Source organism: Camellia sinensis, chromosome 11, assembly GCF_055761805.1.
Source record: "Camellia sinensis isolate YWXY chromosome 11, ASM5576180v1, whole genome shotgun sequence".
In the NCBI taxonomy this organism is placed as follows: domain Eukaryota; kingdom Viridiplantae; phylum Streptophyta; class Magnoliopsida; order Ericales; family Theaceae; genus Camellia; species Camellia sinensis.
Window position 1 is genome coordinate 100918232 of NC_138971.1, and position 144179 is coordinate 101062410.

At 37.1% G+C, this 144179-nt stretch overlaps 2 protein-coding genes and 1 long non-coding RNA gene across 4 annotated transcripts; 2 read left to right on the forward strand and 1 right to left on the reverse strand.

Moving 5' to 3' along the window:
• The first annotated feature begins 54054 nt into the window (after positions 1-54054).
• On the forward strand, positions 54055-87802 carry LOC114314782 (putative apyrase 6). 2 transcript variants are annotated; one of them, XM_082894400.1, is made up of 9 exons: positions 54157-54606; positions 54735-55112; positions 57438-57550; positions 58035-58142; positions 59124-59178; positions 86195-86386; positions 86495-86592; positions 86733-86929; positions 87135-87802. In XM_082894400.1, the coding sequence occupies exons 1-9, from the start codon at positions 54492-54494 to the stop codon at positions 87403-87405; spliced, it is 1527 nt and encodes a 508-aa protein (XP_082750526.1). In that variant the 5' UTR covers positions 54157-54491; the 3' UTR covers positions 87406-87802. The 2 variants fall into 2 exon arrangements, with proteins under 2 accessions (XP_028117070.2, XP_082750526.1); XM_028261269.2 differs by having other exon boundaries at positions 54055-55112.
• On the reverse strand, positions 73002-76677 carry LOC145802050 (uncharacterized). The gene is made up of 2 exons (XM_082894399.1): positions 73245-76677; positions 73002-73162 (listed from the first exon to the last, which is right to left on the reverse strand). Exons 1-2 carry the CDS (start codon positions 75499-75501, stop codon positions 73032-73034), a joined length of 2388 nt encoding a protein of 795 aa, XP_082750525.1. The 5' UTR covers positions 75502-76677; the 3' UTR covers positions 73002-73031.
• Positions 87803-93784: 5982 nt separating the features above from the next.
• Positions 93785-96122, forward strand: LOC145802051 (uncharacterized). Its single transcript, XR_014344272.1, has 2 exons — positions 93785-93854; positions 95845-96122. It is a non-coding gene; the product is annotated as an uncharacterized LOC145802051 (long non-coding RNA).
• Positions 96123-144179: the final 48057 nt, after the last annotated feature.

Here is a 144179-nt window from a genome sequence, read left to right on the forward strand (position 1 = left end):
AATTATATTTTGTCCCATCGTAATTAATGTCGTTAACGGATATCATAAATTGACTAAAATATCCTTTTGACAAATAAGGGCAAATTACCTACACCCCTTTGAAATTTAGCTAAATTACAGATTCCCCTTGAGATTCAGTTAAATTACAGATTCCCCATGAGGTTTAGCTAAATTATCATTTTTAAATAAGTTATGAAATGCAAAATTAAAATGGAAAAACACTTATCACATTACAAAAAATTAAGGTTTTAGAGACCAAAATTTAGAGATAACATTATTTTTAGAGGACCAAATATTTTTGTTGCGAAAAGTGTTGTTATTATATTTTCAACAATGAAAATTCAACATTAGTGATTAATTATTATCTTTTTGGTATCAAATTTTTTGTCTAAAAAAATAAACCTTTTTTAGACCAAATTATTTTGTCCCTAAAAGTCTATTTATTATTGACATTTTTGAAATTTTATCGCTAAAAGCCTTATTTTTTACTTTTCAGTGCGACCCTTCCCAACTATTCTCACAACGATATAAATTAGTCCATAAATGTCTTTTGCAACAAAATTTTCACTTTTAGAGATCAAAAAAATTATTCTCTAAAACTCTTATATGCTATAGTGTCAGATGATGAAAATATCAGAAAATTAACAAATAATTAAATAAGTTAAAAATACAAAAAATGGATTGTCAAAAAAATCTTAGAATATATTTGGTTTGATTTTTAGAAATTTATTTTTAAATTTTTTTTAAAAAAAAAATAAAAATTAATTTGGTTGAGAAATAAAAAATAAAAAATAATTATTATTTTATATAATTTTATTTTTGAGTGGTTAGAAATAATTTTTACAAATTAAATATATTTTTTCATATTTATTTTTATTAAATTAGTTTTTATTTATTTTATTAAATTCAGAAATTTTTTTCTAAACAATAAATCAAACATGGTTCCAAAAACTTGAATTTTTTTTTTTTTTTTCATCTAACATAATTCTTTTTTAAATTTTGTTGATTTATCAAAGGGATTTTAGCAAGTGTAATATCGTTCATCAATTTATATTTTGGTGATATCAGCTAATCATTTTTAACGTTTAGTTAATGGTAGGGGTTAAATTGTTATGGGAATATAAACCTCGGGGGCGGATGTAATTTCTAAAACCTCAGAAAAAATCTGTAATTTAGCTAAATCTCAAGGGAGGTGTAGGTAATTTGCCCAAACTTTAATGAGATTTGGAAATAGAAATATAGGTGTATAAAAAATATATGTAGATAACTATTTAGAAGTCCCTATCTCAAAAATAAAATAAAAAATAAAAATAAAAAATAAAAGAAAATTGTTTAGAATTTGAATATATGGTACAAATTTGAGAGCAATAATATGTTTAGTATTTTAGTTTTGAACATTTATATTTATCATTTGATGTGTCACACTTTATAATTATTAAATATTAATATACAAATTAATTGAATCCCTTGGATAGTGTTTGATTCACAATAATGTGATGAAATAGAATGAAATGATTGTTTCTTTAATCTAGATATAAAATGATCATTCATTTAATATAGTGAATAATAATTTTATTTATAATATATATTTTTTTATTATTTTGTTTAGTGAATTAAATGTGAAAATAAATATTTTAATAGACCAATCATTTTATTCCACTCCATTCCATTCCAATGAACTAAATGAATATAATATTTTTACAAATTTAAACATGATATAGTGTAAATGAAATTTGAAAGAAACCGAATTCATATGTTTAAATTTTAGACATTTTTTTAAATATCATTTTGGATACATATGATTGCTGATTTGGAAGGTATAAAAAATTATAAAGTATTAAGGTTGTGTGTGGTTCATAAATTTGGATAGTAATTTGGAAACGAAAAATAAAAAAGTGAGTGAAATATGAATGAAATATAATTACATTTTATACACTTTTTTACACTTTCTTTCTCTTTTCCTTTTTAAATCTCTACCTAAATCTATAATCCAAAAACACAATCAAGAAAATCAAAGTAATGAAAAATGACATTATATTTGAAAGGGTAAATTATAGTCACTTCCCCTAAGGTTTCTGACAATTGAGTTGGCCTTTCTTATTTTTTTTCTGAAATTATACTAACATCTCCTAAGGTTTAGTTTTGATTTGTAAATTGCCCATTTCCGTTAGTTGATTGTAAGTTTGACTAACGATTTTGTGTTTTGTGTGGGGTTTTTTTTTTGGACAAAATTCTGTGATTAGTTGTTAGATTAGCATATAGGGAGATTTCAGTTTGGTTTGTATAAAATTTGAAGTGATTATCAATAAATTATGAATAAAAAAATGATTAATCATTTTTTTAGGTAAACAAATTAGTATGAATTATTGAAATCAAATGAGAAATACAAGAACTTATATGTATGTAATGTAATAAATTAATATATATATATATATATACACATGTGATGTCCCAATTTAATTTTTATGAATTTATATAGTGAGACTCATCAATTTTGTATTCTTTTTTTTTTTTCTTTTTTTGAAGAAACTAAGAGCTTACCATCTCACCAAAACCCATAGATAGTGGTGAAAGCACAATTTTATTTCTTTATATGCTTCCAGTGCAAAGCCCCGCACTATGTGACAGGTAGGCATGAGGGATTGCGCCATAAGCGCCAATGAGATGGATTGTCAAGCATCGATGCTACGCCCATATGCGATAGCGAGCCCATAAGATGATCGCTGGCCCCATAACCAACAATCTCCTCCCAAGCGACACCTAGGGGACTTAAACCGATGACCTCGTTTTGATACCAATTGTTAGGATCAAGCACTTACCATCTCACCAAAACCCATAAGTAGTGGCAGGTGGGCATGAGGGTTGCACCATAAGCGCCAACATGATGGGTTGTCAAACACCAATACCACGCCCATAAGTGACAACGAGTCCTTAAGGTGATCTTTGGCCCCATAATCAACATATGATGTCAAGTATTGATTAAGAGCTACCAAATAACTTCTCTTATATTTATGTAATTAATTTTTTAATTTATTTAATCATCACTTTTGATAATCAAACCTATGTGAGTATTTATAAATAAATTATTTAACAGTACTCAAATAAATATATGAGATGTATACCATCGCATTGCCCTATATATATTTATAGTCAAACCATGTGAGTATTTATAAATAAATTATTTAATATTACCCAAATAAATATATGTGGTGTTCGAATTTGATTTTTATTAATTTAGATAGTGAGACTCATTAATTTTATCTTTTTTCTTTCGTTCTTTCTTTTCTTTTTTGTCTTTTTTGAAGACAACTAAATTGTATAATATCAAGTATTGATTAAAAACTATTAAATATTTCTCTGATATGTATATAATTAATTTTTTAAATTTGTTTCATCATCACTTTTGTCATAACAATAGGTTAATCCTGAAATGAACATCATTTTATGTATGCCATATACAAGTTATAACATTTGTGATTTTGAGATTCCTAACAATTACACTAATCTCCTCTCATTTTTTTGATATTACATTGATCTCCCTGTGACTAACCCTCCCATTAATGTCGTTTGTCACATGAAAAATTAATGTAGTTTTAAAAAAGTTCAAGAAGGCCAGTGTAATTGTTAAAAACCTCAAGGGAGATGACTATAAATGTTGAAATATTGAATAGAAGAGACTATTAAGGATGAAAATGAATTTGTTGATATATGTGTGAATAATATATAAAATTAGAAACCCATTAGAGAGTTGATTTTTAGTCAAAAAGTTATTATAAATTATCACATTTTTTTTTCACATCTTTTCATAAAAATTCAAAAAACTAACTAAAATAATTAATTCCAAAATGGTCCTCTCTCAGTTGTCCCACAAATAACAATGGGAAATTGAAAATACATGGAGCAGTGGGAAAAAAATTGCACTATAAATGATTTTTTTTTTTTGGTGCAACTTTAACACACAAGAAGAGTTACACCAAGAACAAAAATATATTTACGCCATACACAGAGTAAAATTACACCATCATAAAAATGTAATTTTTTTTTTCCACTATTCCACTGAAATATAATTTCCCAAATCCACTCTCCCAAAATCACAATCATCTTCAACCTATAGAAAAAGGCCACAAACATGCTTTGGCAAGATGAGTTATTTTGCATCATCAGAGGCGAAATGTATTGCTGTTGCTGGACACTTGTTTGCACTTGACAGAGTTTCCGATCGAAGCATGTTACGACGTCGTTCTGAGCTTTGCAGGGCTGTGTTAGTGTACGGCCGCCTCGCACGGCAGCGATCCGTCGTGACCCTATCAAGGTCTGCTTGTGCCGTGATGCGAGAGATGACAACAGATCTGTATTTGCAGATCTCTTCGAGGCGAAGAAGTCGATGGTCGCTGCCTCCGGCGGGGTTGTGGCGGCAAAATGGGAAAGGGTTAGGGTTTTTTCAAGGCAATAAAGATTTAGAGCACTAATTTTGGTGCTCTAATAAAGCACTAATGACATGAAAAAAAAAAAAAAGACAAAAGCATCACATCACAATGGGTGGGGCCCAATACCAGCTCATTAGAGCTGACTTTAGAGCTCAAGAATTAGAGCTCCAAAGCATCTTCCTTTGAAGGGAAAGAATGAGGCTGCTACTAGAGGAGAGAAGAAAAAAGAAAAAAAAAATAGGGAGAGATGAGAGAGAGCGACAACGGAGGCTGAGGCGGTAGCAGCGGTAGTGGTGGTCGCCGATGGTGAAGAAGTAAGCGAGCTAACGGCATGAGAGACGAATGAGACACTACAAGAAAAAGCAGAATTGGCGACTAAAAATAGAATTTTCGCCGCTGAAAGTAGCAGAATTGGCGACTAAAATGGAATTAGGCGACAAAAACAGTTTAGTAGTCAAATGTGTAGTTATTGGCGACTAAAAATCAGTTTAGTCGCCGATTATATAGGTTTTAGCGACTAAAAAAATTTTAGTAGCCAAAAGTGAAGGTTTTTGGCGACTAAAAAAATTTAGTAGCCAAAAGTATAGGTTTTGGCGACTAAAAAATAGTTTGGTCGCCGATTATACGTGTTTTACCGACAAAAATAAATTTTGTAGCCAGAAGTGAAGCTTTTTGGCTACTAAAAAAAATTTAGTAGCTAAAAGTGTACAATTGGGGACTAAAAATAAGTTTAGTCGCCAAAAGTGGAGGTTTTGGCGACTAAAAATAAGTTTAGTCGCCAAAAGTGGTTATTTTTAGGCGGGAATTAATTTTTTTAGCGACTAAAAAATAATTAGTAGGCAAAACTATAGAATTGGCAACTAAAAAACATATTTAGTCACCAAAAGTGCTCTCATTTTTTTTTAGTAAATAATAAAAATAATTATGTTTATATATATAGTTTTATATTAATACAGGTCAATATAGTATATAAATAATATATGTTGCATATATATTCATGTGGTGTTGTAGTGGCATAGTGGAGAGAGTGTGTTGCTAAAGCAAAAAAGTTAGTATTTTTTTTTTTCACGGAACAACCTTTAGCAACTAAAATTATTGGTCGCTAAAGACCTGTTTTTTGGCGACTAAACGGTTTAGTCGGCGATTCATTGACTATTGGCGACTAAAAGATTAGTCGCTAAATGTATAATTTTAAAAAGTGTAATTGACTATTGGCGACTAAAAATGAACTTTTGGCCACTAAAAATTTAGTCGCCAAAGGTACTTTTTCTTGTAGAGAGAGAGAGAGAGAGATGTGTGATTATTTAGGGTTTTGGATGGTGTATATTATATATATAAGGAAGGTTAGTTTGATCATTTTGTTTGAACTTGTCCTTTTTGACAAAATATTTAAGCACATGAACCTTTAGCTAAACAAAATTGAAAATTAGATATATGGATAGAGTGCCTTATTTTTATTTTGTTAATTTTTTTTTAGAAAATTAAAATTTAGTTTGGTGAAAAATTTATTAGAAAATATTCATTATTTTCATAGATTTTTATCTTTTTTGGAGAAAAATAATTTTCAAAATTCAAAAATATCTTTTTATTGTTTATTTGTGAGAAAGGCTACTACATGTAACCCAAAAAAGGCACATCGTTGTAGTAAAAGTTATAATTTTTTGTGATGTGTATTATGTCATTTTGTGATAAAAATTATGAATGATGAATTTATAATATACAGTTTAAAGTTACAAATCACAAAATTATGCCACTTTAAATTGCATACCACATGTACCTTTTTAAGAACACACATAATAGCATTTTGGGAAGGGAAACCTATGTAAGGGGTGTCCACCATATGTACCCTATCACAAATTGGTGTAATTTTATCTCAAAATTTTATGATATCAACCACAAAATGCATAATCTCGCTACAAATTGGCATAAAAAAAATGTCGTAACCAAGTCATAAACTTTTGTAACATCAACCACAAAAATTTGAACATTTTGTTAGGATAGGCTCCCCTCCATAGCTTATCTTTCCATACCTCTCCATACTCCTTTTATAGGGCTTAATTCTAAACCTGTACCGATAATCCGAATCGTCTACTTTTTAAACATCGCAATAAAGGTTATTCATGCAAAAAATTAACTTTATCAGACAACTATAAACATATGAATAATAGCATTTTATTTTAAAAAATTAATGGTTGAAATTTACAATCACATTTGTCATACATTTTATAAAATAAAATGTGATTTTTTTTCCAATGTTTATAAATGTTCGATGTAACCCATTTTTTGTATGGATGACCTTTATTGTGAAACTTACGAGATAGACAATTTGAATTATCGGTACGGGTTTAAAATTAAACCCTACAAGAGGAGTATGGAAAGATATGGAGAGATAAGGAATGGAGGGGAGCCTATCCCCATTTTATTACGCTAATTTGTGATTGATATTATAAAAATTTATAGTAATATTACGCCAATTTATAGTGAGGTGTGTACATCATAGGTTTTCCCTAGCATTTTCCTTGCCTTTGTCAAACTAATATTAATTTTTTTAAAGGAAGTTATAATGCCACACAGAAAACTTACGAAGTGACCCACATTTATTGGGACTAAGGGTTATTGATATACCTTATCGCACAACAACCCTACTATGAGTGCCTTTTAGAGGTTTTTTACAGGCTTATGTTGACGATCTAAACCATTCATATTATAGGGTTTGTCAAGTATATCATCCATATAAAAAATCCAGTTAACCGGATATTGGTAACCTTATGATCAAGTACTAATTATTTCTAAAATATTATTAAAATCATGTCAACCGTTTATTTTTTAAAAAATAAATGTGCTCTTATTATGGGGTTACATATGTCCAATTTACTTAATTGTTTGCATGGATTATCTACTCGATGAAACTTACAATATGAATGGTTCGGATCATCGAATTAAACTTGAGACACGCCCTTAATGGGCCTTACCCCACCCTGCAATGCCTTATGGCACACGGCAGGAACGCCAACTCCCATTTACTGTGCTTTAGTTGAAAATGACACTATTGTCCTTTTATGCTATCAATGTGGTTTGACTATATTTGTGGTCTATAATCTCCTCACTAACTTTGTTCAGATGTAAGACCAATAGTTCAAGATAACGACAAAGAGTTGTTGGCATCAAATTGCAACCTTTAGATTTGGGCTGGTTCAAGATTAATTTTGATTGAGTTTTATTCAAAGAGTTCTAGACTATTAAAATAGGTATGTATAGTCCTTCGTGATCATATGGGGGAGGTGATTGCAACTTTGGCAGACTAAATTTTGTTTTCAATGAATGCGGATTGTGCAGAAGCATATGCAGCAACGAAGGTGGTGGAGCTTGCAACAAATTTGAGCTTATTGACATCCATCTGGAAGTTGATTCTTTGAACATTGTAAAGACATTTCAAGTAGACTCTGCATCTCTCTCTGGCTTTAGGCATATCATGTTTCATGCTATGAGAAATAGTAATTATGTTTGGTAGTTCAAAGCTACTCATATGGGTTGACGTAGTAGTCAATTGATTCATGGCTTAGCTAAACTAGCCCGACATTGTTCCCATCAGTAAGCTTGGGTGGAGGTAGTTGCACTGCCTCTTGTGGGTCTAGCTTGACATGAGGCTATTATTGTGATAAAATCTTTTGCTTTCAACCATCTAAAAAAAAACTTAATTATTTTTGGACTTTTTAGTTGCCCAACTACTAAGAATGCTTCTAACACACTCATTTTACTTTTAGAAAAATCTAAAAATCCAAGATATTGATTTGTGATTATGTTTCAATTTTAAATAATAAATGGCAATCCTAATCAAATAATTAAAGACAAATCGACACAACGATTTAACGTGAAAAAATCACAATTAGAGTGCCTCCAATTGTGATTAAAAAAGAAAAAAAAAACAAAATCACGGGTCAAAGCCACAAAACAATCCATTAAGAAGACAAAAATGAATTACACAAGTGTACTCTCAATTACCTAGCGAATCCACGCCCGAATTGAACTGACCCCAATGTGTCTCTTCCAACACCGTCTTCACCTCAGAATTGTCTTGTCCAACATTGAATCCACAACTCTGATGTCGAATCCACGATGATGAGCCACTCTGAAATCCACCAAAACTTCAAACTCAAGTTCCCCGGAATCCACCAAAGAACAACTCTCTCTTTTGTGAATAAAGGAAAATAAACAAGCCCTTGATGATATTTATATGAAATTCACGGATCCATTGATCACTCTTAAATCATCAAGGAAACACTCATAAAGCACCCTCCAATATGAAACACTTTGTATCTTGTTCCTCTCTGAAAATCTGGACAGCGCAAACCCTAAATACAGCGAACAACGCACTTTATAGAAAAAAAGATTGCGTAGACCGCTCGAGCGCACATTTCACCGCTCGAGTGGTGTGACTAAAGGCGGTGCGAAACATATTAGCTAACTGCTCGAGTGCAACTTTCACCGCTTGAGCGGTAAAAGTTTCTTCCCAAAAGTTCAGACGTTCTGCAAAAATACTGGATGATTTGTTTCTTCGCTCGAGCGCACAAATGATCACTCGAGCGGTCAAACAATTTCGACTGCATTTTTGCTTGAGTGGTCAAACAAGTTCAACTTGATCCTCGCGCTTAGTCAGTGAACTGGCAAATATGAAAGGATTAAGATCAAAAACTCCTCTGTATAGGCACAATTCAGATTGAATTCACGTCTCATAGCCTCACTGAAATAAAAGATAAAATAAAATTACAACCGAAATGAATTTTGTCAAACGAGATTGCCAATTAAAAACCTAACAATTTTCAATCACCTATTTTGATGTGACAACATATCCTATAATATACAAATAAAAAATAAAAAAACCTAAATTCATTCAATTTTTCTTTGAGAAATAAAAAGTAACTTCCACTGTCAAAATAAAACTCTAACCATCCAATCCATCCAAAACAATAATAGCTTGTGACTAAAAATGTAATGCCCTCAAATTATTAAAATGCGACCCAACAAATGTATTCCATATTCATTACTTATTTCCACTAATTAGTTAGATTACATATGTGGAAACAAATAAACCTAACAGCAATAGCAGTAATCAATTGGATTACATATTCATTACCATTTCGCTACCGAAATAAATATTTTTCCCAAGTGTTGTTAGTGACACAACAACAACAACAACAACAACAACAACTTTAAACCTACACTGTTTTCTCTACAAAGTGGATTTTTGGATAAGACTACTTGTAATATATATATATATATATGTGTGTGTGTGTGTGTTAGTTTTCAAATGCCGCTGATTTTACTAAAAATCAATAAGTACTGAAAGAGAAATTACTATTTTACTAAAACATGATAGATACTGTCCGATTTTCTTAGAAGATTTATTTCTTTGAATTAAAGAAATTTCTAACCTTCAAGCTATTCCTAACTTGAGTATCTAACAAACGGTACCAACCTCACTTCTTTTTTGCATCGTTTGATACCTCTTTTCATTTTTCAAACTCTGAATACCTGCACTGGAGTCTGTTGAAACTCACTATTTGAAAATAACAATTTTATTCCAAAAATAAATTCACCATCTTAAAATGGTTTTTAGCTCTAGAGTTCTTCTAGACATATTTTTCTAGCTTAACTACCTCTAGTAAAAATATTGTAATCAATGGACTTCAATTGGTATGGATTTTATATGTTTCTTTAGAAATAGGTTACTATTAAAATTCTGGAATGCTTGAGTAGTTGTGTATTTTTTAGGTGTATTGTGACCATGATTTTTTAACTATTTGTTTATCATTAGTGCATCATTGATAACTGTATTTACTTGTGTATTAGGTGACTAGTGTATCGTATCACTAATTACTTTTTGTTGCTAACTATATTTCATAATAAACCTAAGAAAGGGGAAACTTATTTTGGTGGTAACGGGGTTTGCGTTCACTTGTAATGATTTGAAAGGATAGTTGAACTGGTTGGTTTGATAATGAAACGATGGTGCGATGTGTTCCCTTTGAATTAAGTCTTGTGCAAGTGGTTGTAACGTTAATCCTAGGATGAAATGGGCATATTTGATCTCTATGTGGTGGTTTGCTTTAGTGATATAAGGTTGGGTCTAAATAGGACATTTAGGAGAGTAAAAAATTTTTTCTTTAGAGAGATAAGGTTTGGTTTAGGATGACAAAACCTTTTTTCTTTTAGCCATTCCTTTTGAGGTATACCGATGGCGCTGCACGGTATATAATCGTTGTAGACATTTGTAATAAGGTCTACAAATTAACGAAAGAGGAATTTCTGAATAGTCTAATGTCCAATCTTAGTGGTTAGAATGACGGGTCTTTTTAGGAGACTTTAGTGGTCTTGAATTTCATTGTTACAATTAACTGTTAAGTGTTACTAACCGACTATTACTTATCGTTGTTGTTTATGGCTGCACTGTTGTAATTTCTTGTATTTCTTATTGTAATTCTATCTATGTAAATTACATGTTGTACCTCTATTGGTTCATATTGTCTATACTTGTTCGTGTTATCTAGGGGTGTAGAATGTGAGACCCCTAACTTTTGTAAACCTTAGTAAGGCCCTTACTTTCGAGTTATTATCATAAAAGCTATTAGTTTCTCATTCGATCGCAATTTTAACCCTAGAATTGAAAACGCATCCCAGATGAATCCCGTACAAACCCTAATGTTAATCATGCGGTTTAATTTTGATGATGTCTAAATATTATTTGATAAATTGTGATTTTTTTTTAATTTACATATTTTACAATCATTTAACATAAAATATATTTTGTATATTGCACCGATTACAAAAATATTTGATTATACGGTGCATCTTTTGAATATATTATATGTATATATAATATAATAGATTAAATAAAAGGTTAGTGGTGGTGGGATTTGCATATATATATATATATTAATATAATAATATGAAAAAGATGGACTGGGCATCATTTCGAATCTCCTTTTTCCCATGAGTTGTCTGGAGAGCCATGTGAAGGGAGCGCCTGATTTGTCATAAGAGCGTCTTCTCCCCCAACGGGTAGATTTTGAGGTATAAATAGAAGTGTTTTTGTTCGGAGAAAAATTAAGAACTTGAAGAGAAAAAGATGGATTGGGCATCCTTTATTTATATATATATATATATATTAATATAATAATATGAAAAAGATGGACTGGGCATCAAATACAACAATTTATGGCCCATTTATATGCGATGCACCCCTTATTATGCTTCATATCATTTGCACGAGTGTCATGACCCAAACCTGCCCCTGTAGGTTTAGTAATCCTTGGACTACCAAAGGCCTCTGAACAGATTAACAAGATTAAGGGGGCTAGCGGAAGCAAATACATAAATATAGTTGTCCAATGAGCTGTGCTGACTTATATGAAACGGAATATTTAAAAACTTTATATACAATAACCGGTAGTCAACCATACATTATACCCACACACATTACAGTATTTTAAGTACAGCCAACAACATCAAATCAAGTCTTAAATAAACAGAAACCACATAACTTAAACACAGGACGCTTCGGGAACCTCCATGTGAGGCACAATGGTTGGCTGACAACAGAGCACAGATCCAGACAAAAGCCTTCAGGCTCGGGCTCCAGAATGCTCACCTACACATATATATACACACAATGAGCTAAAACCCAATGAATAACATTAAGGTAAAGAGGTTAGTGAACGAAATCCGAATATATCATAAGCAGAAAATAGACCAGAGCATAATCATTCTCATATCAGAACATAATAATGGTACATCCCATAGAGCACATCACAGAACGTCTTCCGACTAGAGTAATCAGTTCCGGATACCGAGTAAACACATATCACCACAACGAAGTGGCTAACGAGATCTCGTAATTACTTGTATGTCATAGACCCGCATTTTCATGTCGTCCCCTATGACTTGGGACTATCTATGGATGCCATAATAGATTTCAAACTTGGAATATTCGTTCACGAAAACAGATATCATTTCAGAAATCAGAACTTATCATATTTCATTTGGAACGTAATTCATATGAACGTATCTTTACAATAGCGTTACTCATAGTGGTTCCAATAAACGGTCAATCAATCCTCGAGTCTTGACCTACAATCACAAAATACATAACACAAGCTTGTCTTATCATTACACATTCAAGTGGCCAACACGGCTTAGCTTTCATTACAATAGCTCATATTCTTTCTTATCACATTGCCTAACACACACACACTTGCAGTCTCGGAACTTGGCACATTCTTTTCTTAGTGTGTTTCTAATCCATAACGTCATTACTATGGCTTAATTAAGGCTTAGGAATGCCTAAGATGCAATGAGGATGCCAAAACATGCCTTGGAACACTTAGTCAAAATTTCTGAAAATAAAGTCCACGCTCGAACGTAGCTTTCCTCGCTCGAGCAGACATGCAAAATGTGAATGGTCGCTCGAGCGATCTGTAAAAGACATGAAACTTCTGGGAGCTTGCAATTCACGCTCGAGCGGACTTTTGGTCAATCGAGCGTGAACTCCCACGCTCGAGCGTAGATGTAAATTTTGGAATTTCCAGATTGCACCTTCAAGCTCAAAACTCGAATTCCAACCTTCAAAACCTATCTCTTGGGCCCCAAAACTTGAGATAACATAGTAAACTTGTAAAACATGAAGAATTTAGGATCATTTCATAAAATCATGGCCCAAGGGTTTGTTAAAAACTCACAATTTCAACTTAAAACATGATGAATGTTTATGAACACAACATGCATGAATTTTTCTTGTATCAAACTTCTCAAAACATGATCAAACACCACAAAACAACTTGAAACTTGATGATTTCCCCAAATGAAGATGAATTTCAAACATGCAAGAGAGAATTCTTGGAGTTCATGCTCAATTTGTAAGAAAATGTACGTGCATGCATGAATTGCCACTCAAATCTTCCTTCTAAGCTCAATACACACCCTTAAACACATAATCTTGAAGGAATTTCATGTTAAATGACTTAGTTACACAATCTAAAGGTTTTAATCTTATCTAGAGTCTTGAATCACTCTTGTTCTAGCACAATCTTTGATCAATTCATGCTATGGCCTTCAATTCCTCCTTAATCTCTCCTTCTCTCTCTCTAGAATTGCACTCCCTCTCTCTCTAAAATGAAAACCTTAGATTTTTGCCACTCAAGGGAGATGAAACAAATGAGCTCAAATGAGTTTAAATCTCACATATAAAGCTATGATGCTAAAATACACTAATTTGAACACAAGGCTTGCCAAACGCGACTTAACGAATCAGACTGAATCAATTTTTAATAAAACCTGCCATATGGTTCTAAAAATTTCAAATAACACATCGGTGTAGTCAATTTCGATTTCGGGTGTCGATAAGGCTTTCAATTTACATATTAAAATGAAATTCCAAACAGATATTTCTATAAGTAACAGATAGAAAGCCAAAATCATACAAAGTGCAGAGTAAACACATAATTTATTTTAATCCTCTCATTAACATCATTAAATACGAATTAGTGGCTAATTACGGATAGGGGTTGTTACAACGAGGCTTGCCTCTCAAGTTGCCATCTTCATAGCTTTATCATCACTCCACGACATTGCATTGCATGGCGTTATCATGACTTTTCAAAACAAAAGGCTACGCACAGCGTGTAAGTCCAATTTCAAAAATGCATTTTGAGCATATCATTTGCATTCTGTCTCGAAACTATGCTGGGTTGATTACTTGTAAAAGGATACATAGGCAATCCTCGGGTTCAACCAATTACATTTGCATCTTGTTTGTTTATCCTAGTCTTACGGCCTTGTCAAAAGAGTTGTCTTCGGGCTTTGACATTCACTCACGTCATGAAATGACTTCGAATTTTGTCAAAAAGGGGCAACTGTAGTCATCCCATTTTGACTAGCCCTAAGACTTGGGCGATTTCTTTTGATTGCCCAATGATGACAATCAAAATGTGTTTCTCACAAAATCCTCCGTAAGATAGATGGAATTTGAGCTTTAATCCCAACATTCACACATTTTTGGCCAAATTATTTTTCATTCAAAATTTACCAATCTCCACTACCAAAAGAATCTTGGCTCTTCAATCTCCACTACCAAATTTCCTACACATCAATCCCCACTCACCATCCACTTTCATAATCACACCCCACAATCTCCACTCATCATCCACTTTCATAACCACATCCCACCATCTCCACTCATCATCCATTTTCCTAATCACACCCCATCATCTCCACTCATCATCCATTGTCCTAATCATATCCCACCATCCCTACTCACCATCCACTTTCCTTATCACACACCACCATCATCACTCACCATCCACCTCCATTATACATTGTCTCTCATTGGCTTCATTAGTTCCCCATTAGCTCCATTTATTTTCCCTAAATGCTCTACTTTGTCCTCCACTTTGTCTTCCACCATTGCCCACTTGCATTGCCTATATAATGAGAGCTCTAGTCTTGAGTTTAAAATAATAAAAAAAAATTAGAAATGAAATGTAGAGAGAATGCTAAATTTGAGTTAGAATTTTAGAGAAAAAAAAGGTCTTGAAAATAAAGGAGTTGTCTTGCCAAATTAGTGAAGTTACTAAGCCTCTATACATCTCATCTTTCCTTGCAAACACCACTCAAAGAGAGAGTAGTCTTGTTTAGTTGAAGAAAATTAAAGAGTGATCATACACTTGTCCAAAACCATCATTCTAAGCTTAAATTCCAAGTTCTTGAATTGAGGATTGAGATCAAAATTCACAATCTTGAGGGTGATCAAGAGGAAGTTTGGAAATCAAGAAGTTCAATCTTTCTTTGGAAGGTGAATTTCATTTTCTTATATTTTTCTATCTCATAATCATTTTCTTGTTTTATATTTCATAGTGTTTTGTTGTAATCTAATTGGAAATGGTTAGTTTAGCTCATGTTTATTTTCTTGCTTTCTATTTCATAGTGTCTTGTCGTAATCTAAGTGGTTAGTTTAGTTTATATTTATTTTCTTATTCTTGTTTCATATTGTTTTGTTGCAATTTAACTGGAAGCAGTTATTTTTCAATTCTTTCATTTTCTTATACTTTCAATCATATATCCATTTTCTTGTTTTAAAATTGCATATTAGTTTTATTGTAATCTAACCGGAAGTGGTAAGTTAAGGCACCTACATATTCTTTGTTTGTTCTTTTTCTTGGTTTTGCAACAAGATAGATTTTGCTAGGCTTGGTTGGCCAGCCGGCCTTTGAACGAAAAGGAGTAGTCTTCCAGCGTTAAGTATACTAGTCTCCAACAATCCTCAAGACACATGAAGGGTCTATTTTGTTTTTGTTTTTTTTTTTTTTTTTTGAGTGTTTTGTGAGGTTTTTATTTTGTTGTAATATTTTCCTCCTCCCTCTCTCATTTGGTTTGTGATTATTTATTCAAGTGTTGTAATAATTCCTTGCCATACTTCTTTCTATCTCGTTCTTTTACTTGCTTTCTTTATTTGTGCATAAGCATCATATTTTATTTTTCATTATATTCATGCTTTGTATCCATGTTTCATGCATTTTGATTAGGTTAAGTTTGTATTTGTGGATTTAACCAATTCTTATGTGATTATGTGTGCTACCTCATGTTCTTGAGATGATTCACATGTCGTATCTTAGAAGCCAAATCTTTAGTTGCATTTCATGTGTGAATTGCATTAGGATTTTGTATATAAGATCATGCATATTTTTCTGATCGTTTTGTAGCTGTTCGTGGGACATTAGAAAACATGTAAGTTTTCATGCTTTAGCATCCAGCTTATGTGTGTTTTTCTTACTATGTTTAGTATTCTACTATGAGGCTATGGGTTTACTTGATATAACGGTATGCATGTTTGTGGATGGAAGTTGTGTCGCTTAATCTGGAATGATGTTGATTTTTCATGTTTGTAAACTCAATTTCTTTGGTTGGATATCTTCAAAACTCTTTCAAAATATATGAAATTACATTGTTCCAAAATAAATAGCATAGTCTATACTTGTATGCTTCACATAGTAAATTGTAGGATTTATTTAACAACCAGAATATGAACATATACAGTTAATAAAACTCACATCATGGTTTAGTAGAGGTCGATCTTTGATCAGGTGAGCGGGGATGCTCAAATAATGACTTCCCCTTCCATACCTAAGGTTTTGAGCCAAGCATCATTGGTTACAATGAACAATGGCCTTAGCACGAGTCACGGGTTTCTTACTTGTCCCAAAAATATTAGGTGGCAACTCCAAGATCTGGTGATGCAGTCCATTTTTGGCAAAGATTATGTAACAAAATGAATTTTCTATAAAAGCTGTCAAATTTGGACTCTCATCTATGTTTTACATTGCACTCGTGAGATTAGATCAAACAAATTGAGGGTCTAAACTGTGCAACGAGCACGGGTACCCCCCGGACATGTTACACCATCTTCATCTGACACCATCATCCACCAACTTCATCACCACCATCATCCACCAACTGCTTCACCACCATCATTCATCTAAATCTATCTCATTCATCTAAATCTATCCTCGATCTACACAAATCCATTTCCAATCTACATAAATCTATCTCTGATCTACACAAATCCATCTCCGATCTACACAAATCCGTCTCACCATTGTCACTGATCTTCATCATCGTCATCGATCCTTATATCCACCAGCATCATTTCTCTATCACTAAAATTGTTTTTTCAATTTGTAATATTTCTATTATGGTTGTATGTACTACAAACTTTTTTTTGTTCTTTATACCAACTACTTCTACCTGGTATGAAATATTTGGTCTCATTTGTTTTTTTTTTTTCTTTCTATGTTAGTGCACTCGTTGTAATTGTGTTTGGTCGAATTTTAATGGCCCTTGGTATTATAAATTAGTAATCTATTTCATTAAATTTTTATCATCTGTGCAATTTTTAGTGCATTAATTTAGGGGGAGACTCTTATTATGTGATATTTTGATATTGAAACAGACAAAGAAGCACAATCTTAAGGGGAGTTTGTATATTTTATGCATAATTTCAAGGGGAGTTTATATAATTATCAAATAATTTTTTTTTTACTCCTTATTTGCACCAAAAAAAATTTTTTATAACAAACAAAGACAATTTTTTGACAAAGAGCAATACTTGCAATTTTATTTTAAAAAGAAGAAAATATTTCTAGATTATATGTGAGTTCTGAGAAGGCTTCACAGATTTTTTGCATTTAACTTATCTTAATAGCTTTTCATGAGCCTCCCTAATATGCATCTCTCTATTTTTTACTTTTGTGAGTTTTGGCATTTTAATGATTGCATATTATTACACCACATTTTCTAACTAAAAATTTTTAGTATTTAGATTTCTCTTCGCCTGATGAGTTTCAACCAGTTATTGTTTTAAATAGACCACCTCTTCTTTCAATCACTGATTCTCTTGGATTCTTGCTTGTAGTCGTCGAGTCATATTGGAAACCACAATCATCGTCTGTATATTAAGAGCCATAGTATTATTAATAGCATCGATATCATTACGATTACCAAATACAATAGGACTCTCAGTTACTGGAATAGCTTGTGAATGCACTATAGGTAACCTTTCATTTGCTTGAACTTCAGACACCTCATTCAAGTCAGAACCATTGATGGTCAATGTAAGAATAACAGGATTACACAGATTGTAAGCAATATTTTTTACTAAGAAGACTTGAAGAATTTTTACCACTGCGCATCATCTATATCACTTTTTACACACACCACCAATCCAATAATAGATGTATATCTGCTCAAATCTTTTATTTGTCAACATTTTAGGCCTCGCTGTATCATTTTTTCTGGTAATGATACCAAATCTCGAAAATGATCACGGGGGAGAAATAAGAAAAAAGATTACATTTTTTGTCAAATCAAATTATTTGCTCAAATGTATTTGTATACTTTTCGTTTTGCGCACTGACAATTTTTTTTTCTCTATAAAAAATTCGTATATTAATCTTTTATTTTGATAATGTCAAAAGGGGAGAAAAATATGAATTTGAATTGTGCATGTGCTTTAATTATCAAATATTTTATGTTGCAAAAAATTCAAAAGATATTGATGTTGATTTTAATTTTATGTCAAATCCATACATGTATTGACATCATCCAAAAGAGGGAGATTGTTAATCATGTGATTTAATTTTGATGATATCTAAATACTATTTGATAAATTGTGATTTTTTTAATATATATATTTTACAATCATTTGACACAATATATTTTGTATATTGCATTGGTTACAAAAATATTAGATTATACTGTGCATCTTTTGAATATATTATATATTTAATATAATATTTTAAATGAAAGGTTAGTGATGGTAGGATTTGCACCCTTTATATATATATAGTATAATAATATGAAAAAGATGGACTAGGCATCATTTCAAATCTCCTTTTTTCCATGAGCTGTCTGGAACGTCGCGTAAAGAGAGCATCTAATCTGTCAAAGAAGTGTCCCCCCCAACCCCAAGTAGATTTTTGGGTATAAATAGAATTGTTTTTTCTTGGAGAAAAATTAAGAATTTGAAGAGAAAAAAAATTATATTTTAAATTTAAGTATTGTCTTTATTCTCACACTTTCATATCTACTTTTTGAGAGAGAATCATTCTAAAAGAAAGTTGAAATACCTCTTATCTTTATTGATTATTTTGTGAGAGAATTTTGTAAGGGTAAAACATTTATTTTTGAGTGAGACTTAATAGATAAAAGTAAGACTTATGTAAAATCCATAAGTTAGGTGAAACTTTGGTGGTGTTGATTCGTTTGATAGTGAAGAAATTCTCAAGGGAGATCTTTGTTGAGTAGACGTAGGCATGATGTGTCGAACCACTAGAAATCGATTTCTCTCCCTGTCTCTTTTACTTTTATATTGATTATTATTGCTCTATTTTTTATATGTTAAAATTTGAAAATTATATTATATTTAATATTGTAAAATTATTTTAATAACCCAATTTACCCCTCTTGGGTTACCTACCTGGGATAACACCTAATCGACCCCGATAGCTTATTAATCATTTCTAATACTATAATATTAATTATTTGACTCTCTAATTATAGATTGATCGCTCAAAATCTTAATTTCCAATTTTTTTTCCCTTTTTGTTTGGGTAGCCACCATTTAATTCAAAATGAAGCAACTTAAACAAAATTATTTTCCCTAACACTATTTTTATTAATTCTACACTTGAAATAGATATCATAATTCATAAATTGAACCCATGCCCTCACAATTTATTAAAATCTCACAATTGTCCCAGAATCATTCTTTATATATAAAAGGTGCAATCCATTATAATATTCTTTTTCCTTAAAATATTTACATTATATAGAGGAGTTTGTACGCAGAAATAAATTGAAAAATCACACAAAATCACCCCCACATAGCCAGCCACCCTGGGGAGGATTTTTGTTTAGTACATAGAAAACATAAAACCTTGATTTAGGGAAGAATTTTCACCAAGACCCTAGATCATTGAAGCAATGTTTTGTACTACCTATCAATCTAGTTATAACTTAGCTAAATCCATAACTAGATCATGTTTAGCTCTTAATTAGGCCTCTTAATCACCCCTCGTTCCATTACACTTCAACTAAATCCAAAAATTTTCCATTCCATTGGAATCAAAGGCAATTTAGAAAATTCACCACAATTTTTCTATAAATACATCACCTCCCTAAACACTTTTTTCACATCAAACACATCCACACACTTTATATTTTTAGCAAAGATGAGAGAAAGAGGAGAGGCAAACAAGAAAGCCGCAACACAACCCTATCTTTTATTTTTTCATTCAAATACATGACATTAGAGTCTTAAAGTATTATTTTAAGATGTGTATAAATGGTGTTCATGTGTTTAAATAAGAAGAGTTGAGCCTTGATTGCCACTTTGCATGTATTCTCTCGTAGAATGAAACAAAATTATCTTTTTCTATCTACTTCTTGCATTATTTTTAAAGACACATCTTCAAACTAAAAATCTGAATTATTTATATATTACTTAGTATGTTTTCATCATAAGAAAAGTGGAAAATTACTCATGGTTGCCCCATTTTTTCAATTATTTTTCCTATTTCAAGTTTTGTATACCTATGACCAGTATTTTCAGTCCACTTCCAAAAATTCTAGAAAAATATAAAAAAAAAATCCTCTTGAACTTAATTTTAACTCAAAACCTTCCTTAAAGTGTTAACTTTCAGTGAAATTGGATTTATTAGAAATAAATGAGTGGTTTGAGAGAAAATTTGATTTTCGTAACGGTAATCTAGACATCACTAGAGTATTTCTTTAATAACTGAAAGGGCAAAATTCACTTTACCCCCATGTGGTTTGGGCCATGTGCGGTTTACCTTCCTAACATTCGGATATCACCACATAACCCCCCTGTGGTTGATGGACTAAAACGCACACTAACTTCTATTAACAGAAGTTGTAAATTGACAATTATACCCACATATATATATTATTTCAGGGGAAACCAATTTTTTCTCTCTCCATCTTCATCTTTTTCTTCTCTCTCTCCATTTCAAACTTTATATGTATGCATATATATACATATGTGTGTACATATTTGATCGCACACCATGTGCTCAGATATTCATTAGCTTTTATAATTGTTGACCATAATTTTTTATAATCATTCCAACTCAACTTTAGGAGCAAAATGAGAGAAAAAAAAAAGAAACACAAGAGAGAATTGATGGGTCTTTTTTGTTTGATAGGTAAGAGAGTTAGTGATTCACAAAGCCTTTAAATATCATAGCAAAAAAAAAAAAGAAAAAAAAACCTATTGGGAATCAAAATGAAATAAGTATATTCATTCAAACATTTCAACAAACACTTCCAGTACATTATGCAACCCAGTTGGGAAATCAAATCACTTCCAGGTAACATCTGTTTAAATGTCGTTTTGTAACCGTGAGCATTGATGACAGTATGCTGGAATTCAATGATTAAAGGGTGTTTGGGTTGTGGGAGTTTGAATATGTCCAGGAAACCTTTTGATAAAATGGGAATCGCAGTGAATTGAAGTACTCTCTCTCTCTCTCTCTCTGTTCACATCAATGGCTATTTTAAATTCCTTCTTCCTATTAAGGTACTATCCCCTCTCTCTCTCTCTCTCTCTCTCTCTCTCTCTCTCTCTCTATGTATATATGTATGTGTACGAGCAAGAAATATTCTTCTCGTATAATCCTGTTGACCAAGTTCGCGCTCCTCCAAACGTTGTCGCTTTACTCCCTGAAAACACAAACGTAAGCTAGCCGGCGGGTGTGTGTCGGATACCTCTCCGATGCTTAAATCAGCAAAATAGACAAATAGACAAAAGCTCTGTGTATTCGGGAATCAAAGTTGTGTTACCTCTCCATAGGTGATGTTATGAGCTTTTATAGGTTCCGCGTGGCACAATCCTAGTAGGACTCTTATTCCTCCATGCAGAGTCCTCCTAGAAATCACACTCCTGAAAGATAATGCTTATCCTTCAACACCTCCCTCACTGCTTAAACCAAGTGAGATGGTCCTAGCTCGGTGGCATACCCAAACGACCGAGCTAGTATTGCCATGGCAAAGTGACAATGTAACCGAGCTAACAATACCCATGTTACATTTATCCCGATGCTTTACATGTAATATGTACCTCGGCTTCGCCTGTAGACCGTGCTATCCGTAGCGTACTTGGACCGAGCTACTCAACAGCAAGGTCCTGAATAGAAGCCAAAAATACCTCGGCTCAAGATGGTCTGACCGGCCTAACTATCACCGCGCTGACCGTGGTGACCGAGCTAACCACCAAGCTCTTTCAGACCGGGCTATCTGCAAGGCTCCTCTGGACCGAACTGATTACAAGGCCTTTTTACTCAGCCCTTCTTACTGTGGCCCACAGAATGGCCCATTACCCAGCTCGGCCCAATTTACATATAAATTACCCTCTCAATTGCCTCTTAATTCCATCTGCGCAACATGATAGGGATTATCTTTTTCCAGCTGAGCTAAAAAACTTTAGCCTTTTAACCGAGCTAAAAAACTTTAGCCTTCCAATCGAGCTAAATTCACACTGTGCTACCAATCTGTCCGGTCAAAACGTCTCTTCAATCGTACTAAACTGAGTCCCTTCCCATTCTGAGGACGCGTGGCATACTATCATTAGCCCAATGCAACTGTCACGCCGTCTTCGTATTTCGCGTAATTTGAACAGTCCCGCCCAATTTCTTCTTCTTCACACAAAAACCACTCATTTTGAATCTATCACGTCTACTATTCATCTTCTCTTTTTTTCTTGCTTGAACCTCCATTGCTGCCACTTTTGCACCTGCGAAGCTTGCATTTTCAACATCACCTTCGTGGTTTCAGACCTACATCCTTCCTTCTCCAATCTGTAAGTAACTCAATCCTTTTTTTTGCTTTCCGTTTGACTGGTTATATGTACTATTTGTATATACGTGTTTTCTCACAACATTTTTCAAAATAGTTTTCTCTGTAACGAGTAAGAACAACTTGAATAGTACCCATAACTACTGATTTTGCGAAAAAACTGAACTGGGACGTCTTAGATTCGAAATCATACTCCAACCGGACTAGGAAGTAGTTTGTAGTAGGTGCAAGCCTTAGCAAAACTGAACAACCGAGCTAAGACTTTATGAACACTTGCTGTTTCAAGTAGGTCTAAGAACCTTTTGCTTTAATTAGCCGAGCTAGCGAATTAGATTAGGTTTGCACAATGCCGCACTAGAAAGCCACAATCACCGACCGAGCTAAAACTTGAGGCTAAACCAGCTTCCTTAGTAAAAACCGGACTAGAATGCTGCCCCAAAAGCTCCAACCGCCTATGAACTTCACATTTACTTAACCGGGCTAGAGTTTTTTGTTTAAACCGAGCTAAGAATGAATAGTAACCCACGAAGCTGGGCTAGGACTTCATTTATTTTGCCTTTGTTTTTTTTTAGCACAGTCCAACAATTTGTGCTTAACACCTTTCTTTTTCACTTTGCAGACTCTGATTAGGTTGGCCAAGCACTCCCTTGCACGTCCAACCGAGATACCCATTATCCGCTTGGCGCCGAGCTAATACTCCAAGCTAATTTATACATAATTTAAATCTTTATAGGTAAATATAGGTTTTTAGTGAACTCACCAGGTGCTATGGCCGAGTTCCAAAAGGACTACCATATCCCTGATGATGTTCATCTCACTTTAGCCGAACTAGATACCATACCCTGGGGAAATCCTGGCTTTGTTCCCTTTACACTTCTTTCCATTGTAGAAACCGGACTAAGATTCCCTGTACAGCCCCTCCTATGCGAGTTCCTCAGACAAACCAACCTTTGCCCTACCCAACTTTCCATAAATTCATACCACATAATAAATGGCATCGCCGAGCTAAACCGCCAGGCTGGCCTTATCCTCGGTTTAGCCAAGCTTTTCCACCAACACTCCATAGGATCAAATGAAGATGGCTGGGTTTACTATTTAAGAATAAGGCGTCGGCGTGAAAAGATAATAAAAAATACCCCGGATAAGGATGTCAACGACGATGATTTTTTCTGGGTTTCTGGGAATGTTGAAGACCATGAGGCCCATATCCCAGGCGACCGAATAAACTGGGACAAAGGAGTCGCCGGTATAATTACCTTGGCTTAGTTTTATGCTTTCTTTTACCTCGATTTTCTTACGCCGAACCGCACTGACTGTTGTCTTTTTTACTTCTTGCAGATTTAAACTTTCTCAAGTCCCAGTACAGTTACCCCAACTTAAACACACTTCGCGCCGCGCTGCGATATCCCAATAGAAGTTGGGCCGAACTACTGGATTTTGAACCGACCTACCGATATAGCAGCCGCAGAAAGACCAGAGTCACCGATTTCCTCCTTGAACATTCGCCAGAGCCAGATCCATCCTTGCCTCAAATCAATCTCATTCCACTAACTGCCGATCAAGAAATGGCCAAGAAGAGAGCCGTAAGAGCATTCCTCACCAAGACGAACCGGCCCGAGGTACCACAAGCTGGTCAAACCCAGGAGACCGTGGTCGCCTTGCCATCCCATCAACCTGAATCATCTCGGACTCCCAAGTGCGCTCGGTCTTCCACTACCGATCCATGCCTCATTGATGAGGACGAAACTGTGCTTCCCCCAACCGAGGTACCGAGCTCGCAACCTGAGAGCCCAGACCGAGCTAACTCTTCTGATTAGGCACCGAGATTAACACATCAGAACCGAGCCATCAGACGAACAGATTCAGTGGTGACAGATAAAGATCACATGCTGGCCTTCAACCTGGCTAAGAGCGTGTGTCTGCCCCCTGATATGGATCACCACGCCCACCTTACCGAGCTAAAAGCTATCCGCTTGGCCATCAAATCAATGGTGCTGGTGAGTACTCTTTCCTTTGTTTTCCAGTTTTGTGCAACTATTAGCTTGGTTCTCACTCAAAATTGCTTACCATATCTATGCAGGCAATGCAAAAAAACCAGATTGCTCATAAGCGTGTGCTAGAGCTATGCAAAACAACAAGGCAAGCCGTGACGGAGGCTGACAAGAAGACGGCCGAGCTAAACGAGACCAATCAAAAAATGGCCGAGCTAAAATCTGAGGTCGCCCGCCTCACCGGTACAGTTGACTTAGCCGAAGTGGAGAAACAAAAAGCTTTGACCGAGCTGAAGGACTACTACCTGCGTGAGCTTGCCTCAATTGAGGAGAAAAAGATGGCCGAGATAACTGAACTTGAGAAGAAGATTGGCGATGCGGAAGACCGTGGCTATAAAGAAGGTGAAGCAGCCTACATCCTGCAATGCGAAGCTGCCAAGGATCTATTTTTCAAGTGTGGGTGGAAAGCGGCGGTTGAACAGCTCGGTCACGGTCCAGAGACTGAGGTTTTCCTGAACCCTCCATCGCACTTCATACCGAGCTGTATGGCGGAGTATGCAGCTGCCATTCAACAAAAATTCCTTGAATCTGAGGATGATGAAGAAGAGACCGTGCCTAACAATGCCCCAGTCATCAATGATCCTACTATCCAGTCAGCTCGGGTTGAACCACCGGTGGAAGACTTGACAGCCGAGCTACCAACTGATACCGGGCTCCGAGTTGAACTGGATGCTGATCTTGACGACCTGTTTGCTTGACTTTTTATTTTCTTCTTTTTTACTTTTGGAAAGAAAACAGTAATCGGGCTGAAATCCCACCCTTTTGTAACTCTTGATTTGCATTCTCAATGAAATCGTCTCTTGTTTTCTTTAACTGTCTGTTCGGTTTACTTCTATGATATAATCTGAATGAAGTAAATTCTCTGGCCGAGATATTTTATCCCGGTCTTAACTTTGCAATCTAACTAGCCATACCTACCAACCTCTTCAGCCTAGATCCTTATCTCGGCTGAAGAACAATAAGTGTTGGTTTTTCCAGCCAACCTCTTCAACTCAGATCCTTATCTTGGTTGAAGAACAATAAGTGTTGGTTTTTCCAGCCAACCTCTTCAGCCTAGATCCTTATCTCGGCCGAAGAATAAAAAGTGTTGGTTTTTCCAACCAACCTCTTCAGCCTAAATCCTTATCTTAGCTGAAGAGAGCTCAAAGTTGGTTTTTCCTGCCAGCCCTGAGTGAAGTGTTTGGTTATACTTGCCAAACGTCCTGCAGCCTGGATCCTTATCCTGGGCTTAGGAGGGGTGTTGGTTATTCTAGCCAACTTCTAAGTTGGTTATTCCTGCCAACCTAGAGTAAAGTGTTTGGTTATTCCTGCCAAACGTCCTACAGCCTTGATCCTTATCCTAGGCTTAGGAAGGGTGTTGGTTTTTCCAGCCAACCTCTAAGTTGGTTATTTCCACCAACCTAGAGTAAAGTGTTGGGTTATTCCGATCAAATGTCCTGTAGCCTGGATCCTTATCCTGGGCTTAGGAAGGGTGTTGGTTTTTCCAGCTAACCTCTAAGTTGGTTATTCCTGCCAACCTAGAGTAAAGTGTTTGGTTATTCCGACCAAACGTCCTGCAGCCTGGATCCTTATCCTGGGCTTAGGAAGGGTGTTGGTTTTTCCAGCCAACCTCTAAGTTGGTTATTCCTGCCAACCTAGAGTAAAGTGTTTGGTTATTCCGACCAAATGTCCTGCAGCCTGAATCCTTATCCTGGGTTTAGGAGGGGTGTTGGTTTTTCCAGCCAACTTCTTCAGCATTGATCCTAATCTTAGCTGAAGAGAGTGCAAAATTGGTTATTCCGGCCAACTATGCTTTCAGTGCGCCTAACTCACTAAAATAATCTTTTACAGAAGGAAACAACTATACTGAAAAGAAACTACTTGTTTTATTAAGAAAAAATTACAAATACTTGAAAGAAAAGCTAAAAATAAAATAATTTGAGATTAGCAGTGTTCCATGACCTAGGAATGGCTTTGCTGTCTTCATCTTCCAAGTGGTATGCCCATTTTCCTGCTAATCCAACCACCTTGTAAGGTCCTTCCCAATTAGGCCCTAATTTGCCATATCCGGGTACCAAGGTGTTGCCCATCACTTTGCGCAGTACCCAATCTCCGATTTTGAATTGTCTTGGATGTATTATTTTGTTGTACTTTCTGGACAACTCTTGTTGGTATGAGGCGATGTGAACCAACGCTTTTTCTCTTCTTTCTTTTGCAAGATTGAGCTCCAATGTTATGGCTTCTCCATTTAAGTCTGGGTCAAAATTTTCGCTTCTGATGGTGGGGAGGCCAATTTTCAGTGGGATTACTGCTTCCATGCCGTAGGCTAAGGAGAATGGTGTTTCTCCAGTTGATCGTCGAGGTGTGGTACGGTAAGCCCATAAAACATGAAGAAGCTCCTCAGCCCACTTTCCTTTTGCTTTCTCTAACCTTTTCTTCAATCCATCCAAGATAACTTTGTTTGATGCTTCTGCCCGGCCATTTGGTTGGGGGTATGCCAGTGTAGAGTTGTAGAATTCTATCTTGTACTCCTCACAAAAGCCTCTAAAAATTTTGCCGTCGAACTGGGTGCCGTTGTCTGATATAAGCGCCTTGGGTATGCCGAACCGAGTGATTATATTTTGCCAAACAAACTTCTTCACATCTTTCTCCTTTATTGATGCTAGTGCTTCTGCTTCCACCCATTTTGTGAAGTAGTCTGTTGCTGTAAGGAAGAACTTTCTGTTGCCGGGTGCTATTAGAAGTGGTCCTACTATGTCCAAGCCCCACATTGCGAAGGGCCATGGGCTAGTTAAAGGTAGAAGCTCTCTGGCTGGCTGATGTATTTGGTGTGCAAACTTCTGACATTTCTCGCACTTCTTGACATACTTCTCCGAATCTGCTTGCATGTAAGGCCACCAATATCCCTGCGAAATTGCTCTGTAAGCCAATGATCTTCCCCCTTGGTGGCTTCCGCATACGCCTTCGTGAATCTCGAACAAGAATGCTTCGACCTTGCTGGGATGGACACACTTCAGGTAAGGTCCTGTGAAGGATTTCTTGTACAAGGCCATTGATAAGGAGAGCCAAAATCGCTATGACTTTGCTCTTATCTTGTTGGCCTCCTTCTTCTCTTCGGGTAAAATACCGTCTTTTAGGAATACTATGATGGGATCCATCCATGAGGGGCCTAGTTCGTCACAACATACTTCTTCTACTTCAGGTTCTTCAATGCTTGGTCTGGGTAAGAAGTCGATCAATAATGGATGTGGGATGGATGTGTCTGCCATTGACGCAAAGCCTGCTAGTTCGTCTGCTCTGCTGTTTTCTTCTCTGCCAATCTGCTCTATCTGCACTACTTCGAACTTTATGATTTCTTTTCTGACTAACTCTTGGTACTTGGCCATCCTTTCATCCTTTGCTTCGTAGTCACCTGAAATTTGGTTTACTACCAGCTGTGAGTCACTGTAAACCATTAGCTCGGTGGCCTTCATGTAGAGTGCTGATTTTAGTCCTGCCAGAAGCGCTTTAAACTCTGCTTCATTGTTTGATGCTAGGAAGCCAAGGTTGACTGCCTGTTCCACTACTAGGCCATCTGGTGAGATGAGGACTATGCCGAGTCCTGCTCCGTGCCTGTTGGATGCTCCATCCATAAAGAGCTTCCACATCTCTCCAACGAATAGCTTCCAGCAAGTAGAGGGATCGGATGATGCCTTGTGGTCCTGAGTGTTGCTGGTGTCTTCTTCAAAGTCCACACTTACTGTTTGCCCCTCACTATCTAATTGTACCAAGTCTTTGTTTTTCGATGGGTCTTTGCTTGGTGTAGCATGGTTTGTTTCTCCCTCCTTTTGTTCACTTTGCTCTGTCCTGGGATATGGCTAGGTATCCTGTATTAGGGGTTGCGCTATTCCGGTGCTACTTTCCATCCCTATTTCGGTTGTACCCGTTAAGTCCACTGGGTAGACGTGATGACTTCCTGGTGTGAATTCTGCGACAAAGTCTGCCAAAGCTTGGGCTTTTATCGCGGTTCTGGGTTGAAACTTGATGTCAAACTGTCCCAACTCTACTGCCCACTTCAAGATTCGCCCAGAAAAGTCCGCCCTCTCAAACAAAGCTTTTAATGGAAAAATTGTGAGGACGATTATGGTGTGGGCGTGAAAGTAGTGCGACAACTTCCTTGAGGCCATCATCAAGTCTAAGGCCAGTTTTTCCAATGGTAAGTACCTGGTTTCTGCACCCAACAATGTCTTGCTGACATAAAAGATGGGCAGATGTTGAATTCCTTCTGCTCGGACCAACACTGCGCTAATTGCGTGCTGTGAAACTGCCAGGTACAAAAATAGTTCTTCTCCAGGTATTAGGGTCACTAACAGTGGTGGAGAAGACATGTATTTCTTTAAACTTTCTAGGACGCGGTCACATTCTTCATCCCACTCAAACTTGGCCTTTAATGCTTGAAAAAATGGTCGACATCTGTCTGACGACCGACTTATGAACCGGTTTAGCGCGGCTGCCATACCAGTGAGATGATGTACTTCTTTTACTGAGTTGGGCCTCTCTAGATCCTGGATTGCTTTGATCTGAAAAGGGTCTGCCTCTATGCCTCGGTTAGTTATCAGGAAGCCTAAGAATTTGCCTGATCCTACGCCGAACACACATTTAGATGCATTAAGGTGCAACTTGTGCTTCTTGAGGATCTGAAACATCTCACCTAGGTGCTTAAGATGGTTATTCTCATCCTTGCTCTTGACCACCATGTCGTTGATGTAAGCCTCCATCGCCTCTACCTAACAATGGCTCAAACATCTTGGTAATCATCCGCTGAAATGTTGCCCCTGCATTTTTTAGGCCAAAGGGCATGACCTTGTAGCAATAGAGTCCTCTTGACATCGTAAAGGATGTGACCTCCTGGCCTGGTTCATACATAGCGATTTGATGGTAACCTCTATATGCATCAAGAAAGCTAAGACGGTTGTGTCTTGCCGTCAGATCTACCAGTTGGTCTATCTGTGGTAGAGGAAAGCTGTCCTTTGGGCATGCCTTGTTGACTGTTTTGTAGTCCACACAGACACGCCATTTTCCATTCTTCTTTGGCACCACTACTGTATTGGAGATCCATCTGGGGTAGTGCACCTCTCTAATAGCTCCTGCCTCTAGAAGGTTTCTCACTTCTTCCGCCACTATCTCGGCATGGTGGAGTGTTGATCTGCGAGTGCGCTGTATGATTGGTCTTGCAGTTGGGTGGACATTCAATTGGTGACAGATGAAGTTTGGGTCAATGCCAGGCATGTCATACGGCGTCCAGGCAAACACTTTGATGTTAGAGGTCAAGAATTCCATGACCTCTATTCTCTCGGTGCTGGACATAGATGAGCCAAGCAAAAAGAACTTTTTCGAGTCCTTTTTATCTATTCTTACCTGTACCAAGTCTTCCACTGCCTTCTGTTCAGCGGCTTTGCCAACATCCACAAACAATTCATTACTCTCAGGTTCTTCTACCATTTGAACAAACCCTTTGGCAGCTCGGCTGCCATTTACTGTGACGAAGCACTGCTTGGACATAATTTGGTCTCCAAAGACCTCTTCAATTACTCCGGCTTCATTGGGGAACCGCATTACTTGATGGTAGGTTGACGCTACCAATCGTATGGCATGCAGCCATGTCCTCTCCAAGATTATGTTGTAAGTGGAAGGGACTTTCAATACCCAGAATTCCACTTGTTTTGTCATGCTTTCTGCTCTGACTGTGAGGATGATCTTGCCAACGGGCCACTCTGGCATTGAGTTGAATCCAATCAGGGGAGATACGGCAGGTGCCAAGTCCTTGTCTTCCAGTTTCAACTGTTTGAAGGTTTCGTAATACATTATCTCACATGAGTTCCCTTGGTCAATCAAAATTCACTTGACGTCGTAATCCTTGACGTGGAGAGTGACGACCAGTGCATCATTGTGAGGGCAATATATCCTTGCCAAGTCTTTGTCTGAAAAAGACATGACGTTCGTGGCCTCTGTTCTCCCATTTTTAATGGTGGGCTGCGCACTTAATACCTTCCTTAAGTGCTCAGCCTTCTTTATCATTCCCCTGAGCTCACATACTCGCTCAGGTTCGAATACCCCATGTATTATGTTTATTACGCCTTGAGGTGGGGCGTCGATCGGTGTACCGTCTGGGTGATTGTGGTTTTGGGGGGCTGGCTGCGTCCCTCCTTCTATGTACCAGTCCAAGTGACCAGCTGCCACTAACTCCTCCAGATGCTATCTCAACGGCGTGCAATTTTCAGTGCGGTGCCCCTTTTCCTTATGGAAGGTGCACCGGGATCTTTCGTCGTAGTCCTTTTGCACTTCTCCCAGTTTAGCTGGCCATCTGATGAAATGTTCATCATGTATCTCACTGCAAATTCGGTAGATTGGTTTCTTGAATACCGTGGTAATGGCAGTGCGGACTCTCAACCATCTTTTATCTTGGTCCTCTCCGTTGTCTCGCCTGCCTTGCCCGTTCTTGCTTGGACGTTCTACCGTGTTGACTTTTGCCGAAGTCTTTTTATCTGGAATTGCGGTTGTACCAGACTTTGTTTTAGCACGGGTGCCATCCTCCTCCACCCGAATGTGTTGGTGTACCCTCTCTATTAAGGCTTCCATTGTGAGGGGTGGCGTCGTGGTGATTGAGTCCCTCAACCTGTTTCCGACTGGAAGACCTCTTTTGTATTGTGCGATGGCGAGATTTGTGGGGCAATCTCCTATCTAGTTGTAGGTCTCCCAATAATGATTGTTGTAGGATCTCAACGTCTCCTTGTCGCCCATGTCAATGGAGAGTAGTTGATTAATCTCTGCTGGCGTCTTGGTGTTCATTCTGAACCTTGTCACGAACGCCTACGCTAATTGCGCCCAGGATACTATGCTGCCTTCTGGTAGCCTTTCGAACCAGGTTAAACCTAGGTCGCCAAGGCTGGATGAGAATAGGATGCACATCAAAGCTTCGTTCCGCCGGTATACTGCCATGACCTGGCGAAAGTGGCTTAGCTGCATGTAAGGATCCATCTTCCCCTCGTACATCGTAAACTTAGGTTGGATTAAGCCTGAAGGTAATGGGGGGTTCTCAATCGCCGGAACGAACGGCGAGCTATGTAGCCTTGCCAATGCTTTATTTGTTGGTTCGTAGGCAAGGTGCAGTATTGGCATTCTTACCTCGACGCTTCCATGCGTCCGAGGAGCTAACCACTGAAGGGCTAAAACTCTGTGCGGGTCGCGTGCCCTGACATCCTCCTTCCATCGCGGCCTTTCTTCTAGCACAGTCCGTAAGTCAGACGATCTAGGCAACTCCGTTTGCCTGGATGATGTCTGGTGCGTATGTGAGGGCCGATAGGTGCTTCCCTCAGTGTAAGACCTCAATGATCTCGTTCTCTCAGACCTGGAGTAACGAGTTCTGGAAGTACTTGATTGAGTGTCGCCTGTCCTGAGGCTCCTACTCTCTGCTTGCAATGGCGTGGTATGCCTACCACGATCTTCTGAGTGGCGAGGGGGCGTGTTGCTTTTGTGCCCTTCTCCTGTCGCCACTCCCTTCTCTTTTATCTGGCGCTTCATCAATTCCATGTCTGCCGCCATCTTCTTGATTAACTCGTCCTGCTCCTTTATCCGATCCTCCAAAACTTAAGGGTCAATTCTCTGTCTCTGCCTATCAGGACTTGATGAGCGATGAGGGTTGTTACCCCGCCTCCCCCTTGTATCCCTCTGGGGGTTCTGTCGATGGGGCTCTAAATCTTCCATGGGAGGGATGGAAGGCAAACCTTCACGCCTCCCACCTCCCTCTGGGGTTTGCCCGTCAATGGCGGACTGCGGCAAATCTTCATTGTGCGCCATTGCGTCTAATCTAGCGAGGAAAACTTTGATCAAGAGGTTTTGTTCTTTCTGTGATTCCCACAGACGGCGCCAATTGTATGAGCAAGAAATATTCTTCTCGTATAATCCTGTTGACCAATTCTGCGCTCCTCCAAACGTCGTCGCTTTACTCCCTGAAAACACAAACGTGAGCTAGCCGGGGGGTGTGTGCCGGATACCTCTCCGATGCCTAAATCAGCAAAACAGACAAATAGACAAAAGCTCTGTGTATTCGGCAATCAAAGTTGTGTTACCTCTCCGTAGGTGATGTTATGAGCTTTTATAGGTTCCGTGTGGCACAATCCTAGTAGGACTCTTATTCCTCCATACAGAGTCCTCCTAGGAATCACACTCCTGAAAGATAATGCTTATCCTTCAACACCCTCCTCACTGCTTAAACCAAGTGAGATGGTCCTAGCTTGGTGGCATACCCAAACGACCGAGCTAGTATTGCCATGGCAAAGTGACAATGTAACCGAGCTAACAATACCCATGTTACATTTATCCCAGTGCTTTACATGTAACATGTACCTCAGCTTCGCCTGTAGACCGTGCTATCCGTAGCGTACTTGGATCGAGCTACTCAACAGCAAGGTCCTGAATAGAAGCCAAAAATACCTCGGCTCAAGATGGTCTGACCAGGCTAACTATCACCGCGCCGACTGTGGTGACCGAGCTAACCACCAAGCTCTTTCGGACCCGGTTATCTGCAAGGCTCCTCTGGACCGGACTAATTACAAGGCCTTTTTACTCAGCCCTTCTTACTGTGGCCCACAGAATGGCCTATTACCCAACTCGGCCCAATTTACATATAAATTACCCTCTCAATATGTATGTATGTATGTATATATGTATATATGTATGTATATGTCTTGAGTTCAATTGGGTTCTGCACAGTGCCACAAAAGAGAAGAAAATTGGAATTGGGTTTTGATTTTTGAAAACAGGGCTTCAATAAATGTAAGAGCTTTGGGGACTATCAAAGCATCAAGAGTAAGAGGACACTCCCTCCTCTCCCAAACTCATCACCCTTTTCATCGCCCAATTCAATTTCCCAAGTACATACATACATACATACATATATATATATATATACATGAATTCCTGTAATGTATTTATATACATTACAGGAATTGGGTGTGATGGATATGGGTGGTGGTTTGAGGGGATGGAAGAGAGAGGGAGAGAGAGAGAGAGAGAGAACAGAGGTGGTGAAGAAAAAGAAGGTTGAAATACAATGGCATTTTTTGTAAATTTGAAGAGATAGAAAGGGTATTTTTGTCATAAAAATGGACTCACTCTCTATAAAAGCGCATGACTTTCACATTCTGTTATCTTAGATAAAAAAGCTAACTATGTGTTTTCGTCCATCAACCACAGGGGGTTATGTGGTGATATCCGAATGTCAGGGGGGTAAACTGCACATGGCCCAAACCACAAGGGGGCAAAGTGAAGTTTGCCCTGACTAAAATCTAGAACAGCTATCCCGTTTCCAAACAATGATTTTGAAACTAGATGAAATTCTCTAAAATCATGGAAAGTCCGAGTTTAGGAAAAATCTTAAAAAACCACTTTGATAGTTATCTTTAAAGTAGACCAAGTTTGGAAATTTGTTCTTGTTAATAGTTTCATGTTCTTAGTTGATTAAATATTCTTCTTCTTGTTTGTTCAAGCTTTAGTATAACATCTACATATCTTTGAAGAAATATGCTAATACTGTACATGGTCACCGGTGAAATATACAAGTTTGTGAAATATACAGAGGGGACCCTTGAAGAAAATGTGACCTGTTTGCATAGCTAATGGTAATAGAATTACTTCTAGGAATAAAATGCAATGTCAAGTTTTTTGTTCCTTTTTTTGGGTTTGTGGCATCATTTTATTTCAATGGCCACATTCACAATTTAATAGTTGCAAAAAAAAAAAAAAAAAAAAAAAAAAAAAAAAAAACCTCATATAGAAAACGCACAAAAAATGATGTAATTCAATGTGCAGGGTCATCGGAACAGGCCCTAACATATTTCTTCTATCCTAGTTTGAGTTGTGTAGTTGTTCAAGAATAATGTTTAGACAAATTTTTGAGCAATGATTTGTTTGACTCTGAGGATCTGGTTGCTAATACATATTCCGCTATTGCATTTCCTTGTAATATGTAAAGATGGCTTGCAATTGCATTCTCTTCATTTGCCTGCTATCCTCTTTTTTGACTGTTCTGAAGGTCTGCCCATTCCAAGCTAAAATAGCCAATAAAACAAAATACCCTATCACATCACTCTCTTTACTTTTTTGCACATTTTTTCATAAAAAGCCAAATAGCCAACTAAAATTGCCTATTCCCAAACAGGTCCAAAAATTCTATGACCAGTATTTTCAGTCCACTTCCAAAAATACTAGAAACATTCTAGAAAAAAAAAAAAAAAAAAATCCTCTTGAACTCAATTTTACATCAAAGCCTTCCTTAAAGTGTTAACTTTCAAGTGAAATTGGTTTTACTAGAAATAAATGAGTGGTTTGAAAGAAAAACTAATTTTCGTAACGGTCGACTAATCTATACAATGTTGGAGTATTTCTTCAATAACTAAAATCTAGAAAAGCTATCCCATTTCCAAACAATGATTCTGAAACTAGATGAAATTCTCTAAAATCATGGAAAGGCTGAGTTCAGGAAAAATCTTAAAAACCACTTTGATAGTTATCTTTAAAGTGGACTGAATTTGGAAATTTGTCCTTGTTAATAGTTTCATGTTCTTAGTTGATTAAATATGCTTCTTATTGTTTGTTCAAGCTTTAGTATAACATCTACATATCTTTGTGGTTGTATTACCTTAATTTTATGCCATGAAGTGTTCATATTTGTGTAGAAGTTATTATTTCAATTACTTGTTCTAAGCTTGACTTAAATCACCTAACTCAACGGGAAACTTAATTACGGTGGTATTGTGTTTTGATGACTTGACTAATTTTATGAGATAATGATTTGCTAATTTTAAGTATGGATTGATGAAACGTGTTCCCTAATTGAAGGTTAAGTTTTGCGCAAGTGGATATTTCGGAACCCTTAAATGGATCGATTGAATTCGAACCCTAGGTATTTATGACGGATAAGGTTTCAGGATGTTATAGATAAGGTCCTTATTTTTACCATCTCTTTTGAGGTCCTCGGTTGGCCGCGTATATAACCGTTGTAAGCATTTGGGGTAAGGTCTGCAAAGCAGCAAAAGATGGGGGCATACCGAATAAGCCGAGTCCAATTCTTATGGTTGGGAGGATGAAATCTCTTTGGGGGATTTGTAGATTACTAACATCTAACCTTGAAATCCTTTGTTATTGACTTGAATATCATGCTTCATTACTTATTTGTTATAATTGTAATTCTATATTGGATTGGGAAAAAAGGGACGGGGTGTGTTTGCGTTTATTGGACATTCCAAACTCAAGGCGTTTCATGCCAAGTGTTGATGAAATTTATGCGAACAACAGCGAAGCAAAAGCATTTGAAGACATATGACTATCCTAGAAGAATTAGGAATTAGTAACCATGTTTTGGAATTGTAAGTGTTAAAACTCTTATTATAATTAAGATATGATCTTGTAACTATTATTATCTTTATATATACATATATTTTTGTGAACTTATCTTTATCCTTATCCTTTCGTCAGCTTATGTAGATCTTGTGTTAATACCTTATTAAGATCTGTAAAAAAGATAACTTTACTATCTATGGAGATTGGATTTTGACCAGAGGCTATATTGACTCCTTCAATATTTCCTGGGATCTTGTTTAGTTATTGACCAATTGACTCATTAGTGACGTTTCCTATACTTGTAACTTTGGAAAATCCTATAATTATTTGTTAATATATTCTTTAATATTCCTTTTTTTTTTTTTTGAGGTGTCTCATAGAAAGTAAGGGTTTGGGAATTACTTATGGGCTTTACAGCTCGTAGCTTTTGTCCTACAATTCAATACCAGATTCTAAAGAATTTACTCGCGAAGAAGATTTTGTGGAAGAGCTTGGGAAGTTGCAACAGACGTGAACTGATGTTGGAATTGCTAACTCTTGCTGCATTTCTTTTACTTTACTTGTAATTTATAGATTTAGGGCAACATTATCTATAATTTACAAAGGGTGATGATTGAGACCCCTTCCAATCACCACCCCCACCACCCCCACAGACAGGTGGCAGGTGGTGATTGAAGGAGAAGGAATAAAAAAAAAAAAGAAAGAAAAAATAGCCAATCAAGTGAAGAGGGGGTCAAGGGGGTGGGAAAAAAAGGAGAACCAAGTCATTATTCATTTACAAATTCTGATGTATTATTATTATTATTATTATTGGGTTATGTAACCCTAGACGAACCCTATATTTATTTGTTAATGTATCTTTGATGTCATTTATTTTGGGGGCATCACATCCTTCTCCAATAGGGATAGGCATCGACCTGTTGGCCTGCTCAACCTGACCCTATTTTTTTTAGGGTTTCAGAAGGTTGTTTTGCTCATAGATTTGGGTTGGGCCAATATTTTTAGCCCGATATATTGATGGGTTGGGTTTGAGATTTATATTTTCAACTCGGTCTCGACCTGCTATTAATTAATTAATTATAATATATTAAAAAATATGTATATTTGTTTGGATTTAGACTTTATCTTTGTTAATTTATTGAAATTCACATTTATGGTTATGATATATATTATTGTTGTTGATGATATAATTGTTTTTTATTTTTGACTTTTTATATGATTTCTTAAAATTATATAAGTTATGTTGGTATAATATTATATTTAAAAATATATCACTATTATTTTAAAAAAAATAAGTATGATAAGAATCATACAAATAAAATTAATATATAATTTTTTTTCCTTCATAAATGATATATAATAAAGGCCCCAGCATTACACACAAAATCTTTTAATTTATAATGATATCACTATAATGTGTGATTGAATTTAATTATGGAATATTTAAATTTTTTTGATTAATTATTAGCCAGTTCCATTAAATGAAATTAATTACTCATAAGTTCTGTTGACTTTTTAAATATACCAATAACTACTCAGTTGTCTATATTACCCTTATTAAATATTTTCTCTTCTCTTCTCTCTCTAATATTTTGCAGAGAACTCTCTCTCTCTCTCTCTCTCTCTCTTATCTCTACCATTTTTGAAGCTTTACACCACCCTCGTCACCAAACCTACTGTCACCATCCACCATCAACCGCTGCTACTCACCTTAACCAACGTCCTTCTCTATCACCATCAATAGTGCTCGTTTTAACCACCGTCTTCTTCTGTCGACGCCAACATCTGTTTTCACCCTCCTCTTTCACCATTGCCGTAGCTTACCTCACACCATTGTTCTCTTCTCTTGTTGTTGTCATCGACATCACCATCGCTACCACAATCCTACATCATCGATCTACTATCCTCGATATCACTGCTTCCACCATCTTCCTTCATCACGGATCTATTGTCTTTAATGTCGAACTTCGTTGATGGTTTTAGATCTAGGTATTTTCAATGTCGATCTACTATCTTCGGTGCTAATCTGATACTGTACATGGTCACTGGTGCGATCAAGATTTTTTTCCAGATCTCATTCCTCATATCTCATCTCTCTCTCTCTCTCTTCATTTTTTCAAGCAGTTCTACTGCAAATTTATTTATCAGTGATAAATTTATCAATCCATCTTGTTCTGTATGTGAATAAGAGGAGGTATCTTGTGAGTAAGTGAGTGTGAGTGTGAGTGGTGAGTGGTGAGTGAATTAGTCAGATTTGACATATGTAAATTTTTTTACAAATCACCTAGTGATAAATTTATCACTGAAATGTGCAGTGAAAATTATTACTGAGTATATCAGTGATAAATTTATCAGTTTATCTTGTTTTGTATATGTGTATAAGAGGATGTGTCTTGTGAGTAAGTGTGTATGAGTGAGTGAATGGATCATATTTGGCATATGTAATTTTTTATAAATCATCTAGTGATAAATTTATCAAGGAAATGTTCAGTGAAAATTATCACTAAATGTATCAATGATAAATTTATCACTGAAGGTGTTTTTGATTATTTTGAAGATTGGTGTGAACTTTTTTTGATAAAGTTTTTATTTTTTCTTATAATCTCTCTCCATTATCTTAATCTTTCTTTCTCTTTCTTTCTTTGTGTGTGTATGTGTGTGTTGCTGCTACCAAATCTGAGTAGGTAGTGATGGAGATGAACATTGTTTTTGTTAGAAAAATGGTTTGGAAAAATGTCACTGGAAGTCGCTGGAGATTAGAGGTGGTTGCTAGTAGTTAGAGACAGTAATCGGAGGTCGAAGGTGGTCGCTGAGGTCAAAGGTTGTCGCCGATGATCGAAGGTAATTGCTCTCAGTGGAGGCTGATGACAGTAATGTTGTGGTTCAGTGTTGAATGAGATAAAATGATGGTATTTTTGAGATATTGATAGTTGAAAAAACAAGCAGGACTTGACTTATCTCATGTTCATAATCTAACTTGAGAGAGTACTTGGACTTAGTGGGTCTATAGTGAGTCTAATCTTGGTAATCCAAATCGTTCATTTTTTAGGCATTTTTTGGCAACACAAAAAAAAAACCCCCCTTTTTTCGAATTTTTTTTTCTTGTCTTTAGTGATTTTTTTTCAAAATTTTTTATTTTTCGATCTATCTTGTCAAGATGAATCTAAAAAGAATATATATTTAAAAAAAAAATGAAAAAGCCAAAATAAGCCCAAAAAAAGAGAAAGATTGCTTATTATTATTATTATTATTATTATTATTATTTTTTAGATTTTTTTAAAAAAATTATAAATTTTTTGTTCGTTTTTTTTGAGTTGAATCTAGAAACATAATTTTTAATTTTTTTTTTTTTTTAAAAAAAAAGTTCACTAAAGATGAAAATAAACACAAAAAAAAAAAAAAAAAAAACAAATCCCAAAATAAGCTTTAGGAGTTGTTTGAGATGATCTATATTTTTGATTTTTTTGCTAAAAAATAGGAAAAAAAAATATGACTATTTAAGATAATTTTTTAACTTTTTATATAAAAAAAAATGCATTATAATATTGTAATAAATATGCAAATTACCGTATTATCCCTATACCCTTATGCGTGCTGCCAGTGACTCACGTGATGGCTAGTTAGAATTGATTTGTCATTATGTGGTGGGCATTGGGCAGGGACACTTGTCAAGACATGTACATAATTTTTTTTTTAAAAAATGTTTCCTGTTCAACAAAGGGGTATTTCGGTCTTTTTCCCTCTGACTAGTGTTGTTGTTTTCCCGCCTCCTTGATTTTGATGAATAATGTTAACTTTTTTATCTTTTAATAATTTTTTAATTTTTTATCTTTTATAGAATATCCCAATTACCTACTTAATACTCATAGAAAAGAATATTTATATAAAAAATTAAAATGATTGAATTTCGATAATTATATGTTTGAATTATATTTATCTTACAAAAATAGACGACAAATATAATTTCAAAAATAATTATTCATATTTTAAAGATAAATGTAATTCAAACATATAACTATCAAAATCTAATCATTTTAATTTTTTTATACGAAATTCTAAAAAATAAATAATTTAAACCACAAAAATTATACTTACAATGAGTTCACTAAGGTGCCGTTTGGTAACACTTACGTTTTTAGTTTTCTGTTTATATTTACAAAAACTTAAAAAACTCAAATAAAAACTCGTTTGGTAAATTTTTGATTTATAAATCAGTAGTTTCAGTTTATAAATTTAGCCAAAAAATGTAAATTCAAAAAATGTGTTTCCGTTTTGAGTTTTCAATTTTTTTTTTTTTACCACCCAACACTAGCGACCATCCGCCACCATTTTCCACCACCGTCTTCTGCCACCACCATCTACCACCCACCCCCACCACCACTCACTACCCACCTACCACTATCATCCACCACCCGCCACCACCACCCACCTGCCACCCACCCACCACCCACTACCACCCACCCCTCGCCGCCACTACTACCACCACCTACCACCTATCTGCCATTCACCCGTCACCACCCATCACCCGCCACTGCCATCCATCGCCCGCCACCACCACTCGCCACCTACCCGTCACCATTACTTACCACCTACCTGCTACCACCATCCACCACCCGCCAACACCAGCACCCTACTACCACCATCCACCACCCACCACCACCAGCCACCTGCTACCACCATCCACCACTCGCCACTACCAGCCACCCACCACCACCAGCCACTAGCCATCTGCCACCCACCCGCCACCACCACCCACCACCACCACTATCACCCACTACCTACCTGCCACCACCACTCGCCACCCGTCACCAGCACCACTACCACCCACTCGCTACCACCCGCCACCGTTACCCACCCCACCCACCACCACCACCACTACCTACTTGCCACCACCACCTACCCGCCACTACCCATCACCACTCGCCATTCGCCACCCACCTGCCACCACCACCACTACCACCCACCACCCGCTACCGTCACCCACCCACCACCACTCGCTACTCACCACCTACTATCATTACTTTCCACCACTGTCTTTGATTAAGGCCGAAATGTACATCATTGAGGCCGTTAATTAGAATCTCTTAACTTCACTTGCTGGTCAAACCGTATATTTTATGTGTGTTGAGTGTCAATCAGGTTATACATCGTCGGAGCATAAAATGAGCAAAAAGACAGAATTTGGCAGCGTTGACTTTCCCGCACGTGCGTTGACTTTCCCGCACGTGCGTTGACTTTTTCTGGGAAAGTCAAACTGACGTTTTAAACTTGTTTGGACGAGATGGGAAGCATAAAAAGAAGAGAAAAAGGCTGGATTAGTGTTCTGAAATTGTTTGGACCTAAAGAGGGAGGCTAGGGTTTGCAAAAGAGGAAGAAACAAAAAGCTTCAAGGATGTCTCCCATGGTGATTCCTTCTCTTTCTACTTCCTTCCACTCCTCCATGAGTGGCTAGTCTTCTTTTCTAGGGTTTTGATGAAACCCTAGCCATGTAATTATGTAGTTTTCTTTTTGATTTTATATTATGTAAAGGTTTGAACCATTGTATGGTGTTTTTAGAAATTCTTTATATATAATTTTCAGTATCTTTTCAAATATTTAACTTTCTGTGATTGTTGAATATTATCCATACATGAGTTTTCTATTCCTTCACATTCAAGATATGGGACGAACCATGCTACGAGGAACGAGTCGTATCACTACCCTAGTTTAGAGTGAACGATTCGTATTACTTGAGATGGTTCGTGCTCGTACATTGAATGTGATGATCTTCTTGTTAAATGCTTTGAGCTTGTAGTTGTGAAGCATTAATTCGTTCAAACCATAGCATAATTAATTTCAATTGGAAACCCTAATTATGTGGTTAGTGGTGAATTCCCCACCCTAGGATTTTTCCCCAATTTAGTAAATCCAATTTCATTTATTATTGATAATTTAATTCCTTAGTTTAATTTATTTGTTATTAAATTAGGTTATGATCATTCAATCTTTTTATCAAAATTAATTTAGGAATTTAACAATTAAATTAGTTTAATTTCACAATAGTCCCTGTGGATCGATACTTGGACTTGCCATTATTCTGATAGAATTTGGTATAGTTTAGTATTTAATTTTGGTGTGTTCAACGACCCAACAAATTTTGGCGCCGTTGCCGGGGACTTCTGGCGAAATTAGTTAATTTAAAGTTACATTCTTATTTTAATTTTTAGTTTAGGATTTTATGCTTTTGGTGTTGCTAAGTGTGCAGAGTGTTTGAAATTGGAGCTATCATTGAAGTGTAAGCGGAGCGCAGCCGAGCTTAAATAAAAACCGCAGCACTAAAGTGAGTAAACAGAAGCAAACACTCACAAGCAAAGCACCAAAGTGCTAAAACAGAAGTCAAAGCTCAAACAGAGGTTGGGGACAACGTCTACACGTCAACCATCCGTAAGACGAGTAAAGCGTTTTCGTTAAACCGCTGTGAGTATTTCTTCCTTTGGTATTTTGCTTTCATACTTAGTGCACAGAGTCGGAACTTGTTGTGTGTGTGTTTGGGTAGTGTATGCACGGGCGTCGTTCTTGTCGCCCTGAATTGTGGAGTTTGGACCTTGAACTAGAAAGGACCCTTAGGAGACTTAGGACCTCTGCCCGTATTCCTAGGCTTGAATATTCATACATTGAGCCATTAGAGATGGCAGATCCTAATATCCCGAATGAGCCTAACCGGACACTTAAGGATTATTTTACACCCACTGCATATACATCACCATCATGCATCCAATTGCCCAACACCACTGCTGCTCATTATGAGATCAAGTCCAGCACTATACAAATGCTCCCATCATTCCATGGACTAACTCATGATGACCCTTATAAGCATTTGAATGAATTTCTGGAAATTTGCTCGACAGTAAGGATCCAGAATTTCACAAATGAGGCCTTAATGTTGAGATTGTTTCCATTCTCGTTAAAGGATAAAGCCAAACACTGGCTAAATTCTTTACTTGCTAATTCAATCACAACTTGGGACCAATTACAGCAACGGTTCTTGGAGAAGTATTTTCCCATCGGTAAAACCAACCAACTTAGGCGAGCCATCACAAACTTTGCTCAAATGGATGGCGAGCAATTCCATGAGACTTAGGAAAGACTTCGAGACCTTCTCCAACAGTGTCCCCACCACCAAGTGCCTAATTGGCAACTTGTTCAAACATTTTATTATGGCTTAACTGAGCCACACCGCCAAATGGTGGATTCGTCCTGTGGTGGGACATTTATGTCTAAAAATGATGCTGAGGCATGGCAATTGTTTGAGAACCTAAGTGATAATTCCCTTCACCATGCCTCCGCAGCCCGGCAAGTCCGGCAACCCATGGTTGGAGCCCCGAAAAGAGGGGGCATTTATGAGGTCGGGCAAAACCTAGAGTTAGCCCAACAAGTAGAGGCATTGTCCCGCAAGATGGACCAATTATTAGCTACGGGACATGCTCCTACCCAACATGATCAGCCTCAATTTCACGAGGCATGTGTTATTTGTGCAAGCCCTGCTCATGACTTGAGTGAGTGCCCTTCGGCATCACAATTTCCGGAGTTAGTCCAAGAGCATGTGAATGCGGCTCAAGGATTCTCCAACCCGGGTAATAACCCATACTCCAACACATATAATCCGGGATGGAGAATTCACCCTAATTTCTCATGGAGGCCCCCTTCACAAGGCACTTCTTACAATCCGCCACCACCAAGGCAGAATTTCAATAATTTTGCCAACCAATCATCTTACCGACCACCGCAACCGTATAGACCCCCACAACCAATACCGTCAACCACAACCCCCGCCTGTCCCTCAGGGCAACTCTGCCTTTGAGACTCAGGTGTTGGAAGTTCTTTCAGAACTTAAGGGGTTAGCACCGATAGTTCACTCCCACACTCACTCTATTGCCAAGATAGAGACCCAATTGGGTCAAATGGCTAACAACATGAATCGGAGAGAGGAGGGAAAACTACCAAGTCAAACTGTGGCTAACCCTAAGGGACAATATGGGGCAGAGAGTTCGGGTGGGAATGGTAAGCAACATGAGCAAGTGCAGGTGGTGGTTGCTCTAAGAAGTGGTAGGGAGTTAGGGCCTCAATCTGTTGCGTCTGATGTAACTAGAGTTAGGAAAGGTGACCACGGTGGTTCACCAAGTGAGAGCAAGGGTGAGGGGGAAACACTTAAGAGGGATGAGTTAGTCCCTAGCACTACATATGTGCCTAAGGCACCCTTTCCCCAGTGCCTTGATACACCGTCCCCTTTTAATAAGAAGGCGGCATCTATGGAGGCAATGATGGAGGTCTTTAAACAGGTAAAAATCAACCTTCCCCTGTTGGAGGCGATTAAGCAAGTACCATCATATGTCAAATTTCTGAAGGACCTTTGTACGCAAAAGCGTAAATCTAGGACACATGTGTCCCAAAAGGTCCTACTCACGGAACAAGTAAGCTCCATCTTGTTGAATGACACACCTCCTAAGCTTAAGGACCCAGGCGCCCCAACCATTGCATGCATTATAGGGGACCACTTCATTGATAGGGCCTTATTGGATTTAGGGGCTAGTGTTAATTTGTTGCCGTACTCTGTGTACGAGGAATTTGGGCTTGGCGAGTTGAAGCCCACGACTGTTACTCTTCAGTTGGCTGACCGGTCCCTCAAAGTGCCACGAGGCATGATTGAGGATGTGCTAGTTAAGGTTGATAGGTTCTACTTCCCTGTTGACTTTTTGGTATTAGATATGGAACCGGTAGCCAGTTCTAGGAAACAAATCCCGGTGATTTTGGGTCGACCTTTCTTGGCTACGGCCAATGCATGCATTAATTGTCGGACCGGGGTTATGGAAGTTTCATTTGGTAACATGCAAGTGAAACTTAATGTTTTCCAAGCATCACAACAACCTCATGAGAGAGAGGAGTGTTTATTAGTGGATGTTGTGGATGAGATTGTTGAGGAGGCTTTGCCCTCCATTCTTGTAGAGGACCCTTTGGAGGCTTGTCTAGCTCACTTTGGATTTGAAAATTTTGATATAGATGGGTCAATTGAGGAGGTGAATGTCTTGCTTAATTCTTCTTCTACACCGGATTTTCCTCCATGGAAAGCCCGGTTTGAGTCACTTCCTCCTCTGTCGAGAGAGACTGCCACACCTTCTTTGGTCACACCACCTACACTTGAGTTGAAGCCACTTCCGGCCACACTCAAGTATGCATTTTTAGGGCCCCAAGATACTTTACCGGTCATCATTGCATCTGACTTGACTGCAGCGCAGGAGAGTCAGTTAATGAGTGTTCTCGTGGCACATCGGAGTGCTATAGGGTGGTCAGTGGCTGATTTGAAAGGGATAGATCCCTCCGTGTGCATGCATTATATACACCTAGAGGAGGACACCAAACCTTCTCGCGAAATGCAACGGAGACTGAATCCTAACATGAAAGAGGTGGTGAAGAAGGAGGTTTTGAAATTGTTAGATGCGGGTATCATATACCCCATCTCAGATAGCAAGTGGGTGAGTCCCACACAAGTAGTGCCCAAGAAATCGGGCATCACTGTTGTTGAGAATGAAGGAGGAGAGTTAGTCCCCACACGGACCACTACGGGGTGGCGAGTGTGCATTGATTATAGGAGACTAAATTCCTCGACTAGGAAGGACCATTTTCCCTTACCTTTCATTGACCAAATCCTAGAGCGGTTAGCGGGGCAGGGTTTCTATTGTTTTCTTGATGGCTATTCGGGGTATAATCAAGTCCCGGTGTACCCCGCTGACCAGGAAAAGACCACATTCACATGCCCTTTTGGCACTTTTGCCTACAGGCGCATGCCCTTTGGGCTGTGTAATGCACCGGCGACTTTTCAACGGTGTATGATGGCTATTTTCTCTAACATGGTGGAGAAATTCTTAGAGGTTTTTATGGATGAGTTTTCGGTGTTTGGACCGTCTTTTGAGGAATGCCTTAGGAACTTAACTAGAGTGTTAGAACGATGTACTGAGGCAAACCTAATCTTGAGTTGGGAAAATAGCCATTTTATGGTTCGTGAGGGTATAGTGTTGGGACACATTGTGTCCCCTCGAGGTATAGAAGTTGACAAGGCTAAGGTCGACATCATTGCAGGCCTTCCTCCACCCAATTCCGTGCGTCAAATTAGGTCTTTCCTAGGGCATGCAGGTTTTTACCGTAGGTTCATCAAAGACTTTAGTAAGATATCATGTCCTTTGTGCAGTTTACTAGTTAAGGATGCGCCTTTTGTCTTTGATGAAGCATGCTTAAAGGCATTCGAAACACTAAGAATGGCCTTGACTACCGCCCCAATCATGAAATCACCAGATTGGTCTCTTCCTTTTGAAATCATGTGTGATGCTTCTGATTATGCTGTCGGGGCTGTGTTGGGCCAAAGGGTCAATAAGGCACCATTTGCTATATATTATGCTAGTCGCACTCTCTCGGATGCTCAATTGAACTACACTATTACCGAGAAAGAGTTGCTAGCTGTGGTCTTTGCCTTAGACAAATTCCGGTCTTATCTCCTAGGTTCCAAGGTCATAGTCTTCACTGATCATGCCGCTTTGCGGTATTTACTATCTAAGAAAGAGACCAAACCTAGGTTGATTAGATGGATTTTGTTGCTTCAAGAATTTGATTTAGAGATCCGTGATAAGAAAGGATCTGAGAATGTGGTGGCGGATCATCTCTCTCGAATCCTCGTTGAGTATAATAGCGACCCTCTTAGTTTGCATGATTCGTTTCCGGACGAACAACTTTTTGAGCTGTCACAAGCGAGCCCCCCGTGGTTTGCACATATTGTGAATTACTTGGCCATTGGGCAAACTCCGCAGAATTGGTCTAAGCAAGACAAAGACCGATTCTTTTCACAGGTCAGGTATTACTTTTGGGAGGATCCGGAGTTGTTTAAATATTGCTCCGACCAAGTGATCTGACGGTGTGTGCCGGAGAGTGAGGTGCATAGCATTCTTACATTTTGTCATTCTTCTGCATGTGGCGGTCATTTTAGTGGGCATAAAACGGCCGCCAAGATTTTACAAAGCGGGTTTTACTGGCCCACAATTTTTAAAGATGCCCATCAATTTTGTAAAACTTGTTTGCGCTGTCAGCAAATGGGTTCGATGTCTCGGCGTGACATGATGCCAATGTCCCCTATTCTTGTGGTATAAATATTTGATGTTTAGGGAATTGATTTTATGGGCCCTTTCCCGTCGTCGTTCGGGTTTGAGTACATTCTCTTGGCAGTAGATTATGTGTCGAAGTGGGTGGAGGCAATAGCTACCCGAACAAACGATCATAGAGTGGTAATCAAATTTTTGCATGAAAATATCTTTAGTCGTTTTGGGTTTCCTAGAGCCATAATAAGTGATCAGGGTACACATTTTTGTAACCGGTTCTTTGAGTCGGTAGTTAAGAAATACTCTATCACTCATAAAGTTGGCACTCCATACCACCCTCAAACTAGTGGCCAAGTAGAAGTCTCGAATAGAGAGGTAAAGCACATAATTGAGAAAACGGTGAGACCGGATAGGAAAGATTGGTCACAACGGTTAATTGATGCATTATGGGCTTACCGCACTGCTTATAAGACACCCATTGGGATGTCACCATATAGAGCAGTGTTTGGCAAAGCTTGTCATCTCCCGGTTGAACTTGAGCATCGAGCATTGTGGGCCATAAAGAAATTTAACTTCGATATGGCCGCGGCTGGGCTCAATCGGAAATTGCAACTCAATGAGCTGGAGGAAATCCGGAATGATGCATATGAGAGTTCGAGAGTTTTTAAAGCTCGGACTAAGGAATTCCATGACAAGCACATTAATAGAAAATCTTTTGAACCCAACCAAAAAGTGTGGCTTTTTAATTCAAAATTGAGACTCTTTCCGGGTAAGCTAAGATCAAGATGGGATGGCCCTTTTGAGGTTGTTGAGGCATTTAGTCACGGCGCCGTTGAGGTGCGGGATCCAAGAACTGGCCACACTTTCAAAGTGAATGGCCAAAGATTGAAACCATATATAGAGGGAATTGGGAATGGGGATATGATTGAGTCCATTGCCTTGATGGACCCATTTTACTATGATTGATAAATTGATTCCTTGTTCTCTTTTCTTTCCCTTCTATGCTATTTTGTTTTTCTGTGTTCTCGTTATGCTTTACTTGTGTCTAGGAGACTTTAAATCCTCTAAAGGTGTAATTCCTTTGGTGTTTGCCGTGCCCGAACGGCATCTGACGGTCTGGTATAGTCACCTAACTGGGTTTGTAGTGAGTTCCTAGGAGACCAACTGAGACGGTGGAAACTAGAGTTCGAATGGCAAAGCCTAGAACACAAAGGTTTGGGATTTCCGAGACTAAAGTCTGGTTTAAATACCCAGGGGTATGGAGATTGCTTCAAAACTACCTCGGCTTGAACTCTGTATGGCAGCCCCATAGATTGAGGTAGCTTTATGCGCCTCGATTATGGATACCAAATCAACCTAGTCTGTCACCCTGTTGGAGAATAGGGAAAGTTACAAATACAGTTAGGGAGAAAAGTAGTACCCGTGGTTTTCGCGTGAAGATCATACCTTTAGTGGGCATTCCGTGTTCTTTTGTGCTATATTTATTCTGGATGAAAAAAAAAAAAAGTGTTATACTTGTTCAATTTTATAACTATATATATATATTTTTATATTTAAATAAAAACAAAATCTGTCTTCTCCCTAAAAAAAAAAAAAAAAAAAAAATTTTTCCCGCATGTGCGGCACTGTGCACGCACATGCCCCACCATCTCACCAAAACATGGTTTGGCACTGCTAAATACGCAGGTGCGGGGGAGATCCTTGACCAAGCCGCACGTGCGGCCTGGGCCCCGCACGTGCGGGACGCCCATAAAAAAAAAAAAAAAAACCTCACAAATATTGGTACTAACACTACTCCTAATTTAGTTTTTTTTTTTATTTATTATATTTGTTTAGTTTAAGTGCTTCGTAGTAATTCTGGGTTAATTTAATTAGTTAGTGAACTTTAGTTTTAGTTTTATTTATTATTTATTTTTTTATTTTTTTTTCTTGTGTAGTTAATGATTTTCTTTTAATCTTATTCTATGATGTCATTGTTCATATAAGTACTAAGTAGTTTAATTTATATTTTATTTTGTTTTGTTTTCTGACATTTTATTTACTTTTCTTCTCTTCAAAAAAAAAAAAATAATAATAATAAATAAATAAATAAATAAATAAATACAAAAAGTAAAAATAAAAATACATAAATAAATAAATAAACATGTTTAGTTTTGGTTGTTTGATTCTATAATTTAGTCTATTTTGTAGTTTAGTTATTTTATAGTCTAGTTTAGTTTAGTTTATTTTCTAGTTTAGTAATTTAATTTCATGACATGTTACCTCATTTATTTAATTAATTAATTTCGTTTTTACAAAAAAAAGAAAAAAAGAAAAGGGGAAGTGGGAATTGCATGTGGTACATTCTTTCTTAATTTATTTGATTCTCATGCTGGTTTCACGGGTATCTGTATTTATTGTTGGTGTGTGCAGGATATGAGTCGCCATGTCACTGCTCGGGCCTCCAAAAAGGCCAGGGGTGCCTCCTCTTCGGCGCCACCACCGCCACCATCACCACCATCCTCGCCACCACCACCAGGAGACTTGCCCCGGCCGGAGTGGGCTTCACGGCCTCTTCATAAGCTCACACAGTTCAACCTGCCATTTTTTCAGCAGGACGAGGACACTACTTAGGCGGTTGAGCAGCTCCGACTCCGGCAACAGTTGGGCATTTGTGCTGTGACAGCGCCCACTTATCCTCATCTGGTGCGCCTATTCTACCAGAACCTGCATGAGACACCCACTGCGGTTGGCCTGCTCTTTGACATTGATGGTCATGTTGTTCACATCACCTCGGCCATGATTGCCAAAGTGTTAGAGTTTTTCGCCAAACCGGAAGATCAGCCTTTCCCGGAAGTTGAGGATCACCAACCCGTAGCTCGCCTCATCCAGCAATACTTCCCGGGAGCCCACGGTGACCCCAGTTTCACATGCTTGCGGCGAAGCAAGCTACCTAGCCGCTTGCTTCTCCTTGATTCCGTGGTCCATAAGAATGTCCTTCCACTTGGGCATCGAGCGGAGCGCCGTTTGGAGTTTGTGCGGGTTTTACATGGGTATCAGCTTGGCTATCAGGTCCCGCTTGAGGATTTCATTTTGCTGCATGTGCAGAAATTTCTACGGGAGGCAGTTCGGCCTACTCCTCTGCAGAATCTGACTTGGCCCCTACCATTCGCCAATTTATTGACACTTGTGTTTGAGCTGAACCACCTCCCCATTGCTGAGGATGAGGAGATTGATCGAGGGTATCCGACATTTGGCCGGCGGGAATGGCAGCACAGCATATCTCGCATCCCGCAGCCGGTAGGTGCCCCGGTTGAGGAGGCCCAGGACCCCGTCCATGACCACCCGGCTCATCCTGTTCCCCCTGTGCCTTCCCAAGGGGACCCACTCTACATGACTCGCGAGGAGTACTTACAGTTTCAGCACTCTGTTGATCAGGTCCATCATACTCTTCGTGATCACCACCAGAGTCTCATGGAGTTGCGCACGGATTTCCAGGCTTTTCGCGACTATTCTCAGGCGCGTTTCGATCAGCTCCACGCCGACAACCTCGCCATCCAGCAACAGGGTCAGGATAATGCCTTCGAGACGCGCGCTTTGATGCAAGCCTTGTTTGCCCAACATTTCCCACCACCACCACCACCACCGGCTTCTCCCTAGTACCCGCATGTATCTTGCTTTGTCTCTTTTATTTTTATTTTTATTTTCCTTTATCTTCTCAACAAAAAAAAAAAAAAAAAAGTGAAGTGTGTATATATTACTCTCTGCCTGCCTGGATATGCACATACAATTCTAGTAATTTTCTCTCATTTCTCTTTACTTTTCCATTGGGGACAATGTCATATTCAAGTTGGGGGATGAGGGTTATATTTTATTTTGTGTATTCCTATTTGGCTCATAATTCATGCTTATACCTGTTTCACTTGACTGCATTACTTCACCTGATGTGACTTTTTGCTAGTAGGGTGATGATATTTGCATATGTTATTTGGAGATCATAGTAGACTTGTATGAAAAGGATTTATTGGGTAGATACTTGCATGCCATGTTTGCACGAGGAGAGTTGTCTATGTTTGCGGTATTAGTACACTTGTCATGAGTATGCTTTAATTCACATGAGCACACTATCATAGCAGTGATCTTTTTATTATAATCCCTGGTGTACATCATTGACAATAGCTAGAGTTACAGAAAAGAATAAATGAGGAGTCAAGATTCTTAAAAAAAAAAAAAAAAAAACACTTGACTAGTTTGGGTCCGTAGCCTTTTTAACTCGAGTTATTAAGCCCGTAGGGGTGTCTCTACATTTAATGCCCTAAAACCGTCTGGTTTGGGAGTCATTGGCCCAAAACTTGCTACATGGGTTAATTAGAAAGCTTAAGGGACTTGGACATTGCACAGTTAAGGTAAAATAAGAAGAATGACTTGTTCAGATTTGTAGCCTTTTCAACTCGAGTTATTAAGCCCGTAGGGGTGTCTTTACACCTAGTGCCCTAAAACCGTCTGGTTTGGGAGTCATTGGCCCAATGCTCGTTACACGGGTTGATTAGAAAGCTTAAGGGATCAAGACATTGCACAGTCATTTAAAAAAAAAAAAAAAAAAAAGAAAAAAAAAAAAGAGAAAACTTTTTAAAATCTTGGCTGTAACAGGTTAGCTTTTTTGTATATGATGGGTGTTATTATGAGTTACACTGGGCTATTATAGTGGATAGGTAACTAATATGGAGATTGCACTTTACACCGAGGGTACTAATGACTTGTCTACTAGCATGCACAAGTATAGTGAACTTTACTTTTGTATTAACTGAATTGTGGTTTTGACTCAATAGGTTCCTTCATGCTTGTCCACTGTGTCTTTAATGACTCATGATGTCTCAATATCACACTGTAGTGGCACATAAGTTAATTGTTAGGTGGAGTAGTGTGGTCATTTGTTGTTGAGTATATATGAATATGTTAATGTTTGTGGGTATCATTTCTGGAAACCCTCACGAGACTTTACTCGTCCACTTGGGGTAACCTTGTGGTTTAAAGGCTTGTTGCATATGCTAAATGCAACCGTTTTCCCACGAAAGAGGAAATAGATAGATTTTGTTTAATTTTATTTTATTTTACTTGCTTGAGGACTAGCAAGTAGTAAGTTGGGGGATGTGATTAAGGCCGAAATGTACATCATTGAGGCCGTTAATTAGAATCTCTTAACTTCACTTGCTGGTCAAACCGTATATTTTATGTGTGTTGAGTGTCAATCAGGTTATACATCGTCGGAGCATAAAATGAGCAAAAAGACAGAATTTGGCAGCGTTGACTTTCCCGCACGTGCGTTGACTTTCCCGCACGTGCGTTGACTTTTTCTGGGAAAGTCAAACTGACGTTTTAAACTTGTTTGGACGAGATGGGAAGCATAAAAAGAAGAGAAAAAGGCTGGATTAGTGTTCTGAAATTGTTTGGACCTAAAGAGGGAGGCTAGGGTTTGCAAAAGAGGAAGAAACAAAAGCTTCAAGGATGTCTCCCATGGTGATTCCTTCTCTTTCTACTTCCTTCCACTCCTCCATGAGTGGCTAGTCTTCTTTTCTAGGGTTTTGATGAAACCCTAGCCATGTAATTATGTAGTTTTCTTTTTGATTTTATATTATGTAAAGGTTTGAACCATTGTATGGTGTTTTTAGAAATTCTTTATATATAATTTTCAGTATCTTTTCAAATATTTAACTTTCTGTGATTGTTGAATATTATCCATACATGAGTTTTCTATTCCTTCACATTCAAGATATGGGACGAACCATGCTACGAGGAACGAGTCGTATCACTACCCTAGTTTAGAGTGAACGATTCGTATTACTTGAGATGGTTCGTGCTCGTACATTGAATGTGATGATCTTCTTGTTAAATGCTTTGAGCTTGTAGTTGTGAAGCATTAATTCGTTCAAACCATAGCATAATTAATTTCAATTGGAAACCCTAATTATGTGGTTAGTGGTGAATTCTCAACCCTAGGATTTTTCCCCAATTTAGTAAATCCAATTTCATTTATTATTGATAATTTAATTCTTTAGTTTAATTTATTTGTTATTAAATTAGGTTATGATCATTCAATCTTTTTATCAAAATTAATTTAGGAATTTAACAATTAAATTAGTTTAATTTCACAATAGTCCCTGTGGATCGACACTTGGACTTGCCATTATTCTGATAGAATTTGGTATAGTTTAGTATTTAATTTTGGTGTGTTCAATGACCCAACAGTCTTTCGCCGTCATTTATTATTTTTCACTATTTTTTATATTTTTAAATTTTTAAAAATATTTTATCATTTACCAAATGTATTTATAATTTATATTTTTTTAAAAATAAATAAAAATTAATTTATAAAATTTTTATAAATATAAATTAGAAACGTAAATGTTAACTACACCGTAATGAATGAGACCTCCAAGATGAGAAAAGTGAAACTCTTTTTTTTATTTTTTATTTTTTTATTTTTTATGTCAAATGTCTATCGTAAGTGTTTCTCCAAAACAATAATGATTCATCCCACTAAAAATATCACCACTAATAACATTAATATATTAAAAAAATAAAAAAAAATATAACTCCAAGACCAAAATATCACATCATTAATGACGGGACCCACTGCCACCTCATTAGTGGGAACACTAATTAGTGCTCCCAAGCATTTTTCTTCTCCAAAAAAGTTGCAATCCCGTCCGGACAGGAGCGCTAGATTCTCGGCCGCCCACCAAATGCCAAGTAGGCGTAGCACGCGGGCACAAAAGAAAGAAAACGAGTAAACCAATCACTAACCGGTCAACTTCCCAACAAAACCGGACCGGACCGGCACCGATAACCCAAACCAAAAATCTTCGTCCCTCACCTCCATCATCGTCCTCAACCCAACCTCACAAACAAACGAACACAGTAGAGAGAGAGAGGGGGAGCTGCCGAGACCACCTCCGAAGAATACCCCTCTCTCATCTCCGATCCAATCAACCCCAGAAACAAAACTCAAAAAACAAAAATCCAAATTGTTGTTCAAAACACAACAAAATCAAAAACTTGCTTTCTTTGTTTTAGTTAATCGTATAATATATGATTCACATACAGTCTATCTCTTCAGACTTTGATGCGACGATTGAATGCTCGCAAACTCGATCGTAACTCCAACATCGACGAAACCAACAACAGCGAAAGCGAAAGCAAAAGCAAAATGGAGTCGATCAAACTTCAGTTCCTCCCAAATTCGCCTCACAGGTCCAGCCTCTTCTCTCGAAACCCTAAACACTCCACCACCAACATTACGAAATTCTTTGCTTCTATCGCAATTACCCTCGCTTTGTTCTGTTACATATTCGTTGTTTCCACCGCTTTTCGAAACTCAGGCAAGCGAAAATTCGGGATCGTAATCGATGGAGGAAGCACTGGGACTCGGATTCATGTGTTCGAGTATGTGGTTAAGGTTGGGGTTGCGAATTTCGATTTTGGGGAAAATGGGTTGGCGTCAATGCGGGTGAACCGTGGGTTGTCGGCGTACGCGGAGGATACAGAGGGGGCGGGGGTGTCGTTGGGCGAATTGGTTGAGTTTGGGAAGAAGAGAGTGCCGAAGGAGTATTGGGGAGAGACGGAGATTCGGCTCATGGCGACCGCGGGGTTGAGGATGCTGGAATTGAGTGTCCAAGATCGGATTTTGGAGTCGTGCCGGAAGTTTCTGAGGTTGTCTGGGTTCAGGTTTCGTGATGATTGGGCATCTGTTATCACTGGTATGGTTTACTTGTCAAATTGATTCGATTCAATTTGATTCATGTTGATGTTAGTGCTTATTGTGTGAAATTGGTCAATTTGATGTGATGACAACATTAAATGTTATTCGAAATGATGGCAACATTTAGTTCAAAGGTTACTAATTAGAGGTTACTAATTAGAGGTACCCTTATCAACATGCTTGTTTGGAAATATGTTAGCAAATCAAAATAATAGTCCTTTTGGAGGAATTTAACTGTTTTTTTTTTTTTTTTTTTGGTTAGTACAATTATTGTACTTTGAAAATATTAATTTTTCAAAATTGTTCTTTGATTGTACATTTTTTTGGAAATATCAATTGTCATAATTATACTTTTTATGTTGTTAATGAACTTAAAAGAAAGACAAAATAAGAAATTCTTACTATTTTTAAAAATAGACTAATATTTTGAGATAATGAAAAATGGAATAAAGGACTAATATTTTGAGATGGATGGATTATTAAAAATGGAATACTTGAAGGAGGTTGGGGTTAAAATCCAAAATGTGTTTACACTGTATAAAAAATATATTACTCTTCTTGCAAGGGAATTAAAGATGGACCTCATGCGATGAAACTTGAGTGATAAATTTTAATCTTGTTTCAGTCAGTTGTCTTAAGAAGCAAGGTCTTGAGTTCCTGAATTCATGCAAATGATTCAGATTACTTCTTGTGCTTCACACTTATTCATTTTGCAAGGTGCAAACCCTTACTTTGGGTGGTGTTTGATAAAATTGAAAATTGAAAATTGAAAATTGAATGTTGAATTTTTTAAGCTGAAAAGTTATTTGATAAAACTTTAAGTGTTGAACTAAAATAGGATGTTTATATGCACAAGATCAAATTTGAAATTTATTATTTTTAAATTATTTCTTCCAAGATCAATATTTAATGGTGGTGGTGGAGGTGGCAATGGTGGCTATGGCACCAATGGTGGTGGGGGTAGAGAGATAATGATTGTGGTGATGGTGGATTGGTAATGTAATGGAGGTAATAGTGGTTGGCGGCGATGGTGTAATGATGGTAGTGATTGTGGTAGTGGAATGATGGTGGCGGTTATGGTGGCAACAGTGGCAAAGGTTGTGAAGTTAAAAGAGTTTTAGCAGTTGTTGTAGGTGGTGATGGAGAAGTGGTTGTAATGGCAATAACAACTATGGTGGTGTTGTGGTGGTGGCAGTGAAATGACGGTGGTTCTTATGGCAACAAAGACAATAATGGAGGTTGTAGTAGTAGTGGTGGTGGCAGTGTCAATCGTAGGAGTAGTGGTGGTTGTGATGGCGGTGACAGCGGTAGGAGTAGTTTTGGTGGTGGTGGTAGCGGTAGTGGCGGCGATGAGGTTATAACGGTGTATGACACTTATGCATAATAATTGAGTAGGATTCCCTATCACTTCAAATTCTCTTTACTTTTAGTCTTAATTTTAAGCGGCATTTAAATATGTGATTATCAAATGGACTTAATTGATTTTCACTTAATACATTCAGTTTTAAGTGTTAAATTAGGTTATCAAATACCACCTTAGGCCTCGTTTGGGAACATACTAATTTAGTAACTTTTTGGCTATTTGGCTAAAATATGAGTTAAAAAAAACTAATATGTTTGGGATGACTTTTTGGCTTTTTACAAAAAGATGTGCAAAAAGTAGAGAGAAAAGAAAATCTTTAACTTTTTGATATGGGTTGTTGGCTTTTTGGCTTTTTTAACAACTTTTTGGCTTTTTGGCTAAACCGGTCGCTTCCCAAACGAGGCCTAAGTCTCTCTTAATTTAATGTCCTAAAGTGAATTGGGTCAGGTATATGACGTCCTTATGTTACCTTTGTTTTTTTTTTTTTTTGTTTTTTTGTTTTTTGGTTCTTTTATCTTCCTATCAGTGCATAATATTTATGTGTTTAGTTTGAGAAACCATTTTGAGTTTGTTTTCTTATAATCTTTTGTCAATGTACTGTTACACCAATAGATATCTGCAGTTGCTGTGTTTAGCATACAATAGTTTCCCATCGCCAGTTATGTCAGGAACTCGATTTAAGTGTCTTCCCATGTTGAAGGGTTTGCAGATTTTCTTTCCCATCCTCCATTGCAAAGTCTATGAAATCTTCTTTCATATTCTTTCTTTTTTTCAATGTATAAGAATGCAGTGTTGGAGGACATGGATGTTGTTTGATAGCATGCAGAAGTTCTTTTTCAATGTATAAGAATGCAGTTTGAAACCACTTGAAATATTTCCCACCATACTTCGGTTCATATGTTATGATATGATTTGATTCACAATCAGGAACCATAATACTGTGTCCTTCGATTTTTCCAGGCTCTGATGAAGGAGTGTACGCTTGGGTTGTTGCAAATTATGCCTTAGGCACTCTAGGAGGTGATCCTTTGAAAACAACTGGAATCATTGAACTTGGTGGGGCTTCTGCTCAGGTTTGGTTTCCATTTCCCTATTTTGAACTGGATTGTTTAGCTTGGACAATCAGTTATAATATTAAAACATTCCTGGAACGACCTGGATTTGATAAAATGTTGTTAGTCCAAACTTCTAAAAAACGATTTATGAGAGAACTTGTGGTAGATTTTCTAGCATTTTGAAAGTTGGGGAACCAGGAAATAGATTGTTGTTTCAATGGAAGGACATTATTTGAACACATTTGGCTGCCATTCAAAATCCTAGTTTATCTTTTGGCTTTTGCATATAATTTTATTTTGTATTTTCACTAGAAGGACCAATTAAAGAGCTATAGTTATGTTTGGGGGAAGCAACTATACAATATGTCATTCTGTATATTATAATATTATTTGTCCCATTTCATTGCTTTTGAAGTGAGTTGCTGTAATTCTGTATTTAACATTGGAAATCTGGAATTATGTGATTTTTTTTGTGGATGATTCATCTATATCATTATTTCAGGTAACCTTTGTTTCAAGAGAGCCGATTCCCACTGAATTTTCTCGTATGGTTAAATTTGGGAACATTTCTTACAATCTCTACAGTCACAGTTTGCTTCAATTTGGTCAGGTAAAGTTTTCACTGAAGTAGTCATCTTCAGTGTCCACTACATCGTATTGACGTGTTTGGTTTGGATGCTACAAATATTTTGTTTGCAGTTTGTAGTACTTAATTGCTTCTGTTGTCTAAGGGGGCCACTGGTTAAGTGGTTAAAACTTGGCCTATCAACCTTGAGGTTGTGGTTTCAAACCTGAGGGCAGCCACTTTGTGCAAATAATGCCAAAGTATACATTTGTGCCCAATTACCCCCTCCAAACCTCTATCCAATGTGGACTAGACAGTCTCTGCTTTTTAGTTAATTTAAGTTGTTCCAGGGTTTTTTTCTTTTTTGTTTTCCCATTTCTGTTTCTGTTTTTGTTTCTTTATTTTAAATTTTTTGAGCCAGTTCTTGTTTGAAATTGAATGAAACATTCTGCTCTAAATTCACTTGCGGTTAATAGCTAATCTCAGCTACTAGTGAGAAGAGTTCTTTAAGGATCTCAATCTAATCTAATGTGGTGACATCTACTTGAACCTTAACGTTCTTGGCTTTGGCATTGATCCAATTATTATTACTATTATTTTTATTTTTTTGCATGGATAAGCAATGGTGTAAAAGAGAAGCAATTATTATTTAAAAGAAGGTTTGTGTGAAGAACAGAACTTATAGAAAGGCTTGAAGTTGATTAAATTTTTCGTAGGGCTTAATACTAGGAAGGACCTGGTGAATTTTTTTTTGTTTGGGGGGGGGGGGGGGGGGGGGTTCACATCGCAAAGTTATTAATCCCCAATGTGAAGCTTATATCAGGATCTGCTTGTATCTAGAAGTTGCCTCTGGTATTTTTTTCTATTTTATGCATTCATGAAATAATCTTTTGTTGGAGCATATTGTTCTTGTTATTTCAACTATAGAAAAATTACTTAAACTATGTGAATACTCCTCTTTGCATAGGAACTCTGTTATTTAATTTCTGTGCAGTTTATGAATTCATCATTTGTATCATTTCGCAGAATGTTGCATTTGACCTATTACGGGAATCGCTTGTTACAAGAGCCCCAGAATCTGGTAAGTCAAAATGTTTTTCTTTATCTGATGGTTCTGTAATTTATTAAATCATATAAAAGCTTTAAGAACGTCTCTTATTGTGGGAAAACATTTGTCCAATAGACCTAAAATTTGGTTAGTAGATGTGCTCCGCACAATGTTGCTTTTGTCCGATTCATATGCTTGGGAAGGTTTTCCATTTTCTTGCTTGGAAATTAGTTCATTAAGCCAATTTATTAGAATAATACCTCAAATGGTTTTTACGTCATCTCCGAAGTTAAACTTGACATTTTGCTAGATACTTATGGTCTAATTTTCCTGTCATGTGTTGTGGGCTGTCATGTGTTGTGGGCTGTACTTCACTGTAGACACTGAATGAATGAAATGAGTGGTGATCTTCCTTCCCCCTTACTAATTACCAAGAACTTTGTTGCCTAGATTGGAATGAATTTTAACTAATAAAAGGGTCGCCATGTTTTTTAATTTAGTGTTTAATTAGATCTATGTATCTGCAATTGCTATAGATTGAGGTAGATTTAATGGGACTAGCCCTAACTGGGACAAGAAGAAGCAAGTTAAGGGGAGAAATCATCTTGCCTTGTTTTGGTTTGCAGTATAGTGTGGAGACTTGCTTTAAATAGAATATTGTTTGTAGGCTATGGTTTGATTTGTTCTCTTTTTGTAGATTTTAGCTTATTGTTTTTGTCATTCTGGTCATTCTAGGTTTGCTGGTTAGCTAACCAGATTTTTTTTTTTTTTTTTTTTCTCCCAGTAGGAGCTTTTACAGGTTGTGTCTAGTTTGGAATGAGTTTTGGGGGTTTTATAGGTTCGACTTTTTTGCTTTACTTACATTTCATGCTTAGTTGGCTTTCCCTATATAGTTACACGCTTATTTTTATTTTATTTTATTTTATTTTTTTGGGTAAAACCCTATATGTTGTTTTATGTCTTCGAGTCTATTATTGTAAAGTAGAAGTGTTTGATTGTCTGATTTGAAGTCATAGATTTATCACCAAGTGGTTGGTTCAGTGGGTTAAGTACTTAGATTTTCTTGCTCAATGCTTGGGTTCGAGTCTCCATAGTTGCTTGGTGGGGTTAAACATACTTTTCAGCGCCCATAGCACATGATGGGAGTTTTGCCCCCGACGCAGGTGCAGTGGAGTCTGTGGTGCCGAGGGCAATGATCCTTGAGGATATGTGAAGTAGCTTATCTGTATATCCATTTTTTTACCCAAAAAAAAAAAAAAAAAAAAATTGGGTGAAGTTTTCCAAAACACTTTACCAAAAGAGGAGTGTTGGCACATAAATTTTAAACCAAATTTATGTTTAAATTTCAAATACAGTCAATGACACACATAGAGCCTACAATAAGATTGTTGTAGGCAATCACTTCCCAAAATGATTAATTTGCTCCGTTGAGGTATATAAATAAAACAACGTCGTATCTTAACGACGTTATTCAAGATGCTCAAATGACACGTGGAGCCTACGAAAAAATGACACCTGTAGAGCCTACAGCAAAGACATCACACAGGATGAAACCCCAAAGATCAATTCGGTTAATCAGATATACGATTAATCAGATAGCGCTATTATTCAAAATTTAAATAGCGTTATCATTCAATTTGAAATTCAAATATCATTCAATTTGAAATTCAAAATGAAGATGAAGCGTTCCTATCACCTGATGGCCCTCCATAAATATGAGGACCATCACACAAGACCGGGGGATCAGAAAAATCATAAGTGGAAAAGAAGAGAGAGAGAGAAAGAAATTGAGAGCTAAACAAATCGTTACAAGAAAGAAGAAGAGAAGCTTAGAGAACTCAAGAGCCTACGCTAATGGCGATGAATAGGTAAAGGGTTCCAAACCCAAACTGTATTTTGTATTCGAGGGTTCAAAACCCATAACAATCTTAATAAAATATTTCTTTTTTTTAAATTGTCTTTTGTTGTTTATTTTGTTCTTCATTAATCGGAGGTTTCATTTGTATAAAATGTGTAATTAACGATCTGAAATACAGATCGGAAATAAGAACCTGCTATTCAAATAATCAACACTGTTTAGTCCAAAAACTAAACAGTGGACATTTGTAACATAAATTTTGAAATGTGTTGAAACACTTCATGTTTTAAAATTTGTGTCTACAAATTCTGGCACGCCCAGTGGGACCTATTTCTCCTCTCATCTTTTGAAGAACAAAATAATAATAATATATATATACAGTTGATACTTACTGACGTATTCTTTTGTTATAGGAATGCTGAAGCAACTGTTAGGAGACAAGCCTACACTCCAGTGGTTCTGAAATCACCAAGGTTGGAGATAGCACCCATCACCCAAGGGGCTCCGGAGCGAATGCTCTTGGCTGTCCCAAAGGTAGAGTCAACGAAATCCTGGAAAGATGCACTTCTTTCCCCTGCCACCCAAGGGGCTCCAGAGCGAAAGCTCTTGGCTGTCCCGAAGGTAACTGGTGTGACGAAAAAAGTCACACTTCTCCAGAAAGCTGAAAGTTTGAGAAAGATTACTGAAGATTATGTGAAAGCGTCAAAGCAGTACGCAATTGTGAGGGCCACAGCCCGAACGAAGAGCTTTTTAATTCAGGCAAAGGAGGCTAATCAGTTTGCAACTACGACTTTTGTTGCAGCTTCAACGGGGGCAACCAAAAATGTTGTGGCCCAACTACTCAAAAGGGTAGAAGACTCCATTAAAATGGTGGAGTTTGCCCAGAAGAAAGCTTCTGTTGAAAACATGGCCACCATTAGGGCCATTGGGAGGAGGGTAATGACCCAAACTTCTGTTGATGAAAAAAAGGCCCCTGTTGTTGAAAAAACAGTTGATGCCTATAAACCGATAGTTCTGTTCAGAGCACAAAATCGGTCAAACCAAATCTCAGTCAACTCTCAGGAGCCAAAAGAACACCCGTTGGCTCAACAGGGTTCAAATAAGGAACACCCGTTGGCCCAACAGAATAAGAAACACCCGTTGGCCCAACGGGATTTGAATCAACATCAATTGACCCACTCTAAAAATGTAGGGACTGTTTTGAAAATTCATGAGGAATTTGCAAAGGCACAAACAGTTCCTTCTATGCCCTTAGGGGCTCAACTTGATATGCCATTCGGTCCAGTTTCGAAAAGACAAAGGCGAAGAAGAAATAAAGCTTTAAAAAAACTGGAACTAAGAACAGTGGCAACAAATGTTATAGGAGCTATTGAAAGGGCTCTCTCGAAAGATGAACCCCAAAAACAAATTGAAAGTCCTATCTTTGTTGGAAAATCCAAGGTGGATGAGGGTAAGCAACCCTTGAGAAATATTTCTACTTTGGTTGAACTATCTATGGAGGGAATAAGAAAAGGGCCTGTGACAAGGTCCATAACCCGTCAGGCTCAAAACAAAGCATCGCAGTCAGATGCTTCAAATATGAGTAATGTTGTGGGGGTTGATAATCCTTTATACGAACAAGATGATTCTATCTCGTTTGTTTCAACAAATATTGGAAACAATGAATTGAAAGATATCAACAAAGTCGCGGTTATGATGACTGAGGTTGAGAAAGAAGGTGAAAGTTCGCAGGTCCAACAGGACCAAAGTCTCAAGGAAAAAGTGGTGGCCCTACAAGAACAACTCGAGAGAAAAGAACGGGAAATGGCTGCTATGTTGGAGCAAATGCAACAGCTGCAGGCCCAAATGACAGGACCAGGAAGTGCACCCAAACAAATGACACAACCTGTTGTAGGGACATCTGTAGGCATACAAAGTACACTAGCCCCAGGGGGCAATGGTCCTTGTTACTCTGATCTGACCAGTGGTGGTATGAATCCAATGCTCATGGCCATGATTGATGATATGGTGAGGAGACAAGTAAAGAAAGTCAAAGAAAAAGATGATGAGAATTTTCGAATAATTACAAAACCTTACTTAGCATGGGTAGATGCTGTTCCATTCCCTTCTGGTTTTTCCCAACCAGATTTCAAAATGTTTGATGGAACAGGAGATCCAAGACAACATGTGGCTCATTTCCTTTCAAGATGCGGGCCAATAGCCCAGAATGAGGCCCTGTGCCTGCAGCTATTTGTCCAATCGCTTGAAAGTTCTGCATTTACTTGGTATGCTAATCTTCCTGAGGGATCAATCCTAAATTGGGATTCCATGGTTCTGTAACACACAAAGACGAGTTGGAGTACCAGAACTGATTGAGACCAAGCAACGTGACAATGAGTCTGTTACAGATTTCATTGCAAGATGGCGAGCTTTGACATTTGCTTGTCCTCAAAAGTTTACACAATTAGAGTTAATTCGGATGTGCCTTAACAACTTCCGACATGAGCTCTCTACGGCTCTTATGGCTCAAACTTTTGAAGGATTCAATGATCTATGCACTAAAGCTCATGATATGGAGCTGCATTTAGCTAAACGAAGGAGGTCTAGGGCCGTTGAAAGGGTTGAGTCCTCGACTGCAGCTACAATCGAAACCAGAAAGAAGGGTCCCGTTGTAGTAGGGGCTAAAAAGCCCAAGGAATTTAAAAAGGTGACTATGAAAGAGAGGTTGGAGAAAAAATATTCTTTCATGGATGATCTGGTCGAAGACCTATTTGAAGATCTGTTGGAGCAAAAGTTGATTGCTCTCCCTGAGGTGAAAAGACCACATGAGGTAGGAAAGACCAATGATCCAAAGTATTGCCCCTACCATCGTTTGATTAGTCATCCGATAAAAGAGTGCTTTGTTCTGAAAGATAAAATTCAAGAACTTTTGGACTCTAAGATCATTGAGCTCCCTCCTCAAGAGAAAGCATCTGCTAACCCAATCACTATCGACAATGATAATGAAGGTGAATGGGTTATTTATCAGTCAAAAAGCATGAAGAAAAAACAAAATGCCACAGTGAAAGTTAGAAGTGTGGTTGATTCAACAACACAAGGGCCAAAACTTTCCAAAAAGAAAAAATCAAAAGTTTCTAGGAAACTAAAAAAAGCCAGAGTAAATAAGAGAAAAGGAAAAAAGAACCCAAAGAAGGAAAAGGGGGAGAAATTGGTCCCTGATGAGCAGTTAGAGCAAGATCCTCTTGTCCCAGTTACATTGGAGGAATTTCTACCTTCAAAATTTCAATCTGTGGAGTTGCAGACATACTTTGATAAAAGAAGGAAGGAAAAGTTTACTTTGGCCCCTTGCCTAACCATCATTGTTTTGAGTGATAGCGAGGAAGATGAGGGTGAAATTGGTTCAAAAGTTAGGGAAGGGGATTGCATTACATCTCCTATCTGTATACCTGACTCACCAGAGTATACACCAACTTCTCCAGAATACACACCGGCCTCTCCAGAATACACACCAGCCTCTCCAGAATATACACCAGTTTCTCCAGAGTATACACCAGAAGCCTTTTCTCCAGAGTATTCGCCAGTACCACCAATGTACTATCAAAGCACTCCAGAATATGTAAGGGGAACAGAACAAAGAGACACCGGGTGTAGGTCCGACTCCGAGCTTGTAAAAAAGGCGAAAAAACGACTACACTTCAAGGATGATGAGGTGAATGGCAGGTGTATGTCGGATGATGAAGTATGGAAGCATTCAAGTAAACAAGCAAAGTCATCTCAAGTTGAGGATCCTAATGAAGATTGGGAACTTAACTTTTCCCCTGATGATTCACCACACACATCCCAATCTAGGACATACGATGGAGAAAGTGTATCAAGTGACCACTTTGACTTTCCTTGTAATGTCATCACTGTGGACGTAAATTTGAAGAGCGAGAAATACATATCATTCGCAATCCAGGTGATGATGAGAAAGCAAAAATTGAAGCTAGAAGGGAAACAGAACATCAGGCAAAAGTAACAGTCTCTTTGAAAGATGAGGGTTTTGAAGCCCATCAAAATTTGAGTATTGAAAGAAATCAAATTTCTGGACACCCTTTCCCTAATTGGGTCGAATGGGTTCAGTTCCCACGAGGATATGCAGTACCTCGTTTTCCTTTATATAATGGGACAGGTTGTCCAAGGCGCCATTTGGTTCGTTTCCTTGCACAATGTGGAAATACAGTAAAAAGCCAGGCGTTACTTCTACGGCAGTTCGTTCTTTCTTTGGAAGGATGGGCAGCGGATTGGTACTTCAGCCTGCCACCTAATTCAATCCCAGATTGGGACGCCATGGCTGATCGATTTTATAGGACATTTTATAAACCATGGCCAATAGAAATTGAGATGTCAGAACATTTGGATGACGAAGGTACATCTTCTCAAACATATGATTTCATAGAAGGGACAATTGAGGAGAAGATTGAAACTGCCCTTGACCTTCGAGAGATGGGCACTTATCGCCCAAGGGATTTGTTCCCTTTATGGGTAGAGCAAACACCATTTCCTGAAGGATACGAACTTCCAAATTTTGTCCTATATGAGGGTTATGGAGATCCTCAAAAACATATTAGGCGTTTTTTGAAACAGTGTGGGGAAACAGCTCAAAATGAAGCACTTTGCCTAAAACAATTCCCCCTTTCCTTAGAGGGGATCGCCTTTGACTGGTATTGCTCCCTCGATGGAGTCGTGGTGCCTAGTTGGGAGGCCATGAAGAATGGTTTTGAAGATTCTCAATGCTTTTATAGGCGTGACTCCCGGTATCTAAGAAATGGGAGAAGAATGCAGCTTCAGGAAGATGGAGAAGTGACTGATGATGATGATCACCCTGCAGCTGGACCAGTTAACATGGTCCAAATAAGTGAGGGAACAAAAGAAGTTGAGGTCAACGGAAAGGCGGTTGCTGAAGTATGCCAGACTTACTTGACCTACCGGAGGAAATTACGAAATCCTCAAGACCCTCAAACGTCAGAAGTTTCACAGGTCTTGCTGGAGGAGGAGCAAGTGAAATATGATGTGCTAGCTCATCTAAAGAAAATTCCAGCATTGTTGAGTGTATATGATGCACTGAAAATGTCTCCAGAGCTTCGAAAGTCTCTAATATATGCCCTGTCCAAGCCAGAGGATTTCCACAAAGAAATCGAGAGTAGAAATCAAGAGAAGGCAACTACATGCATGGCTATGGTAACCTTTGGTGACAAAGACATGTGTGCTGAAATGACAGACCATAATCGGCCTTTGTTTATCACTGGACTTATCCATGATGTGAAAATTTCTCGAATTCTCGTTGATGGAGGATCTGCGGTGAACCTTCTGCCTCGGAGGGCCTTAAATTTGTTAGGGGTTCGAATTTCACAACTTCGCCCAAGTCGTTTGGTCATTCAAGGATTTAATCAGAATGAGCAACGCCCAATGGGGAAGATTGAATTGCGAACCAAGTTTGGAGATATTGAAGAAAGTACTGAGTTCTTGGTCATTGATGTAGACACCTCCTACAATGCTTTGCTTGGGAGACCATGGATGCATAATCATCATGCAGTGCCATCAACTTATCACCAATGTATCAAGTACCCGTTGCCTTCACCCAAAAAAGAGGGGATAATTGTGGCTGACAATGATCCATTTGGTGAAGTAGAGGCCTATTATGCTGATGCTCGCTTCTATACAAAGACTTCACAAAGAAAGGAAAAAGATGTGAAAAAGTCAGAAGATACTCCGAATGTCAAAGACGTTCTAGAGTCTACTCCAGTTTCAACAAAAAGAACTTTTCGATATGTGCCAAAGTCCGAAAGGAAACTGGGGGCAAAGGCTCTAGCCCCAATAAATCCAATTTTGGATCTCAAGGGTGAGTTCACGTTGCCATTAAGGAGGACAGAATGTACCTATGTGGAGAAATATAATAAGATTGTGGTCCCTTCTAAGGGAAAAGGATCGAAACCCATCATATTTCACTCACTTGGAGATGTTGAACAGAAAGTGAAAGTTGAACAAGTGCCAGAAGAAAACATCTCGAGTTTTGAGAAGCCTAATTTCAGTGCAGAAATTACACAGATGTTGGTGAAAGTTGGTTTAGATCCTGAAAAAATACCCGAAACAATGACACCCTTTGACTTTGCATTAACGCCTTCGCAGAGGCAAGCTATACAACAAGGCGGTATTATCACCGCTAGGACAGAAGGGTTAGGCTATCGGGGTGATGAGGAAAAATTTCCAGTAAACATGACTATCACTCAAGATGTGTCGGAAGATGTTGACCAAGATGAAGCTCAACCTGCACCAATAGAATTTGAAGCAGGAGGCCAAGCTACCGTGGATGACCTTTGTGAAATAAATCTGGGTGATGAAGGAGAAAACAAACCAACCTTCATTAGTGCAAATTTAAAGGAAGAAGAAGCTCGGCAATATATTTCCTTTTTAAGGGAGTATCGTGATATATTTGCATGGAACTATAGTGAGATGCCTGGTCTTAATCCAGAGATTGCAGTCCATAAGCTTGCAATTCACCCTGAGAAACAGCCAATTAAACAGCCTCAGAGGCGAACTCGACCAGAGCTTACAGCCCAAATTGAAGCCGAAGTCGACAAGCTTATTAATGCAGGATTCATTAGGGAAGTCCAATATCCAACCTGGCTAGCAAACATAGTGCCGGTCAAGAAAAAGAATGGTCAAATAAGGGTCTGCATTGATTTCCGTGATCTCAATGAGGCTTGTCCTAAAGATGACTTTCCTTTGCCCATCACTGAACTTCTTGTAGATGCAACTACTGGGTATGAAACCTTGTCTTTTATGGATGGATACTCAGGATACAATCAAATCCGAATGGCACCTAAAGATGAAGAAATGACTGCATTTAGGACTCCGAGAGGAGTCTTTTGCTATAAGGTAATGCCTTTTGGCCTGAAAAACGCTGGGGCCACGTATCAAAGGGCGATGACTATAATTTTTGGTGATATGCTCCATGACATCATCGAATGCTATGTTGATGATCTTGTCGTCAAGACAAAGGAAAAGGAAAACCATGTGGAAGATTTGAGAAAAATCTTCGAACGTTTGAGGAGGTACAAACTCAAGATGAACCCACTAAAATGTGCATTTGGAGTTTCATCAGGAAAATTTCTTGGGTTTGTGGTTCGAAACAAAGGGATTGAAATTGACCCTACCAAGATTAAAGCTATTGCCGAAATGCCTCCACGAAATTTAAGGGAATTGAAGGGGTTACAAGGGAGATTGGCCTATATCAGAAGATTTATTTCTAACTTGGTTGGTCGATGTTTGCCGTTCTCAAGATTGATGAAAAAGGGTGTTCCATTTGAATGGGATCAGCAATGCCAAAATGCTTTTAATAGTATTAAGGAGTATCTTTTGAAGCCTCCAGTACTTATGAGCCCAATAAAAGGAAAACCACTTTTGTTGTACATAACAGCCTTGGATGGTTCATTAGGGGCATTGTTGGCACAACATAATGAGCATGGGAAAGAAAATGCCTTGTATTACTTGAGTCGTACTTTGGTTGGGGCAGAGTTCAATTACTCCCCTATCGAAAAGACATGTCTTGCCTTGGTGTTCGCCTTGCAAAAACTAAAGCACTATGTCTTGGAACACAAAGTCAAGTTGATATCAAGAGCAGACCCCTTGAAATATATACTTTCACGGCCCATACTTTCAGGGAAAATTGCAAAGTGGGCTGTAATTCTCCAACAATTCGCAATTGAATATGTTCCCCAAAGAGCTGTAAAGGGGCAGGCTCTAGCAGATTTTTTGGCAGCACATCCTATACCTGATGACTCACCTCTAGTAACTGATTTACCAGATGAAGAGGTTATACAAGTAGAAATTCAGAAAGGATGGGAGATGTATTTTGATGGAGCTTCAAGGAGTCCAGATGGCAAAAAGCAAGAAAATCCTAAAAACAATAAAGCTGGAATTGGAATTGTGTTTGTGACTCCAGACAATGCTATAATCACCTATTCTTTCGCCTTAAGTGAAGGATGCTCCAATAATGAGGCAGAATATGAAGCTGTAATTGCTAGATTAGAATTGGCATTACAAATTCCTATTGAAGAACTCTCAATTTATGGAGATTCGGAATTGGTGGTAAAGCAACTCCGTGGAGAATACATTGTTAAGAAAACAAGTCTCATCCCGTATCATGAAAGGGCTGATCAATTGCTTTCACAATTCAGAAAAACACATATTTTCCATGTGAAGAGAAGAACAAATGCTCGAGCTGATTCACTTGCAAGTTTGGCTGCATCACTCACCCTACCAGATAGCAAAACAATTACTATCACAGTAGGTGAAAGAAGGGTGTTACAACCTTTAAAAGAGGTTTCTGACTTGGTTCCAATCTTGGTTGTCACCACGAAAGGAGAAAACGAGGAGGATTGGCGGGAACCATTCATAACTTACCTCCAACATGGTAGGCTACCTGAAGATAAAGTAAAAAGAATTGAAGTGAGACGCAGGGCTACCAAATTCGTCCTGTGGAAAGATGGAACGTTATACAAAAGGTCTTTGGATGGAATGTTCATGCAGTGTATAGCCAAGGAGCGTATTCAAGAGGTAATGGCAGAAATACATTCAGGTGTATGTGGGGCACACCAAAGTGGTCCTAAATTACATATGCAGCTAAAACGGTTGGGATACTATTGGCCGACTATGATTGCAGATTGCATAAATTATGCTCGAAGATGCCAAGTCTGCCAATTCCATGGGAACTTTCTCCACCAACCCCCAGAGCCTTTACATTTAACAACTTGTTCTTGGCCATTTGCAGCATGGGGTATGGACATTATTGGTCCTTTTGTACCTCCATCTTCAGCAGGATATCGATACATCCTAGCTGCAACTGACTATTTTTCAAAATGGGCAGAGGCTGTGGCTTTAAAGGATATAAAAAGCACAGTTGTCTCCGAGTTTATCCGAACCCATTTCATTTACAGGTTTGGGATTCCAGAAAGTATCATCATGGATAATGGACAGCCATTCAGGAGTGATGCTTTGAACAAGTTATTTGCCAAGTACAAAATCAAAAACAACCATTCATCAAGATATCATGCACCTGCCAATGGTTTGGCAGAAGCTTTCAACAAGACATTGTGCAAAATTCTTAAGAAGATGGTGGATAAGAACAAAAAAGCTTGGCACGAAAAGTTACAAGAAGCTTTGTGGGCTTATCGAACTTCGCACAGAACTCCTACTCAAGCAACCCCTTATTCGTTGGTTTTTGGAGGAGAAGCAGTGTTACCACTTGAGGTTCAAATACCATCATTACGAGTGGCAATACAAGAGTCCTTAACAGAAGATGAAAGTGCAAGAGTGAGGTTGGCTAAGCTGGAGACCCTGGATGAAAGAAGGTTGTATGCTCAACAGAACTTGGAAATCTACCAACAAAGGATGGCAAATGCATTCAATAAAAGAGTGAGGCTTCGTTCCTTTAAAAAGGGGGACTTGGTACTAATGGTTAGAACACCCATAGTAGTCTCACGAAGAACCAAAGGAAAGCTTGAGCCCAAATGGGAAGGACCTTATGTGATTGAGAAGGTTTATTCTAATGGGGCCTATTTGTTGATAACGATGGACTCTGTTATCAGAATCTTACGATTCACGATTCGATTTACGATTCGATACGCAATTTTTGCAAAATCGATACGAATCTATGAGTGAATCTATTTTGGAAGTGAATCTCTAGTGAATCGCACGATTCACAATCGATTCACGATTCGATTCACTTTTTACGATTCATGCAATTTTTGAAATTATTGTGTTCGATATATTTTCGACTCATTTTTTTCATATTTTTAGTGAAAATGACATAATACAACTTCTAATAATATTTAATACCAAAATAACCAACATATATATATGATTTGTTATTATTTTAGTGATCATGGAGTTTTTTATAGGATCCAATCAGATTCAGTCAGACCTAACATATTTTAACCTTTCTTCTCATTTTTGTCCCCTTCAAAAAATTGTAATGTATCTTCTAAAGATGTTTAAGATTAGAGTTACACTATGAATTATCTATTACTATTTTATTAAATTGAATACTACATGTGTGAGGTCAGTTATACCTGTTAAAATGTTTTAGGCTTTAAAATAAAATATCCTAAATAATTCTTACTTATTATTTGCTCACTCTAACTTAGAAAAATATATATGCTTATTGTCCAAATATCAATATCGTTGTTAACTATTGTTACTTTAGAAATTAATAGTTTCTATTTGGTTATTACCTTTATTAAGAATGGTTGATAAAAAAATCTAAAAAAAAAAAAAAAAAAAAGGTAAGATGGTGATTTTACATAGGAACCTTTGTTAACTTCTTACCTATTAAATTACGTGATTATTATTCAAAATAACATTTTTGTTGATTTAAGTCTAAATATTTTATATTCATAAGATACATTTAACATCTAAATGTGTAGATATATGTTTTTAAGTGATTTAGAAAAAGTGACTGAATCTTTACGATTCACGATTCAATTCGATTCGCGATTCGGTACGAGATCATTTCGATTCACGATACGAATCCCGATTTGACAACTATGACGATGGATGGTGACAGAATCATTCCCCCAACCAATGCAAGGTTCTTGAAGAGATATTACCCTTAAGAAAGCCTGCTAGGTTGAAAACCCGAAAGGGCGGCCTAGGCAAAAGTTAGGGCAAAAAAAAAAAAAAAAAAAAAAAAAAAAAAAAAAACCCACCAACGGTATTGTATGTGGTTAAACTGCTAAAATACCTCACCGAAATCTAAGGTGATAAAACATTAGATACTCCTGGCCCGCAAGAGTATAAACTGTGTACGGCCAAACAAAAGTCAAACACCACCAACGGTATTGTATGTGGTTAAACTGCTAAAATACCTCACCGAAATCTAAGGTGATAAAACATTGGATACTCCTGGCCCGCAAGAGTATAAACTGTGTACGGCCAAAATAAGATAAATCAATGTATTGTATTGAGAAATTTCATATAAACAAATAAATCTATTGTGTACGGCTAAAATAAGACAAATCAATGTATTGAGAAATTTCATATAACAAATAAATCTATCATTGAGCGAAATTTCATAAATACATTATGTTCGGATGAATAAAAAAATAAAAGTGCATTCATTCATTAAGAGAAGCCTTAGCCCTTTCAAAAGCACGTTCCACAACACTGTGTTGTCCATTCTTCTTCTTGTGTTGGTTCAAAACATTCAGAGCAATTTGCATGCCTTCTTCTGATTTAGAAACACTCTCGGAAGCTTGTGCAAAATCACACATAAAGGATGCATGTTCCGCTTGGGTGGATGACAATTCCTCTTCAAGTTGTTTGAGTAACTCTTTAGTTTGAATAATCCTTTGATTAAGACCCGCAATGTGCTCATCCGACTTGATAATTGAAGCAGGCAATTGTTCATGTTCGCCAGAAACTTTGTCGAAATGAAGCTTCTTCTCATAATATTGGGCTTCAAATTCTGCAGTAGACAAGTTTGAAGAATCTGCAAGTTGGGTTTTCAAAGCAAAGCACTCAAGGAATATCTTAACCTTCTCATAAAAGGAGATGAAGTCTACACCCAAACTCTTCAAAATCATGAAAACGTTGTTTGCTACAGCAATCATGTCATTAACATCCATCATTGATTGGAGGGAGATAGTAAGACCTTTCTGAATATGGGTGGCTGCTTCGTTAGAAGAAGTTCCCAAAAGAAGGTTAGATGGTGCAAAGGGTGCTTCAAGTTTGTCAAATAATTTGTTAACCCCATTTGCTTCAAGTAAGTCTGCAAGAATTTGGGCCTCTTCCGAGGTATCAGAAGTAATTTCGCCTGTCTCTTCCAATGTGTCAGAAGTATTTTCTGTGAAAATAGAAGGAGATACTCAATGAAAACGCAGAAGGTAAAAGCAATATATATATATAGATGAATGAAGTATACCTTGGTGTACGGCTTGAAGAGACTTAGGTGAATGAGACAAATTCTGATTCCCACAAGTGGACCATGGATTTTGCAATGTGGCATGATCTAAAGAGAAAAGAGTTCCTTGAGTATGTATACATGATGAAATAAAATGAGATACAAGGAATGAATAAGAATACCCTTAAAGGTAGCCAATGGCATATGCGAGGCAGCTGGGGAAGTTTGAGGCGCAGTACCTAAGAAAATGAAAGGTATTAAAAAATAAAATAAAATAAAATAAAAATAAATAAATAAATAAATAAATAAATTTTTTTATACCTTTCTCTAATAGCTTGGGTGACTCGTTCGAAGGAGAAGAAAAAGCTACATTTGCTGAAGGCGATTTACTCATCTTAGTCGGTGTGCCATCTAAAAGAGGGGTGTAGTCATAAAACTCATCTTCACTCTCACTACTTCCATTGAGAGAACAATCAAAAGATTTGGTAGGAGAAGGAATTTCAACACCCTTAATGCGAATACGACCCAAGGCAGTTAATTCATACCCATCTCCCTCAAAGAGTTCTTGAATCATATTCTCATCTTTATCTTCAAGAAAAGAGTACAAGTATGTGCGAAATTGATCCATTGGGGTTTTTGTCGCTACGGTGGGTTGGGAAGTTCCTGTGCAATCACTGATAGACATAGTCTCTGGAAAAAGCTTTGCGAGACAAGCAAATTGAGGGCCAGAATCTACTTGCTCAAAGCTAAATCTCATTTTAAATTGAGAATTACACATATCTTCGAAAAGATGAAGGAGATCTGAAACCGAGTAACTAGACCGAGAAGGAGCAATAAGTGGTCGACTATTATCCATTCTTTGAGGTGATGATGCTTCCAGAACAGTAGGTGAAGATGATGACCTAGCTCTAGAGTAAGAAGGATTCTTCGTCTTTCGGTCTTTAATTGGCATATCCAGTTTTCTCTTGCGTGAAGATTTCGGCTGGGAATGAGTAACATATTGGAGCACGGTAAAGGAAGTTCCCAACCACCAATTGGTATAAGGCATGGTTACGTGAGAAGTAGATCGGGAGCCTGGTAACTCCAATGAGACTTTTGTACCGCAGCGTAACATATGGCGCCAGTTGTAATAAAATTTAGACCACTCAGAGGGCCGCCGACAAGATACATTAAGCGGTATAGGGCATGCTTGAGCAAACCCAAATTGACGACCGTATCGGTTAGGGGAATACGGTTCAGAAATGAAATTAAATCCCATTTTAAAAGTTAAAATCCCTTGCCTCAAAGATATAAGATATCCAAGGTGGAAAGGTGATATCCTTTCAGAGTCGACCAGAATGCCTGAAGGTTCACTTTCATGAGTAAGAGCCCTAAACTGACACTCCGTACGATAAGTTAGGAGAGAGTCCACAAATGGAAATTTATCAGTAAAAAACTGGGCAGCCGATTGGTTTCCAATAAACCCAAGATATGGCATGAAATGAATATCAGGAATCGGACAAATCGACTGAGGATCCCCATGAGAGTAAGTCTTGACAAAATATAGTGAAATCCATCCAAAAAGGTAATGTAAAGGACCCTGAATATTTTCCTTCCCAGGTGAAGATGATGATGCCATTTTGCCAAGACAATGATAGAGGTATGCAAGGACGGGGATGGCCAGGCTAAATAAGGTTCCACCTGCCATTTTGGTGGCTATATGAAAGGTCGTCGGACGAATCTCTCCGGAAGAGTGAGGGAAGACAAATCCGCTAAGCCAGCTCGCCAAAAAACCAGAAAGATACACATCATCAGGGATCCTGTCTTTTCGTTGAAAACCACTAATTGAAGTTGGGGATTCGTCAATGAATTTGAAAGTCCAGTGGTTAAACTTCTTGGATTGACAAGAGCTGGCATAAATGTTGAAAAGCCCACGGCACGCCTTGGATGTCTGGGACGAATATAAAATGTCATTGGAGGGGGTGAACTCTTCATAAAACTCGCCACAAATGGGGAGCCCGCTAATGCGATGAAGGTCCCATAGAGAGATCCCAAGTTCACCGTAAATGGTGTGGAAAGTGTTGGTGTCGGGTGACCATCGCTCTAAGAATCCTTTGAGGAGGGAGACATTCCTGGCATAAGCAAATTGGGATACATAGATTGCAGCATAAATCCCACACTTCTTCAAAATAGGGGCAAATGTGGAAAGAACGTCGTTCAACCAAAAAATCCATATAGGGGATTGCAAATGGATAGAAATGCCACGGACATTAAAGGAATTATCCCACTTTAGTTTTTCATGCTTCATTCTCTTAAGAAGAGTATTAAATTCGGAGCAGTGAAGGTCTTCAGAAAATGGACGAAGGATTGAGACAGGGAATGAACCAATTGATTTGGAGTGCCCTTTCTCGAGAATCTCACAGCAGTTTCGAATTCCTGTATAGATCAAGTCTTTGGAAGCTGTATGTAAAGGGATGTAAGGGTCCAACTCCGCAGGTGACAATAAAGCAGTGATAGGTTTGTGCCGAATTATTTTCGGACCAGATTTATCCAATACATTCCTCTCGTCACGTCGAAGATATTCAAGTGTCTTTTCCATGTTTCCTAAAAAAAAAAAAAAAAAAAAGAGGTTAATGAAGGCAAAATGTCAAAATATAAAGAAATTGACGAAAGCCCCTTGCCAAGGTTTTAAGCCGTTGGGGTGACGGTCACAATCACTGCCAAGGACTCAAGCCGTTGGGGTGACGGACACATTCACTGCCAAGGATTCAAGCCGTTGGGGTGACGGACACATTCACTGCCAAGGTTTCAAGCCATTGGGGTGAAAGACACAATCACTACCAAGGTTTCAAGCCATTGGAGTGAAAGACACAATCACTGCCAAGATTTCAAGCCGTTGGGGTGACGGACACAATCACTGCCAAGGTTTCAAGCCGTTGAGGTGAAAGACACAATCACTGCCAAGGATTCAAGCCGTTGGGGTGACGGACACATTCACTGCCAAGGATTCAAGCCGTTGGGGTGACGGACACATTCACTGCCAAGGATTCAAGCCGTTGGGGTGACGGACACAATCACTGCCAAGGATTCAACCCGTTGGGGTGAAGGACACAATCACTGCCAAGGATTCAAGCCGTTGGGGTGACGGACACAATCACTGCCAAGGATTCAAGCCGTTGGGGTGAAGGACACAATCACTACCAAGGTTTCAAGCCGTTGGGGTGAAAGACACAATCACTGCCAAGGTTTCAAGCCGTTGGGGTGAAAGACACAATCACTGCCAAGGTTTCAAGCCGTTGGGGTGACAGACACAATCACTGCCAAGGATTCAAGCCGTTGGGGTGACGGACACAATCACTGCCAAGGATTCAAGCCGTTGGGGTGACGGACACAATCACTGCCAAGGATTCAAGCCATTGGGGTGAAAGACACAATCACTGCCAAGGTTTCAAGCCATTGGGGTGAAAGACACAATCACTGCCAAGGTTTCAAGCCGTTGGGGTGACGGACACAATCACTGCCAAGGTTTCAAGCCGTTGGGGTGAAAGACACAATCACTGCCAAGGTTTCAAGCCATTGGGGTGACGGACACATTCACTGCCAAGGATTCAACCCATTGGGGTGAAGGACACAATCACTGCCAAGGATTTAAGCCACTCATTGCCATAAGGTTGGAAAGGGCAATGATACCTGCAAACAAACTCTAACGCCTTGCGCGTTGCCTGCAAAAGAGGGAAAAAGACGTGAAATAATTGCCAAAAAAAAAAATAAATAAATAAAATCGTAATTTGTACAATTAAAATTCACTTGCACGAATTACGAGGGGGCAGGCTTTGATTAGATTAGATTTTTTTTTTTTTTTAAAAAAAAAAAAAAAAAAAAAAGGCCAGGGACCAAAGAAAAGAAATAATCTCATCCAAGACCTAAAGAGAAGAAGTTTTGTTCAATTGGGCCAACTACTAATACAAAATAAAATAAAAGGTAGCAGGCTTTAAAAAATATAAAATAAAAAATCTGCTAAGGTTTTTTTTTTATAAAAAAAAAAAAAAAAAAAAAAAACTGTTAAATAAACAAATATATGTTGTTACACAAAAGGGTATAGCATGTTTTTTTCTTTTTAAACAAGAAAAGTCTTTGTTTGGGCTTATGGTTAACAAAAAAAGTTTGGGTCATTACCCTTTTGGGACCTTTTGCTTAGAAAATCGAGGTTCAGTGATTGAAGGTGTTATTCTGGCTAAAAATTATTTCAGATCATGCCTGAAGTAATAAAAAAGTTTGGGTCATTACCCTTTTGGGACCATCAAAATTTTTAGTAGCTGCATATCTATATGAGGTTGTTGTAGGAGTCCTTTAGAAAATACAAGAGCCAATAAAGAGGCTAGTAGCAGTACTAGTTTGCTATTTAAAAAAAAAAAAGGGTTGGCCTATACTAAAAAGGGTGCTTTTTGTTGAATTGGTAAAGGACGATAAGACATATAAATTCAAGGCATAAGAAGACTGCTTCTTTTTTTTTTGATTCAAAAGAAAAATGGACTGCTCTGAAAAAAAAAAAAAAAAAAAAAAAAGAGCAAAAGTGAGGAGCAGTTTGATGTTTGCATACATGCTGCAAAAATTCTGGTTGCATGAAAAAAAAAAGAAAAAAAGAAAAAAAAAGAAAAAGGAAAGCATACTTGATATGGCCTTATAAGAAGAACAATTTCTGCTGGAAGGTAAAAAAAAGAGAGCAAATTAAATTGTGAAAAAAAAAGGCAGCAGGTTATACACAAGGTTCATAAGTTATAAAAAGATTCATGGAGAAGAAAATTTCTGCTGGAAGGTAAAAAAAAAAAGAGAGCAAATTAAACTGTGACAAAAAAAAGGGTCTTTGGGCTAGGAAAAAAATCTGCTTGAAAGGCAGTAGGTTATACACAAGGTTCATATGGGTCATAAAAAGGTTCATGGAAATTTTCATGGGTTATAAAAAGGTTCATGGAGAAGAAAATTTCTGCTGGAAGGTAAAAAAAAAAAAAAAGAGAGCAGATTAAATTGTGACAAAAAAAAGGGTCTTTGGGCTACGAAAAGGCTACGAAAAAAAAAAAAAAAATCTGCTTGAAAGGCAGCAGGTTATACACAAGGTTCATATGGGTTATAAAAAGGTTCATGGAAATTTTCATGGGTTATAAAAAGGTTCATGGAGAGGAGAATTTCTGTTGGAAGGTAAATAAAAGAGAGCAGATTAAACTGTTACAAAAAAAAAGGGTCTTTGGGCTAGTAAAAAAATCTGCTTGAAAGGCAGCAGGGTTTTTTGTACAAGTAAAAATAAAAAAAATAATAAAAAGAAAAGAGGCTACAGCTTTTGTTATGAAAGAAGGCAGTAGGTTATTCATCCTTTCAAGAAGGGTCTTTGTTGGGACTACTTGGACTTAGGGTCTAGTAAAACGTGAAGAATGGTTTTGAAGAATCGTTAATTAGCGTTGGGAGGCCATAAATTTGTAATCAAAGCAGTCCAGAATTATTTCTGGTCCACAAATTGTCCCTTAAAATTTTGCTGGAGGCCATAAATTTACCTTAGCAGAGGAAAAATTTTGTCATAAATTTTGCTGGAGGCCATAAACCCCTTTATAATTAACGGACACAAATTTATATCCTTTAAAGCAGTCCAGAATTTGTGGACTTAGGGTCTAGTAAAAATTTTTGGGAAGGGCCATCACATGGTGATATACATGCTGAAAGAAAATATTTTATGGAAAAGAAAGCATACCTGATTTAAAGGAGTTTGAAGAGATTCTTTTGTATCTTCTTTAAAGTATAAGAAGAACAACTTTGTTGGAAAAAGAAGAAAGATAATGGCTGGAAAGTTGCTGGAATTTTTCTGGAAAACAAAAAATCTGTAGGGAAAAAAAGGGGCTGCAGGAAAAAATATATGAATAGGTGTTATATAAAGCAAAAAATTCTTGCTTAAGAAAGGAGGTAGTGTTCTCCTAAAATACTTCAAACAAGCAAGAGTTTAGGTAGGATTTGAAATACTAAGTAAGAGTTTGTGTTGGCTTAGAAATCCTACCAATGCCAATCCATCCTATTCCATTTAGACAAACTCCTAAAATATATATAGATATATATATATTTGCTGTAAAAAAAAATCCTAAAAATAATAAGTGGCAAGTTGGAGGCCCACAAAAGAAAATGGCCCATTAAAAAATGGTGGCCTAGAAAAGGAAAAGTCCATGATGGTCTAGAAAAATCCATGATGGCCTAGAAAAAATCTGCTGTAAAAAAAAATGGTGGCAAGTTGGAGGCCCACAAAAGAAAAGGCCCAATTAAAAAATGGTGGTCTAGCAAAGAAAAGGTCCATGATGGTTTAGAAAAATCCATGATGGCCTAGAAAACAATTTACTGCAAAAAAAAAAAAAAAAATATATATATATAGTGGCAAGTTGGAGGCCCACAAAAGAAAAGGGCCCATTAAAAATGGTGGCCTAAAAAAAGAAAAGTCCAGGATGGTCTAGAAAAATCCATGATGGCCTAGAAAAAAATCTGCTGTAAAAAAAATGGTGACAAGTTGGAGGCCCACAAAAGAAAAGGCCCAATTTAAAAAAATGGTGGCCTAGAAAAGAAAAGGTCCATGATGGTTTAGAAAAATCCATGATGGCCTAGAAAACAATTTACTGCAAAAAAAAAATAGTGGCAATTTGGAGGCCCACAAAAGAAAAGGCCCAATTAAAATGGTGGCCTAGAAAAGGAAAGGTCCATTATAGCCTTAAAAAAAAAAAAATTTGGTGGCAAGTTGGAGGTCCACAAAAGGAAACGTCCAATTAAATCTTGGACCTTACTCATGACCCTTAAAAAAAAAAAAATTTCAAGTCCACAAAAAGGACCCATGCAACAGAAGTAAATGGCCCATGGACTATAAAGGGCAATTAACCCTTTATTTAAAAAAAAAAAAAAAAAAGGCTAGGAAATAATCCCATCCAAGACCTAAAGATCATCCACATAAAAGTGCCAAATTGTCGTGACTCGCACAGTTAAAAAAAATTCACTTGTGCAAGTCACGAGGGGCATTTGTTGGCACATAAATTTTAAACCAAATTTATGTTTAAATTTCAAATACAGTCAATGACACACATAGAGCCTACAATAAGATTGTTGTAGGCAATCACTTCCCAAAATGATTAATTTGCTCCGTTGAGGTATATAAATAAAACAACGTCGTATCTTAACGACGTTATTCAAGATGCTCAAATGACACGTGGAGCCTACGAAAAAATGACACCTGTAGAGCCTACAGCAAAGACATCACACAGGATGAAACCCCAAAGATCAATTCGGTTAATCAGATATACGATTAATCAGATAGCGCTATTATTCAAAATTTAAATAGCGTTATCATTCAATTTGAAATTCAAATATCATTCAATTTGAAATTCAAAATGAAGATGAAGCGTTCCTATCACCTGATGGCCCTCCATAAATATGAGGACCATCACACAAGACCGGGGGATCAGAAAAATCATAAGTGGAAAAGAAGAGAGAGAGAGAAAGAAATTGAGAGCTAAACAAATCGTTACAAGAAAGAAGAAGAGAAGCTTAGAGAACTCAAGAGCCTACGCTAATGGCGATGAATAGGTAAAGGGTTCCAAACCCAAACTGTATTTTGTATTCGAGGGTTCAAAACCCATAACAATCTTAATAAAATATTTCTTTTTTTTAAATTGTCTTTTGTTGTTTATTTTGTTCTTCATTAATCGGAGGTTTCATTTGTATAAAATGTGTAATTAACGATCTGAAATACAGATCGGAAATAAGAACCTGCTATTCAAATAATCAACACTGTTTAGTCCAAAAACTAAACAGTGGACATTTGTAACATAAATTTTGAAATGTGTTGAAACACTTCATGTTTTAAAATTTGTGTCTACAAGGAGTGTCATGTAAGTCTGTTTCCTCATCATTCTAGTTGCGCAAGGATACTATGTCTTGTGGTTTGGGGCTTTCCTTTTCCTCTTCTCGTCAATCCTAGAATGAGACACGTAATTCTTCTGTTCTAGTAGGTGGTAACACCTTAGTCTAGCTTCCTTCTGTTTACCTTTCAGTCCATTCTTTACTGTGAATATTTCTTGATGTAATTCCACTTTAACCTGTATAATGTGATACAAGACAATGTTATTCCTCATCATTTGAAGGGGTTTCCCAGCATTAATGATCCAGTTTGATTTGATGAAGTATGCCCTATTTCTTCAAGTTGGTCTATTAGGACATTCTGACAAACGGCAAATTGGGATTTTAATTAGAAAATGATTCAAGGGTTTGTTTGGATTTTTTTTGGAAATTGAACAGCTCCATTTTTATTTTTTGTTGCTTTTGTAAGGAACAAGTTTGTGAAATATACAAAGGGGACCCTTGAAGAAAATGGGACCTGTTTGCACAGCTAGTGGTAGTAGAATTACTTCTAGGATTAAAATGCAATGTCATGTTTTCAATGGCCACATTCACAATTTAATAGTTGCAAAAAAAAGAAAAAAAACGGTGCAATTCAATGTGCAGGGTCATCGGAACAGGCCCTAGCATATTTCTTATATCCTGGTTTGAGTTGTGCAGTAGTTCAGGAATAATGTTTAGACAAAGTTTTGAGCAATGATTTGTTGCTATATTTAAGGCTACCCTGCCTTCGAACTTTTTGTGGCACTTTGACTCTGAGGATCTGGTTGTTAATACATGTAAAAATTTATGTATTATTGATTGATGTCTTGATTAATAGATTACAAGATTCATTAATTACAATTCCTATACAATCTATATATAGAAGAAAATGTGGTAGTAGGTGTAGTGGAGGTGATAGTGGGTTAGGTGAAGTGGAGTGTGTAGTGGAGTAGAGGTAGGTGAAGTGGAGTGTGTAGTGGAGTAGGTGAAGGTAATGTGGTAGTAGGTGTAGTGGAGGTGATAGTGGGTTAGGTGAAGTGGAGTGTGTAGTGGAGTAGAGGTAGGTGAAGTGGAGTGTGTAGTGGAGTAGGTGAAGGTAAAGATGGAAAATTCTAACAGCCCCCCGCAAACTCAAGGAGGAGAGAAACTAACCAACTTGAGTTTGGAGAGAGTAACAAAACAAGAAAATACATAAAAATAAAAAAGGATAGGAGACACTGTATGGTCGTGTCAGACCGTTGGTGAAGACACTGTATGGGGTGTCATAACGTTGTAGAGGACACTGTATGGTGGTGTCAGACCGATGTAGAAGACAGTTTATGGGGTCATGTCGGACCGTTGTAGAAGACAATGTTGTGACAGTTTACGGAGTCTTGCTGGACCCTTGTAGAAACTAACCGGAATCAATGTCGGGACAGTTTACAGAGTCTTGTCGGACCCATAAAGGAGCTAACCGGAATCAATGTCGGGACAGTTTACAGAGTCTTGTCGGACCCATAAAGGAGCTAACCGGAATCAATGTCGGGACAGTTTACAGAGTCTTGTCGGACACTTGTAAAAACTAACCGGAATCAATGTCGGGACAGTTTACAGAGTCTTGTCGGACTCTTAAAAAGTTGCACCCTCAAAAGATGTGCCCAATTTTGTCAAAAAGCGTGCCATCAAAAGGCGTGCCCAATTCATCAAAAGGCGTGCCATCAAAAGGCGTGCCCAATTCATCAAAAGGCGTGCCATCAAAAGGCGTGTCCACTTTGTCAAAAGATGTGCCATGAAAAGGCGTGCCAGTTTGTCGGGCGGCAAGAGGCGCGCGATACGCGTGGCTGCCTCGGCTATTTAACCAAGACGAAGGCTGAGGCTGAGGCATACCATTCTGAAACCTCTGAAACCAACCCTTCGCTGAAAAAACTCTGCCTCTGCGGAGAGAGAAACTGTGGAACACTTTGTTGCCATTCTGTCACCAACCCTTCCGAACATTACCAGTCTGAAATTGCTATTTCGCTGAAACACTTAGCAACCCAAAAACATGGCCTCTTCTTCCCGTCCAGCTACCCAGAACCTGCTCACGCTCTTTCCAGAACTGAACGAGCCCACAAGAGAAATAACTGGTGCGGTGACCAGTGAACCTCAACCAAACACCTCTGGTTTTGCTCCATTGAACTTTCCGATGCGGTCGGTGGAGCAAAAAATGGCGGTGCAAACTGATATTGAGGCTAATCAGTATACTCTGAAGTCATGCGTGGAAACCATGACGGCGGTCACAAATTTGTCGAACCGGCTGCAGAGTAGGACAAATGAGGTGCAGCATTTAAATTCCCAGCTGGCTCTGCTCCAACGCATGTATAAGGATGCGCGAGCAGAGATAAGTGTGCTGAAAGCAGAAAATAAGGAGCTGAAGCGGAAGGCCACTGTGATGTTCCGATTTGGAGGTCCGCCGTATGCTGCAGTGGAGGAGTATGGAGGAGTGAACGTGCTCGGCGGCGTAGGAAACACGGAGGCAGCACCGTCAAGGGCCGCCCAGGACGGAGGAAAGAAGAAGAGATCTGCAGCAGAGTAGAGAAGAAAAATCCCACTGTGGGTGTTGGGTGTGTTATGGTGGTTTTTTTTTTTTTTTTTTTTTTTTTTTTTTTTTTCGTGTAAAATTATGATCGGGGTTGATCCTGACATGAATAAAATAAGTGTGTTTGGCAAACTCGAATGGTAGGTGTGGTAAGGCAGAAAAATCAACTGGAATGAATTTTTTTTTTTTTTTTTGTGAAAATAATAATAATAATAATAATAATAATAATAATAATAATAATAATAATAATATTAATATGGAAATCATGGAGTGGGCGGTGGTACAAAAATATTGTGTAGAAAAAGAGGGAGATAGTGGAAAAGAGAGGCCACTCATGTTATTAAAATAAATTAAGGAATTAAAAAAAGTGATATTGGTTTTGTTTTCAAAAAGATGGATTAAAATAAATATAAAAAAAGAAAAAGAAAGTGGAGACCATGATGAAAGGTGGGAACAAGTGTGCTGGTGCTGTGTTGTAATGGTCAGAAAGAGAGATAAGAAAATAAAATAAAATAAATTTCAAGGTGCTGTGTTGTAATGGCATTGAAATATCCACCATCATAAAGAGTATCAGTGGTGCTGCATATGTTTATGAGCATTATTTGAGGCCTTTCTTTCTTAACCCACAGCAGACTGTTAACGTCTAGTATGTCCCAAGGAAGAAGGACATCTTCAGTAAGCCAGATGACATTCTAACTGCTGCTGAGAAGTACATAGAAGAACATGGCCCGGAAGCATTTGAGAAGCTTGTTAGCAAGGATAGGGAAACCAAGTTCAGGAGTAGCAATTACACGTATTTTGATGAGGACCACAGCTATTGAGCCTTGTTTGGCTGAGGGAAACACCTTTTTTCCGCTGCTGTTAGGAGTATCTTTCCGGTGGAGAAGCTGCTATGGACTATTTGGGGAGAGTGATGTCGAAAGCCGGAGCCTTGGATCTCGCCACCGGCGTCGGCGGAAAGATCGAGAAAGACGATGTTCTCTCCGCTGTCCAGAAGTATGAGCAGTATCACGGCTACTATGATGCCGAGAGAGAATGAGATGTTATGAAGATATGATGAGGAGGTAGGTATGTAGTAGACAATTCTAGCGGACTAGGTTGAGGTCCGGCGGGCGGCCAAGGCGAGGTTGCCGCCCGCCGGTGAAGCGAAAAAATATTAAATTCTTAACCTTGCTCTGATACCATGTAAAAATTTATGTATTATTGATTGATGTCTTGATTGATAGATTACAAGATTCATTAATTACAATTCCTATACAATCTATATATAGAAGAAAATGTGGTAGTAGGTGTAGTGGAGGTGATAGTGGGTTAGGTGAAGTGGAGTGTGTAGTGGAGTAGAGGTAGGTGAAGTGGAGTGTGTAGTGGAGTAGGTGAAGGTAATGTGGTAGTAGGTGTAGTGGAGGTGATAGTGGGTTAGGTGAAGTGGAGTGTGTAGTGGAGTAGAGGTAGGTGAAGTGGAGTGTGTAGTGGAGTAGGTGAAGGTAAAGATGGAAAATTCTAACAATACATATTCTGCTATTGAATTTCCTTGTAATATGTAAAGATGGCTTGCAATTGCATTCTCTTCATTTGCCTGCTATCCTCTTTTTTGACTGTTCTGAAGGTCTGCCATATTCTTCCGTGAATCTATAAATATTGTCTTAAATCCTGAATTTGGGATGGGCTATGGGCTATAAATTATAATAGCCCATCCCAGGCTAAAATAGCCAATAAAACAAAACACTCCATCACATCACTCTCTTTACTTTTTTGCACATATTTTCTTAAAAAACCAAATAGTCAACTAAAATTGCCTATTCCCAAACAGGGCCAATATGTAATATAGGTTTAATATAGGTTTTACTTTAATTATTAAAAAAAAAATGCTATTCCTAGAATGTGGGCCACTCTTGTATTAGAAACCAGACAGGTACTACTCCACATGTACTAAAATGTGATACGATAAGAGTAGGCAGGCTTACATATATCACACAATTAGAACTTACAATACTTCTAAACATGAGAGAAATTAACAATTAATTACATCTAATGCAATCTAGTATGTTGTTTTTTAAATTAATAATGTAAAACACAAATCTATGAGCATTATGGCCCAACTTGTTTACATTTTGTTCTGCCAAAATTCAACTTTTAGATATTAGTTCATTATATTTGATCTTTTATTCTCCTAAGGATATAAATAGGAAAATAAAATTGAGATCACTTTCGATAGCAAAATTCACTATCTTGGAACATAAGTGTACTATGTTTCGAAATGTGGGTTCCAAAATGTGAATCGTTAGGGGATTTACATTTTGTAGTGACCCTGATCTTGTCCAGGGGGCTGGAGCTGCTGGGCCATACTATAAAAGGACTGATGCTGCTGGGCAATACTATGTAAGGCAAAACAGACACCCTGTTAAAACATTTTGGTTTGTTTAATGTAGTTTTGTTCTTGCCTAGAGGGTGTTTGAGCAGATGCTAAGTAGATGTATTGTATATTAGCTTTAAGGATTATGCTAGCCACTTGACTTACCTTTTATTGCATTTATTAGGAAGTTGGTATGGTCAGTAGATGATTACGACGATAGTGTTGTTTTTATCTTTTATTAGTATATTTAAAATTACATATAATTGACTTGATTGGGTATCTGTTGACATTCTATTGATATCGCATTGTTTGTAGTTAATTGTGTGGTTAAATTGATTCTTCAAATGGACTTTTTTTCACTTCCAAATTTTGTTATATGAATCTTTCTTTCATCTGTGTGTTCATACGGGGCATATAATCATATGGCTTGAAGAATTAAATAAGATGTTTCTTGAGAAATTCTTTATTGTATTTCCATTAATGCAGCTACTGAATCTGTTCAGACAAAAAAATCAATAGATCCTTGTACTCCTAGTGGATATTCACATGATGCAAAGTCTTGGACTGTTTCGCATAGTTCCATGGCTGAAAAGAGTAAATACCTATCTGCTGTGCTACCCAAAGGTAACTTCTCAGAGTGCAGATCTGCTGCTTTAATGCTGTTGCAAAAAGGAAAAGGTAATTTGGATTCTATCAGAAACACCATATCATGTTTTGCAATCAGGGAGTTTCCCTTCATTGCCTGTTGAAAGTAACTGATGAAAATACTTTTCATGTGAGACGCAGAACAATGCTCCTACCAGCACTGCTATATAGGATCAACATTTATACCCAAGCTTCAGGGAAAGTTTTTAACCACAGAAAATTTTTTCTATACATCTAAGGTTTTATGTTCTGTCTTACCTAAGAAGTCACCAGTTTTATACTTCCTAAGATTGTTACTTCTTCGTACCACCATAAAGCATGTCATATATATATATGATGTGTATATTTTAACCTTTTGGTTTTTCCTTGCTTTGAGTAGTTCTTTGGGCTGGCCCCAAGGAAATTTATATCTGGTCTGATGACGGCTGGTCAACAATTCTGCGAAGAGGATTGGCCAAAGTTGAGGATGAAATATGACTCGCTTGAGGAGGATGATTTGCTGCGTTATTGCTTCTCTTCAGCATATATAGTGGCCTTACTCCATGACAGTCTTGGAATTGCTTTGGATGATGAGAGGTATTCTTTTCTTACTCTTTCCACTACCCTCTTGCATGAATATCCTCATTGATGTGTGCTTCTCTGTATTAAAAAAGCTAATAATAAGATTTAACACCCACTATCTCAGGCTAGGGTTTTGTGTGTTATGAGCTTTTTTTTTTTTTTTTCCTCTGTTTGTGTGATTGTGTATGTATTTGCAATGATTGGACTGACTTCCAAGCAGGATTGGGTTCGCTAATCAGGTGGGAGATATCCCACTCGATTGGGCATTGGGCGCATTCATCTTACAGAGTGCGGATAACTTGAACACAGAACATCCCAACTGGATTGCCACTGTAGTTAGCAATGATTCATCGACACTGATTGCTTTATTTGCTATCTTCATTGTATTGATCTTTAGTGCATGGTCTTTTACAAAGTGGAGGAAGCCCCAGGTGAAGACAATCTATGATCTAGAAAAAGGAAAGTATATAGTTACACGTGTCAGTAGATAGTCATAGGAGCTTCTTTGAGAGGCACCCAATGCCCATTTTCCTGGTTTTGCCATAGGAATGCACCAAATAAGCTTACTGCTTCTACTTAGAAGGTTGACCCCTCACAGTGAGACCCACGGTACCTAATGGGGTTGCAGGATAGAGGGTAGAGTAGAATGACTCTTTGGAGGCCATTGATGTAAAAAAGAAAGATTAAATTATGATTTATATTTAATGGGAATTATTGATGTAAGGGTGTTCACATTGTCAAAACTATAAACAGGGTTAGGATGTGTAGAGTGTGCAGTGCACATGCTGCAAAAGGATTAGAGAGAGGGAGGACTGTATGTTGTTTGTTTTGGATGTTTTAATTGTTACTCAACAGAGAAAAAAAGGGAAAAAGGTTTGTTTCTAGTCATCTGTTTTCTCCAGAAATGTTGTTGGGTCGATATTGATAAAGAAAGAGAGAAGGCGCGGATTTTTGTTTGTTGTTATATCATTCATGTACTTTTTGTAACATGAAATTGAGTCCAATTTTGTTCATACTTTGGTTATTCTATTGGGGTCAATTGTTTTGGAAAAAATTTCAATCGCCTATAAAGATTTGTCAACAAAATTGTTCTACAAGAAACTAAAGTTACTGTGGTGATTTTTCTTTGATGTTCACCGTTCACCATCTAATCTAACATCTACCTTGATAAAATCAAGAGAGAGAAGACACAAAGGGGGGGGGGGGGGGGGGAGAGAGAGAGAGAGAGAGAGAGTGCAGATGCATGTGGTATTAGCATGGGTCACAAAATGAAAGCTCAAACGATATTGTTGACAAATTTTGGATGGTTGTAATTTTGAGGGAAAATTTAAATGTGATTATGGTCTCATGATTTCAGGTGTTTGACACGGATAGGAATAAGAAATGATTTCTTACTCACCCAAAAAAAGAAATGATTTCTTATTATTTATTTCAGCAAGAGTTATATTCCCAAATTAAGGAGGAATTAAATTCTCATTTTTAAAACTTGCATTGTTAGAAAAATGTTTTACGCTGTGTTTAGTTTGAAGATTTAGGAAGAGATTTGAAAAGGCAAAGGAAAAAAGTATGTGAAACTAAGTAAAATGTAAGTATATTTTATTCACTTTTCACCTATTTTTTTTTCTTTTTCTTTTCAAATTCCTTTTTAAATCTCCTAACCAAAATTATGAATTTAGGTAGAGATTTGAAAATGAAAAGAGAATATGAGAAAAATGTGAATGAAATATAAATTTTTTTTTATTTTTTTAATTTATTTTCATTTTATTTGCTCTTTCCAAATTTATTATCAAAACACATCGTTAAAAGAAAAAAAATAATAATTGGGCCAATATGTCCAATTTTATTGTTTTTTTCATTGAGAATTCTTTACAAAACTAAACGATTGAATAACATCAACTCAAAAATTTTAGAAAAATGTCTCATAACTCAAATTTTGTGGCTCAAAAGTGGCTCAAATGGGCAAAACGACGTCGTTTTGGCTATTTTTATGTTGTTCTGTACTCAAAATGACGTCGTTTTGGCCATTTGAGCCACTGTTGAGCCACAAAATTTGAACTACGTAGCATTATCGAAAATTTTATTACTAATAATGAAATTCTATTCTCCTTAGGAATCCTTTCGTTTAAACCCAACTTGAGAGTAATTAAATCAGACAATTGGATGCCATTGAACTATTATGGTATTGGCAAGGGTTGGGCATTAGTCAAGCCTCAATTTTTTATTGTTTTACTATTTTTTATTTTGTGTGCGTAGAATGAAAATTTTTACTATATAAAACATTTTACAGATTTTATTTATTTTTATATAAAATGATGTGGGTATACTGGAACTGTTACTCGCATCATAATCATAAAAATATGTTTTTCTTTTTCCTATTCCCATTTTCTTAATTAGATTGGATAGAAAAAAAAAATAATAATAATAATAAATAAATATAAGATAAGAATTTGAATAAATTTTTTTTATTAACAATTTTAATAATGTTACTATGACTAAATTTGGATCTCAAATTTTAAATATCATATAATGTATTGTGTTAATCTAATACATTAGGCTCCGTTTGGCAAGAGTTTTTTTGGTTATTTTAGCCATAAAAAACATAATAGGTTATTTTAGCTACAATAAACAAAACATCACATCCAATCCATAATCATTATACTATTCTCTCATAAAAAAAGTCAAAAAATCCTTTTCAAACTAAACTTTTTAGTCCAGATTAAAATAGTCAAAAAGTCAAAAAATCAGCCCACTTCCTAAACAGAGGCTTAGTATGAATCAAACAAGTAGAGATGCAGCCATAGCCCTCAAGAAACCGATCAAGGAAAAAGAAATGTGTGTGGATACAAGAGTGGTGCTTTTACATAAGTTGGACTCCATTACCACTCGACCTCTAAGCAAATCTTAACCATTAAAAGAAGAATTGAAAATTTTAAATTCCATCTTGTTAGTCATCGTCTTCTTATTGAAACAAACTTTATAAGGCTTACAGAAGTGGCGTATTTAACAATTTCGTTCAACGAGTTCATTTAGCAGAGCATTATTAATGTCCTTATATTATATTTTTAGTTCTACACAATCACATAACAGTAACATTCATATGATAGATTGTAAATTTAATGTATTTTCAATTACGTTGACAAAAGTAACCCAAACTAGACAAATTACAGATAAAACAAAATTGGGATATTGACACTATTACCTCAACAAAAACAAGTAAATATTTGTACTTTACAATTGTCCGCGATGAATTTTCATTTTTCTGAAATCGCTGCATAATAGACTCATAAGTTACGCTGTCAAATAGATCTTTTTGAACATATGACCATGTGAACCTGTTCTACGCTCATCTCCTTTTGGTATGATCAATACTTTTGACAGTACTAATTTCCTTCCAAAGATCGTTCCAAAGGCTAAACTACAGATTTTTATTTAAATCTTTCTCAGAGAAAATTAGATTCACCAAAATGCAGAGATCGTTCCAAAGGCCAAAGCATCATGCTAGACAATTTTCACTGTATTTAAATAAATAAATTCTGTTTGTGTACTAAACTACAAATAGAATACAAAAAAAAGAAAAGAAAAGAAAATGAGAGAGATTATTTGATTACAAAGACCAAACCAATAAATAAGAATAAATAAATAAAAACAGATTTTTATTTTGTTAGAAAAACAAAATTAAAATCTAATTTAAACAAATAATAATAAAACAGAAAAATAAATTAACAACTTACTTGATTAATTTCTTGAACAAACTTTTGATCAAGTCCAGTGTTTAACATTGTGTCCTTAAGACAGATTCGTCCTCTCCACGGTGCTTCCAGATTTGCGGACGTCTATCTCTCAGGATAAAATGATCAACAATAAATAAATGCAGCACTACAATTTATTCACACAACGAACATACCAAGTGTTTTACACTCTTTCTCACAGAAAATTAAATGCAGCAAAATGCAGAAAGTAGTAGCAGATTTAAGGACGAAAAATTGGAGTGAATATCCAAATGAGGGACTGCCTTTATATAGATGGAGTGGTGGCTGTTAATTTTGAATTAAATAGGTTCAAACCTGTTTGAACATGTATGGTTTGAATTAAATAGGCAAGGCACTGTTTCAACAAATAAACTGTTTGGGTTTGAAATTTAAACATATTTAAAATCTGCCCGGGTGAAACAAATTTGAATCTGTCCGGATGGGGAAAATAAAATGGAGCCCATTTTGAAATTAATTTTCGAAATTCAAATTCCAAAAAATTAGAATTTAATTTTAGAAAATAAAATTCAAATATTTTTTGTCCAAAAAGATAGGTATTGGGTCGGACAAGCCCAACCCAACCACACACCAAAGCCCAGCCCGCCCGACCGGTGGTGGCGGCGCGTGTGTGTTTATTTTGGGTTCAATGGGTCTAACCCACTTTGCCCATAAACTCCCTCTCTACAAAACTTGGGTGCCCCTTGGGGCCTACCTCAAGTTCTAATCCCATGCCTTATAAACCCACTCAAAGTTTCCAACCAAATCAATGTGGGACAAGCCATTTTTCAAACCTTAAGAAATTTTCACCAAAAATTTCATGTCCATGGAGCTCACTTTGGTTTCAATTTTCTATTCACTCGATAATGGTTTTGAATAACCAAATATACTACGTGAATCACAACGCGACATAGAACGCGTTACCACTTAGACCTGTCAACTTTGGTGCATGGGTCCCACCTAAAAATTAAACCAAAGTTGAGAAAAAATTATGTTTTCCAGATTTTTCCAAAACCATTTCAAACAATCCTCCACATGAATGGAATTTGATGACAACAGAAATGCAAAAATATGCAAAATTTGTCAAAAGAGTATAAATCGAAAATATCTTGCATCAGGATAGGTAGCTCTCGGCCTTGACCCTTCTTTAGTGATAACCTATTGGACTTACTAGCTAACCAATGGATGCGATGCCTTGAATTGTTTAGCCGTTTGTGTAAGCCAAGACAATAGATTTCACACAAAATATCTTCTAACACATCGTGGTTCTCACTGTTGTGTTCATTTTGGCCTTGAACGCTCTTGGTTTTCATGAGTGCTTCTAGAGAATTTAGCCTATTCATTCTCTTAGAACCGGCCCCAGTTCGACACTTATATAAGTGATTCTTATTGTGAGTATCTCCTTATACTCTTCTTGATTTTTATGCCTAAATCAAGATATAAGTAATCATTAAAAGAAAAACTTATCCTTAGACCTCTGCATACAACACATGTTGCAGATATCACTCTCCCATAGAAATGGATAGAGAATTTTAATCCCTTGGTGATTTCTAGCGAGCCATACATAACTTAGTTGTCCCTTTGAACTTAGTTCATAGGATCTCTAGTCATATAAGTAGGGTTACCATTATGATGACTCTTATGTAATAGGTTTTAATCCCATCTCCTTCGATGAACTATACACTTACTCTTTTGTCAAACCTTTTGTTAATGGATCCGTAATATTCTCTTTAGATTTTATGTAATCTATTGAGATTATTCTATTTGAGAGCAATTGCCTTACGGTATTATGTTGACGACGAATGTGTCGTGACTTAGCATTATACATATGATTATGTGCCCTGTCTGTTACAGATTGACTATCACAATGAATGCAAATAGTTGACACAGATTTTGGCCACATTAGAATGTCTTCTAAGAAGTGACGAACCCATTCTGCTTCTTCTCCTCCTGCTTTGTCTAAAGCAACGAACTCAGATTTCATTGTGGATCGTGCGATGCATGTTTGTTTTGTGGATTTCCAAGAAACAATAGCGCCTTCCAGAGTAAAGACATATCCACTAGTGGATTTTGAATCTTTATTATCCGATATCTAATTGGCATCACAATAACCTTCGAGTACTGCTGGATATCGAGCAAAGTTCAAACCATAATCACGGGTAAATCTTAGATATCTAAGAACCTGAATGATCGCCTTCCAATGGTCTTCTCCGGGGTTACTAGTGTACCTACTCAATTTACTAACAACATAAGCTATATCAGGACGAGTACAATTCATTAGGTACATTAGGCTTCCAATGATTTGAGAGTATTTTAACTGAGACACCTCATCACCTTTATTTTTCGATAAATAAAGACTGATGTCTACAGCTATTTTAGCTAAATTCATATCATCCTTGATAAATTTACCAAGAATTTTCTTAACATAATGTGATTGAAATAATGCATATCCGTCAAATGTTTTAGTAATTTTCATTCCTAATATTACATCTGCGACCCCCATATCTTCCATATCAAATCTTCTATTCAGTATTTGCTTAGTTGATTTGATCATGTTTTGACTGCTTCCAATGATAACATGTCATCCACATAAAGACAAACTATGACATATCCTTGGTCAGTGTTTTTAACATAGACGCACTTGTCACATTCGTTTATCCTAAACCCATTAGTAAGCATAGCATGATCAAATTTTTCATGCCATTGCTTAGATGCTTATTTTAATCCATAAAGAGATTTTACAAGCCGACAAACTTTCTTTTCTTGCCCCGGTACTACAAACCCTTCGGGTTGCTCCATATAGATCTCTTTATTTAGATTACCGTTTAAGAAAGCTGTCTTAAAATTCATTTGATGTATTTCTAAATTATACAACGCTGCTATGGCAATAAGCATGCGGATAGATGTTACTCTTGTCACAGGAGAATATGTGCCAAAATAGTCCAGACTTCCTTTTGTCTGTAACCTTTTACTATAAGTCTTGCTTTATACTTGTCTATTGAACCATCTGCTTTCATTTTTCTCTTGAATATCCACTTATATCCAAGAGGTTTAGAACCATATGGAAGATCCACCAATTCCCAAGTATGATTTTGCATAATGGATTTAATTTCATTATTAACAGCCTTTTTCCACAAAGGTGCTTCAAGACTTGCCATTGCTTCCTTAAAGCTTTGAGGTTCATTTTCTAACAGGTATGTGTGACAACCCTCGCCACTGTTTACTGATATACTACTGATTAGTGCTAAACTATGGTTAAGCATGTTAAACAACTGATCTGACTGAAATTCAGAACCGATTAATTAAGTGTATTAGTTTAAATACAAGTCTATCTGTTTGACTGCTAAATGATCTGTTCATGTTTTATGTTTTAAACTGCAAATTGAAGGCCTTATCGGCGGCCGAATCAGAAATTGATTAGTGTTATGTGCTGATTAGGATTTATGCGATTTTATGGTAAATTTAATTAAAAGTTGATTAGGAATGATTGATATTGTTGAATTACATTAGTTGCATTATTTACCTTTTTGCCACATTGGTGGGCCACTTTATTAGACCTCTTGACACTTGAATTTGTATCATTTTGTTGCATCATTCTCCATCTTCTTGGCCATAGCCGTGGGAGAGAGAGTGAGAGAGTAGGAGAAAACTTAGCTCATCAAGAACTTGGCTTGGAGACTTAGAAGATTTGAGGAATTCATTGCATATTTGAGCTCCTAGACTTGAAATTGAAGACCTAAGGTAGGAGAATCACCTTCTTGAACTTGAATTCTAGTTGTATCTTGCATGGTCCATGAACCATTAGTGATCTAAGTCTAGAATTGGTTTTAAATTGTTGAATTGAAGCTTGAATCATGCATGCATGTATACATTGTTGAGTTTGAGGTTGATTTCATGGAAATCCTCACATGCATGTCTATATTCTAGCTATGGTCCTTGAATTCATCATGTTTTTGAGTGAATTGACTCATTTGATCAAGTATTTGAAGCTTTGATTTCAATTGAACACTTGCATGTTACATATACATTATGTTCATGAAGTTTTGTTTGGATTTGTGTTTAATTGAACCACCTTTGGGCTTTGATTTTGCAAATTGATCTTTGAAACATGTCATATCATGAGTTTTAAAGTGTTTTCCAAAAAATTGGCCCAAAGGAATCGAATTTGATGCTTTAAATGTTGAATTTGAGCTTGGAGGTTCAATCTGGAAATTCCAGATTTTGGACCCACGCTCGAGCGTAAGACTTCACGCTCGAGCGTACACTCTGAGTACATGCATCCTGCTCGAGCGGGTAAAGTAATGCTCGAGCGTAAAATGCGTGTATCCAGTACTTTTCATATGTTTACAGTCCGCTCGAGCGAGGGAATGCACGCTCGAGTGAGGACTTGTGTCTCACGCTCGAGCGGAGGTCGAGCGCGCCATCGAGCGTGAATTGCATGCAACCAGTACTTTTCATGAGTTTACAGTCTGCTCGAGCGAAGGAAGTCACGCTCGAGCAGAACTCCTTTGTCTGCATGTCCACTCGAGCGTAGAAAGCCACGCTCGAGCGAGACCCCTATTTTCTGAAAATTTTGAAAAGTGTTTTAAAGTGCATCTTTGCATCCTCATTCCATCCTAGGCATTCCTAGGCCATGTTTAAGGCATCTTAATGAGGATAGGGACTAAGTCATTGATTCCCAAGTGTGTAACTTATAGTGTGTTCATTTTGTAATTGTGTAAGGTTGGCATCCGGGGATGCTCACTAGCCTCTCTGTAGCCCAGTACTCTGTGAGTAACAATGTTGTAAAGATATGTTCAATTATGAATATTTTCTGAATGATCAACTGTTCTGTTTACTGAAACGTTATTGTTTAATGAATGAATGTTTGTCCTATTTGTAAACTGTATTCGTGATATCCATAGCAATTTACTGTTACTGTACTGTTACTGCTACTGTCACAGAGATCTTTGTCGGTTCCCATGTTTGGAACCACTACTGTTTACTATTATGATGGCCATCAACCGACTGTTTGGTCTATTAAGACCTGCTGTACTGTTTTGCTATTGGATGTACCACATATAACTGCTATGATTTCTAAATGACTGATATGACTGCTTATTGACTGAAAGGGCATTCATTCTTAACCTCTTTACATAATTGTTATTCACCGGGCTTTAGCTTACTGTTTATATTTATATGTAGGTGTTCAGGCACCGGATCGGAGCTAGGGGCGTTGGGTTAAACACCCTTTTTGTCTATCCAGCCAATGTGCCTCACTGCGAGGTTCCAAGTGCACTCAAGCTAAGGTTGCTTTGGGGTGTTTTAGATTTCCCCTTTCTACTTCTGTTTTGTATAGAATGTTAAGACTTGTACTGTACTATCATGGTAGGGATTTGGTCCCTGACCTGAATGTCTGTATATGTTGTATGTATATATGTTTTACTTATGAATGTGAATATGTTCGGAAAAGTCTTTTTGCATATAGACTGTCACAGCTCATTAGACACCTTTTATTACTGTTTTGGCTTCTGCCAGCCCCTGTACTCTGTATTACTATCTTTACTGTTAAGCAGGCCTTTGGTAATCACTGATTACTGGCCGGTTACGGTGCTAAATCCATAGGGGCGAGTTTGGGTCGTGATAGTATGTTAGAAAATCTGGACCAAAGGATTTTGATGTTCCGCTCTCTTACTTCATCTTGGTTCATCATCAGTTAAATCCTGTTAGTCAAGACCATTACTAGTCTCTTGTGTTTGATTGTCATTAGTCTCTTGACTTTGTGTACAATCATAAGTTCTTTTCTGTGAAATTAATTCCTGTCTTTTCTTGTAAGGAAAGACATGTTCAAAGAACACTGCATTCCTTGACTCTATAATAGTGTTCACATTTATATCAGGTATTTCTGATTTATAAGTCAGAAACCGATATGCACTACTATTTTGAGCATAACCAATAAACACACAATCCACTATTTTTAGTCCAATCTTAGTCTTTTTAGGAATAGGAACTTCAACTTTTGTCAAACACCCCCACACTTTTAAGTATTTGTAGGAAGGTGGTCGACCTTTTCATAATTCATAAGGAGTGTTATTAGATTTCTTGTGGGGTATTCTGTTAAGAACATAATTAGCAGACAATATTGCTTCCCCTACAAGTTTTGCGGTAAGCCTGAACTTAGTAACATGGCATTCATCATTTCTTTTAGGATTCTATTTTTCCTTTCAGCAATTCCATTTTGCTGTGGAGAATAGGGGGTTGTAGTTTGGTGAATAATGCCATGTTGTGCACAAAATTCATTTAATGGTGCATCATATTCACCACCCCTATCACTTCTAATCATTTTAATAGTTTTTCCAAGTTGATTTTCAACCTCAGTTTTGTAGAGTTTAAACATTTCTAAGGCTTCATCTTACTTCTAAGTAAGTATACATAACAATATCTTGTGCAATCATCGATAAATGTTATGAAATGCTTTTTGCCTCCTCTAGTTTGAACAAATTTAAGATCACATACATCTGTACGAATTAATTCTAGAGGTTCGGTTTTTCTTTCAACCGATATAAATGGAGCCTTAGTTAGTTTCGCTTCTACACAAATTTCACATTTGTGATTAGAATCAATTTCAAACTTTGGTATATAATCCAAACCAATTAATCTACACAAAGTATCAAAATTCACATGTCCTAATCTATCATGCCATAAATTCAACTCAAGAATATAAACAAAAGATGTGTTATTCTTATTAATAGCAACTTTTGGTACAACCGTCATGTAACAACCCTCACCACTGTTTACCGATAAACTACCGATTACTGCTAAATTGAGACTGATTATGAAAAGTAATTGGACTGATTGAAATACTGAACTGACTGACTAAAATCTGAAACTGATTGATTGACTGTATCCGTTTAAATGTATTATCTATCTGTTTGACTGTTCGATTATCTGTTCATGTTTTATGTTTAAATTGCGAATTGAAGGCCTTATCGGCGGCCGAATCGGAGATCGATTAGTGTTTCATGATCATCATAATTTATGTGATTTTATGGTGTAATAATCTGAAAACTGATTTGGTACGATTAAATTAGATTAAAATGAGCTAAATTACATAAGTTACCCTATTTACCTTATTGCCATCCTAGTGGCCCACTACCTAACACATTTAAGCCTTGCACTTGATCACATAACACAACTTTTCATCATCCAAACTCCTTGTTCTTGCCGACTAAGAGAGTGAGGGAGGGAAATTGAGTTCCTTCTTGTGATTGCTTTGAGAACCTAAAGAAATTGAAGGTTGATTTCAAAATTGTGTTTCCATTCTTGAACTACAAGACCTAAGGTAGTATAATTACCCTCTTGTTTGTGAATTGAACTTGTTCTTACATGATTCATGTCAAATTTAGTGGATTAAGTCATGAAATAGCTTCACATGTTGAATTATAACTTAATTCATGCATGCATGGTTGTATTGATAAATTTTAAGTTGTTTTCATGGCAAATTGTCACATGCATGTTCATAATTAAGCTTTAAGCCCATGATTTCATCTTGTTTTGGGAACAATTGGCTCACTAGAGCATCAAATTGAAGCTTTGAAATGGTTTAAATTCATGCATGTTTGCATGTTTTTCATATTCTTGAAAATTGGTTTGAAATTGAGTTGTTTGAAACACCCTTGGGCTTTGATTTTACAATTGAGCTTTGGAATCATGTTAAACTATGAGTTTTGGGATGTTTTCTGGAAAATTGGCCTAAGAGGATCGAAATTTATGTTTTAAAACTTGGTTTTGAGCTTGAGGTTCAAATCTAGAATTTCCAGAATTTGGACTCACGCTCGAGTGGGGTGACTGGCACTCGAGCGTGAAATTCGTGCTCCCAGTACTTTGCACTGTTTTGATTTCCGCTCGAGCGGGACATTGTGTCTCATGCTCGAGCGGGTGTCGAGCGCCCAATCGAGCGTGATTTTCACCTATCCAGCACTTTTGATTGTTTTGCAGAACGCTCGAGTAGGTAAGTCTACGCTTGAGCGGAAACCTTTGTCTGCATGTCCGCTCGAGCGGAGTAACCTACGCTCGAGCATAACCCCTGTTTTCTGAAAATTCTGAAAATACTTTTAAAGTGCATCTTTGCATCCTCATCTCATCCTAGGCATTATTAGGCCTAGTTTAAGGCATCTTAATGAGGATATAGATGTAGAACACACCGAGGCAAATTAGGGATTAGGTTATTATTTTCCCAACTGTGTAGCTTAGTGTGTGTTCAATCTGTAACTGTGTAGGGTTGGCGACTGGGGACGCGCTCTAGCTTTACTGTAGCCCAGAACTCTGTGAGTAACAACTGTGTAAAGATATGTTCAAAATGATTATCTTCTGAACAATTGAACTGTACTGCTTTCTGAACTGATACTGTTAATTAAATGAATGTGTGTCCTATATTCTGAACTGTATTGTGGCATAATTAGCAACTACTGTTTACTGCTACTGTTACAGAGATCTCTGTCGGTTCCCTTGTTGGAACCACTACTGTTTACTGATTGATGGCCATCATTTACTGTTCGGTCTTTTAAGACCTACTGTTTACTGTACTGTTATGCTAATGGATGTACCACATATGACTGTACTGACTGAACGACCGAAATACTGAGTTAATGAACTGTTTTCATTACTGTAAGGACATTCATTCTTAACCTCTTTACGCATTACGTTATTCACTAGGCTTTAGCTCACTGCTCATATATATATGTAGGTGTACAGGCACCAGATCGTGGCTAGAAGCGTTGGGGTTAAGCTCCAGTTTTGTCAAGCCAATCACTGTGCCTCACTGCGAGGTTCCGAGCCTGTCAAGTTACGGCTTAGGGGTGTTTTAATTTCCCCGTCTGTCTCTGTATCTGTTTTGTATGACTGTATAGACTGTTACGGTACTGGTTAATAGGGATTAGGTCCCTGAACTGAATAATTGTATATATGTACATACTGTTCTGTACTATTCATGTATAAGTGTATGAAAAGTCTTTTTGGCATACAGACTGTCACAGCTCATTGGACATTGTTTATTTACTGTATTGGCTTCCGCCAGTCCCTGTACTTTGTATTACTGTTATGCAGGCCTTCGGTAATCTCGGATTACTGGCCGGTTACGGTGCTAAACCCATAGGGGCGGGTTTGGGTCATGACAGAGTGGTATCAGAGCGATACTTACCACTAGTTATACCGCACACACTTGTCCCAATGAGCTATAGGATGTCCTAGAAAAGCGATTAGGGCATTACATGAGCATGATAAGTGTGTGTGGCTATGACATGACTGAATATATGCTAATGTGTTAATCTGTTTAAACAAATGATTGCTTATGTTAATAACTGTTATAACCGCCTATAGTGAAATGGATAATGCGAGAACTGCAAATGAATCCTTATCCTCATCCTCTGAGGCAAGAATGGCAAGACTGGAAAGAATGATGGAACTAATAACTGAAAGACTAGATCAACAACAGAATCCACAGCCCCCACCTTCTCCTCCGGTACGGTCGGAACATAATGCCAATGTTAATGATGGGGACATAATTTCTCTCACCCATAAGTTCAGCAAAATGAAACCGCCATCCTTCCAGGGAGGCCTTGAACCGTTAAAAGCTAAAGCAAGGGTTCTCGAGACAGAAAAATTGTTTGAGGTTTTTCCGTGCTCTGAAGCACATAAAGTGCTATTGGCCACCTTTACTCTGCAAGAGGAAGCTAGAAGATGGTGGATGCTTATCCGTGATGACAATACTGTTATGACTTAGGCTCAATTCAAGGGAGCCTTCTTTGAAAAGTACTTCCCTCAGTGTGTTAGGGACAGAAAAGTAACCGAATTCGAGCAGTTGAGACAGGGCACAATGTCCGTTGCTGAATATGAAAGAAAATTTACTGAACTTGCCCGTTATGCACCACACATGGTGGACACTGATTATAAGAAGGCCAGAAAGTTTGAAGGCGGCCTTAATGTTGCAATACTGGACAGAATAAATGTTCTGAAATTACTGAACTATGTAAATGTTCTTGACCGAGCCTTGATGGTTGAATCGAACATCGAGGCACTAAAAACTGAAACACCAGCGTCTGAATGGTGTGGTAAAAGGCAAGGTTTTAAATTCAAGAAAGGCAAGCATAACCCATTGAACAAGAAACAGAATACGGGGTCAACAACTAGCCCCAGCCAAGGGAGTGGTTTCATACCACCCTGTTCTGAGTGTGGCAAGAAGCACAAAGGGGTCTGTTACAAAATATCTGGAGCCTGTTATAGGTGTGGCAAGGTGGGCCACATGGTTAAAGACTGCCCCTCTGCTCCACAAGCCAATAGTAAAGCTGCACCAAGCGCAGCAGCATCAACTGTTACACCAAAACCGAACCCTAAAGCTACCGAGAAAGAGCCCATGAGGCAGGGCCGAGTGTTCTCCCTAGTACCGGGAGACGTGCAGAATACTGAGACCGTTGTGTCAGGTATTCTCTCTATCTGTACTCAAAATGCTTATGTACTGATTGATTCGGGATCTACGCATTCATATGTGTCGCATGCTTTTTCGTGAAAACTGAATAGACCATTAGAACCCATGAATTATCTGTTAGCTGTATCATCATCCATTGGGGAATCTATGACCTGTGCATATATGTACCCTGCTTGTGAAATTATTGTTGGAGATGCACATCTGTATATTGATTTACTGCCATTGGACATTGATCATTTTGATGTAATATTGGGAATGGACTGGTTAACGGAATACCATGCTACCATAGACTGTGTAACGAAACAAGTAGTTTTTCGTCCACCGGTTTACCCGAATTTGTGTTTAATGGGGTTGGAGTAGTACCTCCTCCGTATTTGATTTCATCTGTGAAAGCTGTTAAATTGATTAGAAAGGGGTGTAAGGGGTATCTGTGTTCTGTATTGACTGTAGCTACTGATGATAATGCTAACGTGAACAGTATTCCTGTAGTTAGAGAATTCCCAGATGTTTTTCCAGATAATCTGCCAGGGGATTTGATTGACAGGGAGATTGAATTTACCGTTGATGTGATTCCGGGGACGCAGCCAGTATCTAAAACTCCTTACCGAATGGCTCCAACTAAACTGAAAGAATTGAAAGTTTAACTGCAAGAACAGCTAGATAAAAAGTTTATCAGGCCTAGCACTTCACCATGGGGCGCTCCTATTTTATTTGTAAAGAAGAAAGACGGCTCACTAAGACTGTGTATTGACTACCGTGAACTGAACAAGGTAACTGTGAAAAATAAATACCCATTGCCACGTATTGATGACCTATTTGATCAGTTACAGGGTGCTCAAGTGTTCTCTAAGATCGACCTCAGATTAGGATACCATCAGTTGAAAGTTAAACCAGAAGACATTGACAAAACTGCTTTTCGAACGAGGTACAGACATTACAAATTTTTAGTTATGCCTTTCGGAGTTACCAATGCACCTGCTGCATTTATGGACCTCATGAACAGAATCTTTAAACCATACCTTGATGACTTTATTGTAGTATTCATTGATGACATACTGATTTACTCCAAAAGTATAGAAGAACATGAACATCATCTGAGACTTGCCCTACAGACCCTAAGAGAACAGAAACTTTATGCTAAACTGTCTAAATGCGAATTTTGTCTTGATCATGTTATGTTTTTGGGGCATGTTGTTAGCAAAGATGGAATTTCTGTTGATCCGCAGAAAATTGAAGTTGTAGTAAACTGGCCTAGACTAACAAATGTGACAGAAATCTGAAGCTTTTTGGGTTTGGCTGGATATTACAGAAGATTTGTCAAAGATTTCTCCAAGATTGCCTTACCGTTGACTCAGTTAACTCAGAAGGGGATATCATTTGACTGGACTGACCAAAGGGAATCAGCATTCCAAGAATTGAAAACTCGACTTGTGACTGCACCGGTTCTTACCCTACCTTCAGGTACGGATGGTTATATTGTATTTAGTGATGCTTGTCATAAGGGTTTGGGATGTGTTTTAATGCAGAATGGGAGAGTTATTGCTTATGCTTCCCGACAACTAAGACCGCACGAAAAGAATTACCCAACCTATGATTTGGAACTTGCTGCAGTAGTATTTGCGCTGAAAATCTGGAGTCACTATCTGTATGGGGCGACATGTGAAGTATATACTGACCACAAGAGTTTGAAATATTTCTTCACGCAGAAAGAACTGAACATGAGACAGCGGAGATGGCTAGAACTGATTAAAGACTATGACCTATAGATTTTGTACCATCCGGGAAAAGCCAACACCGTTGCCGATGCACTGAGCCGGAAATCGATTGGAAATTTAGCCTGTTTGCTTATCGGGCAGAAAGAATTACTTTGTGACCTTGAAAAATCTGAAATTAAAATTGTTTTACGAGAACAAGTTGGAACAATAGCTGCTATTTCTGCTCAACCAGCACTGATTGAAGAGATTTAAGAGAAACAGCAACTGGATGACTTCTTGAAGAGGATCATCGAAGAAAAGGAAACTAAACCAAGACCGGGTTTCAAATTTGAAAATAATGTACTGAAATTTCAAGAAAGACTGTGTGTACCAAATGACTCTGAATTGAAAAGAAGGGTTCTGCAAGAGGGCCACAATTCAAAATTTTCTATCCATCCAGGGAATACGAAAATGTACCAAGATTTGAAACTGAATTTCTAGTGGCCGGGAATGAAGAAAGAAATTGCTGATTTTGTATCAAAATGTCTTCATTGCTAACAAGTTAAAGCCGAACATCAACGACCCGCAGGCTTATTGCAGCCCTTACCCATACCGGAGTGGAAATGGCAACATATCACCATGGATTTTATTGTGGGATTGCCTCGCTCCAGTAAAGGTATGGAATCAATTTGGGTTATTGTTGATAGACTGACTAAATCTGCTCACTTCTTACCTGTTAAGACAATTTATAATGCGGACAAATTGGCTATACTCTATATTGATGAAATTGTTAGACTGCATGGAGTGCCTGTGTCCATTGTTTCTGACAGGGATTCGAAGTTTATATCGAGATTTTGGCAAAGCTTACAGACTGCATTGGGTACTGAATTGAGACTGAGTAGTGCTTATCATCCTTAGACCGATGGCCAGTCAGAAAGGATCATCCAGACTCTGGAGGATTTATTGAGAATGTGTGTCCTTGATTTTCAGGGAAACTGGGAAAGTCATTTGCCCTTAGCTGAATTCGCCTACAACAACAGCTATCATTCAAGTATTGGTATGGCGCCTTTCGAGGCATTGTACGGCAGAAAATATAGATCTCCGATTTGCTAGGTAGAAGTTGGAGATGGGCCTTTGCTTGGGCCCGAGATTGTATACGAAACGACTGAGAAAGTGAAACTGATACAACAGAGACTGAAAACCGCACAAAGCAGACAGAAAAGTTATGCTGACGTCAGAAGACGGGATAGAGAATATGAAGTGGGTGATCACGTGTTTGTGAAAGTGACACCGATGAAAGGCCAGACTCGTTTTGGAGTCCGAGGCAAGTTAGCGCCGAGATACATCGGACCATATGAGATTATCGAGAAAATCAATCCGGTGGCGTATCAAGTTGCGCTTCCTCCTGAAATGGAGCATATGCACAATGTCTTCCACATTTCTATGTTGAGGGACTACCTCTGGGATCCTTTCCACGTAATAGAGCCTACTCGTGTAGTGCTGAGTGATAACTACACTTACGAGGAGCGGCCTATTCAGATTGTAAACAGACGGATCAAGAAGTTGAGAAACAAAGAGATCCCGTTAGTGAAAGTTGACTGGCAAAACCATGGTGGCGTGTATGCTACTTGGGAGAGGGAAGATGACATGGCTAAAAGATATCCTGAACTGTTTCCACTGAATCCTATTTACTTCCAAAACGAAGGTAACTCGAGTTTAGAGGACTAAACTCTTTTTAAGGAGGGGAGACTGTAACAACCCTCACTACTGTTTACCGATAAACTACCGATTACTGCTAAATTGAGACTGATTATGAAAAGTAATTGGACTGATTGAAATACTGAACTGACTGATTAAAATCTGAAACTGATTGATTGACTGTATCCGTTTAAATGCATTATCTATATGTTTGACTGTTCGATTATCTGTTCATGTTTTATGTTTAAATTGCGAATTGAAGGCCTTATCGGCGGCCGAACCGGAGATCGATTAGTGTTTCATGATCATCATAATTTATGTGATTTTATGGTGTAATAATTTGAAAACTGATTTGGTACGATTAAATTAGATTAACCTACGCTCGAGCGTGACCCCTGTTTTCTGAAAATTTTGAAAATGCTTTTAAAGTGCATCTTTGCATCCTCATCTCATCCTAGGCATTATTAGGCCTAGTTTAAGGCATCTTAATGAGGATATAGATGTAGAACACACCGAGGCAAATTAGGGATTAGGTCATTATTTTCCCAACTGTGTAGCTTAGTGTGTGTTCAATCTGTAACTGTGTAGGGTTGGCGACTGGGAACGCACTCTAGCTTTACTGTAGCTTAGAACTCTGTGAGTAACAACTGTGTAAAGATATGTTCAAAATGATTATCTTCTGAATAATTGAACTGTACTGCTTTCTGAACTGATACTGCTAATTGAATGAATGTGTGTCCTATATTTTGAACTGTATTATGGCATCCTTAGCAACTACTGTTTACTGCTACTGTTACAGAGATCTCTGTCGGTTCCCTTGTTGGAACCACTACTGTTTACTGATTGATGGCCATCATTTACTGTTCGGTCTTTTAAGACCTACTGTTTACTGTACTGTTATGCTAATGGATGTACCACATATGACTGTACTGACTGAACGACCGAAATACTGATTTAATGAACTGTTTTCATTACTGTAAGGACATTCATTCTTAACCTCTTTACGCATTACGTTATTCACTAGGCTTTAGCTCACTACTCATATATATATATATATGTAGGTGTACAGGCACCAGACCGCGGCTAGAAGCGTTGGGGTTAAGCTCCAGTTTTGTCAAGCCAACTACTGTGCCTCACTGCGAGGTTCCGAGCCTGTCAAGTTACGGCTTAGGGGTGTTTTAATTTCCCCGTCTGTCTCTATATTTGTTTTGTATGACTGTATAGACTGTTACGGTACTAGTTAATAGGGATTAGGTCCCTGAACTGAATAATTGTATATATGTACATACTGTTCTGTACTGTTCATGTATAAGTGTATGAAAAGTCTTTTTGGCATACAGACTGTCACAGCTTATTGGATATTGTTTATTTACTGTATTGGCTTCCGCCAGCCCCTGTACTCTGTATTACTGTATTACTGTTATGCAGGCCTTCGGTAATCTCGGATTACTGGCCGGTTACGATACTAAACCCATAGGGGCGGGTTTGGGTTGTGACACGTCATTACATTAAATTTGAAGAGACCATCACTCATGTATCCCTTACCAACATACATACTACTCTTTGATAATACAAATTTATTAAACTCAAATACAAGCCTAAAACCATTTTTACTTAACAAAGAGCCAGAAACCAAATTCTTCCGGATGTCAGGTACATGCAGTACGTTGTTGACGGTAAGCTCTTTCCCTGATGTCATCTTCAAGATCACCTTTCATTTTCCAGCCACAGTAGAAGTAGAAGAATTTCCCATGAAAAGTTGTTCACCATTTGCAACCTCATTGTAAGTAGTGAACATCTTATTGTCCACACAAATATGATGAGTTGCCCCAGTGTCAACCCACCATTTCTTGAGATTTCCAACTAAATTAGCCTCAGACACCACAGCAGAGAGGTTGATGTCATTTACCCCGTTAGAGATGTAATCTAATTTTGTCACATTGGCTTGATTGGTGGTCTTCTTGCTTGTACTTCCGCAATCCTTCTTAGGGCAGCGACAATCAGAAGCTCAATGTCCGGTCTTGCCACAGTTATAGCATTTACCTTTGAACTTTTTATTGCCATTGTTGTTGCCTTGTTTAGGACCATCTCCAGTAAACTTTCTCTTTTTGTTATGTGGTTTGTGCACTTGTTCAACCACATTAGCCTTAGACTTAATGGGATTTTTCCCATTTCTCTTTTCATCCTTTCGGTTATCTTTCTCAATTCTCAATCTTGCAATCAATTCATCCATGGTCATCTCCTTGCGTTTATGTTTCAAATAATTTTTGAAATCTTTCCAAGCTGGTGGTAACTTTTCCACTAAAGCAACGAGTTGGAAAGACTCGCTAAGAGACATACCTTCAGAATGAATATCATGCAAAATTATCTGAAAATTTTGAACTTGAGAAATTACTGTTTGGGAGTCTATCATAACGAAGTCCAGAAATTTACCGACAACAAATTTCTTTGTGCCAACATCCTCTATCTTGTATTTTTTCTCCAAAGAATCCCATAATTCTTTTGCTATTTTCAGAGAGCTGTAAATATTATACAGCATGTTGTCAAGGCCATTGAGGATGTAGTTTTTGCATAGGATATCTAAATGTTTCCAAGCATCTACAGCGGCAACAACTTGCCGATCACTTTCATCCTCTCTAAGTATTGGAGTCTCTTCACAGAGAAACCAGGCCAAATTTAGAGTTGTAAGATAGAACAACATTTTCTGCTGTCATCTCTTAAACTCAGTGCCATTAAATTTTTCCCGTTTTTCTCCTTGATTTATTGGAACTTGAACATGGTTCTGGATAGGAACCGGAGTCGTTGTAACGATCGGATTTGGAGTACAACTTTCAGCAGCCATTATTTATGATTACAAAAATCAGAAAAAACCAAAACACAAATTAATTTTCTAGTTATTAAAACTAGAAAAATAAAATACCACAATAATTTTCTGTAACACAAATTAATATTCTTCAATTGTTAATGACATCAGTATATTACTACTACTTGTCAAAGAAAATAAACAGTATATTACTACTATTTGTCAAACAATATATTACAACTATTTGCATTTTCCAACCAGAATATCACTTTATGAAATCACAGAAAATTAAATACAATGAAGACGCCAAAAAATATTTTGTTTTAAGATTGTTGGACAATCTTCACTGCATTTAAATAAATAAATTCTGTTTATGTACTAAACTACAAACAGAATACAAAAGAAAAATAGAAAATGAGAGAGATTGCATGATTACAAAAATCAAACTAATAAAAATAAATAAACAAATAAAAACATATTTTTATTTTTGTTAGAAAAATAAAATTAAAATCTGATTTAAATAAATAATAATAAAACAGAAAAATAAATTAACAACTTACTTGATTAATTTCATAAACAAACTTTTGATCAAGTCCAGTGTTTAACACTGTGTCCTTAAGACAAATTCGTCTTCTCCACGGTGCTTTCAGATTTGTGGACGTCTATCTCCCAGGATAAAATGATCAACAACGAATAAATACAGCGCTACAATTTATTCGCACAACGAACACACTAAGTGTTTTACACTCTTTCTCATAGAAAATTAGATGCAGCAAAATGCAGAGAGTAGTAGCAGATTTAAGGACAAAAAATTGGAGTGAATATCCAAATGAGGGACTGCCTTTATATAGATGGAGTGGTGGCTGTTAATTTTGAATTAAATAGGTGCAAACTTGTTTGAACAAGTATGGTTTGAATTAAACAGGCATGGCACTGTTTCAACAGATAAATTGTTTGGGTTTGAAATTTAAACAGATTTGAAATTTGTTCAGGTGGAACAGATTTGAATCTGTCCGCGTAGGGAAAATAAAACGGAGCCCATTTTGAAATTAATTTTCGAAATTCAAATTCCAAAAAATTAGAATTTAATTTTAGAAAATAAAATTCAAATATTTTTGGCCAAAAGAGATAGGTATTTGGCCGGACAAACCCAATCCAACGACACACCAAAGCCCAGCCCAGCTCGCCCGGTCGGACGGCGCCGGTGCTCGCGCGTGTTTATTTTGGGTCCAATGGGTCTAGCCCACTTTGCCCATAACCTCCCTCTCTACAAAATTTGGGTGCCCCTTGGGGCCTACCCTAAGTTCCAATCCCATGCCTTATAAACCCATTCAAAGTTTCCTACCAAATCAATGTGGGACAAGCCATTTTTCAAACCTTAAGGAATTTTCACCAAAAACTCTATTTCCATGGAGCTCACTTTGGCTTCAATTTTCCATTCACCCAATAATGGTTTTGAGCAACCAAATATACCACGTGAATCACAACGCGACATAGAACGCGCTACCACTTAGACCCGCCAACTTTGGTGCATGGATCCCACCTAAAAATTAGACCAAAGTTGAGAAAAAATTATGTTTCCAGATTTTTCCAAAACCATTTCTAACATATCATAGTGGTGTACATATTACAATACTACAAACACAATGTGACTCTAACACTACACATTGGATTATATAAAATGCAGACCTTATTAATTAAAGTAATACATTACGTTGCAAAATTTGATTATCAGATTTCATCAGAGGAACATTATGGTTAGAATTTTGCAAAGGAAAGCCTTTTTAATTTTTATACATTACATCTTTTCCATCATTCTATTTATTTACTTCTGCTTTTTTTTCTTGATAGGTATATTAAAAGGAAAAGTTTGGTTTGTATTAGGTAAACAATGTTTTTACTACATATACTGTTAAAAAGTCCTAAATGTTGATTTTCATCACACACACAATGCATGTGCCCTGTGTTGGTGCAAATTTGGTTAATATGATAGAAAGGGATAAAATAGAAAATAATTAATATTGCTTTAAGGCATGTTACAATGTCGCTTTCTTTAAGACGATATTCGCTTCCACCAATTCTGTAGAATATGGTGTGCACCGGGTTACCCGCAAATCCGCCTCTAGGATACAATGAAGCCTAATCTAAAGGCTGATGTTTGACTGCGTTATGCACGAACGAAATCAGATCCCGAATGCTTTTGGATTTTTCTAATCCACCAAGTATAGAGGAAAATAACAATATGAATGTTAGAGAGAAATTCCATGATTTCATATGAATTTTATATGGATAATTTCTATCCAATTTCCAACCCATTCTGCCTTTATATAGGCATGGGTTTGTATCCCTTAGACCAAATGTCTTGTCCTTTAAGTTCAAAAGTGACGCCCTTTAAATCCAAGAGTCATGTCTTTTGGTTGAAATCTAATAGTAACACCCCATGGTTTAAATCCAAAAGACACACTTTTTTGTTTAAACTCAATGGTTCGACCCTTTGGTCTAAACCCAAAAGTCACATCTTTTTAATTATTCATATAACTATATTATATATTTAAATATATATATATATATATATATATTATGAATATACTGTTAGAAATGGTTGAAAAAATTCTGGGTAAAACCAGAATTTTTTCCTAAGTTTAGTCTATTTTTTAGGTAGGCCCCGTGCATCGATTTTCGCGGGTCAAAGTGGTAACGCGTTCTATGCCGCGTTGTGATTCACGTGGTATATTTGGTTGCTCAAAACCATTATTGAGTGAATGAGAAATTGAAGCTAAAGTGTGCTCCATGAAAATAGAGTTTTGGTGGAAAATCCTTAAAGGTTGAAAAATGGTCTGTCCCACATTGATTTGGTAGGAAGTTTTGAGTGGGTTTATAAGGCATGGGATAGGAACTTGGGGTGTACCCCAAGGGGTACCCAAGTTTTGTAGAGAGGGAGGTTATGGGAAAAATGGGCTAGACCCATTAGACCCAAAAATCGCCACACGCGCGCACCGCTCGGTTGGGCGAACTGGCTGGGCTTGGACACTGGTGTGTGGTGTGTAAAAACATTTGAGTTTATTTTTTTTATTTTGAAATAAAATCTGTCCGTTTTTATTTCAAAATTCTTGGTTGAAATTAAATTCAAATTTTGTAATGCACCTCCCTACAAAATTCTGTCCAAACCGAATACAGATTTCAAATCTGTTTAATTTTCAAATTCAAACAGATTCGGTTATCTGTCCAATTCAAAACCCAACAGGTTCAGTACCTGTTCAAACAGGTTTGCACCTGTTTAATTCAAAATCAGCAGCCACCAATCCATCTATAAATAGGTAGCCCTCATTTGATGAATTTATTCATTATTTTTTGTCTATCCTTGCTGCAATTTCATCTCTGCATTTTGCTGCGTTTATTCTATTATTTTTCTGTGAGAAAGAGTGCATACACTTAGTGTGTTCGTTGAACAAATAAATTGTAGTGCTGCATTTATTTGTTGTTGATCATTTCATCCTGGGAGATAGACGTCTACATTCTGAAAGCACTATGGAGAGGACGAATCTGTCTTAAGGACACAGTGTCGAACACTGGACTTGATCAGATTATTATTCGAAGAAATTAATCAAGTAAGTTGTTTAATTTATTTTCTGTTTTATTTGTTTATTTAAATCAGATTTTAATTTTGTTTTAATAATAAAATAAAATCTGTTTTTATTTATTTAATTTTTATTTCTAGTTTGATTTTTGTAATCAAACATTCTCTCTCATTTCTTATTTTTCTTTTGTATTCTGTTTGTCGTTTAGTACCCAAATAGAATTGATTTATTTAAGTACAGTAAAGATTGTCCAACAATTTTAAGACAGAATTTTTTTTGTATCTTTATTGTATTTAATTTTCTGTGTTTTCACAAACTGATATTCTGGTTGGAAAATACAAATGGTATTTATAAACTATTTAACAGATAGTAGTAATATACTGTCTATTTTCTTTGACAACTAGTAGTAATATACTGGTGTCATTAACAATTACAGAATATTATTTGGTGTTACAGAAAATTATTGTGGTATTTTATTTTTCTAGTTTTAGTAACAAGGAAAGTAAAATTTATTTTGTGTTATAATTTATTTTCTGGTTTTAGTAACTAGAAAATTAATTTGTGGTTTGTTTTTCTGATTTTTGTAATCGGATATTATGGCTACTGCAACTGAAACTGCAACTGGAAGTGGTACACCAATTGTTACACCAACACCGGTCTCTATCTAGAACCATGTTCAAGTACCAATAAATCATGGAGAAAAACTGAAAAAATTTAACAGTATTGAGTTTAAAAGATGGCAGCAGAAGATGTTGTTCTATCTTACAACTCCAAATTTGGCTCGGTTTCTCCATGAAGAGGCTCCAGCACTTAAAGAGGGTGAAAGTGATTAGCAAATTGTTGCCGCTGTAGATGCTTGGAAACATTCTGATTTCCTATGTAGAAACTACATCCTCAATGGCATTGACAACATGTTGTATAATGTTTACAGCCCTCTGAAGTCAACAAAAGAATTATGGGATTCTTTGGAGAAGAAATACAAGACAGAGGATGCCGGCACGAAGAAATTTGTTGTCGGTAAATTTCTGGACTTTGATATAGTAGACACCCAAACGGTAATTTCTCAAGTTCAAAATTTTCAAATAATTTTTGATGATGTTCATTCAGAAGGTATGTCTCTTAGCGAGTCTTTCCAAGTCGCTGCTCTAGTGGAAAAGTTACCATCGGCTTGGAAAGATTTCAAAAATTATTTGAAACATAAACTCAAGGAGATGGCCATGGATGAATTGATCGTAAGATTGAGAATTGAGGAAGATAATCGAAAGGCTGAAAAGAGGAATAGGAAAAATCTCATTGAGTCCAAGGCTAATGTGGTTGAACAAGTTCATAAACCACATAACAAAAAGAGGAAGTTTACTGGAGATGATCCTAAACAAGGCGACAACAATGGCAACAAGAAGTTCAAAGGAAAATGCTATAACTGTGGCAAGACTGGACATCGAGCTTTTGACTGCCGCCGCCCTAAGAAGGATCGCGGAAGTACAATCAAGAAGACTACCAATCAGGCCAATGTAACTGAACTAGATTGCATCTCTAACGAGGTGAATGACATCAACCTCTCTACTGTAGCGTCTGAGGCTAATTTGGTTGGAAATCCCAAGGAGTGGTGGGTTGACACTGGAGCAACTCGTCACATATGTGCAGACAAGAAGATGTTCACTACCTACAATGAGGCTGCATATGGTAAACAACTTTTCATGGAAAATTCTTCTACTTCTACTGTGGTTGGACAAGGAAAGGTGATTTTGAAGATGACATCAGGGAAAGAACTAACCCTCAACAACATACTGCATTTACCTGACATCCGGAAGAATTTGGTTTCTGGCTCTTTGTTAAGTAAAAATAGTTTTAGGCTTGTATTTGAGTCTGATAAATTTGTATTAAGAAAGAGTGGTATGCATGTTGGTAAGGGATACATGAGTGATGATCTCTTTAAATTGAATGTAATGACAGTTGTACCAAAAGTTGGTATAAATAAGAATAACACATCTTTTGTTTATATTCTTGAATCGAATTTATGGCATGGTAGATTAGGACATGTAAATTTTGGTGCTTTACGTAGATTAATTGGTTTGGATTATATACCAAAGTTTGCAATTGATCCTAATCGTAAATGTGAAATTTGTGTAGAAGCGAAACTAACTAAGACTCCATTTAAATCAGTTAAAAGGAAAACTGAACCTCTAGAATTAATTCATACAGACGTATGTGATCTTAAATTTGTTCAAACTAGAGGAGGAAAAAAGTATTTCATAACATTTATCGATGATTGCACAAGATATTGTTATGTTTATATACTTAGAAGTAAAGATGAAGCCTTAGAAATGTTTAAACTCTACAAAACAGAAGTTGAAAATCAATTTGGTAAAACCATTAAAATGGTTAGAAGTGATAGGAGTGGTGAATATGATGCACCATTAAATGAATTTTGTGCACAACATGGCATTATTCACCAAACTACAACCCCTATTCTCCACAGCAAAATGAAATTGCTGAAAGGAAGAATAGAACCCTAAAAGAAATGATGAATGCCATGTTGCTAAGTTCAGGCTTACCACAGAACTTATGGGGGGAAGCAATATTGTCTGCTAATTATGTTCTTAACAGAATATCCCACAAGAAAACCAACAACACTCCTTATGAATTGTGAAAAGGTCAATCGCCTTCCTACAAATACTTAAAAGTGTGGGGGTGTTTGACAAAAGTTGAAGTTCCTGTTCCTAAAAAGACTAAGATCTGACCAAAAACTATAGATTGTGTGTTTATTGGTTATGCTCAGAATAGTAGTGCATATTGGTTTCTGACTTATAAATCAGAAATACCTGATATAAATGTGAACACTATTATAGAGTCAAGGAATGCTATGTTTTTTGAACATGTCTTTCCTTACAAGAAAGGACAGGAATTAAGTTCACAGGAAAGAACTTATGATTGTACACAAAGTTAAGAGACTAATGACAATCAAACACAAGAGACTACTAATGGTCTCGACCAACAGGATTTAACTGATAATGAACCAAGACGGAGTAAGAGAGCGAGAACATCAAAATCCTTTGGTCCAGATTTTCTAACATACTTGTTAGAAAATAAACCTCAAAGCTTTAAGGAAGCAATGACATGTTCTGAAGCACCTTGTGGAAAGAGGCTGTTAATAATGAAATTGAATCCATTATGCAAAATCATACTTGGGAATTAGTGGATCTTCTACCAGGTTCTAAACCTCTTGGATATAAATGGATATTCAAGAGAAAAATGAAAACAGATGGTTCAATTGACAAGTATAAAGCAAGACTTGTAGTTAAAGGTTACAAACAAAAGGAAGATCTGGACTATTTTGACGCATATTCTCCTGTGACAAGAATAATATCCATTCGCATGCTTATTGCGATAGCAGCGTTGTTTAATTTAGAAATACATCAAATGGATGTTAAGACAGCTTTCTTAAACGGTGATCTAAATAAAGAGATCTATATGGAGCAACTTGAAGGGTGTGTAGTACCGGGGCAAGAAAAGAAAGTTTGTCGGCTTGTAAAATCTCTTTATGGATTAAAACAAGCATCTAAGCAATGGCATGAAAAATTTGATCATGCAATGCTTACTAATGGGTTTAAGATAAACGAATGTGACAAATGCGTCTATGTTAAAAACACTGACCAATGATATGTCATAGTTTGTCTTTATGTAGATGGCATGCTTATCATTGGAAGCAGTCAAAACATGATCAAATCAACTAAGCAAATGTTTAACAAAAGATTTGATATGAAAGATATGGGGGTCGCAGATGTTATCTTAGGAATGAAAATTACTAAAACATCTGACGGATATGCATTATCGCAATCACATTATATTAAGAAAAATCTTGGTAAATTTATCAATGATGATATGAATGTAGCAAGAACACCTGTAGACATTAGTCTTTATTTATCGAAAAATAAAAGTGATGCGGTGTCTTAGTTAAAATACTCCCAAATCATTGGAAACCTAATGTACCTAATGAATTGTACTCGTCCTGATATAGCTTATGCTATCAGTAAATTGAGTAGGTACACAAGTAACCCTGGAGAAGACCATTGGAAGGCGATCATTCGGGTTCTTAGATATCTAAGATTTACCCGTGATCATGGTTTGGACTTTACTCGATATCCAGTAGTACTCGAAGGTTATTGTGATGCAAATTGGATATTGGATACTAAAGATTCAAAATCCACTAGTGGATATGTTTTTACTCTGGGAGGCGTTGCTGTTTCTTAGAAATCCACGAAACAAACATACATTGCATGATCCACAATGGAATTTGAGTTCATTGCTTTAGACAAAGCAGGAGAAGAAGCAGAATGGCTTCGTCACTTCTTAGAAGACATTCCAATGTGGCCTAAACCTGTGCCAGCTAATTGCATTCATTGTGATAGTCAATCTGCAATAGGCAGGGCACTGAATCATATGCATAATGGTAAGTCACGACACATTCGTCGTCGACATAATACCGTAAGGCAATTGCTCTCAAATGGAACAATCTCAATAGATTATATAAAATCTAAAGAGAATATTGCGGATCCGTTAACAAAAGGTTTGACAAAAAGGCATGTGTATAGTTCATCGAAGGGGATGAGATTAAAGCCTATTACATAAGAGTCATCATAATGGTAACCCTACTTATATGACTGGAGCTCCCAAGAACTAAGTTTAAAGGGACAATTAAGTTATGGGTGGCTCGCCAGAAATCACCAAGGGATTAAAATTCCCTACCCATTCCTATGGTGAGAGTGATATTTGCAACATGTGTTGTCTACAGGGGTATAAAGATAAGCTTTGCTTTTAATGATTACTTATATCTTGATTAAAACATAAAATCAAGATGAGTATAAGGAGATATTCACAATAAGAATCACCTATATGAGTGTTGAACTGGGGCCGGTTCTATGAGAATGAAGAGGCTAAATTCTCTAGAAACACTCATGAAAACCAGAAGCGTTCAAGGCCAAAATGAACACAACAGTAAGAACCACGATGTGTTAGAAAATATTTTGTGTGAAATCTATTGTCTTGGTTTACACAAATGGCTGAACAATTCAAGGCATTGCGTCCATTGGTTAGCTAGCAAGTCCAATAGGTTTATCACTAGGGATGGTTCAAGGCCAAAAGCTATCTATCCTGATACAAGATATTTTTGACTTATATTCTTCCGTTGTCATCAAATTCCATTCATGTGGGGGATTGTTAGAAATGGTTGGAAAAATTCTGGGTAAAACCAGAATTTTTTCCTAAGTTTGGTCTATTTTTTAGGTGGGCCCCGTGCGTCGATTTTCGCGGGTCAAAGTGGTAACGTGTTTTATGCCACGTTGTGATTAATGTGGTATATTTGGTTGCTCAAAACCATTATCGAGTGAATAGGAAATTAAAGCCAAAGTGTGTCCCATGAAAATGGAGTTTTGGTAGAAAATCCTTAAAGGTTGAAAAATGGTTTGTCCCACATTGATTTGGTGGGAAGTTTTGAGTGGGTTTATAAGGCATGGAATAGGAACTTGGGGTGTGCCCCAAGGGGTACCCAAGTTTTGTAGAGAGGGAGGTTATGGGCAAAATAAGCTAGGCCCATTGGACCTAAAAATCACCACGCGTCGCCGCTGTCCGTTTGTCCGGTCGGGCGGGCTGGGCTGGGGCTGGGTTTGGGCGCGGGTGCGTGGTTGGGTTAGGCTTGTCCGGCCCAATACTAATCTTTTTGGGCCAAAAACATTTGAGTTTATTTTATTTATTTTGAAATAAAATCTGTCCGTTTTTATTTCAAAATTCTGGGTTAAAATTAAATTCAAATTTTGTAATGCACCTCTCTACAAAATTTTGTCCAAACCGAATACAGATTTCAAATCTGTTTAATTTTCAAATTCAAACAGATTCGGTTATCTGTCCAATTCAAAACCCAACAGGTTCAGTACCTGTTCAAATAGGTTTGCACCTAAATAATTCAAAATCAGCAGCCACCAATCCATCTATAAATAGGCAGCCCTTATTTGATCAATTTATTCATTATTTTTCGTCCATTCTTGCTGCAATTTCATCTCTGCATTTTGCTGCATTTATTCTATTATTTTTCTGTGAGAAAGAGTGTATACACTTAGTGTGTTTGTTGAACAAATAAATTGTAGTGCTGCATTTATTTGTTGTTAATCATTTCATCCTGGGAGATAGACGTCCACGTTTTGAAAGCACCGTGGAGAGGACGAATCTGTCTTAAGGACATAGTGTCAAACACTGGACTTGATCAGATTATTATTCGAAGAAATTAATCAAGTAAGTTGTTTAATTTATTTTCTGTTTTATTTGTTTATTTAAATCAGATTTTAATTTTTTCTTGTAACAAAATAAAATATGTTTTAATTTATTTAATTTTTGTAATCAAACATTCTCTCTCATTTCTTATTTTTCTTTTGTATTCTGTTTGTCGTTTAGTACCCAAACAGAACTGATTTATTTAAGTACAGTAAAGATTGTCCAACAAATATTCCAACATTCCCCTACCATTTTCAAAATATATGAATACAACAACTTGGATAGATTAGGAAAATTTATGCATAAATGAAGATATATATATTTTTCGATTTGAATCATTCACTTAGTGACAACACATCAAAGTTAATCAAGATGGTATAGTAGACTTGTCTTTGAACTAGCAATCTTATACGATTAATCGAACACGTCTCACACACAAATTTCCTTCTCCTTAGGTAATTCAAAAATGCCGACACGTGTATTGGCCTTGTGTCTATATCTTGTTTTATAAGTGCTCTAAAGTCAAGCCCTTAAACTAATAGGAAGCGACACCACTTCCTACACTCATATACGTATGTTTACTGAGAGTACCCCTGTAACGTATGTACACAAACTCACCATCGTAAACTTATTAAGAGCTAAGTAGCTCAACCTCTTCTTTTGCATTACAGGTCCCAAGCACTTTATACCTTGGGATGGTTATAAAAATAAAAATTTAAGTGCTTCCAATCACGACATATGGTGTACTTGGGCTCATTGAACTTAAGGACTTGATATTTCTTCAAGCGTTGAGTCGAGTTTCCACCAGGAGTGATATATTACTTGGGCTTAAGACCCATCCCCTTTGATGATCTCATATCAAATCTCTTGCAAGTATTTCTTAAGATAATTTACAACCACGTGGACAAAATTCTTACATAGCTATGTAGTACCACAGTTTATGACGTGATCAGCATGTCCGGACTAACAATCACTATCATAACTATCAACTCATATTAATGATGAGTTTGCATCTTGAAAAATTCAAGAAAAATCCGTGACCAAAATACCATGTCATTCCATCTTTTTTGTTACAAGGGACTAAGTACCATCTCTTCAATTCTAAGAGATAAACCCCCACCAAGAGTAATCTTTATTTACTCTAAGCCATAGTTTTCATGCTAAGTATTTAAACAGATGCCTATGTATCCTTTCAAATAACCGAATACCCACTTTAACATATAAACTAACCATTCTCAATAATTTTGAGAAATTAAATTGTGGGACTTAAACAATCAATACTTTAGATATTTAGAATTAATACTTTCTTATATTATAAGTTTCATGATTTGTGCTTGTATTTGTTTTGAATCATAAATCTTCAATCAATATAAAATTTTCATTCAAATACAAGTTACACAAATTAGAAATTCTAATGTATTTATTCTGAAAATTTACCAAGTATATAACATATACTCTATATTTTCTTAAGTTTCAAGAATTCACAAACCAAAAATCAGAACTAATTTTTACAATTAAAATCATAATTTGATTTTAAAAATACATTCTTAAAACTTCTACACAAAAACTGTCCCTTAAATCCAAAAACAGGATTTAAAGTTTAGTTTTTTAGTCTAATTCTTAATCCATTAAATGGATTAATTAGATTCAGAATACTATTTGGGCCTTTTAGTAAATTCAGTGCATGGATTTAAACACAAATAATCCAAAGAATTTAATTCTATTATTGATAAAAAAATGATACTTATTAAACCCACAACGAGATCACTGTACATGGGCCTTACTACCCAAAAAGTAGTAGCCGGTGACCCAAACCTCTGTCCATATGATGAACCACGTGATTATATGCAATAGTCTTCTTTGACATCAACATGGACACAAGATAGGATTATTTCATTTTTTGTGCAAAAAACCTGCTTATACGTAACGTCAAACCTATACTTCCCACTGCTTTTTGAATACAAAAGCAACTATCAGGCCCGGTCCTGAGATTTTCGGGGCCCAAAACCGATAATCAACTACTAAATTTCTGGGGCCCTTCACATTTTTTTTTTTATTGAATGAAAAAAAAATAAGGTAAAGGATAAAATATTTGTATTAAAATCACAAAAAATGCTTAGAAATTTTTTTTAATTAATTGAATAGAAACAAAAAAAAAATTACGTGTGCTTGCTGTGCTGAGATCAAAATATTTTTTTAAATCAAAATTCAAAACAAGAGCACCACCACTTAACAAAACAAAAAACTTTTAAATTATATGATGTGAACTATTAAACTTAAATAAATTATTCTTAATGATGTAAATATCAATATTATAATAGCAATTAATTGTGCAAAAGACAAGATAAATATTTAATTAATTGAATAGAAAAAAAATAAATAAATAAAAAATTTACTTGTTTGCTGCTGCTCCGTCCCTATGCTGCAGGCTACATCAAACAAATGTAGGGAATGTTGGATTAATAGAAGATAGGGTTAGGAATTAGAAAAAATGGGCCTTTCAAATGGTTGGGCTGGGCCTTAACCATTGGCCTTTTAATGGGTCAAAAAAATTAAGTTAGTTTGGACCTTTTTTTAATTTTTTTTGGACTTAAAACATACCCAATATATAATACTAACTTATAATAGGAGGGGCCCCTATTTTGAGCCTATTTTAAGGGGCCCTAAGCCATGGCATTGTGGGCCTATGGCCAGGGCCGGGCCTGGCAACTATCAATAAATAAGCAAAGAAGTTTTTCATTTTCCATCTTGCTGGGTTATCTACCCCGACAATGATAGCCATCAATGGAATTAACTTTGTCTTTGCAAAGAAACCTGCATAACTTCTGTACCACAATACTTTGTAAAAATACAAAAAATAAAAGTAATAGTATACAAAACATGATAATTATTACTAATAATGACAACTGAAACTAATAAATTCTGGTTTGCATTTTGTTCACATGAAACAACAATACTAAAAATTAAATATAATCACACATTTTAACTATCAAATCCAATACCATAGGAATTCTAACATTGAACAAGTAAAGTATTTACTTTAAATGAAAGTTATAAGCAAACATAGTTTTCATACCAATTATGAACTTATCTGATGTTCAATTATAAGCATGGTCCTCAAATAAAAATCACAAGCAAAGAAGTAAGACATACCTTTGCCAATAATAAATTGAAGCAAACTATTTTATCACTTTGATCGTAATTTGACGGTCAAACACCAAATTGGAATTAAAAGTCAATCTGTTAATTGTTTCTAATATTTTCAAATAAATATTAATCCTATCCATCTCTTCGTAATATTGTCTTAAGATTGTTAGTGCAAAATTGGTTAATGTGATGGAAAGAGATAAAACATAAAATAATTAGTATTGCTTCAAAACGCGTTACAACGTCATTTTCCTTAAGACGATATTCGTCCCCACCAATTCTGTCGAATATGTTGTGCACCGGGTTACTCACGAATCCGCCTCCAGATTACAATGAAGCATAGTCTAAAGACTGATGTCTGACTACGTTATGCATGAACGAAATTAGATCCCGAATACTTTCGGATTTTTCTAATCCACCAAATATGGAGGAAAATAACAATATGAATGTTAGAAATTCCATGGATTTCATATAGATGATTTCTATCTAATTTCCAACCCATCCTGCCTTTATATAGGCATGGGTTTGTGCCCCTTAGACTAAAAGTCGTGTCCTTTTAATTCAAAAGTGACACCCTTTAAATCTAATAGTCATGTCTTTTGGTTTAAATCCAATAGTAACACCTTATGGTTTAAATTCAAAAAACACACCTTTTTGTTTAAACTCAATGGTTACACTCTTTGGTTTAAACCCAAAAGTCACATCTCTTTAATCATGCATATAACTATATTATATATTTAAATATATATATATATATATATAAATATATTATGAAAATGTTCTAACACCCTGTTAGAATGGGGGGGGGGAGAGAGAGAGAGAGAGAGAGAGATAAATATATATATATATATATATATTATCATTCAATAAGACAATGACTAATATAATAGAAGAGGCCTATATATATATATAGGCTGAGGAAGAGTAGCTTACAAGAAAGTTAACTATTGTAGTGTACAATATATGGTAATATAAATATATACAGCTAACACCCCCCCTCAAGGTCTAGGTGGTAATGCAGATATCAACTTGAGCTTGGAAAGTAAGGCAGAAAAGCGTCTTGGAGGATGAGCCTTGGTGAAGATGTCGGCTATTTGATCAGCAAAGATAACAAAGATAAGACGAACAGTGTCACTAGTAACATGCTGTTGTATGAAGTGACAATCAATTTCAATATGATTTGTGTGATCACGGAAGACTTCATTATGGGCAATTTGAATAGTACTCTGATTGTTACAATAGAGGTTAATCACAGCAGAATGAGAAACCCCCGTATTAGAAAGAAGCTAGTGAAGCCACACCAGCTTTTGAGTAGTGTCAGCAAGAGCACGATACTCAGCCTCAATACTAGAACGAGCAACAAGAGTTTGCTTCTTACTATGCCAGGCAATGAGAGAGTCACCTAAGAAGAAGCAAAATCCTGTAGTAGAATGGCGGTTAGTAGGATCCCCTACCCAATCTGCATCAGAAAAGAAGTGTAACTATAGAGAAGAGTGTGCTGAGTAGTGAAGATCATGAAACAAAGTTCCTTTGAGATAGCGCAAAATGCAAACTAGAGCATCGTAGTGCGAAAAGCGAGGAGCAGCCATGAACTAACTGACAATGTGAATATCATAGGCAATGTCTGGATGAGTAAACGTGAGATAGACAAGACTGCCAACTAGTTGATGATATATAGTAGTACTAGGCAACTGGTGACCGTCAAGAGGTGTGAAACGAGTCTGAGGATTAACTGGAATAGGAGCAATCTTGCAATTGGTAACACCAGCACGAGCCAAGAGATTAGAGGTATACTTGGCCTGGGTGAGAAAGTAACCAGAAGGATTATGAGAAATTTCCAAGCCGAGGAAGCAACTAAGCAAACCCAAATCTTTCATCTTAAACTAACGACTGAGGAACTATTTCAGGCTAGAGATACCCACTTTGTCATCCCCGGTGATGATCATATCATCCACATAGAGAAAAAGAAGAAGAATAATACCATGCTCTGTCTTACGTATAAACAGAGTAGAATCATAGGCACTGGAGGAGAATCCAAAGTCACGAATGGTAGAACTAAACTTGGCAAACCAGGCATAGGGAGCTTGTTTCAAACCATACAAAGCACGACGAAGTTTACAGACCTTGGTGGACGGAACTGAGGAACTAGGAGGATGCTGCATATAAAATTTCTTAGTGAGATCACCATTGAGAAAGGCGTTCTTGACATCCATCTGACAAAGACTCCAATGGTGAGCAACAACAACAACAAGTAGACTGCGAATTGAAGTAAGACGAGCAACATAAGCCAATGTTTCCTCGTAATCAATCCCATATTCTTGAGTAAACCCTCTGGGCAACAAGATGAGCATTATAACGCTCAATGGAACCATTAGGGTGGGTTTTGATCTTGTAAACTCATTTACAACTAACAACACTCTTTCTGGGTGGAAGGTCAACTACATCCCAGGTATGAGTTTTATCTAAAGTCTGTAATTCATCACTCATAACTTGTTGCCAAAGAGGGTTAGAACAAGCTTCTCGATAGGAAGTAGGTTCATGAGAATAAAAAGTAGTGGAATCAACAATGAAATCATGAAGAAGGACAAAAGGTTGTGTTACCCGAGTAGAATGATGAAAAGGTACCTTTAGTGCAGAAGATGATGTAGTGGAATCAAGGGATGTATGAGGCTCACCGGGAGAAGAAATGATGATAAGACTAGGAGGTGGAGCACGAGCAGGTACAGAAGCTAGCTCAAAATCAGGGAGTGGAGCAGTAGGACCAGGAGTTGGAGCAGAATCCTTAAGATGGGCCGAAGTCATCATGTCAGAAGTAATGTTTGTAGCAAATTCATCAAACAAAAGAGAAGGATCTGTAAATAACTGTGTAATGGGAGGAGTGGACAAATGAAACTTAGATATAAAGGAGAACATTTTGTGTTCCCAAAATACCACATGACGAGAGACACGAAGATGACAAGAAAGAGGATCCCAACAACGATAACCTTTATGTTTAATCCCATACCCTAAGAAGCAACACAAACGAGCACGATGTTCTAATTTGGTAAGCTCATGCTGTTGACAAAAAACAAAACAAGCACATCCAAACACAAGAAGACCAGTATAGGTATGAGGTGTACCATACAAACGTTCATATGCGGTTTGATTGTTGATGGTAAGAGAAGGTAAACGGTTGATAGTATAGACTGTTGTGAGAGCAGCTTCTCTCCCAAAAATGTTCAGGACAAAAATAAATATTAAAAGAGCACGAACAATGTCTAGGATATGGCGATATTTACGCTCAACACAACTATGGCAACCCCAATTATTCTGATTTAATTTGGAATTTATGGGAATTATTCAGTTTAATTTGTGTATGATTTGATTAAGGATATATTTTGGAATTAAAAATTGAAAGCCTAATGGGACAAGAAGGTGAAATTGCCAAGTTGAATCAATTTAATTTTGAGTATCAGACTATATGAGAATTTAATTAAATATTCGATTTTGTTTAAAAAATTGAGATTTGACTAATTAGGTTCGAATTGGAATTAATTAAGCTAATTTTATTATGAGGATTGAGAATTGTGATTGTTCTGTATTAAATTTATTTGTAAGGTGTCTAATTCTATATGTAATTTATTGATGGGAATTTTGAGCCTGATTAGAAATTGAAGGCCTTAAAGATTTAAGAAACCAAAATTGATGATGGAAATAAGTTTAATTTGGTATTTGGAACCTTTTGGAAGTCTGATCAAAAATTCGATTCAGATTGATAAATTTAAAAATAATTAATTGGGCCTTAATAGAAGTCAAATTAGACTGATTAAATTATGTGGGCTTTATGATTAGTTATAATTAATTTAATTATGTGCTAATTGAGATTTATTAAGACTAAGTGTTACTTAATTAAGCTAATCTTAATCATAAATTGAATTATGGAAGAATCTAGAATTGAGAGTGTATATGGTGGTGGGTGTACTAAGCAAATCTGTGTATGTGTGTGCCTGTGAGTGATGTGTTGGAATTCAAGGATGAGTGCATGTGTACAATATGAAGGGTGGAGAGTGTGTGTGTATGTGTGTGTGTGTGTGTGTGTTGTATTGATTTCATTAAGGGAAGAAGTGGGTTCATTTACAAAAGAAACCGAGAGAGAGAGAGAGAGTTGAAGTCGAAAACAAAGGAAATGTGAGAGTGCTGGAAATTTGGGAATGAGAAAGGATGAAGACTTGAGTTCAAGTCCAAGAGAAAGAATAAAAAGAAAAGTGTAAAGAACAGACTCAAAGTTCAACAAGAAATTCAACAAATCAAGACTATAGGTAAGAAATTCTAACCTAATGTTTATAGACAATCTCTTCAACACCTAAATTTATGAGGTAATTAAGTTTAAATACATATAATATGAAGGAATCAAGGAAAAGAATGAAGAAAATTAAGTAAATTCAAGAATTAAGGAATTGATTGAGAAATTCAACTTTTGAGTATAATTTTAGTTACCTTTGATGAATTTGAGTTAATCAATTCCATATTTTGAAAAGAAGGAGGAAAAGTTTTGTAAACATCAAAATCCATGAAAATCTAAACTTAACCTTGAAGATAAATGGGGTTTTGATTTGTTTTGAAAGATGTTAATCCTAACCCATGCATGTAATGTAATTTAGGAATTTTTATTCAATTTAAGCATATTATTTTTGAGTTTGGAATTATATTAATGAAATTAGAACGAAAATGGGTTTTGAGCAAGAATTGAGCTACATGCATGTACATGAAAAATGATCGTAATTTCTTCATTATGATTTTAGTTTTGAAGTTTTTTTATGCATAAGAGTTTACATCTTGCATGTTTTCAAGAAAGTCCATGGATTTACATCTCCAATTTCATGTTTGTTTTTTTAAAGAAAAAGGAATTTGAGAAATCTTTGCATACATGAGGTTTTAACTCAAGTTTGACAAATTTAATGAAGTTTTGAAACTGATTTTTTAGAAAAGGGTCATGTATTAGTATTTTTCAAAATGTTTTCATGTTTCCAAACAAGCTACACGAGCCTAAGTTTTGGAATAAAGTTTGGAAGCTCAAACTACAATTTTGAAACTCAAAAAATTTACAGACCACTCGAGCGACCAATCGATGGCTCAAGCGAACATTACAAGATTTCAGTATTTTTACGGACAATATAGTCCACTTGAGCGACCAAGTGGTGGCTCAAGCGGTCAAGCTATTTTTAGCATATCTTGAAAAAACTACACTTTGCTCATATTTCGATCTCATCTCTTCCCAAGCATTCTTAGGCAAGAATTATGACTCAATGAAGATTAATAAGCTAACAATCAACATAACTTAGTTGGTTAAGATATAAGTCATTGATTTAATAATAATTGATTGAGATACCAAATAAGCAACCTGTCTATTTGGAGACTTAGTAATGAAAGAATATGTGAAATGAGAATCCGATTTATTTGAATAAAGAAAGAATAAGGGTAGTAGAACTTCAGATTATTTAGACAAAAAAAGACAAGAGAAGTCAAGTTTGATAAAGGAATTGATATTGTGTTCCAATGTGTATATGTCATGTGTTTGTGTAGGTCACGTGCTATCATCTGCCTGATCTGTAAGATCTGTCTAATCTGTCTGACCTGCTTCTGGAGCTATCTATGAGTAACAACTCTGTAAAGCTATGTTTGACTATAAGTATTTTATGATTGAAATGATATGATTTGTTTTCTAAAATGTTATTTTATGAATCATGAATGAACATCCATTTTTTTGAAATGTATTTGTGACATCCTTAGTTCATGTGCCCCTCGCCTAGGGAAAATAATACCGTGGCTTATATTCATGTGGCCCTCGCTCGAGGAAAACAATACTGTGGCTTATGTTCATGTGGCCCTTGCTTGGGGAAAACAATACCATGACCTATGTTCACGTGACCCTCGCCTGGGGGATGCAATACCATGGCTTTTTGTGCACAAAGATGTTGACCTTTATGGTCGTCAGTACTGACTATGCATGTGGGTCTTTATGACCAATCTGATATGTTAGCTAATGGATGTACCACATATAAATGCTTACAAATCTGAATATATATATATATATATATATATGAATCTGTTTTTGATTTGAGATCTGAATATGTATAAGAATATGTTTCTGATCTGAATTTTGATTTCTGGATCTTTTGTGGGACATCATTCATTAAAACCTTTACTTTATTGTTATTTACTGGGCTCCAGCTCACTGTTTATATATATGTATAGGCGTGTGACCAGGCCTACAGCTTCTACCTGAAAATTTGTCTTTGTCAACCAACCCATGTGCCACCTATGGAAGTTCGGATATGTCAAATGGTCAAGGCTATGTGATTAAAGTTTAAGATTTGTTTATTATGTAAATAGGGCTAAGACCCTTTTTGTCTTATCTATATAGATGTGATGTTGTAAGGGTGATGTATGACATATGTATATAACGTTTAAAATTTTTCTGTCTCATGTAAGTCTGTGCAGCTCAATGGACATTGTATATTTGTTATTTACTTCCGCTAGCCCCTAATAATTTGATTTTTGATTAAGAGGCCTTCGGTAATCTACGGATTACTGGCCAGTTATGATGTTAAACCTATAAAGGCGGGTTTGGGTCGTGACGGAGTGGTATCAGAGAACGAGTTAATATCTCATACACGCATCCACTAAGCATTAGAATATTTAGAATGGATTTAATTTCATGCATCTAGAAAATAAATATGGAGTTGTGCATTCAGAAATATGTATATATGTTTGTGTAATGTGTTTAAGTATTGGAACTAAGAATTAAGAGCTACTATGAAATTTTGATAATTATAAGGAAACGGGTAAGTGTTTAATGAGTTTAGCAATGAGGCTAAAAGCTAAGAATTATTGTGAAATTTCTAATGTTACAAGGATATCGAAATTTTTTACTAAAGCATTGGTGAGTACAAGTACGTTGATTAGTGGAAACATGGTGTTATGAGGAATTAGAATCTTTAATGGAAACCATGAAAGTTATATGGGTTATATGTCAAATTGGACTATGAGAATATTTGGGAAATTGAGGAATTTGATGATCAATGAAGTTTATGGAACTATGGTAATTGGGAATGAGAAAGTTATTTGATATGTAAGATGGTATATTTTGGCGGGGAACCTATTACGTGAAATGATAAACTGTAGAGTCTCATGCTTTTGTTGAATGACCTTGAAAGTCCTATTGGAATCACGTTTGGCCAACGTAGCTTCGAATCGGAAATTCTCAGTAAGTTTCACAAGAATGAATAGGTTACCCTACCACTGTCTTTATATGCCTATATTTGTATATCTACTTGTATATGATATGTGCTTTGTGTTATAATCTAAGTTAGTTGTTATTAACCCAAGTCTTATCAACCATCTTCTTGTGTTTAACCCTTTATCTTCCGTCATTAGGCAAAGATGGTGAAAAGTATGAATGAAGTGGAGGTTGAGTCCTTATCAGAATGATTAGACAAAGTAGAAGAAGCGCTAGAAAACATGGTGAAAGCTATTCAATGCTATAATACTTGGCTAGATCAAAAGAAAAAGTTAGGCATGGAAGCAAAAAGTGAACCAAAAAAGAAGACTAAGAATTTGGTGGTAGGAGAGACGAGTAATTCTAAGCAAGGTTGTAAAGGTAGTAAGTTTGTCCCAGTGTGTTCAACATGTCACAAGTGTCATTGGGGATTGTGTCATCAAATTACCGGAGCATGTTTCAAGTGTGGGAAGTGTCATCGGGGATTGTGTCATCAAATTACCGGAGCATGTTTCAAGTGTGGGAAGATGTGGTTTCAGATAAAAGATTTGTCCAAAGTCTAGGGAAAGCTCAAATGATTTACTTGGTTAAATGTTAGTACTTAACTACAAATCAGGAGATTAGTAGGAATGTTTTAAATACATGTATAGAAATTTGAAGTTGAAATGGTATATATATGTGACTTTATTTGAATCGGTCCTAATCAATATTTGATAAAGTGAGAACCCATCTATCGGAATATTCGAAACTCAACCTGAGATTGCTAAAGATTATTAAAATATTGCCAACACTTAAGCTAAGTAAAGACCAAATGATTTAAGCTAGTGAAAATTTCTACTTAGTGTCCAAATAAGCATGACTTAGTTTATTAAAACTGTATCGTTATTGAACCTTTGAAAACATTGAAAGAGACAACTTTTATGTTACTCCATGATATGAATCTGAAAGAATCACCCCCTCCTATCAAAAAAAGAAAAAAAACAAAAACAATATCATGAAAAATAGTGATAGAAAACATAACATAAGCAAATGATAAAGTTAGAATTCATTGCTTGGATAATTGAAACTAGACCCAAAATTGTCAGACTTAGAAGAATGAGATCAAGACTTAAAATAATTTGGAAAACAGATCAAATAAGACCACATTGATAACGTTAGAAGAGAAATATTTGTGAAAATCAAATATATATATATATATATATATATATGGAAATTTCGTATCTGAATAGTGGTTGGCAAGGAAAGATATTATGATCTTGTAGATTTAACTCTTGAGTCCTAACTTAGATGGCTTAACTTATTGGAAAGAAATTTAACTCTAATGTTAAACAGAAGAAAGCAAGCGTAATAGGAAATAAGAAAATGAATTTCGTTAGAATGATAAATATATACTTCTTAAAGAACCTTTGGGAACATAAGAATTTTAGTTGACTAATTGTAATAGTTGAAAAAAATTAAAAGTTTAGCCCTGAGTTACCCTATGAGAATTTATCAAAGTTAATGAATATATCTCTATATGCCTAAGAATTGAAATAAGTATGAAGACAATGTAATTTAAATTACTTATATGAGCATGATCTTAATTTAACAAAAGTGTGCAAGTTCTAAAAGTGTATAAGTTCTGCTCTGATCTGTATGTCAGCCTAATGCTATTTGAATACAACCTAACATCTGTCATTTTTGGAAAGGTTGATGAATTTCTACAAGAAACACTTTTGTTCTGACTCTGATACGCTTATGTTCTGAATACGATATATCACTCTATTTCGGAACCACCCTTATTATTAGTATCCAAGATGCCTGTTTGCAACTGAGACCATCAATATGTGATTATATTGTATATAAATAGGAAATTTCCGTTATAGATTAGCATGCGAAACCTTATTTGGAGTATATGAATTACAGGTCGATGAATTAAAGTATATGAGTTATGTGATTGATGACAATAGAGACGGTAATGAATCATCAATTTGGGTTACTAACAGTAAGTGATTGAGAAATAAGTTCAATGTCTGTGAAGAAAATCAATGAAAAGGAACCTACATAGGAGAGGAAATGCAATAAGACAAAGTTATATGACTGATTTTCGGTACAAGTATCTTAAGTTTGGAGGACCAAACTTTCTAAGGGGGAGAGATTATGACAACCCCACCATGTATAATAAATGACATTTAATTAATTAAGGAGATTTGGATTTTAATTAGTCATTATTTTGATTTAATTTGGAATTTATGGGAATTATTCAGTCTGATTCGTGTGTGATTTGATTAAGGATTGATTTTGGAATTAGAAATTGAAGCCCTAATAACTCAAGAAGGTGAAATTGACGAGTTGAATCAATTTAATTTCGAATATTAGACTATATGAGAATTTAATTAAATATTCGATTCAGTTTAGAAAAATTGAGATTGGACTAACTAGATTCGAATTAGAATTAATTAAGTTAATTTGATTATGAGGATTGAGAATTGTGATTATTCTACATTAAATTTATTTGTAAGGTGTCTAATTCTATATGTAATTTATTGATGGGAATTTTGAGTCTGATTAGAAATTGAAAGCCTTAAAGATTTAAGAAACCAAAATTGATGATAGAAATAAGTTTAATTTGGTATTTGGAACTTTTTGGGAGTCTGATCAAAAATCCGATTCAGATTGATAAATTTACAAATAATTAATTGGACCTTAATGGAAGTCAAATTAGACTGATTAAATTATGCGGGCTTTATGATTAGTTATAATTAATTTAATTATGTGCTAATTGAGATTTGTTAAGATTAAGTGTTACTTAATTAAGCTAATCTTAATCATAAATTGAATTATGGAAGAATCTACAATTAAGAGTGCATATGGTTGTGGGTGTACTAAGCAAATTTGTGTATGCGTGTGCATGTGAGTGATGTGTTGGAATTCAAGGATGAGTGCTTGTGTGCAATGTGAAGAGTGGAGTGCGTGTGTGTGTGTGTGTGTTGCATTGATTTCATTAAGTGAAGAAGTGGGTTCATTTACAAAAGAAATAGAGAGAGAGAGAGAGAGAGAGAGAGAGAGAGAGTAGAAGTCAAAAACAAAGGAAATGTGAGAGTGCTGGAAATCTGGGAATGAGAAGGGATGAAGACTTGAGTTCAAGTCCAAGAGAAAGAAGAAAAAGAAAAGTGTAAAGAAGAGGCCCAAAGTTCAACAAGAAAATTCAACAATTCAGGACTATAGGTAAGAAATTCTAACCTAATGTTTATAGACAATCTCTTCAACACCTAAATTTATGAGGTAATTGAGTTTAAATACATATATTATGAAGGAATCAAGGAAAAGAATAAAGAAAATTAAGTAAATTCAAGAATTAAGGAATTGATTTAGAAATTCATCTTTTGAGTATAATTTTAGTTACCTTTGATGAATTTGAGTTCTACAAAATTTTGAGCTACCTAGCATTGTTGTTTTACATGCATCTTGAATTTTAAAGAATTTGAGTTAATCAATTCCATATTTTGAAGAGAAGGAGGAAATTTTTTTATAAACATCAAAATCCATGAAAATCTAAACTTAATCTCGAAGATAAATGAGGTTTGGATTGTTTAGAAAGATGTTAATCCTAACCCATGCATGTAATGTAATTTAGGAATTTTTATTCAATTGAAGCATATTATTTTTGAGTTTGGAATTATAATAATGAAATTAGAAAGAAAATGGGTTTTGAGCAAGAATTGAGCTACATGCATGTTCATAAAAAATGATCGTAATTTCTTCATTATGATTTTAGTTTTGAAGTTCTTTTATGCTGAAGAGTTTATATCTTGCATGTTTTCAGGAAAATCCATGGATTTACGTCTCTAATTTCATGTTTTTTTTTTTTAAGAAAAAGGAATTTGAGAAATCTTTGCATGCATGAGGTTTTAACTCAAGTTTGACAAAATTAATGAAGTTTTGAAACTTATCGTTTTGAAAAGGGTCATGTATTGGTATTTTTCAAAGTGTTTTCATGTTTCTAAACAAGCTATGCATGAGCCTAAGTTTTGAAATGAAGTTTGAAAGCTCAAACTACCGTTTTGAAACTTAGAAAATTTACAGACCGCTCAAGCGACTAATCGGTGCCTTGAGCAAACATTACGAGCTTCCAGTATTTTTATAGACAATATAGTCTGCTCGAGCGACCAAGTGGTGGCTCGAGCGATCAAGCTATTTTCAGCATATCTTGAAAAACTACACTTTGCTCATATTTTGATCTTATCTCTTCTTAAGCATTCTTAGGCAAGAATTATGACTCAATGAAGATTAATAAGCTAACAATCAACATAACATAGTTGGTTAAGGAATAAGTCATTGATTTAATAATAATTGATTAAGATGCCAAGTAAGAAATTAGTCTGTTTGGAAAAGGACTTAGTAATGAAAGAATAATGAAAGAATATGTGAAATGAGAACCAGATTCGTTTGAATAAAGAAAGAATATAGGTAGTAGAACTTTAGATTATCTAGACAGAAAATGACAAGAGAAGTCAAGTTTGATAAAGGAAGTGATATTGTGTTCCAATGTGTATATGTTATGTGTTTGTGTAGGTCACGCCCTGTCATCTACCTGATCTGTCTAATCTGTCTGTTCTGCTTCTGGAGCTATCTGTGAGTAACAACTCTGTAAAGTTATGTTTGACAATAGATATTTTATGACTGAAATGATGTGATCTGTTTTATGAAATGCTATTGTATGAATCATGAATGAATGCCCATTTTTCTGAAATTTATTTGTGGCATCCGTAATTCACGTGGCTCTCGCTCGGGGGAAACAATACCGTGACTTATGTTCATGTGGCCCTCGCTCGGGGGAAACAATACCGTGGCTTATGTTCATGTGGCCCTTGTTCGAGGGAAACAATATCGTGACCTATGTTCATGTAGCCCTCGCTTAGGGGATTTAATACCATAGCTTTTTGTGCACAAAGATGTTGATCTTTATGGTCATCGGTACCGACTATGCATGTGGGTCTTTATGACCAATCTAATCTGTTAGCTAATGGATGTACCACATATAAATGTTTACAAATCTGAATATGTATATGAATCTGTTCTCGATTTGAAATCTGAATATGTATAAGAATATGTTTCTGATCTGAATTCTAATTTATGAATCTGTTATGGGACATCATTCATTAAAACCTTTACTTTGTTGTTATTACTGGGCTCCAGCTCACCGTTTATACATATGTATGTAGGTGATCAGGAGCGTGACCAGGTCTAGAGCTTCTACTTAAAATATGTCTTTGTCAACCAACCTATGTGTCTCCCGTGGAGGTTCCGGATATGTCAAGTGGTCAAGGCTATGTGATTAAAGTTTAAGTTTTATTTATTCTGTAAATAGGGCTAAGACCCTTTTTGTCTTATCTATATAGATATGATGTCGTAAGAGTGATGTATGATATATATATATATATATATATAACGTTTAAAAGTTTTCTGTCTCATGTAAGTCTGCATAGCTCAATGGACATTGTATATTTGTTATTTGCTTCCGCTAGCCCCTAATAATTTGATTTCTAATTATGAGGCCTTCGGTAATCTACAGCTTAACGGCCGATTACGATACTAAACCTATAGGGGCGAGTTTGGGTCGTGGCAGAGCATGACTATTTTGTTAGGAGGTACCATGACAAGAATAGTAAGAAAGCGTACCATTTTGACGAAGGACTCTCAAAAAATGAGTTTATTTGTATTCTTGGGCATTATCAGCATGAAAAATTTTGATGGTGGAGGAGAACTGAGTTTTGACCATGTGAGAAAAATTATAGTATATTTGGTGTAATACAGAGCGAGATTTCACAAGAAATAACCAACTAAAACGAGTGAAATCATCGACAAATATAACAAAATATTTAGATTCCTCCATAGTGGTATTAGGTGAAGAGCCCAAAGATCAAAGTGTATGAGATCAAAAGATGCATGAGACATAAAGGTACTAGTAGTAAATGGCAAAGCAGGCTGTTTTGCAAGTTGATAAGATAGACAATCTACTTTATCATTTGGAACAACACCTAACTGACCACTTGAAATTAGAGAGTGTAAACGACCAAAAGACACATGACCTAATCGAGAATGCCATAATGCAAGAGGGGAACTAGTAGTAGCAAAAGTAGTAGCCTCAACAGTAGAAGGACTGGAGGAGGGAATGCGAAGGTGGATGAGCTTGTACAGACATCCATGTCTACGACCTATCCCAAGGGTCTGTCCCGTTTTCTGATCCTGCACAACGCAACCAGTTGGAGAAAGTACAACAGTGAGGCCAAGATTGCAGAGTTGCCCAATAGAGATAAGATTAAGTATAAGATTAGGGATAAGATAAGTGTGAAAGAGAGAGACATTAGAGGTGGAAATATGACCTATATGACTAACATGCATTTGAGACCCATCAGCAGTGTGAATGATAAGTAAATTACAAAGACATATAGTAGAAGAAAATAGTGTAGGGTCAGAGGTCATATAGTTGCAACAAGCCGAATCAAAATACCATGAAGAGGCACTTGGGGTGACTGAGAGAGCAGTAGAAGGTGTGCCAGAAGTAGAAAGAACTTTTTTCACAATAGCTTCAATATCATGAACAGTGTGAGTGGAAGATGTGGCCACAACAGCAACAGAGGCAAACTGAGTCGAAGAGTCATGTCAACTAACAGAGGATCTAGAAGAGCCATCGTATAGAGGAGAACTATCTGAATGATCTATGAAGTGATCAAAATATGAGTCACAAAGAAGGCCTAATGATGTCGGAGTAGAACTAGGTGAAATAGAGTGTCCTAGTGAATCCAGAACTTCAAAAATAGCTAGATAGTGACTGAGTTGGCCCAAAAACAGCCAAAAAATGGACATGTAAATGACCAGGTGTGAAATAGGCCAATGATGATGTCAGCAATATGTAAGGATGGCGTCCGTATATGCTACGCATGTTATCAAAAGAGGTGCGCGGTGCATGACAGCAATAGAGGCGTAAGCGGCGCACAACAACAAAAGAGGTGTAAGGGCATATGAAGCTGACGTCAATGATAACGTGTGTGGCTAGACTGGAATGGCGCGACAGAGACAGTTGGTACAGCTAGGGTTGACATCAGAAACACGGAAGGATGTGAGAGGTGCGTGTGAGGCGGATGTCAGCAAGCACAAAGTGCATGGAAGAGAGTGTGTGATGACGTGTGTTATGCAAGTAGTGGAAGCAATATACGCATCAAGGTTTTTGAAGGTGCATGGAGATTTTTTAGCGGCAATGTTGGTGGCGTTGGGATCATAAGAAGATCCCGAGCAAGTTGATGTCAAGTTTAAAAATTTTTGGTCACTCTAGATGGCATAACAATGTTTGAACAGAAGAAGATGTGTGATTAGATTGAATGAATAGAGGTGCTACAATGCCACTGTATCTGAGCAATGAGCAAAAGAAAAGAGAGACTAGGACTTAAAACCTGCGCTCTGATACCATGTTAGAATGATTGAGAGAGAAAAAGAGAGAGAAGAGAGAGAGAGAAAGGAAGGGAGATAAATCTGCGTATATTATCATTCAATAAGGCAATGACTAATACAAGGGAAGAGGTCTATATATATAGACGTAAATACATATAGCTAATAAGCCCCATGCCCAACTCTTAAATGGATTGATGGTTCCCATCTCTATGCCTCTTTGCCTATCTTATCTGCATCTATATTAACAATTATGGGAAATTTTATGGTACACATCCACCTTATTATGTATTTTTGATAACTCAAGGTGTTCAGGTTAGTTTGTGCACACCTCGATTAATTCCTTAGGGACTAATCCCACCATCCACAAGCAGAGCCCAATTAAAACCAGAGCAGAGTATGGACTGACCCAACACAAAGATTGATAGCACCTAAGAGGTTTTGAACCTGAGATCTAGAGAGAAGTAAACTGTCATGACCTGAACCCGCCCCTATGGGTTAAGGACATAACCGACTAGTAATCAAGGGATTACCTACGGCTTCAAACCAAACAAGACATAACTCATCAGAGTAAAGGGGCCAAACGGAAGCAAATTTAAAACTTTGGTCCATAGAGTTGTGCTTATATGGCACATCATAACAGTCCATATATATATATATATATATATCTGTTAATAACTCAAATCAAAGGGATAATAACACAAAGTTCTATACATACACAGGATCATTCAAGTCTTACTCAGCCTAACCAAGACTTATATACAAAGGTAATCCAACATTCTCGTCAACTTAACAAAATGTAACAAAATAGCAAAGGGCGAAAACAAGTCTCGTGCGTGAGACGTATGGGCTGACTCTTCAAAACCTGACTGTTTCTCACATATTTCACCGAGGCTGGGTTTGGACATCCCTTGGCTCACCTACATAGACATGAATGAGCATGAGCGAAAGCCCAGTGAATAATATCAAATAAGAAAGATACATGAACAATCTTTGAAACAGTTACATCAGACGGCCTTGGGCCCAATTCATGTTTCTATTTAATGTATTAATGGACTAAAGTTCTAGACGTATCAAACGGCCTCGGGCCCAATTAACTCATACCCAACGGCCATTGGCCCATCCATTCATGTCTAACGGCCTTCTGGCCCAATCGTTCGTATCCGACGGCCTTTGGCCCAAATGTTCAGATCCGACGGCCTTCGGCCCAATCGTTCATACCAAACTATCATTCATGTCAAACGGCCTTCGGTCCAATCATTCATATGCCAGACTATCACTCATGTCAAACTATCATTCGTGTCAGACGACCTTTGGCCCAATCATTCATATGTCAGACTATCATTCATGCCAGACTATCATTCGCGTCACACGGCCTTTGGACCAATCATTCATATATCAGGCTATCATTCATGTCAAACTATCATTCGTGTCAGACGGCCTTTGGCCCAATCATTCATTTGTCAGACTATCATTCATGTCAGATTATCATTCGTGTCAGACGGCCTTTGGCCTAATTATTTATATGTCAGACTATTATTCATGTCATATTATCATTCGTGTCAGACGGCCTTTGGCTAATTCATTCATATGTCAGACTATCATTCTTTCATTCATAGCAGACGGCCTTAGGCCCAATCATTCATATGTCAGACAATCATTCTTTCATTCATAGCAGACGGCCTTAGGCCCAACCATTCGGCATAGCAAACATTTGTCCACAATTCAAATTAACAAACTTATAAGACTTATAGGGAAATAAGTAATTGAACAAATAACATACTTCAAAATATCTTTATTAAGATATTACTCACAGTGATCTGCCGGTGGATTTGCCCTCGTGCTTGACCCTACACATTTCATGAACATAATGGGTCACAAACGATTCATTCCGTTCTTAATTCATATATTCCTCTTAGGCTTCGTTCTTATCCTTTTAACTCATTTACAATGCTTAATGCATGCCTAAGAGTGCTCAGAAATGAAAGAGAACGGAAAATAAAACACAGAACACCTTTACAAAATTTATGAAACAGGGGTCCTCGCTCGAGCGTGGGTTCCAACGCTCGAGCGGACCCTCATGGTCTGCAAAAGTACTGGTTACCTCATTTTTACGCTCGAGCGTGAATTCGGAAGCTCGAGCTGAAAGTCACACTACATGGCTTCCCGCTCGAGCGTGAATCTCCCCGCTCGAGCGGACATTCATGTCTGCAAAAAGTTCTGGGAGCTTGCATTTCACGCTCGAGTGGCGCTTTCCCCGCTCGAGCGGACATGCCAAATTCTGGGTTTTCCAGAACTGTTCTTCAAGTTCAAACTCGACCTCCAAAGGTCCAAAACTCATAATTTTGGTTCAAAACATGCAAATACATTATATAGCATATGGATGTAAGCAACATGAGGCCAATCATTCAAAATCATGGTCCAATCTTCAAAATTAATCAACATTGCTTTGTATAATCAAAGCTTATGCATTCAAACCTCATATAAGCTCCATATCTCCAATAATCAAATATGCATGTTTATTTTTTACTTCAATTCTATTTCAAATAGCACCAATGATGCTCATAACCATGAAAATCAACAAAACTATACTTGCATGTATGCTTTAATGCTCATATTCCCATATTCAACTTGATACATGCTTGATTATGCAAAATCATGGTAATTCTATACATGCATGTACATATAAGCTTTAAATTCTTCAATTTCATCTCAATTTATGTTCTTAATTACCCAACTAGGTTGAATACACAAATTTACAAACTTATACTCATGAATTTATGCTCAAATGCTCACCTAGAGGTTCAATCTTCCAAATAGTAGCAATTTCTTGAGCCTAACTCTTCAAAGCTTGAGCTCCTTAGCAAGATCTTCAACTCTCTCTCTAATTCCGGTTCTCTCTCTCTCTAGAGAGCAAATTCAGATTCTTTGAGCTCAAAAGAATGGGCTTAAGTATAGTTGGGTTCTTTATATAGGCTTCGTTAATCGAATTTGATCATAGCTAATTAATAGCACTTAATTAATCGTTCTGAATCTAATTATTTTGATCTGAATCAATTTTCAATCAAATTTCACCGTAGGCTCTAAAAATTATGCTAATCACAATGGCGTAATCAATTTTAGCTTCTGTGGCCGATAAGGCCTTCAATTAAATTCTAGAGCAGTTTAAATCAAACAGATTTTCGTACGGTGAACATATAGAAATTCAAAACCACATATATTCACATAAATGGCATTCAAAATCATATCAAACACATAATCACAATCACAATTAAGATTAATTAGCATAATATGGACCAGGGTTATCACAGTCTTCCCCCTTTAGGAAGTTTGGTCCTCCAAACTTATTTTACCTTCGTTGGGAAACAAATGTAGATAGCGTAGTCGCATTTCATCATATTTTTCCTATGTAGTGTCCATCCCATGGTGTTCTTTCCATTCCACTTTCACGATTGGGATGGACCTGCTTCTCAATTGTTTCACTTGCCGGTCAATTATTCGTTCCTGCCATTCGGCGTACTCCATATTTTCATCAAGAGCTACCCGGTGATAATCTCTACCCGGTGATAATCTATCACATGGAACAGATTTCGAAGATAACCCCTCAACATTGATACATGAAACACATTATGGATTTGTTCGAATCCCGGTGGCAAAGCGACTTGATAAGCAACTGGACCAAGCCTTTCCAAAATTTGAAACGGCCCAATGTAACGGGGCGACAACTTACCCTTCTTTCCAAACCTGACTTGGCCTTTCATCAGAGTCACACGGATAAACACATGGTCACCAACCTCATACTCGAGAGGTCTCCTTCGAACATCTGCATAATTCTTTTGTCGGTCCTGAGCTGTTTTGAGCCTTTGCTGAATAGTTTTGATCTTCTCAGAAGTGCCTTGCACAATTTCAGGCCCAAGGAGAGCTTTATCCCCGACTTCTGTCTAACAAATTGGTGATCTACACCTTCTACCATACAAAGCCTCGTATGGTGCCATATCGATGCTGGAGTAGAAGCTATTATTGTATGCGAACTCTGGTAGTGGCAAATGGTTTTCCCAACTCCCTTGGAAATCTAAAGCACACATTCGAAGCATATCTTCCAAGGTCTGAATTGTCCGTTCTGATTGCCCATCTGTCTGTGGGTGGAATGCGATACTAAACCTCAGTTCTGTCCCCATAGCTTTCTCCAAACTCTTCCACAATCTAGATACAAATTTTGGATCTCTATCCGACACAATAGATACCGGAACTCCGTATAAATGGACAATCTCATCAACATATATAGTAGCCAATCTATAAGCATCAAATGTAGTTCTAACAGGTAGAAAATGTGCAGATTTAGTCAGTCTATCAACTACAACCCAAATAAAATCCATACCTCGAGGAGTCCGAGGTAGACCAACAACAAAATCCATAGTCACATGCTCCCACTTCCATTTAGGAATAGGGAGGGGTTGACGTAGACTGCTCGGTTTCTGGTGTTCAGCTTTTACTTGCTGACATTAAAGACATTTGGACACATATTTTGCAATTTCCTTCTTCATTTTAGGCCACCAATAGCTTTGTTTCAAATCCCGATACATTTTGTTATTGCCCGGATGCATAGTGAATACTGACTTGTAGGCTTCATCTAGAACTCTTTTCTTTAGTTCCGGAATGTCTGGGATATACATTCGGTTCCGAGATCTCAACGCTTCTCTTTCAATGCTGAAGTCCGCTTTCGGACTTGTCTCAAATTCATCAATCACTTTTTTTAGGAATTCATCCTCTTTTTGTTTCTGTTTAATCTCATCAATGATTGTCGGTTCGGCTGAAATAGCGGCTATCAATCCGCCCTGTTCACACAATACCACTTCAATTTCAAACTTCTCAAAATCTTGCAAGATCTCTTTCTGTTCAGTAAGCAAACAAGCCATACTCTCCATCAACTTTCTGCTTAGGGCATCAGTAACTGTATTAGCTTTCTCGGGGTGATATTGGATTTCAAGATCATAATCCTTTATCAGTTCAAGCCATCTCCTCTGCCGCATATTTAGCTCTTTCTATGTAAAGAAGTATTTCAAGCTCTTGTGATCTGTGTAGACTTCACATTTTGCCCCATACAAATAGTGCCGCTAGATTTTCAAAGCAAAAACAACTACCGCCAATTCTAAATCATGTGTTAGGTAGTTCTTCTCATGTGGCCTCAACTGCCGAGAGGTGTAGGCAATTACCCTTCCGTTCTGCATTAGTACACAACCCAAACCTTTATACGATGCACCACTGAAAATTACAAAGTTTTTCGTACCTGTGGGCAATGTCAATACTGGTGCAGTGGTCAATCTCGTTTTCAGTTCATGAAAGGCAAATTCTCTTTTGTCATTCCATTCAAATGGTTGCCCTTTGCGTGTCAGTTGGGTAAGAGGTACAACTATCCTTGAAAATTCTTTCACAAATCTCCTGTAATACCCGGCTAAGCCCATGAAACTGCGGACCTCTGTTACATTTGTCAGTGTAGGCCAATTCACAATTGTTTCTATTTTCTGTGGCTCCACTGAAATCCCCTCTTTGTTGATAACATGCCCTAAGAAAATAACTTCATCCAACCAAAACTCACACTTCTTTAGTTTAGCAAATAATTTCTTTTCTCTAAGTGTTTGCAGGACAGTTCTCAAATGATGTTCATGTTCAAGTCTATTCTTGGAGTATATCAAAATGTCATCAATAAAAACCACAACAAATTCGTCAATTTAGGTTTTAAAAATTCGGTTCATTAAGTCCATAAACGCTGCCGGAGCATTAGTTACCTCAAATGGCAGAACAAGAAATTCATAATGGCAATACCTTGTTCGAAACACGATTTTCTCAACATCTTCTGCTTTCACTTTCAACTGATGATACCCGGACCTCATATCAATTTTGGAAAACACTTGTGATCCCTGCAACTGGTCAAACAGGTCATCAATATGAGGTAGGGGATATTTATTCTTTATTGTTACCTTGTTCAATTCTCGATAATCGATGCACAAACGCAAGGTTCTATATTTCTTTTTTACAAACAACACCGGTGCACCCCATGGTGAAGTACTAGGTCGGATAAACCCTTTATCAAGCAGATTTTGCAACTGTTCTTTCAATTCTTTCATTTCAGTAGCATCCATTCTGTAGGGAGTTTTAGAAATAGGCTGGGTGCCTAGTACAATTTCAATAGTAAACTCTATCTCCCTGTCCACCAATTCCCCTAGTAATTTATTTGGAAACACATCTGGAAATTCTCTAACAATAGGGATACTGTTTAATTCAACATTCATAGATTGTTCAGATAGCACACAACACAAATAACCCTGGCACCCTTTCCTGATTAATTTACATGCTTTCATTGTAGATATCAAGTAAGGTGGAGGCACTACTCCGTTACCCACAAACACAATTTCTTCATGTTCTGGTGGTTTAAACACAACCCGTTTTGTTACACAGTCAATGGTGGCACAATATTTAGTTAACCAATCCATGCCCAGAATTATATCAAAGTGCCTAAATTTCAAGGGCAACAAATCCACAAATAGAATAGCATTCCCAATTCGCATGTCACAAAATCGATATATAGATTCACACAATACAAATTCCCCGGATGGAGCAGATACACATAGCAGATATGGCAATAACTCTAGAGGTCTACTCAGTCTAGACGCAAATGCACATGTTACGAAAGAGTGTGTTGATCCGGAGTCAATTAACACAAAAACATCCTGATTACATATAGAAATAGTACCTGAGACAACTGCGTTAGCATTCCGTGTATTTCCTGGAATAAGCGCGAAAACTCTCCGTTGCCTCATAGTATCCCCAGTAGTAGTAGATCTCATAGTATTTCCCGGCTTCGGGATTGATGCAGTTGAGCTAGCAGCTAGCTTTCCACTGTTCTGATTACAATCTCTGGCCATATGCCCTTGTTTACCATATTTAAAACAAGCTCCTGACACAGGGTAACAAACCCCACGATGCCTTTTACTACAAATATTACACATTGGAGATGTATCTCGGGAAGAATTAGAAGTACTCGAGGAGCCCGTATTCTGCTTCTTCGAAAAGAAGTCTTGTCTCTTACTACCTTTCTAGTCTATCGTTGGTTTAGTCTGTCTAGCTATGTTAGCTTCTGACATTATGGCTCGGTCCAGCACCCCAATATAGGTTTCCAGCTTCAGGACATTTACCCTTTCTAAAATGTCACTTCGAAGCCCACCTTCAAAATGTCTCGCTTTCTTGTAGTCGGTATCGATCACGTGCGGTGCAAACCTGGCCAATTCAGTGAATTTGGCCTCATACTCAGCCACTGTCAAGCTGTCTTGTTTTAGTTCCATGAACTCCGATACCTTCTTGTCACGGACACACTGAGGGAAGTACTTATCGTAGAAGACTTCTAGGAATTTTGCCCAGTTAACATCTTTATGATTTTCACGCATTAACATCCACCATCTTCTTGCTTCATCTTCTAGCATAAAGGAGAAGCACTTTCTGTGTCTTCAAACAAGGGAACACTTCAAATAGCTTTTCGATGCCGAGGACCCATGTTTTGGCTTTCAACGGATCTAATCCACCATAGAACTGTGGCGGTTTCATCTTCTTAAACTCTTTTGTGAGAGCTATTATTCGGTCATCTTTCTGTAAGTCTGGCATGGGTGGTGCCGGAGGTGGAGGTTGTGGTTGCTGTCACTGTTGTTGTTGCCTCAACGTCTCTGCCATTTCCTGAATCAATCTTTCCATTCTATCCATTCTGGCAGTAGAGGACTCCTCTATTTCATCACCTCTTGTTCTCACCATCTGATTAGACTTGCATTATACTTTATACAAAAGATTCACAGGTATGCATATACTAAAGAGCATACATATTCAAATAATTTGCAATGCAAGCAAATCACAACGTATAACACATAATCGTTCACATTAAAACATTTAAGCGTATTCTCGATGCTTTCAAATTCATACTTATCACATGAATGCATCCTAGATCTTTTCTAGACGCTTATTGCTCATTTGGACAAGTGTGTGAGTTATTAACTCGTGCTCTGATACCACTCTGTCATGACCCGAACCCACCCCTATGGGTTAAGGACATAACCGGCCAGTAATCAAGGGATTACCTACGGCCTCAAACCAAACAAGACATAACTCATCAGAGTAAAGGGGCCAAATGGAAGCAAATTTAAAACTTTTGTCCATAGAGCTATGCTTATGTGGCACATTATAACAGTCCATATATATATTCCTGTTAATAACTCACATCAAAGGGATAACAACACAAAGTTCTGTACATACACAGGATCATTCAAGTCTTAGTTAGCCTAACGAAAACTTATATACAAAGGTAATCCAACATTCTCGCCAACATAACAAAATGTAACAAAATAGCAAAAGGGTGAAAACAAGTCTTGTGTGTGAGACGTATGGGCTGACTCTTCAAAACCTTGACTGTTTCTCACATATTTCACCGAGGCTGGGTTTGGACGTCCCTTGGCTCACCTACATAGACAAGAATCAGCGTGAGGGAAAGCCCAGTGAATAATATCAAATAAGGAAGATACATGAACAATCTTTGAAACAGTTACATCAAAAGGCCTTAGGCCCAATTCATGTTTCTATTTAATGTACAAATCGACTAAAGTTCTAGACGTATCAAACGGCCTCGGGCCCAATTAACTCCTACCCGACAGCCTTTGGCCCATCCATTCATGTCTAACGGCCTTCTGGCCCAATCGTTCGTATCCGACGGCCTTTGGCCCAAACGTTCAGATCCGACGGCCTTCGGCCTAATCGTTCATACCAAACTATCATTTATGTCAAACGGCCTTCAGCCCAATCATTCATATGTCAGACTATCACTCATGTCAGACTATCATTCGTGTCAAACGGCCTTTGGCCCAATCATTCATATGTCAGACTATCATTCATGTCAGACTATCATTTGTATCAGACGGCCTTTGGCCCAATCATTCATATGTCAGACTATCATTCATGTCAGCCTATCATTCGTGTTAGATGGCCTTTGGCCCAATCATTCATATGTCAGACTATCATTCATGTCAGATTATTATTCGTATCAGACGGCCTTTGTCCCAATCATTTATATGTCAGACTATCATTCATGTCAGACTATCATTCGTGTCAGACGACCTTTGGCTAATTCATTCATATGTCAGACTATCATTCT

What these genes read in the sequence shown, in the direction of transcription:
- LOC114314782 (XM_028261269.2), top strand. Translation starts at nt 54,479, where the DNA reads ATGCGACGATTGAATGCTCGCAAACTCGATCGTAACTCCAACATCGAC. An exon ending in TTGGTGGGGCTTCTGCTCAG is followed by an intron (nt 57,551 to 58,034) that starts GTTTGGTTTCCA and finishes TCATTATTTCAG; the next exon opens with GTAACCTTTGTTTCAAGAGA. An exon ending in ATTTTTTCTATACATCTAAG is followed by an intron (nt 86,593 to 86,732) that starts GTTTTATGTTCT and finishes TGCTTTGAGTAG; the next exon opens with TTCTTTGGGCTGGCCCCAAG.
- LOC145802050 (XM_082894399.1), bottom strand. Translation starts at nt 75,501, where the DNA reads ATGGAAAAGACACTTGAATATCTTCGACGTGACGAGAGGAATGTATTG. An exon ending in ACCCAAGCTATTAGAGAAAG is followed by an intron (nt 73,163 to 73,244) that starts GTATAAAAAAAT and finishes TCATTTTCTTAG; the next exon opens with GTACTGCGCCTCAAACTTCC.